Below are 144,179 nucleotides of genomic sequence, written 5' to 3'. Positions count from 1 at the left end.
TATGGCTACATTAGCATAAGTAGGCACCTTCTCCAAAGAAATAAAAAAAAAACCCTCATCTGGCGACTGCCTCTCACGAACTGAACCAGCTTTTATGGATCTTGTCCATAGAGTCCCATGAGGACAAGCGCAGTGACTTGCCCCTCTCTCCACCTTCTGACCAGTGCAGGGTTAGGGGGACGCAGATGTTCAGTTGAAGTTTAGTGAATGTGTATGTGAATGGAATAAGGGACTTTTGGAAAGGGAGAGCTCAATGTGCTCATGGTTGAAAGTACTTAACCTTCTGGAATGATTATTGCAGTGACGTTAATTACTTGCTATTGAGAGTTTCCCAACAATTTGAGTCAATTTAAGAATGAAAAATAACACTGGTAGCAATCATCTAAAAATGTGTCGGAATATCTCTGACCCATATGCGCCAGAAGTGCATGTAAGATGCCAACAAGTAAGTCAGGTCACTCACAAGATAGTGAAGTTTCAGAATCAAGTCCCTAAGTTCACAAATAGTAGGTTAATTATCACATTTATCAACCTTTTGTGATGATCTAAGGGTGAGTGAAATGATTTGTGAAAGTCACTCATTTGGTAAGTCCTGGGGCCAAAATGTGAACAGTAATTATTCTTATAGCAGATTTAATGGTTTTTCTGCTATATTAGATGAAGGATATCTCCAGTCTGTCTCTGTACCATGTTGAATGAGGAATGCCACCTGCCACTTCTCTCAATCACATTGAATAAGAGGCACCATCTGCCTCTCTTTCCATTACTTTGAATGTAGAAGGACACCTTCCTGCTTCAGGCCTCTTGGGTGTTCCTTAGGGCATGGTAGTCCCTCAATTTCTCCCTAGATGGGACCCATCCAAGCTCTCAGATGCGGCAATGTTGTCCATGCCATACTCTCCTGAATCCATTACTGTTATCAACTTGAGCAATGTACCTAACATATCCTCCATTTTTCTTGAGAAACCAAGAAATTGGCTGGGGGGTGATGGCTCACGCCTGTAATCACAGCACTTTGGGAGGCTGAGGTGTGCAGAACACCAGCCTCGCCAACATGGTGAAACTCCATCTCTACTAAAATACAAAAATTAGCCAGGCATGGTGGTGTGCACCTGTAATCCCAGTTACTTAGGAGGCTGAGGCAGGAGAATTGCTTGAACCTGGGAGGTGGAGGTTGCGGTGAGCTGAGTTCTTGCCACTGCACTCCAGCCTGGGCGACAGAGTGAGACTTGGTCTCCAAAAAACAAACAAACAAAAAATAAAAGAATCCAAAAAATTCTATCAGGTATTTTCTCAATGGAACCCCTGAGAATAATTAAGAACTGTCAAATGAAAGCGTGATTTTTGAAATTCTATTTGCAAATATTTAGTATACTTTTGTTATCAAATATTAGAGTCAATATCTCTTGTTTTTAATACCTGGGCCTGGGAAATCCACCCACAGTGAATACAGGCCTTTTAGGTCACTCTAACTAAGCCTGGACCAGGGGCTGCATGCTCTCAAGATGATAGGTAATAATAATAATGATAGCAACAACACAGCAATAACATTTAGTACGTGTTATCTCGTGTCAGGGAATCAGCTAAGTCCTTTACAACATGATCTAATTTATTGTTATGATCCAAGGTCACATGGTAGGAAGGGAAGCCAGGACCTAAATGATGGGAGTGTATGCCCCTGACCGGGATACTGCACAGGAAGATAAATGCCTTGTATCAGCAAGTACCAGGGCATTTTGCAAATGTGAGGATAATATTTGTTGAGATGTGAGTTGGATTTTGCTTTTCACTAACTTAGGAAATATTTTGTGGGAAACTGAAAACTACAATTCCCCTTCTCCTGCATGTTTTATATTAACCTTCTCTATTCATTATAACAAAAAACAGAAGCTAATAGATCCTGTTGGCAGTTTACTAAGGAGCCTTGGTGCGGTGGGAGGTGGGGAGAGGGACTGTGGGTTCCTAAGGCCACCCAAGATTCATAATTCAGTAAGAGGACTCACAGGACTTGGCATATAGTGTTATGCTGATAAGTTACCTTAACAACATAAAATTGAGTTGTTCTCTCAGGCTGTTTACTAAGAAGGGCAAACAAATTCTCTGAATATTAAAAAATGTTAATTTAGTAATGCCAAGATCTGCTGGTCTATAATTATGGCTAAAATTTACTCCAACAAAAAAATATAAAGCAGAGTAAGCCAAGGTAAAAGGTGGGTGGGGTGAAGTCTGATGGAGACCAGGTTCAACCTTCCAGAGTCCTCTCCCCATGTGGTTACACAGGACACACTTAATTCCCCAGCAAATAGATGTGGCAACATGTGTGAAATCTGCCAAGCATACCAGAGAAGCCCATTAGAGACTCAATGCCCAGAGTTTTTACTAGGGTCTGATTCCATAGGCACCCTCTTCTTGGCAGGTACTAAAATTCCAGAAGGAAAGCAGGTGTATGGCAGGGATCATATTATTTGTACAAAAAGTCTGGGCATAGTGAGCTACCTTTACCAGCTGCCAGCCAGGGGCTTCTGACAAATGCAGTCCCAGGCCTGCTAGGTTAAATCCTTAAGAAAGAAGAAAAAACAAGCCTGAATTTACACTTTCTTAGAGAGAGAATGACAAGGTTGGTGAATATTTACATACCAGCTACCATAAAACTCAGGTCACAGTTTCACCTGTTCTATATCTTATCAACATAAAATTGAGCTGCTCTCTCCAGCTATTTACTAAGAAGGACAAATACATTCTCTGAATGTTAAAAGTGTTCATTTTAGTAGTGCCAAGATCTTTTGGTCTATAACATTGTGATTATGTGCAAGTGTCTGTGAGAGAAAAGTATGTTGTTAAGAGGATTCTGCAGAATAATGTGTATGATATAAGCTAGAAGGTTGACAGTTATGCTACTGTGTGTCTTGCTGACTTGATCTTGAAATTTCACTACTGTGTAAATGACCTGACTTTAGCCAGAAGCGAAAGTCTCCTTTGTCCTGGAGTTTTGTCTTTTTAGGCCTACATATAAATCAGATGCATTTCTAAAAGGCAGAGCCAGGTCGTGCTTTCCTCCACTCTCTACAAAAAGAGAGAGAAAACAATGCTCTCCTCCATCAGCAAGTGTCCAACATACTTTCTGCTCAGGAGGGTCTTTCCACAGGAATGGGAAAGAAATAGGTAGAAACTTTCAAATGAGGCCCTTAGAGAGATGGGCGCCATGGAGAAAGCCCCTTGGTGATCTCTTTACACAATATTGTACTTTGGAAAGAATAAAGTCAAAGAGGAGGAACTGAATACAAGTGATTTTTTTAAACTAGAGAATGTAGCAGAGAAAGACGTGGCTACCTTCTATCCTTATAGGTTCCTTAGCTGGGCTAACAATTAAGCTGATGTAAGGCAGACTAACAGGAGATAAACCGTATTTAACTGTGCATGTACACATGGGAGTCCCATAAAACATCAGAATGGAAGAGACAGGTGATTGAAGCTCATGTAGCATCCTGAGCCACAGAAAGGAATAGCGGCTTGGGGCTCCTAGAGGGAGGTGATGACACAAGTTCTGGGAGGGTGAGAGGAGGAAGTGTCAGGTCGTCTTGTTATGTAGTGTATTCATGCATTTTCATACTGCTGTGAAGAAATACCTGAGACTGGCTAATTTATAAAGAAAAAGTGGTTTAATGAACTCACAGTTTCGCATGACTGGGGAGGCCTCACAATCCTGGTGGAAGGTGAGGAGGAGCAAAGGCACATCTTACATGGAGGCAGGCAAGAGAGTGTGTGCTGGGGAACCCCTGATTATAAAACCATCAGATCTCATGAGACTTATTCACTGTCATGAGACCAGCACAGGGAAATCCCTCTACTTTGATTCAATCACCTCCCACCGGGTCCCTTCCATGACATGTGGGGATTATGGGAGCTACAGTTCAAGATGAGATTTGAGTGGGGACACAGCCAAACTGTATCATGCAGATAAAAGGTCTCTCAGGTAAAAAGAGTTGTTTAAAACAATGCTCAGAAGAATAAGTGATTGTCTATCTGGGCTGGTGTCAACCTCCAGTATTCTCTTCTGTAATCCAAGTTAATCTGCCTTGGTTGATACGATTCCCTCCTGGGGAGGGAATTCCTGACAGTTGCGTTCCTTTTAGAGGATCCCTTTTTAAGCAGATAAGGAAAACTCAAATAAAGCCTCTGCCTGCACCTGCTGTTTACCAGATTCCCTTGGTTCAAAGTAATTAGCCATGCCAAAGTGTCATATTTGAGGTGGCATTTTCTGTACTCCTTCCAGGGACATTGAATATGCTACAGTTCCCCCACTCTGCTTAAGTGTACACCACGAATATGGTAAGAGGCCACAGGTGAGCCATTTTTCTCCACAAGGGCTTTTATGAATCATAAACAATTTTTGTACCACTCTTATGGCCCTCTTCACAAGTGCTTCCTCCCACTGAGTTCAGGGGAGGACCTGGTGCAGGTGAGTGTTTACAAACACTGCACCTGGCCAAATGACTGCAGTGCCAACAAGAAATCCCACAGGAGCTCTTCAAAAGCCATCTTCTTTCACCCAAGCTTTTTCTGCAAGGTGGATGCTTTCATTACTTTTTCTCATACAAATCAGAAAGTGAAAAAAGCCGAAACCAAAGTCAATGTGATTCCATTTTGAAGCGTTTCTGTCTTCATCATCATCCTGACCTCCTTCCCTCATTTATTTGGAAACAAGTAATTTTTTTCAGCAACATTGGCTGATAATACATAAAGAAGCATTCTGAAAGTACCTGATATATGTGTGGCTTTATTCTGTTATCACAGTTAAATCCATTGGGTGAACCTTGGTGCAAAATTCATTTTAATCAAATGCTTTGCAAGTCATAACTGAAGAGATATGATTAGCATTGCTGTTCAACAAATGGTTAGGAATTTACTAAACAATGATTACATTTACATAAAAAAATTGCATGAATATAAAGGAATAAATGTAATTGGTATTTGGAAGGGCAAGAACTTCTGAATAAAAATGTTCATCTTTTATTAATCACATATATTTTGCATAAGGACATTATTTTTCCCAGTTCGGGCTAACAACACAGAATTATCGAATACAATTGTGAGAACAGTTGGCCTGTGACAATTTAATGGTATTTTGCAAAATGCTCATTTTGTAAGCTGCTCATATCAACCTACTTTCCCCAGTTGTTTTCTTAATCACAAATCAGTTCTGAGAAACACTGACACAGGATGGCAGTTCCCATGCAGCTAAATGTTACCAGCTCCTCTATAATAACCTCACTGTATCCGATTTCCACTGATATAATACAAGGGGAAGGAGAACAAAGACTTACAATAATTGACATTGGTCACTGGATTTACCATGAGTTTTTGACCCTGGGAATTTATTTGTCTCACAGCCAGGTTTGCATCTCTTTAGTCTGAGAATCAGTTGCTAGGTATCTTATAACAATGCACCACAAACTGGGTGGTTTAAAACAACAGAAATGTATCATCTCAAAGTTCTGGAGGTTCGAAGTTCAAGAACAAGGTGTCAACAGAGTGGGTTCTTTCTCGAGAGGGAATCTCGTAGCTTCTGATGGTTCACTGGTAATCTTTGAAATATCTTGTCTTGTAGAGAAGCACAGCCCCAATCTCCGCCTTTCATCTTCACATAGTGTTCTTTCTCTCTTTGTGTGTCTCCAACATTCCCCGACCTTCTCTTTTTTTGAGACAGGGTCTTGCTCTGTTGCCCAGGCTGGAGTGCCGTGGTGGGATCACAGCTTACTGTAGGCTTGACTTCCAAGGCTCAAACAATCTTTCCACCTCAGCCTCCTGAGTAGCTGGGACTACAGGCACGAACCACCATACCTGGAAAGTTTTTTTATTTTTATTTTTGTAGAAAAGGGGTCTCACTATATTGCCCAGGCTGGTCTCAGGACCACATTGCCGGTCCTGGGCTCAGGCAATCCTGCCTCTGCCTCCCAAAGTGCTGGGGTTACAGGTGTGAGCTCCTGTACCTGGTCTCCTTCTTATAAGGACACCAGTCTTATTGGATTAGGTAGGATCCACCCTAACAACCTTATCTTAACGAATTACCTCTGTAATGAAACTATTTCCGAACATTGTCACTTTCTGAGTTAATAGAATTTAAGACTTAAAGACATGAATTTTCAGGGAACACAGTTCATTTTCTAATAGCTGGACACCTATGAAAGCTTTTTATACTCAGATAGATGCCAGTAGTCTTGAATCACAGAACTGGATGCTTTGAGCAAAGATCTTTTTGGTAATGCTTGGTATCCACACTGGATATGACTTCACAGGCAAACCTGCAGCCCACACGGAATGACAGACAGACGTTGCTGTAAGGAAACCAGGGTTTCGAAAGACACTCTGCTTCAGCCAAAAGTGACTTGCACAGCAGAAAGGTGGCCCCTTTTCCAACAACCCAGCAACAATCCCAAAGCTGGGATCCATGTGTCCATCCTAAACCCATCTCTGTGGCCTAGTTCCCTGACTGATTGGGGTTCTTTGCCTGATTCCCTCCACCAAGACTACAAAACCCCACAGGAGCAGAGAGAGGAACCCTCAAAGAAAAACCTTGATGTTGTTCTTACAAAAGGAGAAGAGGATGAGAAACAAGATACCAAGCAGGCTGAAGAATATCAGTGTGTAAAGTCTTCAGACCTAAAGAAGATTGGAGAAAAGGAAACTTAATTGGAGGAAAGTTTCATTCAAATTGTTAAAAGAAATGTGCACCTGCAATCTTGAGCGTCTTTAGAGACAAACTTTAGTTGATATCTTTTTTCTCCCCCATCTTCAGATTGACTTCCACTCCAACTCAATTCGAAGGATGCATGCTGCCTAGGATAATCACAGGTGCTACTTTTTAACTGTTCATGAAAATTGAGAGTGGAAGTTAAAATGAATATGGGGGTGAAAAGTGATATCCAACATGAGTTTGCTATCCAACGATAAAGAGCAGGAATAAAAATCTGTCAACATCCCTAAGCACTTAGCACTTCAGCCTCATTCAACAATACATGAAAAACTCGTAGGTGCCAATGACAGCTAATACCAAAACCAGTTCAACCATTTGTCATGCAATGGAAACTCTAGCTGTAACAGTGTTTAAAGGCAAATCTTTTTTTTTTTTTGAAAGAAGCTGCCATTGGAAGCTGCCATTCATTTTGACATAAGTAGGTGCTTCATCTGATAAGCTCTGCCTGTGTAATTTATCAAGGACAGAGAAGGAAGATAGTAGCATGCACACTTGGGGCTGCATTTGAAGGAGAGCAATGTCCCTTTGTTTTCACAGATGTATGACTGTGTTTGTAGATCTCTACATTCAACAAAAGTTATGATAGGCTCTGTAGTAGGCAGGAAAGTGGTGTGAGACTATAAAAGTGTCCCTGACACTGGCCGGGCATGGTGGCTCACAGCTGTAACCTTAACATTTTGAGAGGTCAAGGTGGGTGGATTATGAGGTCAAGAGGTTGAGTCCATCCTGGCTAACATGGTGAAACCCTGTCTTTCCTAAAACTACAAAAATTAGCTGGACATGGTGGTGTGCACCTGTAGTCCCTGCTACATGGGAGGCTGAGGCAGGAGAATCACTTGAACCCAGGAGAGGGAGGTTGCAGTGGGCTGAGATTGTGCCACTGCACTCCAGCCTGGCGACAGAGTGAGACTCCATCTCAAAAAAAAAAACAGTGTCCCTGAAACTGTCATAGCTTGTAAACTATTCCATTTCCTTTACTAGGTTGCCAGTAAATCAAAGTCACCATGAAGAAAGTCAGACATGTGCTTGATGTGAATGTTGATGTATCAAATTTTCCTGGGGGTCTTACTTATACTCTCCCGCCAACAAAGTTTGCCTTAAAATTTTTACAGTTAAGAAGGGAATGAAAGATTGAAAGGAAAATACAACCCTGAAACATTTAAGATTCAGAGAATCAATGCTCCTCAAGTGCAATAGAAACCAAAGAAATTGCTACATCTTCCCACATCTTCCATGAAATATTGGTTTGTTTTGGTAAAGAGAAATGTCTTGCTTTGGGGATGAGAGGACTAAAAGTATGATTTCATTTCTATGGTGTCTAAAGACATGCAAAGTTAATCTAAAGTAGTAGAAGTTGAAAAGTGGTTGCATTTGAGGAGTTGCGTATTTCTGGAAAAGGAAAGACATAGCTTCTTGGGTGATAGAAATGTTGTATGTATTGACTTGTGTGGTGTTTATGCTGGTGCAGATGCAGGCTGAAGGGGCAGCTGTCACCCAGGGTGAGCTCTTCTGTTAATCACAGGAGAACGAGCATGAGTCGAGATTGTGGTGCCTCTTGAAGTCCCATCCAGATCAGAAACCTGCTGTTCTGTCCACATTCCATCCACCAAAGCAAGCTACATGGCCAAGTCCAGCATCAGATGGGAAAGGCAATTCTCCTCTAGCACAGGGAGCTGCAAAGCCACATGGCAGAGGATGACTGTGTACAAAATAAATGCAGAGAGAGCAGGAGACATTGGGAACAGTGATCCAATCTGCTGCAGTGTGTTATCCTCTCCAGCTTGGCATGCCTGCTCTGTGTGCAGCATCCTGCAGCGACAGCAGCTCACGTTGGTCCCTAATATGGGCCAGGCACTGTGCTAAGCACAGCACATGATTTATCTTGGTTTAGCTCACAGCAACATTGAAGCAAAACACAACGTATAGCACCATTTATTCATGAGAAATTAGAGCTTCATAGCATTTAAAGCAAATTCCCAGAGTTGCATAGGGCTAGTAAGTGAAAAAGCTGAAAATTGGACCTAACCATCTTCTGACTCCAGAGCCATACATGTCTTGCTCTCTTAAAGTATCCTTATCTAGGGTAATGTGCATCTGCCTTACTGCCCATTTCAAAAGGCGTTTTATACTGATATCTTCTGTACCTAACTTTGTTCCAGGTGACAGGGGCAATAGTAAACATGGGATACAAGATCCTTGCACACAAGTAGCTCATCTTCCAATACAGAGAGTGTGTAGACAATACACAAACATATAATAAAATGATTTTAACAAATGAGGTATTATTGCAAACAAGAAATCAGGATATTGGAATAGAAGAGAGCATCTCCAGGATATTTAGAATAAGTGGAGGATATCTGACTTTAGTTAGATAGGAAGTCAGGAGGGGTTTCCACAAGGAGATGGTATTTGATTTGAAACCTCAGTGTTGAGAAGGACGCTGCTGTTCAAAATATAGGGAATACTGATCCAGGAAAAAGCAGACACATAGCAAGAGACATATTTGAGAACCAAAGATCAGTAGACTATGATTGTAGCATATCAAACAGAGGGAGGGAGGGACAAGATGAAGTTAAGAACCATATGATCTTTTACCTTGAAAATCTTAAGGACTCCTACAGAAAACTCCTAGAACTGATAAAAGAATTCAGCAAAGTTTCCAGATACAAGAATAATGTACCCAAATCAGTATCTTTTCTCTACGCCAACACCAACCAAGCAGAGAATCAAATCAAGAACTCAACCCCTTTTACAACAGGTGCAAAAAAAAAAAAAAAAAAAAAAAACAAACTTGGGAACATATCTACCCAAGGAGTCAAAAGACTTCTACAAGGAAAACTACAAAACACTACTGAAAGAAATCACAGATGACACAAACAAATGGAAACACATTCCATGCTTGTGGATGGGTAGAATCAATAGTGTGAAACTGACCATACTGCCCAAAGCAATCTACAAATTCAACACAATCCCCATCAAAATACCACAATCATTCTTCACAGAGTTAGTAAAAAGTGATTCTAAAATTCATATAGAACCAAAAAGTAGCCCACATAGCCAAAGCAAGACTAAGCCAAATGAGCAAATCTAGAGGCATCACACTACCTGATTTCAAACTATACTATAAGGCTATAGTCACCAAAACAGCATGGTACTGGTATAAAAATAGGCACATAGACCAATGGGACAGAATAGAGAACCCAGAAATAAACACAAATACTTACAGTCAACTGATCTTCAACAAAGCAAACAAAATCATAAATTGGGGAAAGGACACCCTTTTCAATAAATGGGTGCTAGGATAATTGGCTAGCTACATGTAAGAGAATGAAACTGCATCCTCATCTCCTACCTTATACAAAAATCAACTCAAGATGAATTAGGACCTGAAACTCTAAAAATTCTAGAAGATAACATTGTAAAAACCCTTCTAGACATTGGCTTAGGCAAGGATTTCATGACCAAGGACCCAAAAGCAAATGCAATAAAAACAAAAATAAATAGCTGAGACCTAATTAAACTAAAGAGTTTTGCATGGCAAAAGGAACAGTCAGCAGAGTAAACAGACAACCCACAGAATGGGAGAAAATCTTCACAATCTATACATCTGACAAAGGACTAATATCCAGAATCTACAACAAACTCAAATCAGTAAGAAAAAATGATCTTATCAAAAAGTGGGCTAAGAACATGAATAGACAATTCCAAAAAGAAGATATACAAATGACCCACAAGCATATGAAAAAAATGCTCAAAATCACTAATGATCAGGGAAATGCAAATCAAAACCACAATGTGATACCACGTACTCCTGCAAGAATGGCCATAATCAAAAAACAATAGACGTTGGTTTGGATATGGTGAACAGAGAACACTTCTACACTGCTGGTGGGAATGTAAACTAGTACAACTGCTATGGAAAACAGTGTGAGGATTCCTTGAAGAACCAAGGATGGAACTACCATTTGATCCAGCAATCCCACTACTGGGTATCTACTGGGTATCTACTGAGTAGCGGGATTGCTGGATCAAATGATAGTTTGATCTACTCAGAGGAAAAGAAGTCATTTTTCAAAAAAGATACTTGCACACGCATGTTTATAACAGCACAATTTACAATTGCAAAGTTGTGGAACCAACCCAAATGCCCATTAATTGATGAATGGATAGAGAAACTGTGGTATATACATACAATGCAATATTATGCAGCCATAAAAAGGAATGAATTAACAGCATTTGCAGTGGCTTGGATGAGACTGAAGACTATTATTCTAAGTGAAGTAACTTGGAAAGGGAAAAGCAAGCATCCCATGTTATCACTGATATGTGGGAGGTAAGCTACAAGGATACCAACACATAAGAATGATACAGTGGGCTCTGAGGACTTGGGGGGAAGAGTGGGAGGGGGCGAGGGATAAAAGACTATAAAACATAGTCAGTGTACAGTGCTCGGGTGATGGATGCACCACAATCTCACAAATCACCACTAGAGAGCTGACTCATGTAACCAAATACCACCTGTACCTTATGGGAAAAAAAGGATGTCTCATGTTCAAACCCAAATCTTTAAGACAGTCTTAGGATAAGTTACCATGGAGAGGACGAGAGCTATGTGTCCTAGAAATTTCATGTTATTGTGTTTTATTGTTTGGGCTTTTTTTTTTCTTTTTGAGACAGGGTCTTGCTTTGTTACCCAGCTTGAAGTGCAGCAGTGTGAGCATAGCTCACCGCAGCCTCAAACTCCCAGGCTCAAGTGATCCTCCCACCTCAGCTTCCCAAGTAGCTAGGACCACAGGCATGCGCCATCATGTCTGGCTAATTTTTGAAGTTTTTTTGTAGAGACAGGGTCTCACTGTGTTGCTCAGGCTGGTCTCAAACTCCTGGCCTCAAGCAATCCTCCCACCTTGGGTTTTCAAAGTGCTGTAATTACAGGCCTGAGCCAACATACCAGGCCAACGTTATCTAATATGAGCACTTATCAGTGGTGTGGTGACCATCCAGAGTTTTCACTAAGTGTTCTTCTGCCCTTGAGTTTCTGTTCGTGAGAGAAAATAGATTCACTGCCTTGGTTGCTTAAGCACAACTTATGAATAATATATTGGAACAAATCTCAGATCATTTTTCTCTATTACTAAAAGCTTACATTAATATCCATGTTAACATAAAGGCTTAACAGGAAGCCCTGTGATGATTTTTGTGATGGAAAATGTAGTGATAGATTCTAGGTTCCCGTGGGTATGTGCTGTTTTCTTTTCTCAACCTTGAATTCACCTCCATTCATTCTTTTCCACATTCCCCCAACCTTTTCTTTTCCTACCCGTTACTTTTGTAATTCTTTCATCTCACTTCCTTCACACCCAGTAAGGTGATCCTTGGGGTCTCCACAGTTTGTGAAAAATACTCATACAGGAAAATAAATTCCTCTGAGTATTAATTCCTCTTCTTGGCTTATGCTCAAATCTCCACCGTGTTATGTGTAAGTATTGATTCCAACACTGAGCTGCAGTCCCTGTACAGCTCCACATCTGCCTGACTGTACATTCACTCTACACTGTGACTAATGATGTATCTTTTCAAAGGTCAGCACGATATCTTTCCCATTCCTGGTAACATCTATGACCCTCCCAATTAGAAAAAGAGTAGTTCTGCTATAGAATTTGTACAATTCATTTGTTGTTTATTAGACTCTGATTTCTGAGTAACTTAGAAGGGAGTCTTAAAGTATTTTAGATCATATGAAGCTGCTTATAGTATAGAATGAGCAAGGATCTTTAACAGAGATCCATGGCTTTTCTATATCCTGTTTTTTTTGACAATGGGCAAGCACGGATCTCTCATCTGTGAAAAGGGAATGACAAGAGCCCACCTTCTGGGAATACTATGAAGATCATATAAATTCAAAGACAAGAAGTAAATAGAAGAACGTCCAGCATGCAGAGTCCAGCCAGCTGCTGTTACATTGGTAATAGTGGAATGATAATAGCTTCTCCGTACAGAGCTGAGGGCATGGTTAAAGGCGAAAATGTCCAATGTCTGGCACATAGTAAGGGGTCATATATTAGGACTCATTCATAATGCTGACGGCATGATTATTCATGCCTAAGCACGTAAATACAAGGGCATTCTCTGACCCAAGTGGAGTCAGTTTCAAGTTGTGACAAAGCTGTAAGTGATTCTGCATTCCACAAGGACACTTTCCACCGAGGAACCCTATTGAACTGCAAGAGTCCTGGTTGATTCACAGCTTAAACTATTCAGTAAGACGAAGAAAGAATATGATATCTTTACAGCATGGGATCCACTCTGCAATTTTATCAAGTGCAGATTAGCCACCATTACTAGTGTCATTGTCAGGAAATTGGCTCTGTGGGGGCTGGAGAAAATCTCTATGAAGCAGCCTAGAGATAAGTAACAGGTGAAGACAGAATCAGCCTCCAGTCTTGGTCAGAGACAAGGAAATAATGAGCACCTCTTTTACTTCTCCTGCTGTTATCCCAGCCCTTGCAGTAATGAGGCTCAAGCAATTTGCCTGAGAGTGATAACAGGGCAGCTGTAACTCAAAGAAGGTGGCAAGGTTCAGACTAGGGAAGGCAGTTGTATTAGTCCATTTTCGCCCTGCTGATAAAGACATACCTGAGACTGGGAAATTTACAAAAGAAAGAGATTTAATTGGACTTATAGTTCCACACGGCTGGGGAAGCCTCACAATCATGGTGGAAGGCGAGGAGGAGCAAGTCACATCTTACATAGATGGTGGCAGGCAAAGAGAGAATGAGGAAGACACAAAAGGAGAAACCCCTGATAAAACCATCAGCTCTCATGAGATTTGTTCACTACCATGAGAACAGTGTGGAGGAAACTGCCCCCATGATTCACTCATCTCCCATCGGACCCTCCCATGACACGTGGGAATTGTGGCACTACAATTCAAGACGAGATTTGGGTGAGGACACACAGAGGGAAACCGTATCAGCAGGCCAGTCACCCAGGTGGCAAGATTTAAGGAGGCACTAGTTCTCAGGCTCCTGCAAGTGCGAAGAGAGCACCTGAGTGTGAGAGCCTCCTTAAGGTTTGAGCTTTGGTTGAAACTCACCTGTCTCATCTTAGTCCTAGCCCCGGAAGGTAGTTCAGATGATGAAAAACATTTAGAAAAAGAAATGCAATTCATTTCAGATGTTGCTTCTGTGAAACATACTTAAATTGTACCCTGCTTTTTAAAAAGTATATATGCTTCTGTAATCCATTATCTGTGAATTAATTATTGACTTCTTTAGCCTAGTCAATTTGGAGTGAAAAGGTCTCTGGATAGCTAGACGTAAGTTAATGATCAATACCTGACCAGCATGGGGTTTCAGGCAGAGTAAGGGACTGAAATTAGAAGTGTGTCTTTGAACTGCAGTGAGCTCTTTTGCTAGCTTTTGTCCTGTTTCCCACCCAAGACAATGGTATTTGATGATAAGATACAGAAAGTAGCTACTATTCTTGGTCCTCATGCATCCTAGGTGCTAGAGTGTTTATCTGCATTATCACTGAGTCCTCACGTCTGTGAGACAAATCCCTTTATTATCAATATCGTATAGATGAGATCGTTGAAGTTCAAAGAGTCTGAGAAATTTACCCAGGATTATGCAGTTAAGATGTGAATAGACAGTCAAGATGGGGATCCAAGTTTACTTCCTGAGCTCCTAATCTCTGTGTATTATTAACTAATACCTGTGTTGGCAGAAACCAAATGCTGGATGGTTTTTAATAGAGACATTTCTTTTCTTACTGGGACCTGCTGTAGATCTACGGGGTTAAATCGACCAGAACCGGAGGGGTCTGAGGCTCTATTGACTTGGAGTGACTGTAGGTGACTAACAGCCGTGAGTTCTGTAAAACATCATCACTATACAGTAAAGAGTCTCTACAGGTTGAGGATGAAAAGACCAACTTAGTGAGGAACTACTTTCTAGAATGAATGGACTCCTGATTTAAGAGTCTAATCCAAACTCTTCAACATGGCATTTGCAGGGCTTTGCAGGGTGTAAAGCTCTGTCCACAGTCTGGCCTCACCCCTCCCACTAGCCTTCACTCATCGAGCTCCTGTTCCTCTAGTCTGGCTACTACTCATCACACTTGGTCTCCAGTGGTTACTCTACTTGCAATGTTCTTCAAGCAGACATGCTCGACTCCTCATTATTCAGGTATCAGATAAAATGTTACCTCTCAAGGAATATTTCTCTGAACACTCCATCAAGGTCATTCTCATGACCCTCTCACAGGGACCTTTAGGAGGGTCCTGCATAAACCTCGCTCACTGTCGTGTCTCTCTGTCTCAGGTTCCTCAGTGCACTCATCAATAACTAAAGTGATCTTTTTTGTCAATCTATGCTTTTTCTTCTCTATTTTAATACAGGAACTCCAGAAGAGAAGGGCCTTTTTACACTGTGTCCATTGATGAATCCTCATCACTTAGAATGGAATATGCCACATAACAGATGCTCAATAAATATGTTGAATCATTAAATAAATAGAAAAGCAATTTTAGTTATATTAGTGTTACCATTAAAATTACCATTTGTTTGCAACTTCATTGCTTTCCCCATGAGGTACTTAGCATCAGGGATACTTTTAGTGGCAAGTAACAGAACAGTTAAGTAACAATGCCTCAAAACGATAGGGTTTGTGATTGTCACATAACAAACAAACAAGAAACTTGAGGTGAGTGTTCTCCATAATTGGTTTAGTGACTCAACAATGTGGGACCTCAATCTTTACAACCCAAGTCACCTTTTCCTTTCCGTCTTAAAATGATGGCTGCAGCTCCAGCAATCATGTGCACAGTGAAGACAGGAAGGAAGTGGAAGAGAAAGAGCCAGCAACAGCTGCAACTTCTCCAATTTATAGAAGACATGGAAGCTTTCTTGAAAGCTGTGTAATTTCCCCCAGCAGCTTCCGTTTATGTCTCATGGGGCACCCCTAGTGGCTAATAAATCCGGGAATGGAGTATTCAACCTTAGCAGCCTCTAGTCTCTGAATTAGGGTTAAAGAGAAGGTAAGGGGCTTATTGTGGTTGTCTACCACACACTTATTTTTTCACTTTAACGTAATTGTTCAGCTTAAGAGTCAATACACGCATGAAAAAGTGGTGAACATCATGAGTCATCAAGGAAATGTAAAATAAGTCACTATATGGAACTCTAGAAGCCATCACAATGGCTGCAATTAAAAATCCTAGCACAGCCAGGTGCAGTGGCTCACATCTGTAGTCCCAGCACTTTGGGAGGCCGAGATGGGCGGATCAGAAGGTCAAGAGACTAAGATCATCCTGGCCAACATGGTGAAACCCTGTCACTACTAAAAATACAAAAAGTAGCTGGGCATGGTGGCAACTGCCTGTAGTCCCAGCTACTCGACAGGCTGAGGCAGGAGAATCGCTTGAACCTGAGAGGTGAAGGTTGCAGTGAGTTGAGATCATGCCCAGTGACAGAGCGAGACTCTGTCTAAAAAGAAAAAAAAATCCTGGGAAGATGGGGACTTGGCAAAGACACGGAGCAACAGGGGTCCTCCTGCTTCACCAGTGGAATCAGTACAGCAAGAGAAAAATCACTCTTGAAATAGTTTGCATGTTTCTTAAAAGGTCAGCATTTTCATCCAGTATGATTCAGAAATCATTCCTTTAGATATTTATTCAATAAAAATAAGAATATATGTCCTTATAAAGATTTGTGTGCAAATATCTGGCTTTGTTTTTAATAGGTGAAAGTCTAGAAACAGCCCCCCACAAAAAACACAAACTATTTTTATATATACAAGAATATGGATAAATCTTAAAAAACATTTTGCTCGATAACAGAAGCCAGACACAAAAGAATACATACTGCAGTCATAGTCCTTAATAACAGGGATATGTTTTGTGTTCTTTGTTTTTTTGAAAAATCTGTTGTTAGACAATTTTGTCAGTGTGCAGACATTATAGAGTGGACTTATATGAACCTAGAAGGTAGAGCGTACTAGTCACCTAGACTGTGTGGTGTCACCTGTTTCTCCCAGGTGACAAACCTACACAGTGTCTTGCTGTACTGAATACTAGAGACAATCGTAGCACAATGGTAGGCATTTGTGTAGCCAAACATAGACAATATACAGTAAAACCACGGTATGATAACCTTATGGGACCATCTTTGTATATGTTGTCCATCATTGACTTAAACATTATCACATGGGCCATGACTGTATGATTCTTTATGTGAAATTCTGGAAAAGGCAAATCAAGCCAATAGTGACAACACATGTGAGTGAGGCCCAGGGCTGTAGTTGCAGGAGTGTGCACAACGGAGGGGTGATGATGGAAGTGGTATATACGTGACCAGGCTTGAGCAGGTCCTGTAGGCACAAGTAGGTTACATGAGGAAGTAGCTCAAATGCTCATTGTCTTCACTCCTGCCACCCTGGCTTCTCTTCCCCCGCTGGTACCGATGGCCTCAGGGGAGTTCCCTATGCTCAGCTGACAGAGGAAGAGAAGACGGGTCTTGTGTACAGAGGGTTCTGCCTGATACGCAGGTACCCGCCTGAAAGTGAGCACCTGAAGCACTAACTTCCGCTTTCTAGGACAGCCTTGAAGGATAGTGGCAAAGGGAAATCTTCGCAGTGGGCAGAACTTCGAGCAGTGAACCTGGTTGTGCACTTTGCTTGGAAGGAGAAGTGGCCAAATATGCAGTTATATACTGATTTACGGGCTGTAGCCAATGATTTGGCCGGATGGTCAGAGACTTGGAAGAAGCATGATTGGGCAATTGGTAACAAAGAAATCTGAAAAAGAGGTATGAGGATGGACCTCTCTGAGTGGTCAAAAACTGAAGATCTTTGTATCCCGTGTGAGTGCTCACCAATGGGTGACCTCTGCAGAGGAGGATTTTAATAATCAAGTGGATAGGATGACTCATACTGTGAACACCACCCGGCCTCTTTCCCCAGCCAATCCTGTCATCTCCCAATGGGCCCATGAACAAAGTGGCCATGGTGGCAGGGATGGAGGTTACCCATGGGCTCAGCAACATGGATTTGACTCACCAAGGCTAACCTGGCTACGGCCACTGCTGAGTGCCCAATTTGCCAGCAGCAGAGACCAACACTGAGCCCTCGATGTGGCATCATTCCTTGGGGTGATCAACCAGCTACTTGGTGGCAGGTTGATTATATTGGACCTCTTCCATCATGGAAAGAGCAGCAGTTTGTCCTCACTGGAATAGATACTTACTCTGGATATGGGCTTGCCTATCCTGCACCCAAGGCTTCTGCCAAGGCTACCATCCATGGACTCATGGAATGCCTTATCCACCATCATGGTATTCCACACAGCATTGCCTCTGACCAAGGCACTCACTTTATGGCTAAAGAAGTGTGGCTGTGGGCTCACACTCATGGAATTCACTGGTCTTACCATGTTCCCCATCATCCTGAAGCAGCTGGATTGATAGAACGATGGAATGGCCTTCTGAAGTCACAATTACAACACCAACTAGGTGACAATACTTTGCAGGGCTTGGGCAAAGTTCTCCAGAAGGCTGTGCATGCTCTGAATCTGTGTCCAATATATGGTCCTGTTTCTCCCATAGCCAGGGTTCACAGGTCTAGGAATCAAGGGGTGGAAGTGGAAGTGGCAACACTCACCATCACCCCTAGTGACCCACTAGCAAAATTCTGGTTTCCTTTTCCCACAACATTAAGTTCTGCTGGCCTAGAGGTCTTAGTTCCAGAGGGAGGAATGCTGCCACCAGGAGACACAACAATGACTCAATTAAACTAGAAGTTAAGATGCCACCTGGACACTTTGGGCTCCTGCTACCTCTAAGTCAACAGGCTAAGGAAGTTACAGTGCTGGCTAGGATGATTGACCCAGACTATCAAGATGAAATCAGTCTACTGCTCCTCAATGGAGGTAAGGAAGAGTATGCACGGAATACAGGAGATTCATTCGGGTGTCTCTTAGTATTACCATGCCCTGTGATTAAGGTCAGTGGGAAACTACAATAGCCCAATCCAGGCAGGAATACAGATGACCCAGACCCTTTAGGAATGAAGGTTTGGGTCACTCCACCAGGCCAACAAAAAAAGCATGATCTGTTGAGGTGCTTGCTGAAGGCAAAGGGAATCCAAATTGGGTAGCAGAAGAAGGTAGTTATCAAAACCAACTATGACTGTGTGACCGGTGGCAAAAATGAGGACTGTATCAGTATTTTCTCCTTATTTTGTTAAGAACATGTTTGTGCATGTATACACTTGTCCTAAGAAAATATCTTCATTTTTTATTTCCTTTATCATATGACATAGAATTTATTGACTCCATGTCAACATTTAAGTGTTGTTAACTTCATGTAATAGCGTTTAGGTTAAGGATTAATGCACTTACGGTTGTATGAAGGATAGTTGTATTATGTTAGACATAATTATGACCTTATTATTGTCTCTATTGGAAGGTCACGTTTGATTTCAGAAGATGTGTATGGGTTCAAGTTGACAAGGGGTGGACTTGAGATGGTTAATATTGTCAACTTGATTGAAGTATTGTTCCTGGGTGTGTCTGTGAGGGTGTTGCCAAAAGAGATTAACATTTGAGTCAGTGGACTGGGAGAGGCAGACCCCCCCTCAATCTGGATGGGCATCATCTAATCATCTGCCAACTCAGCTAGAATAAAGCAGGCAGAAGAAAGTGGAGTGAGGAGACTTGCTGAGTCTTCTGGCTTTCATCTTCCTCCCGTGCTGGATGCTTCCTGCCCTTGAACATCCGACTCCAAATTCTTCAGCTCTTAGACTCGGGCTTACACTGGTGGTTTCCCAGGGGCTCTCGGACCTTCGACCACAGACGAAGGATGCATGATTAGCTTCCCTACTTTTGAGGTTTTTGGGCTTGGACTGGCTTCCTTGCTCCTCAACTTGAAGACAGCCTATTAAGACATCACCTTGTGATCATGTGAGCTAATACTCCTTAATAAACTCCCCTTTATACAAACATCTGTCCTATTAGCTCTGTCCATCTAGAGAACCATGACTAAGGGGGGGTATAAGGGTACCTTTTGGGGAGATGGAAATAGCCCATTTATTGACTGTGGTGGTGGTTAATGGGTGTTTACATCTGTCAAAAACTCATCAGACTGTACATCAAGAATGCATGTGTTTGTTGACTATGTATTTTATCTTAATTAAGTTGAAAACATTTAAATAGTAGTCAGATCACCCCCTCATTTACAACCCTCCAATGATTGTATATCTCTTCAAGTAAAGCCACAGCCTAGCTGTAGACCACAAGGTTCTGCACTATTATTTCCTCTCACCCTTTATCAGAGGCAGGCCTCAGTAACCTTCAGTGTCCTGCCCCATTCTGCATTTCTGCATGTTTCACCTGCCTACCTGCTGCCCCAGGTGATGTCCACAAGGACTCATGCTAACTGAGCCCCAACAGCAGGCTGCTCAAGGCATAAGGTAAAGAACACACTCTAAACTTTCAGCCCTGGGCTGGAGCAACTCTTATTACCCTAGTTTACAGATGGTGAAGCTGAGCCTAGAGCGATGCAGCCACATCCCCAAGGTCCCAGGGCACGCGGGGAAGCTGGCCGGGAGCTCATGCCGGCATGGGGGAGCCAGCAGCCTTCCTGCTGGGACAGCTATCTAAAGGAGCTCTTGTCATGCTCTGCAGGTACTGGGTGTGCTCGCCCCAAGACAGGGTGGATGAGGATAAAAGCAGCAGGAAGGTGGCTTTGTTCCCTGAGCCCTCACCTTGGTCAGGCCTTGTCCTGGCTGTGAGCTCCTCTAATGCTCAGGGGAACTCTCAGGCCAGTGTTATCACTAAACTCACACTACTCATACGTCTGCCGTGGCAGGCTCTGACTCTCCCTTATCGCAGAGGCGGTGGAGCACAGAGAGGTTACACAACCTGTTGTCAATGTTCTACGCTCAGCTTAGCAGTGAAGAGTCAGATGTTGCGGGTTAAGACACAGCCTTGTAATTTTTTACTGGGTGTCCTCGAGGTCTCTCGCAACCATTCTGTGCCTCAGCTATTTTATCTGTAATTGGCGGAAGCATGTCCCTACCTCACTGGATTGTGGTGAGGAATGCCTGAGTCGGCTTTTATTTAGCACTTAAGGGAATGGATGCTGGATACTGCTTGCTTTATGAATACCAGTCAGAATTTTGATTACTGACCTGGGACCCAGCGAGGGCTTCATAAAGGCTGCTCCTCTCACTCCCCTGTCCCTTTGATCGAAGTCTCTTCCAAGCCAGGTTTCCTGACCCCAGGCCGGCTCCTGGCTCCTGCACACACCCAGTTTCTCATTAGAACGACGTGGATACTGTTTTTGATTTTCCCTCTATCACTTGTCTTTTTTATCATCACAAACTCCCATGAAGCCTCTCTCCTGGAGACTTCCTAATTATCTGAACTTGTTGCCTGCTGCCCTAACACAAACCCAGGCTTCGTTATGTCTCACCATGTCCCCTTCCAGGTCCCCTTCCAGTGGGTCTTCATTCCACAATGAAAGACACAGGAGTGCTCTGAAATAGGAATCGGGCTGTGTTACAGCCCCACCTAACACCTTCTGAGATGCTTCTGTTGTCCATGAGATAAAATCCAAACTTGGTCATGTGAATCTCTGTGACTTCTCCCTGACTTCTCCCCACCATGCTTAGAGATTCCAGTAGTCCAAGGCCATCTTCTCTCCTGAATTCTAAAGCCCACTTCCTTGCTGCCTCTTGGTTCTGAGCACCTGCGTCTTCACTTTCCACCCAGTCCCACCTGAGAAGGCATCACCTCCAGGTCCTTCCTCAACTCCTTGAGTATTCATGTCCCTTTGCTGCGTGATTCCAGATCATCATAGCAACGCTTCACACAGTGTTTCATTTCCCTCCGTGAAGGCAGGAGGCACGTGTGTCTTACTCACCTCTCTCCCCAGCACCCAAGATGCTGATATGTGGTTCATGGCCTCTTGTCCCCATGTGGCAATGAGAAGAATGAATAAATCCATGATGATTCCAAAGCCTACACTCTTTCCTCTATGCTGCAGCACATCTCTGGCCGATCCAATGAATATGCTATGTTTTAAAAGAATTGCTAAAGCATTTTCAATTTAGACCCTAAAAACATATCACTGAGTCTACCAAATTTAGCTAACTGGTATTGATTGAGCTGATTTGATGACTTTATTTAATAGCTCACCTGGTCTTTTGACAGATATCTACATAACTTTTCTCCTTAGTCGATCAGGAAAAATTCAAACTAAAAGTGTTACATTTTTAATCAGGTGATCAAATATAGTTTTAATTAGTGTAATGCCTTGCCCCCAAGGAGAAATATGTTAAGAAAAGAGTAGATTACATGATAATAATTCCTTTAAAATTTATTCTCTATAGGAAAAATTCTGGAAGATTCTGTACCAAAAATTAACAGTATATACCTCTGGGGATAGACTTGTGAGAAAAGGGAAGATTTCACATTTTCATAAAAAATACTTCAATGTGAAGAGGTTTTTTTTGTTTGTTTGTCACTGCTCACCACAGCCTCAACCTCCCAGGCTCGGGTGATTTTCCCACCTTAGCCTCTTGAGTAGCTGGGATTCCTGGCACACATCACCACGCCTGGCTCATTTTTGTATTTTTAGTAGAGACAGGGTTTTGTCATGTTGCCCAGCCTGGTCTCGAACTCCCAGGCTCAGGCAATTCTCACGCTGTGGCCTCACTAAATGCTATGGTTACAGGTGTGAGCCATTGAGGCTGGCTGAGTTTTTTGAAGAAAAATGTTTACTGTTAATTGATAACATTCATAAAATGTTTTCTAAAATATTAAAGAGAACAAAATTGTCAGCATATACAAGATAAAAATTCTACAGTTATTGCATTAGAGGCAGAAAAAGCATCTAATAAAATTCTACATTGACCATAATGCAAAAAAATAAACATGTAAAATTATAACCAGCAAGGAAGCATATTAGCCTGTTACAGAATAGCCGCAAGAAATAAGCTATGGCAAATATACCTAAAGGCAAATTGTTGAACACGATCTTTCTGAATCCGGAAATGAGGCGTAGATGTCCAATATCACCAATTCTGTTACATGTTGTTCTGAAGCCATAGCCAATCTGCTAACAGAAAAAAAGGAAACAAAATAATTAAGGACTGGGAAAGAAGAAATATAACTGCCATTATTCACAGGTATATAATAATTTATATACAGAAATTATTAAAATACGGAGATAATTTTAAAAATCAATGAGTAAATCTAGTAAGAAAGTGTGAACCTAATATAAATATAAAAATCAACCATTTTTGTATCCCAGTAACAGACACTTAGAAAATAAATTACATGTTGCAATTTACAATAGAATGAAAAGATACAATGTGAAGACTAAATCTAATGAAAGATATTCAAGACTCCTACAATGTAAATTATTATGCATTACTCAGATAAATAACAATGTATGCATAACTGCTTATACCACAATCATGGGATAAACATCCTACTGTAAACGTCTTAATATAATTTCCATCAAACTCCAGTCAAAATCTCAGAATATATTTGACAAGTTTATTCTAAACTTCACATTAAATGCAAAGCGCTAGGAATAGCCAAGAAAATCTTATAGGAGAGGAGTGCATTGGAAACAGTGTGTTATTAGATATCATGCAAAGCTGTTGGAATTGCCCTGGCATAGAATGGGTGCAAAAATAGAGAAATAGGCCAATGGATCACAGCACACCCAGAAGCAGATCTGCCTATATAGACACCTGACTTATGTCCAAGATGGCTTTGCATTGAGGTGGAGAAAAGGCTCCATTTTGGTAAATAATGCTGGGTTTAATGTATATATTATACAGGAAAAAAATTAATTATGATCATTGTCTCACACTACATAAACAAAACAGTTTCATGTGAATTTTAGAGCTCTCTACAGAAGCCAAGACCCTGGACTTCTAGAAGAAAACATGTTTGGGTAAGCAAAGATTTTTTTAAACAAGACACAAAAAGCAATAGACACAATGAAACATTGATAAATTAGGCTACACTAAAACTAGGAACTTCTATCCATCAAAATACCACGTTGAGAACATGGAAAGGCAAACACAGAATGGCAGAAAATGTTTTTACATATAAAATCAACAAAAGCCACATCTCTAGGAAGTATCAAGAATTCTAAAAATCCGTAAGCAAAGGACACTTAAGCCCATTAGAACAATGGCAAAATTTCTTAAAAAGTCACTTTAAAAAATTGGTGAGTGGGTGGCGAATGTCCAAAGAATCAGTAAATACACTAAAATGCTTTCAACTTCATTAGTCATAGAAGTACACATTAAAACCACAATAAGATTACTTATGTAGACATCAAAATGGCTAAACATTTAAAAGCCTGACAAATATCTCCTATGGGTGAAGATTTTAAGTAATTGGAATCATCATATACTGTGGGTGAGAATCAAAACCAGTCAAACCACTGTGGAAAATGATTTGGCATTATCCACTGAATACAGTCAAACCCTCTGGCCCAGCAATTTCATATGTGCTCCAAAATACATGTACATGAATGTTACTAGCATCATTATTAAAATAGCCCCGAATCTGACACAACCCAAAGGCTCATCATCAGTAGAATGCGCAAATACATTTTGGTATATTCGTACCAAATATACTGTATGAAGTGAGAATGAACATACCACTGATACAAACAACAGGTGCATCTTATCAACTGAATGATGAAGGAGAGAAGCTGAGCAGCAAACGAATACATCCTGCTATGATTCCATCACTGTGAAGCTCAAAACAGACCACACTGGCCTGCATATGTGGGTATGGGGGCCTGGGAGGGTGAGCGTGGGAAGTGGTAGAAGGTGATCTATGGAGGATTTGGGGGCAGTCGTGATGTTTTACCTCTTGATGCAGGTGAAGGTTGTGTGTTTATTCACTTCGCAATGATCAAACTACATAATGCTGACTTATACACTTTTCTGAAGTCTTGTTACAGTTCAATTTTTAAAAAAGCTTTCAAAAATTGTATGCAGATGTCGACCCCATATTTTTAAAGAGGAAGATATTGGACGAAATTATACTATTTCCTCTGGTGCCCTATATCTTGGAACCATCCCATAAATACTGATGAATTTGCATGAGTTACTGGGACTATCATTACTGTGAGTATTATTTTCTCAGAATGTACTTGAGGGGAAAGAAGCCGCAAATCAAATCTCGATTGTCATGAGCCACATTCTTTCTGGAGCTTTAAAGAGGCAAGAATTTTCTTGTCTGTGAAATTTGCATGGTACTTCCCCAGGCCCATAACGATGGAGGAGGGAGAAATTGGAACTTTTTTGATATTTTGCTGCAAGCAGAGAGTATTTGTAATTATGCTGATTTATCCTCTAGATCACTTTTCCTGACAAAATTCAGATCCTCAAAGGTATGTCTGCTAAAGGCCAAATAGATTGGTGGATATCACACTTCGCCGCTGACCCTAAGAAATGCAGAAATGTTTGGTTAAAATTATGAATTGAATATGCCTTTAAGGACTAAATGTGTCTCATTTATTTAGCAAGACTGGTAAGAGAGAGGGGTTCTCCACAGCCAAACTCCTGACTCATGTCATTTATTTTGCATCGATAAATATATTCCACTATCCCGGAGTGAAAATAAACAGGCATTTTCAATTCTTTTGTAGGAAAACATTAGCTTGCTTTTGCATGGGGGAGTGGAGATGGGAGATGACTTTATTGAGACGAATGATCAGCATTAGAATAAAATATTTATCTAATAGTCTGAGATTTCTCTTTAGGAGAAGGGACTTTTCCATTAGCAAAAGAAATGCATACATATGAGACTATCTTAAAGAGATTCATCCACAGCTGTTGGAATCAACTTCTGCTAAGGGTGAAGAGTACAGTGAATATCAAATATGACATATGCAAATAATTTCCCATTATAAACATAGATTGTTTTCTCTTTCCATAAACTATAGCAATCACAATAAAAATGATTAACTGCACTGAGAGGAAAGAGGTGGCAATTGGGAATCTGAGGGAGGGCATTCATGTTTGGCTTCTTCAAATTATGCACCATTTTATCTCCTAAGTTAATGGTATTGTACTTATAAGCTTTGCATATTCTAATTTATTTCCCCAGACTGCAAATGATTTTCCTTGTGCTAAACCAGCTTCGTAAGGCCTTGTGGATGATCCTGCTACTTGGTTTTTATCCTCAAATGTGTTTGCACAGATGGGATTTCCGGTCTGAAATAATGAGCATTCTGGCTCTATCCCCCATCCAGACCCTGATCTTCCCCGTCTGTCTCACAGTGGGTGGTCCCTGACACACTTGCTGTCTGGGGAACTCCTCTTGGCTTCATTAGTGCAGAATGAACAGGGCAGCATACTCGTGGTGTCAGCCCTCACGTGTTCAAGGCCCCTTAGCTTGAGCAAAGCCACAGGAAAACCTCAGCGCCGAATATTCACACTATGCCAACGCAGTCACAGACTCCAGTACTCACTAAAGTGCACACTGAAATGGGTGTGAGTTACTCGGTTTCAAAGTGTCACATAGATGTGGTCCAGATTACGTCTCAAACAACAATCTACCCTGCACCCTTGCTAAAGAAGCTATGGGACAAAGTTGTCTACCAAAATAAGAAAGTAAAGCAAGAAAGAGCAGGACATGAAATACAGGAAATGGGGGATCCAGCACAGGAGCAAATGCAGGGATCCCCCAGGCAGCGATGAAGAGAGCGCCCAGGGGACAGTTGTGGCCAGGCACGGAGGGCACACAGGCCTGATGCAGCGGGTCAGCAGAGCAGGAGGCTGCTTCAGGAAGGTGTGAGTTAAACCTGATGTGGTCGGTCTCCTTCTCTGTAAATGGTGTGATTTCCCAATCTCCCAGGGGTACTATGAGGAGAGCATATGTTGTATGTAATTGTTGATCCCCCTCCCTCCACTTTTCCAAAGAAAGAATTTCATTTTACTTGCAAAGTTTCTAATAACTGGATCTTATACAAAGCAGAGAAACGGAAAATTATTTTTTCACCAGCAGTGTGAGCTAATGAATAAGACACAATTTTAAAATTATTTTGTAATATTTTAAAGGCAACATGTGCATAAGAAACAACTAACTCATATCCATATTTTGTTTTCTTAAATAAAACAACTTAAATTGCCTGTAATTGGCCTAATTGTTAACATTTGCAGAAAGCACAAGAGAGTTAAAGAGGCAGGTGCCCTCTGTCTGTCGTTATCAAAAGGCTATGGCAGAATAATATATTATCCAGTTTCAAAAGAAGCCTCAGAAAATGTCTTTCCCGTAGCTTCAGATGATTTAAAATTGATCTCCTATAGCTTGTCCCACTTTTGTATTCTTAGGCACAGATAAAATAGTTGCTCTCAATTGTAAGGCAAACCGCTTTGAGGACTCAGGGTCCAGTCATGTTGCTATTCTCAGGGTTTACTCCTGGTGTTCACTTATCTGTCCTTTTCAGTCCCATTATAGAGAAAATAGATGCCCCGTAACTTCCTTTTAAACTCCATTCCAAGTTATCGGCCTTCGCTGTTCAAGTGATCAAACATACTTTTGTAAACAGATACACTTGCCACGGCCGATGTGGATGCACACGTACATGTGTTCCTGTGTGTGTTTAATATTACACAAAGAGGCCATAGTTTTTAAAGACTATTTTTAAAAGCGAATTTAGATTCACAGCAAAAATGAGAGGGAAGTGTAGAGATGTTGTATACCCCCATTTTCACATGTGGACAGCCTTCCCCATTATCAATTTCCCCCACCAGAGTGACACATTTGTTATAATTGATGAACTATAGCCCATCCAAGGACCTATGGGCTTCTAAACACATGTCAGAACCTTGACCCTAAAAACAAAACTCATTTAACTTGAAGTTGACCCTTGTAATACAATAGGGAGTGGCGGGGACTGTGGTAATTGACACATTATTATCACCCAAAGTCCACAGTTTACATTAAGGTTCATTCTTGATGTTGCATAATCTATGGGTTTGGACAAACGTATAATGCATGCATCCATCATCATAACATATTACATAAGTGTCACCGTGCTGAAAATCTTCTGTGTCACTGCACTGAAAATCTCCTGTGTCCCCCTATTTATCCTTCCCTCATGTATATCCCCTGCCAACCATAGATCATTTGTCTCCATAATTTTGACTTTTCCAGAATATCATATAGCTGGAATCACAAGGTATGCAGCCTTTTCAGATTGGCTTTTCATGTAATAATATGCACTTAAGTTTCCTCCATATCTTTTCATGGCTTGATGGCTCATTTCTTTTTAGTGTTGACTAAGATTCCACTGTCTGGATATAACATAGTTTATTGAGACACTACAATATTGAGGTAGAAAAGTTTGGGAACCAGGGTGGGAGGGAGCACTGTGCAAAATTGCCCCCATGGTTCCATTTGATAAACATGATGTTTACATTTAGTAAATTTTTTTCTGAGCATCTTTAGGTAAGTCTTTATCAGGCAAAGAGGGTCAGAGATGAGCGAGAACGTAGCTCCTGCCCCAGAGTTTCTTTTGTTCTAAGAGGAACACTCAGCATAGCAATAGCTGCTGTCCAAGGTAGACACAGGTGATGAGATGCAAATGGAATCCTGCAGGTTCTCAGGGGAGGGGGCTTAAGGTTTCCAGATGACTTGAGATTAATCTGAGTGTTTATGGAAGTGAAATTTGAAATTAGGCCTTGAAGGATGTTTGCATCAAGAGAGAAGCAAAGTCATTCCTGGTTACAGACACACAATGAACAAAAACACTGCCTTGGAGAGAGGACACATGTTCCACCCAGAGTATTTAAACTCAGGAAGTGAGGAAGTGTTTAAATAAAAAGCACCTTTCAGAATTGGAGGGAAGGGATAGTCTTTCTGAGCTAATATTAATAACCAAAGAAAATGGAATTCAGAACGGATGCAGAGTGAGCTCCCGGTTGTTAATCTAAGCTTACATTTCACCTGTAACTCTTGTTTATCCAGGATTCAGGAAAAAATTGTGAAGATGGTCTTTCAGATAGTTAGCGGTTTGTTTCCAAGTATAAGTGAGCAGCCTGAAGGCTTTTACAGAAAAGTATTCACAGCATGGATAGGTGAAAAATCAGTGTTGAGAGAATGAGATGAGAAACAGAATGAAAACTAGGGCATAGTGAAGTATAGTCGGATGAGAAATACCTATCCACAAAATATCACAGTGATTTGTCAAGGATGCATATTTTTTCCTGAACAAATATCAAACACATTAGGGTGGTGTCTATGAATAGAAAGGGAATACTAGTAGATTTGGAGAATGAAAGTAAAGAAGAAGTGATAAAAGAAATAGACCTTTTATGAACCAGTGATTATAGTGTAATATTAATTGAGGAAGATGGTCAACTGAACTCTGTACTCTCATTACAAGGACATATTTTAAGCAATCAAAAATAAATTATTCTTAAAGAAACTTGTACAAACCAATGTGTGCAAACACAGAGCTGAGTCTCTAATAAAATGAATGAAGTCTCTAATTTCTGTTTATAGATCAAGATTCTGACATGAGTTTAGAAGCCCATAAGTCCTAAGGAACTCAGTCTTCTTTGGCATATAATCCAGAGCATGATGTGGCCTGGAGTCATAGAGGCAAATGTACAGCCACCAGAAGCAGGTAATCTGTACGAGGAAGCTGACCCTTGTAAGACAATAGGGAGTGGTGGGGACTGTGACAAGCTGAAGAGCAAGTGTCTCATCAAAAGCAGCCAGTGTCTGTTTCCTCACCTCCTGTGGATCACTGCTACGTGGGTATATGGGCCCTGTTACCACATCCTCAATTATTGTATTGAAAAGCCAGTTATCCTGAACTTAATGTAAAATCTTTGAACATTTTAAAGCAATAGACAGAACAAAGGGATCATTTCTGAGGACCAAATCCAATCCCTGGGTCATATGTGCAAGCTTTGACCCAGATTATGCTTCCCAGTTTCCCTATCCCCTTCATCTGACATCCCCAAAACACTCAAATATTTGACCCATCTCCAACAGGTGCACATGGATTAGAACAAAACCCCAACTCTAAGGAAACCTCAAATCTAATGTGCCCAGCCACAGTGTTCTAATACAATTATTTTTCAGGTTTTATAGCCAATCTAAGTATATATACATTTTAGATAAGGATGCAACATTCAAATAAACATTTTTATATATTTTTAGATCTATAGATGTATTTAAAGCCACCTATCATGTAAAATAATATACTCATTTATAGTTTCACACTCAGGTTTTATGAATCAATTAACATTTTTCATATGCATCTTTGACATCAATGTCTTCTTCATTTTATTTGAACTCATGTAAGTCAGTTATTCTAAGAGTATAACTTTTTCATATCAAAGTCATTTGGGAAACAACAGCCCATAATACATGTTACTGAGAAGATGATGGTGACCGTGCTACCCACTGATTAGGGCAGTTGCCACTGTTAATTTGGACCTGTAGATACACATCCGTAATGCAACCAATCGCTGGACAGCATTTTCATGGAACATTGCAATCACATGTTCACAGCAAATCCTCAGGCCTTGACATTTTGTGGCCAAACCTTCAGGGATAATAACAAAGTCTCCATTTAATGACTTTGTCTCTTTTTCACCTTGTGGTTCAGTTGGCATCATAAATCTCCAAATCTAGTCCCAACGGAGCTAGATTCAGGCTGAAGTATCTTTCCCTACATTATACTTTGTTGTTCAAAAAGTGTCATGGAAATGGTACCCCATAGTATTATGGGCCTTTTTCAGGGACAGTTACTGGGGAGCACACACTTGCACACTGGATACCAACACACTGTCTCTATACATCACAACAGACTCACTTGGCCTAAGCAAACTCTCATTTCCCTTTCAATACTAGCATGCTGGGATTGGGGCTCATGATTCCCTGAATTTTTGAATGTCACTCAAACAAGACTTGGGAGTAGGAAGTGAAGCTTGGAAAATCTGTATCATTGGCAGCTCTGTCTTCCAGGTCAGTAAAAGGCCGCTTGCTCACAGGTGCCATATGGCCTTGAATGGATTTTCACAGGCACATGCCTGATGTACAGTGACAAGCACTGTGGCGCCAGAAGGCACATTAATGCTTCCAGTCAGTGCACAGTTCTGGGGGACATCTGAGTTTCCTGGGGACCTCTGAAGCTCAGCTACCCATTTAATGTTTCCCTGAAATGCCTGGGTGCTCTAAGAAGCTAACTATCTGGTGTCCATAGAAGACAATTCTGTCTGTTAATTTATTTCTTTCCTCCTCCCAGCACCCAGTGATTAGGAACCTGGTACACTTAAGGTGTTTAATGATGTGAGGGCTGTTCTGTGGATAGAAATAAAATAGCAGATACAGAAATTCCTTTTAATAGACCTTGATGTGAGCTCTATGCTTAGATTATACGGTGAAAGGAAACAAAAGCTGCTGTGAGTTCATTCTCCTCTCTTCCCATAACCTAAATGACCGATCACATTAAATTGAATTCTGAACATTGCAAAACAAGATACCTGGCTAGTGTTTGACTCCTGTGTTACTATGTATACTTCTGAGTGTATTTCTCTATCATATGAGATTGTGTAAGATCTCTATGTTGTAAAGATCTTAAGTCCTTGTTTCCTGCCAAAGCCCCTCTCGGAATCTATCCAGCCAGATGGTTCTCTTGTGTTAGTGCAGTAGGGGGGCTTTAAATAAAGAAGTCCAACACAGACACCACTGGAAAGTGTCCCAGGGTTGAAGGATAATGAGGAAGCTGATTTTTCTCATGCAAAGACAAAAGTGACATCTTCTTAAAATTCTTAATTCAATTTGAAGGGAGAAATAATTACCTCCTCTGGCCATGATGTTGAAATGTCCACAGAGAGGAAAATGGACTTCACCCTCATTAACTCCATGGGTCAGAGCCAAAAGCAGCATTAGCCAAAAAGGCTTCTTGAAGGGCACAGCTCCCCTAGATCAAAGCATGTTCTTGAGAGAATTGAGCATGAAGTTTTGTGGGTGACTCCATTTAGAATCTATTTTTAATGAATCTTTCTTGTATTGTAGTTTATGCAGCTCCACGGTTGGGAACAGGGCAAAGCAGGGATGTGGCATCTGAAATGATTTTTTCTGTCCTCATTGATTCGAGCCTGTGAGTGTGGCTGGCAGCCGTTCTGCTGGTATTTATCTTGGAGGCTGGTCACATCATCAGTCTCTACAGCACAGAAAAACTTCATTTTTACTCTCTTTCCAGGGCCTTCAGACACTGATACCTCTATTCATTTGTGGTTCTAGATAATACCTAACCCAATTTCAGCATACAAAGCCCCACTGATCAAATGCAAAGTTAAAAAGTGCCTCCCTATACAATAGGAAACAGTCCAGCCTAGGAATGTTGTCACAAGCATTAATAGGTCACTGTACCTGTACGTTACTGCATACACTATTGTGTGCATACATTTGAATGCTCCTCTAATTAGAGGGGTAATTCATGTCAGGGGCATAAAGGGAATATTACTTTATTTTTCCAAATTCCAGAAAGCAAGCATCCATTTTTGATAATATAAATTTGGGAATGATTGGCAGTCATTTGACTCACAGGGAAAGCAGGGAAAACTAGAAATCTAAATAAATCTCATGTTGATTTTGAAGAAGCTTTCTTGTGACATCTGGTATGCTTTATTTTGTATGTATCAAACCTGAAAGTAATAAACAAGTTGATGTAAACAAATGCTTGAAGTCATACTCAAATGGCAGCGGGGTACGTGAAGACAGCAGTAAGGAATTTAGCTTTATTAGCTGGTGTTTCCCTGTGCACAGTACAAACTTTCTATTTGCTAAATGTTGGCTGAATAAACGATGCACAAGCATCGAGATGTATTTTAAAAAACATAAAAAATGGTAGAAATGTGAGAGCATGTCTGAGAAAGCAGCTGAGACTGGGGTTCTAACCTCGGCTTTCTGATTAACCTGACCTCAGACAGTCTCACATAAGCCCTCTGAGTTTCAGTTAAATCCTTTATCAAGGAAGGGACTTAACTCTGTGGCCTGGGAGGCTCTGGCTTCCTGTCACTGCCATGAAGCTCTGGGAAAGAGAGAGACACAGGGGTCTAAGAATCTGTGTTTAGGATTTTGAGCTGGTCTGATTCAGGCGATCATGCTCTATCTCTGTTTATCGGAATCTTTATCTTGATAAAAAACCAGAGATCACTTGAATGCAGGCTTTTTCTCTTCATATTGTTCAATTAAAAAAGCACTGATTAAGAATTCATAATAAACTATTGCACAGTGAGAAATTGGCCTGGGGTTCTAAGGTGATGATGACAGAAGATTTTCATTGGGGGAACCCTAATGAAGACAATAGATCCTGGAGATCTATCTAACAGAGAACATAAAGCAATACATAGAGAAAAATCCATCTATCCATTCATTCTGCAGCACTGAGCGTCCACTGTATACGATGGGAAAATAAAAAGATGTCCCTTGGTTCATGGGCAATGATGGTAACAGGTTTTTCATTGTTGAACATTCTATATTTCCTTTTATAATTTTAATTTCTGTGGCGTATATATTTATGGAGTACGTGAGATTTGCTCTAATAAGGTGTAGTGAGTTCCAGAGTTGAGCCAGGAAAGCCACGTGGCCACAAGGTGGCAGTAGTGCACAATGAGTTTATTCAGGCATTGCTTTGACAGATTTGCCTGCAGGGCAAGTCCCTCATGGCATGAGACCATCCAGAGGCCATGGGTGCAGGAGCCGTGACCTAGAAGGGGAAGAGGGCAAGGGAAATTCTGGGGAAGACGGGGCTTATGTGTCCAGGTGATGTTTCTGAGCAGCATGGTGAGAAGTCTGGGTCAGAGAGCTTTGAAGAGCAGAAGATACTTGGGGTCTTTTACAGCAATACAGTTTATTTTATTTACATTTAGCAGATTTGGGGCACACTTTTGATAGGTATCCAAAGCAGGAAGGCTGTAAATGGATAAAAGTCTGCTTATCTGGGCTATGATTAGGACAATTAGTTGTGTAAAAATTTGAGTTGAGGGCCAGTGGGCTTTTGAGCTAATGGTCCCAGCCTGCTATGAGAAGTATACAATCTAGAGGCCAAAATAAAAATAAAATAAAAGGGCCATCTTTAGTTCATTTACCTAACATGTGGTCAACTGATCCTTACTCCATGGGCATCACAGACTAGTGAGTGAGACAGACACACCTACTTATCCATCCATTCACATCACAAGCATTGACTGAGTTCCTCCTTCATCTCTGAATGCTGTCACATGGGGCATAGGGGATACAGAAATAAAGATGGTGTCTTGAAAGAAATCATGCTCCATTGAATATGTCCAGATTTTGGTCTAAGTACAGACAGCAGGAGTTAATATAGAAGGGGAACTCTGAATGGCACAGGTCTCATCAGCAGAGAAGCTGGGGGAGTGGAAGAATAACATGAAGTTTCCTAGAGGGAGTGGCAATCAAGCTGACTCTCGAAGGATAAGCCAGAGACAGCCCAGCGGATATGCTGGGAAAAGGTTTTGTAAACTGAGGGGCCAGCATGTAACAAGGCTCTCATGCTGTGGGGACACAAGCTGAGTTTGTAGAGCTTTGGATTGAAGAATAGAAAGAGTGAGACATTAGGCTGTGCATGCAGGCAGAGCTAGGTAAGGCAGAACCTGTGGGATGCACCAAGAAAGGCAACCGGTGAAAGCGTTAAAGCGTGGCAGTGTAGACAGTTCTCCCTGACTGTGGAGAAAGGGAGGGTGGAAGCTAGGATCCCAGATGGAAAGAAAGTACCGCCATCCAGGTGCCGGATGCTGATGGCCAGAGGTAAAGAGGCATGGAGAGAAGAGCCAGGCTGGGATACGGTGAGGAGATGGGATTAGAGTCCTGCTTAGAAAGCACAAGTCAAGGGTCTTTAGTTCCCAACCATGTGCATTCCTCCCGACCCGGTTACCCAAAACAGCTCTGCACACTCTCATTGCGCGCTGAACTGAGGGGTGATCTGCAATTGCTGGGGTGTTGTAGGAAGAGCATCCAGGCAGAGGGAAGGGCTTAGGGTGAGGGCCAGCCTGGCTGCTTCAGGACCATGTGGAGGCCAACACAATGAGGTCACTCTAACAGGAGATGGGGTCTGAGTGTGGGGTAATGGAGGGCCACTGTGCAGACTTGGGAGCTTATGAGGGGTTGCATAGAGTCAGGGGGCTCTTCTCACTTGCTATTTCAAGGGAGCACACTGGCTGAGAGAGGGCAGGGGAAAGGGAACGTAATTTAGGTAATTGAAAGCAAGGAGAGATGGTGTACTTGACAGGTGGAGGTACAGGAGTGAGAAGTCTCAGTTGCTTGTAATATTGAAGATGAAGGACTGATTACAGGTGGCAAAAGAGAGATGTCAAGGAAGATGCCAAATTTTTTTCTTGAGCATGTAGAAGGATGAAGATGTCACTAACTGCGATAGGTAAGACAGCCGGGAGGTGGGTTTGGAAAAGAAGCCTTCACATGCCTCTTCCCACACTCTGGGACCCAGCCCCATAGATTTCAGATCCACCTCAGCGTCCTCACAGCTGCAGTTTGCTGTGCCTGAAACAGTTCCTAACCTTCCTTAACCATGTGCCTGTTTTTTCCAGTCACCTTTCAAATCCCTGGTTAGTCGTTGCTTCTGAAATACTTTCTGACTCACCCTGCTCTCAGCTAGGTTAGCTTACTGTGACTTACTGTGTTCACATGCATTACGAGAGCCTGCAGCCAGCCTGCCACCTTGAACCCATGCTACTCCTGGGAAGTGATTTCACTTCTTACTGCCTCAAGGTGCCTCATCTGTGGAAAGGGTCTAATTCTAGCACCAACTCACAGAGAAGTTATATCACACACCATATATATCATATAATGCATCCTATATGACCAAATTTAATGTGAGCCATTTTCCCCAAATTACTCCTAATAATGAAATAGTCTAAGTTCTCAAATTGGACAGAAGGGGAGTTAACATGTGCTAGGAGATTGTACTGATAAGTCAGGAAGTTGTCTTAGCGATGACAAATACTCTAAAGTCTGCTCCTTTCTTCCTCTCTTGCGCGGGACTTTCTTTCCTTACCTGCTTTGAGAGTGATTTATGTTTTAGTGCTGTGGATAACTAAGAACAAGGACCTTATCATTAGTTTTTCTTTGTAAAAATAGTTGTCCTGTTTTCCAGGCCTCTTATCCCTGAGTTAGAGAGTAGATGGCATAGGATGGTGTTTATTTATTGCACCTTTTATTTTACCCCACAAGGAGTCCCTGTTTTGTATGATGAGGTAAAAATGAGGAGACTGGATATATTTCTCTGAATTAAAATGCCTTCTAGATAATGGAGATTTCTTCCACAATTGAAAATTGTTTTGTCTACTCTTAAGGAGGGGTGGAATAAATTTTATGCATTTTTTTTTGTTCATTTTATTTTTTAGTGACAGCCCTTTGTCCAAATCTGGCCCACCTTCTATTTTTGCAAATTCAGGTTTATTGGAACACAAACATGCCCACTCATTTTCAGATTGTCTTAGTTTCCTCTGGCTGCTGTAATGAATTAGCACAAACTGAATGGTTTACAGTAGAGGTTTTTCAGGAGGCCAGAAGTCCAAAATCAAGGCATGGCCAGGATTTCGTCCTTCTGGGGGCTCTGAGGGAGAATCCATTCCACGTCTCTTTCCCAGCTGTTGTGGCTGTGGTAGAAGCATCACTTCTCTGCCTCTGTGGTCACAGGGACTTTTTGTGTGTGTATGTGTCTTTGAGATGGAGTCTTGCTCTGTGGCTCACTGCAACCTCCGCCTCCCTGGTTCAAGCAATTCTCCTGCCTCAGCCTTCAGAGTAGTTGGGACTACAGGTGTGCACCACCATGCCTGTCTAATTTTTGTATTTTTAGTAGAGATGGGTTTCACCATGTTGGCCAGGAAGATCTCGATTTCTTGATCTTGGGATCTGCCCGCCTCAGCCTCCAGAACTGCTGGGATTGCAGGTGTGAGCCACCACGCCTGGCCTGTCCTCTCCTCTTATAGGAACATCTGTCATTGGATTTAGAGTCCATCCTAAATGCAGCATGTTTTAATCTCTAGATTCTTTACTAATCATATCTGCAGTGACCGTACTTCCAAATCAGGTCACATCTGTAGATACTGGAGCTTAGGCCTTGAAGACATCTTCTTCAGGTGGACACAAATGAACCCACTACAGGTTGCTAAGTCAGGAGCCACTAGATTCATTTCTTGGCCTACTAAGTGGAGGAGAGGGCGCTGCAGATTGGAAGCATCTGGGGATACTGCAGACTCTGAGAGCAGGGACTTGGCTGCTTTGCTCACTCTTGTGCCCCTTGTGTGGCATAAAACAAGAACTAGAGGCATTTGCTGCATTCAGAAAGAATAACTGGCTGAGCGATTCACGCTATGTACGGTCTCTGTGCTGGACACTGGAAATACTGTTGGGATTTGTACAAATGGGCTTTGTTTCCTTATGGAATATATAATGTGGTCAAGGACATGAACCAAAGTATAAAAATAAATGAAGAGATAAACATGGAATGCCCTTCCGTATTTAAGCAGCAAACTCTAAGCAAGTAAAACATGGGTCACATTCAAAAATGCACAAATCCATATACTGCACAAACTCCTCAGCAGACTGGCCCTCAGTAGCTGTTTGGTAACCACCAAATTCTGCCCAGTGTTATTAAAGAATCAAATACGACCTTGACAGGCTGTTGTACGACAGGGCTCTGATTTCATAGCCTTATTGATCACACGCCCTAATTTAAGGAATGCTTTCCTGGCAAGGAGCATGAACCTTAAGAAATATTTTTGAAAATATCTAAAATTCTTGGATGAGAAAATGAAACTCCATAGCCTGAGCCACTCTGATTTCACCCTTGCATGGCTGTGATAGATGTGGGCTCTTCCTTCTGCATCCACCCCGGTCCTCTTTCATCATCCCCACACAGTGACCAGGTGAGTTTTCCAAAATGCAAATATGGTCTTGTCTTCACTCCCTGCTTAGATCCTTTTGAATTGTTTCCCTCTGCTTTTAGGACTTTGGGCAGTGCTGTGACCCCAGAGTTTGCATTTAAGATACAGCCAGTCTCTGTAGCATGACCTGATGACCACAGGCTGCATCTCATATCTGATTCCTCCTTCATCTTTTCCAGAGTGGACCTAGGTTTTGTGAGGCCTGAAGCACTTCACATAGTGTGGACTCTGCTTAAGAAAATGAAGATGAGATTGCAAACACACAATGAAGTAGAGGACTTTGGAGGAGTTCTGTGTGAAATGGTGTCCTTAGAGCTCAATCTCCACATCAGCTCCATGGTGAGTCCACCTGGTCGTGCTCCTAACTGTTCCTCACCCACGAGACCTTAGGGGATACGCCACGCTCCTTTCAGGAAAGTTCTGCCCGTTTCTCTTAATCTAGTTGACTTCTTTTCCCTCTCAGATGTCAGCTGAGGCCTTACTTCCTCAGAGAAGACAAAGGAAACCAGAGGGAAGGTGATATGGTTTGCCTGTGTCCCCATCCAAAATCTCATCTTGAGTTGTAATCCCCATAATCCCCACGTGTCAAGGGAGAGACCAGATGGAGGTGACTGAATCATGGGAGTGGTTTCCCCCATGCTCATCTCATGATAATGAGTGTGTTCTCATGAGATCAGATGATTTTGTAAGTGTTTGGTAGTTCCTCCTGTGTTCATTCCCCTTCCTGTTGCCTTGTGAAGAAGGTGCCTGCTTCCACTTCACCTTCCGCCATGACTGTAAGTTTCCTGAGGCCTCCCCAGTTATGCTGAACTGTGAGTCAATTAAATCTCTTTCCCATAAACAAATATATATATAGTTATATATATATAGTCTTATCTGTATATATGAGCTCAATATTAATATATATATATAAAATGGTAACTTCTGGAGTACATGTCCAGATTGTGCAGGTGTGTTATACTGGTATATATGTGCCATGGTGGTTTGCTGCACCCATCAATCTGTCATCTACATTAGATATTTCTCCTAATGCTCTCCCTCCCCTAGCCCCCACCCCTTGATAGGCCCCGGTGTGTGATGATCCCCTCCCTGTGTCCATGTGTTCTCATCTGTCAACTCCCACTTATGAGTGAGAACATGTGGTGTTTGGTTTTCTGTTTCTGTGTTAGTTTGCTGAGAATGATGGTTTCCAGCTTTATCCAAATTACCCAGTCTCAGGCAGTTCTTTATAGCAGTGTGAAAACAGACTAGTACAGAAGGTAAACATCCTACGGGCCCAGAGCACCTGTCAGCCAGGTAAGCAGATGAACAGGGACCGACACTGCTAGCTCACACCTGGATGGAGATTAGAACAGGAAGCAGTGGGAGTCCCTGCCTTTTGTTGTCCAGTTTGTATCCTGCCTGGATCACTTCCACCTCTCGGGGCCCTCTCAGGGTCACTGGATCTGTGGCATGTCAGGCTGCAATCTCACATCTCCTCTGTGGTTCTTGGATTTGTGTCTGTTCTCCTCTAGACCATAGGCTCAGTCAAGGCTGGTGCCTGGCTTGTTTGTGCTCAGCCTCCTCTTCACAAAGCCTGGAACAAAGTTGGCACTCAGTACATATTCAGTGAACCACGAATGAACCAGGGGTCTGTGTCTCATTACAGGACAGGGTGGAGAACTCCAAAAACCCACAGGATAATTCTGACTTGTTGTGAGAGTATCTTCTGGCCTTATGAAACAGGGGAGGGCAGGAGGAGTAGGCTGTAGAGACTGCTGCCTTCCCCTCTCATGTCGTTCAGAGTAGTTCCTGGAGTGTGGAGACAGCCTGTACCTAGAGAAAATTTCCATTTCTGGGCACTCATTATTGTCTGTGGTGCTTGTGTCAAAAACATGCTTCAGGAGTCTTATTATTCCTTATTTTCTAATTCTAACAAAACTACCTTGGGAATCCTTACAGAAATGACTGCAGGCGGAGTTAAACTGAGAAGTGGCCCAGAAAATAAGTACCTGGAGGTAGGAAACTCCCACCTTTGGCTCTCAAGAAATGGATATGTTGGTTTCTTATACTCTCAGGTTTAATTTCTGCAAAGTGTACATCACACTTTCCCCAACTTCAAGCACAGCCGAGAGCCTGTGGTTTTCTCTTTTATCTTGGTTTTATTTTTGTCTCAGCTATTAACATTGACTTTTCTCATCTGATTCTGGTCTTTGTAATGCATTTATGTATACAAGACACAGTTTTGAAGTTTCTTGCCTCAAGGTGTTAATTGTTTTCTAAGTTTCAATTAAAATGTGCTAATGGGAAATGAAGACTCTAAGGTAAGAGTCTGATACAGTTACTTAGTATTTTCTGTCTGTTCTTGGTCAAATGGCACCATCATTTTTGGGCTGATACAGCCAAATCTGAGCCAGCTGGAAATGCAAAACTTATCTACTGACAAATGTCACTCTAAAAGTGAACCAAGGTTGTAATCATTTTTAAAAGCCAATTCAGCTCACAGTCGCCCCGCCTGGGAGCTGTAAGCCAGAAAACACACTTGTGGCATTCGGATCTCATTCATAATTGTTTGGACATATCCTACCTGGAGTACACTAAAGGCAAAAGGACTTACACAAGTTCTGGGGGTGGGCTACAGTATAAGAGTCAAAAGGTTTATGATGTAGGCTCTGAAGCTCTGACATAAGTGCCCACTTTAACTCTTACTGGTAGTGAAATCTTGGGTAATACCTTGGAACTTCAGATTCTTACTAACATGTTGATGATATATTTCCCTAGGATTCTGATAATTACATTACATAAATGAGTTTTGTGGCAAAGTTTGCTTCAAATGAGGCTCAGGAAACACCAGTTATTGTTTTTATTTGTTGTTGTATTCCCTGGCATTCTTTGCTGGTTGACTTCTTGTTGGAGTTGGACACTGAGAACCACCTGCAGTAGATCTGATGCCAGGAGGAGAGAGATGGGTCAGTGCTCCTGCTCCTGCTTTGGTTTCATACTGTGTGTCAGCTCTGACTTCATCTATCTCAAACTGCAGCTCCTGCCAGGTGGCCCCTTCTCCACTGCTACAGCTCTTATTGTCTCCAATCACACTCTTTTCTCCTTCCCTTGTTCCCTCTGGCTGAACGCTGGTAATAACTTCTCACTGCTGCTGGTCTTTGGGTGCCTCTTTATTTCTTCTTTATTCCTAAAGCCTGTGACACCTCTGAACAGCTTATTTTTCATTAGAATCTCTTTACTGGAGTGTCTGAGGTGACCTCTAAACTTGGGAGCCCTTGCTGACATGCCAAAAGACTCAGAAGAGTCTTCACCCTCTTTGAATTAGATAATATGACCCGACCTAAGACAAATCAGAACATTACAGTCCCCAGTGCAGAAGATGGGTTCTAGTCTGAGATGGGCACAGATCTAGAGAGCCAACAAATAAGAGACTTCAGCTAGAAATGCTGGTATAGAGGCAAATTCCTGTTGGATTGGAATCTAATAGATATAAGGTTCAGAGCTGCAGGTCATCAGAAGAGAAAAATGATTTGAGCATGGACTTTACCCTGAGAAAGTGGAACCAAAAGAGGGAAAAGGGAAAAGGTTGTGATGCCCTTATGTGAACCACTGGATCAAACCATACCTGAAGCCAGACATTCCTAAGCATTTTAATTACATGAGCTACCACAACTCCTTGTTGTTTTTTTTTTTTCCTGAGTCTATTTCATCATATGAAACCCAAAGAGTTCTAACTACAGTGTGTATATGTGTAGGAGGAATAGGCTCTTTAAAACAAAAACAAAAACAAAAACAGAAAACTAATACAGCTAGTCATCTTCTTTAAAAATACACATAGACACTTTCCACATGTGTTTTCAGGGGTTTTATCTTGCATCTTTCTAGTGAGGAATCTTGCCCTTCACTGCTCTTCCTGTCTAACCCAGAGTCTTAAGATAGCAGTACCTTTATGATTGCATACAGGATTATACTCCAGGGTTCCTTCTGCGCTGATAGCTCACTTCCTTGGAAACAACTGTTGTCTCTGAATATGCCCCTATCTACTCTGCCTGATAAAATGTTGCTTGTGCATGGCTAGGGCTAAGGCATGTTGTGAGCACGTGTTAATGAAATACAAAATTTTCAAAATACGTTGAGGCTCCTGTTTCTTAACTGATACATTAACATTTGTAAAGGAACAAAGAATTAAACGGAGCAACTGTTATCTGTCCAAAAGGCATTTGTGATCTGACATAGTGGGTGAGTGTCCTGGAGCTGGGACGCAAATTAGCAGTCCTTAAAGTAGCATTTTCCAAGTGTCAGGAATGTGGGGAACGTTGGTGCAATGGGAATGCCTGGACTAGACGTGGCATTAAATACCTTGTGTAATATAGCGAGTGATAGATCGGCTTTGTAAATGTACTGTTTCTGATGGATCTTTATTTGAATGTTGCTTCTGTTTCTTATTGCAAACATGATGGATACCTTTTACTTATATTAAGTGATGCCACCTCCCTTTTTATGGTAGAGTTGTAAATGTCACTCTCTAAATAAGTATATTTAAGTTTTCTTTTGTGATTGTATTCAAATCCAAGTTTTAAGTAAACAATAACATACGGATATCAGACAGGCATCAATCGGTAGGAGATGCATATTTAAAAAATTATTGCAAAGAATTGGGTTTTGTAACTGTGGGGGCAGCTAAGCAAATCTGAAATCCTCAGGGCAGGGTCTCAGGAAGTGCAGGCTGAAACTCTTAGGTGGGAGAAGCTCCTGTTCACGAGTGGAATTTATTTGCTCAGGGGAGCCTTATCCCTGCTCTTAAGATCTTTCAGCTGATTGGATCAGACTCACCTAGATTATGTATAATAATCACCCTTAATTAAAGTCAACTGATATTTGGATTGTAGTCACATCTACGAAGTACCTTTATAGCAACTCCTAGATTAGCATTTGTTTGCATGACTGGGGAAGATAACTTTACCAACTGTATGCACCCAAAATATCATCACACCCTGTGATGCAAAAATATGCCCAAATATCTTAACACTGTTTGTGAATGACAGATTTAAAAACAGTGACTTAGCCTAGTTAAGAGAGGTGAAGAAGAAAAAATATATTGTCCAAGGTTACCTAGAAAGTAAGTGGTTATTTGACATATCCAAAAATAGAATGAAATCCTCATGATTCCTGGTCATTTATTATTTTTATTTTTTTATTTTTTGAGACGGAGTTTTGCTCTTGTTACCCAGGCTGGAGTGCAATGGCGTGATCTCGGCTCACTGCAACCTACACCTCCTGGGTTCAGGCAATTCTCCTGCCTCAGCCTCCTGAGTAGCTGGGATTACAGGCACGTGCCACCATGCTCAGCTAATTTTTTTGTATTTTTAGTAGAGACGGGGTTTCACCACGTTGACTAGGATGGTCTTGATCTCTTGACCTCATGATCCACCCGCTTCGGCCTCCCAAAGTGCTGGGATTACAGGCGTGAGCCACCACGCCCAACCGGTCATATTTTAATACTTGGTGTGTTGTTAATTCCAGCATTAAGGAGACAGGCTGGACAAAAGGTCAATGTTACCAGCCAAAAGTGGAAGACTCTACCAATGGGTTATTGAAGAGACAACATCTCCTTCAATGTGCTTTTCCAAGATGAACACAATCTCAGTTAGTTTGCACTGCATTAAAAATTCTTTCAATAGATGCAGAAAAGGCCTTCAATAAAATTCAACACCACTCCATGCTAAAAACTCTCAATAAATTAGGTATCGATGGAATGTATCTCAAAATAATAGGGAGCAATTTATGACCAACCCACAGCCATTATATACTGAATGGGCAAAAGCTGGAAGCATTCCCTTTGAAAAATGGCACAAGACAAGGATGCCCTGTCTCACCATTCATAGTATTGGAAGTTCTGGCCAGGGCAATTAGGCAAGAGAAAGAAATAAAGAGCATTCAAATAGGGAGAGAGGAAGTCAAATTGTCTCTGTTTTCAGATGACATGATTGTATATTTAGAAAAACTCATCCTCTCCATCCATAATCTCTTTAAACTGTTACACAATTTCAGCAAAGTGTCAGGATACAAAATCAGTGTGCAAAAATCACAAGCATTTCTATACACCAATAATGGACAAACAGAGCCAACTCATGAGTGAACTCCCATTCACAATTGCTACAAAGATAATAAAATACCTAGGAATATAACTAACAAGGGATGTGAAGGACCTTTTCCAGGAGAACTACAAACCACTGCTCAAGGAAATAAGAGAGAACACAAACAAATGGAAAAATATTCCATGCTCACGGATAGGAAGAATCAATTATGAAAATGGCCATACTGCTCAAAGTAATTTATAGATTCAGTGCTATCCCCATCAAGCTACCATTGACTCTCTTCACAGAATTAGAAAAAAAACACTTTAAATATTATATGGAACCAAAAAAGCCTGTATAGTCAAGACAATCCTAAGAAAAAAGAGCAAAACTGGAGGCATCACCCTACCTGACTTCAAACTATACTACAAGGCTCCAGTAACCAAAACAGATATATAGACCAATGGAAAAGAACAGAGGCCTCAGAAATAATGCCACATGTCTACAACCATCTGATCTTTGACAAACTTGACAAAAACAAGCAATGGGGAAAGGATTCCCTATTTAATAAATGGTGTTGGGAAAATAGGTTAGCCATATGCAGAAAACTGAAACTAGGTCTCTTCCTTACACCTTATACAAAAATTAACCCAAGGTGGGTTAAACACTTACGTGTAAGACCGAAAACCATAAAACCTCTAGAAGAAAACCTAAGCAATACCATTCAGGACATAGCCATGGGCAAAGAATTCATGACTAAAATGCCAAAAGCAATGGAAACAAAAGCTAAAATTGACAAATGGGATCTAATTAAACTAAAGAGCTTCTGCACAGCATAAGAAACTATCATCAGAGTGAACAGGCAAGCCATAGAATGGGAGAAAATTTTTGCAATCTATCCATCTGACAAAGGGCTAATAATATGCAGAATCTACAAAAACCTTAAACAAATTTACAGGAAAAACACAAACAACCCATCAAAAAGTGGGCAAAGGATATCAACAGACACTTCTCATAAGAAGACATTTATGTGGCCAACAAACATCACTGATAATTAGAGAAATGCAAATCAAAACCACAGTGAGATACCATCTCATGCTATTTAGAATGGCGATCATTAAAAAGTCAGGAAGCAACAGATGCTGGAGAGGATGTGGAGAAATAGGAATGCATTTACACTGTTGGTTGGAGTATAAATTAGTTAAACCATTGTGGAAGACAGTGTGGCGATTCCTCAAGGATCTAGAAATAGAAATACCATTTGACCCAACAATCCCATTACTGGGTGTATACCCAAAGGATTATAAATCATTCTACTATAAAGACAATGCACACATATATTTATTGTAGCACTATTCACAATAGCAAAGACTTGGAACCAACCCAAATGCGCATCAATGACTGACTGGATAAAGAAAATGTGTCACATATACACCATAGAGTACTGTGCAGCCATAAAAAAGGATGAGTTCATGTCATTTGCAGGGAAATGGATGAAGCTGTAAACCATCATTCTCAGCAAACTAACACAGGAACAGAAAACCAAACATCACATGTCCTCACTCATAAGTGGGAGTTGAACAATGAGAACACATGGATGCAGGGAGGGAAACATTACACACTGGGGTCTGTTGTGGGGTGGAGGGCTAGGAGAGGGAGAGCATTAGGAGAAGTATCTAATGTAGATGATGGACTGATGGGGTGCAGCAAACCATTGTGGCACATGTATAACTATGTAACAAACCTGCATTCTGCACATGTACCCCAGAACTTAAAGTATAATAATAAAAAAAGTTCTTGCCTATGAGAAATCTTGCCTCATTTCCCAAGAGCACTAAAGAGACCTAGAACATCCCTAAGGCTAGTTCTAAATCATATTACTGGGAAGATGAGGCAGATCTTAGAACTCAGGGCAGCTCTGGGAAGTTGGAAGGCAGCCAAGAACCCTGGTCTACCCATGGAAGAGAGTTCATGGAACACAATCTACACCTCCCAATATTAACCAGCTGTGTCAAGCTGCAGAAAAAGAACAATTAATAACACTATTAACATAGTCTCTCCCAAGTCTTATGTAAAAAACACTTTTTAGCATGAGATTGTGCAAAGGTGACAAATTCATGATCAACAGCCTGAATCACTCTACAGCTTTATTTGTTTTGTTCTATGCTATTTTTCTTTTTTAACTTTAGTTACTTCAGTGGTTGTAAGGTAAATGGATGTACTTTGGTCAAGAATAGGCCAAGGTGGACATTCAGACCAGCATGACTCAGTGAGTTTGGAGTGCAGGTGCTCAGCTCCACTTGTTATATAACCTGTTTGTTTAAGCTTACACTTGGCTCGAAACCACTATTTGTAAAAGGTTTAACTGCCCTGCTAATACTGTACATATGGCACATGCCCAGAGGGAAAGAGTGAAGCTGCTGACTCTGTAAGGAGAGCTGGCAGATGGATAGCGGGGAGCCAAAACCAGCAAGTGCTCCAGGGAGTGCAGCTGTAAGCACGGGAGCAGCAGGAGCCGCAGAGCTGGCTGCTAAGAGGGGCTGCAGCCGGAACAGGCAGCCGAGATAAAGGTGGACAGTGTGGGAGAGCTGCTGAATAAAGCCTGCCGCATTTCACCTGCCTATGCCACCCGAAGTGTTCTTTCAGCTATCTGCTACCCATCTACCCACTCCCCTCAGACCTCAGCATAGGCTAGAAGTCTGAGAAATCTGACACTTGGTGTGACAGTGGCTAAGATTACAAAATTGGAAACTCACAAAATATGAATTTTTAGAGTCTCTTGGACTTGGAAGATCTATTCCCACAAGAGAGCCACAAACTGGGGCTACGTGGATCAGTGCTCTTAGATGTTTGGCAATCTATACCTGGAGCTCTTATTTAAATTTTTGATCTGGGATCTCTATGTATGTGAATAGGAGACCCCAGTAGAAGAAGAATGCATGCAATGACTTGTTACTCCCTCCTTCGATCCCTCAGATTTGTGAAGCTCTTGAAGGGCTCAGCTCTGGTAATGACTTGCCTCACCTGGTCAGGGCATCAGCAGGGCAATGAGCCAGCTTTCCTTGGGTGTGCTCCTCTTCCTCCCTTGTCTGTAATACCCTGGAAGGTCATTTCTTCTTTTAGAAAACTTCTGTCTTGAATTTTATCCCTTTACTTAATAACTGCCTTCCTTTTGTTCTACTTGGGTGAACCTAATACAATTTCTTAGAACACCTGTAAAATTAATTCATTTCTGTCACCTTGTATTTTGAGCCAAACCAAAAAACTGTACTAATCTTTAATTTGTAACAAACCAGTGGTACATGAATTTCACTAAATCATATGGGACTAAAGACAGACTTTGTTTTTATCCCAATATGTGTTTGGTGAAACCCACTTAATTTCATATTTGTGCAGTGAGTTGAATAAAACTAGCTATTCTGTGTGACACTGTGGGCATTAAATATATACCCACCTTTTTCAACCTGTGGCTTTTTCCTAAATCTTTTCTGAGAAAAATTTCTTCTGTCAAAAAGAAATATTTAGATCAGGTAATTTCTACCTGAAAAACAGATGGATTAAAACGTCTTTTATCTTGTTAAGCAATTGCACACAATTTACATACAGTAATAGTTCTGTCCACAAAACCAAGTGACAGCAGCGTAATGGGAATTATAATTATTACTATGAAATGTTAGGTATCTTATTGAGAAAAATTCACTTCCCTAAAGGTGATTTGTTTCATGAGCAAGTTGCCCGGTTTATAAAGAACGAATTTTGGACTACAGTAGTCGGAAGTTTCAGTATTTCAATCAATGTATTTTACTATTGCAACTCGGGATGAGGACGGTAGTGGAGGAGTGAATTTCCAGCCAATCCATTTGTTGGTGATGAGAAATAGATTTTGCCCCCACTCTTGTGTCCACTTTCCCTAGGGAATAATCTCCTGTGGTTTGTTCTCTAACTGGAAGCACAGGAGTGAGGCATAAATGTGAACAACACAGGAAGCAGGGTGTCTCTGAAGTCCACACAACACACTCAGGAGCCCACAGTGTTTGCTAAACGCCCTTTCTGACCAAAATGCAAACATTCAGTGACAGCCCTCATGTAACTCTATGATGAGCTGTCAGTCCATGTGCCCTGTGTTCAGGGTTGCCGGATAAAATATAGAACAAAGGATGCAATTTGGGATATACTTATCCTAAAAATATAGACTGGCCAGGTAAAAAACAGAATAGGCTGCAATATGGGACATAATTACACTAAAAATATTCATTGTTTATCTGAAATTCAAATTGAAATGTGCATTCCATATTTTCATCTACTCAATCCGACAGCCCTACCACAGTTAGCAGCACATCACCCCTCTGCCTCATTTTATTCTGGGAGGATTTGTTTTAATGAAAAAGGAAACAGCAAATCCCCATTCCACAAATGCTGAATGTCAAAAGGGCTTGGGTTTCTCTTTGTGTGAGAAAGAATAAAGTGGCTCCAGAAATATCCTACAACTTCTGAATCAGACATTTATGCACAAAGTACTGGCAGCCCTAAACATTTATGTTTGGAGAAATTTATAATTTAATTCTTATCATGCAATTGTTTATAGTTAAGAATATAGCTGAATATTACATTTTGGGTATATGTATGTATGTGTGTATATGTGTGTTGAATATGTGTATATATGTTTTTGAGTAGGTGTGTATTTTTCTATGTGTGTACTGAATATGTGTATATTTGTGTGTGTGCATGTGGAAATGTATAAGTGTGTATATGTATACATGTGTATCTGTATGTGTGTGCTTATGGACGTTTGTGTATATGTAAGTGCGTGATGTGTGTATATGTATGTCAATATACACATGTGCATATGATTTTGTGTAGTGTGTGTTGGTATGTGAGTGTGTATGTTTCTTCTGTATTTGTATGTGGATATTTGTGTGTGCAGAGTGTGTGTGTGTGTGTGTGTGTGTATGTGTTTAGCATAATGGTTATGAATGAGGGTTTAGAGCCAGTTGCCCTGGGGTAAAATATATTTTACCCTCACCATCTATATGACCTATAACAGCCACTTCACATTTTTGTGCTTGGGTTGTCTCATGGGTTGAAGAGAGCTAATAATAGAAGCAATTATGGGGTAATTGAAAATATTTAATAAGTTAATAGAGCTCATGTATGTTAGGCTTTTAGAATAGTACTAGTTACACAATAAATCCTCTGTACTTGTTGGTTATTATTATTGCTGCTGCTGTTATAATTGTCAGTATCAAGTTCAGGTGAATTTTTTCCTCCTGGAAATCAGTTAACCAGTCTGTGCTGGTTAACCAGTCAGTTAACCAGGTTCTTCAACTAAACCTTGGGGATAAGGTGTTAGGCCATTCTTGCATTGCTATAAAGAAATGCCTAAGAATGGGTAATTTATAAAGAAAAGAGGTTTAATTGGCTCACAGCTCTGCCCACTGGACAGGAAGCATGGTGCTGGCATCTGCTTAACTTCTGGAAGCAGACATTTCACATGACACAAGCAGGTGCAAGAGAGAGAAGGGGGCAGTGCCACCCCCTTGTAATTAACCAGATCTTGTGTGAATTGAACTCACTCATTATCAAGGGGATGGTGCTAAGCCATTCATGAGGGGTCCAACCCCATGACCCAAACATCTCCCCCTACGCCACCTCCAACACTGAGGATTACATTTCAACGTGAGATTTGGCAGCGACACAGATCCAGATTATATCAGTTGATAATAGTACTTACCTCTGAGAGCTTCTGGGGAGAGGAAATGAATTAATTCCCATAAAGTATTTGGGGAGACAATGGAAGATAATGGGTAAGAATGGGGACTTTGCAGCCAGCGGCCTAACTAAGTGTGACTCCCACCTTCACCAGCCGTTAGAGATGTGATCTTGGGTTGTAACCCTCTCAGTTCTCTGAGCCTCAAACCCCCTTATCTTTGAATTGGAGAAGTGAGAGCACCCCTATTTCATGGAGTCATGGTGGGAGTGAAATGTAAGGCACACAAATGGTGAGGGACGATGCACAGAAGTGCTTAGTTTTTGATGTGGATATTTGGATATTATTGAAGGGGCTTGATGTACTCTTTCTCACTGTCCCTTTCTTGGGTCATGGCCCTTCCTATTCCTTCTGCTAATCCACACAGTGTAAAAAGCAAACTGCAGTGTCTTATCTAAGATCTCCTGACTCCTCCTGTAGCATGTTTTCTGGGTCCTTGACAAGCATTAACCAGCTCATCTGCGGTCATGCGGGGACAGGAAACTGCTCTTCCGGGTAAAAGAAGCTTTGTCCATTCGGTGTGCTGTGTGTGACATGATTCATATTTAACATTCAAGTAAGAGGTTTATTGTTTGTGAAAGATCCCAATGGGGTGTTGCTCTGAAAACACGTTTCTAATCATGGTTTATTCAACTGCACCCTGGGCCAGGCAGCACATTATCTTCTTCAATGAAGAGTGACGGTTTTAGGGACAGAGATTGCCTGGGTTGAAATTCAGCTTTTCATTTGTAAGCTATGCTCTTCATGTGTATTTCTTCACCTTTTAATCATCTGTTTCCACAATGAATATCTTAAATAATTTTATACCCCTCAAACAATAATTGAATTTTAAATAGATTCATAAATATCATACGTCAGTGCCTAGGGTAGGATAAATGGTCACTGAAACAAAGCAACATTCCTTATAAAATGGCTAAGTATTAAGTGGACATACTGTGTTTAAACAGACTTTGTTTAATATATATATAAAGGAAGAGAACAAGAGACACTGGGGCCTGTCAGAGGGTGGAGAGTGGGTAGGAGGGGATCAGGAAAAGTAACTAATGGTTAGTAGGCTTAATACCTGGGTGATGAAATAATTTGTACAACAAAAGCCCATGACACACGTTTATGTATGTAACAACCCTACATATGTACTCCTGAATTTAAAATAAAAGTTTTTTTTTAAACCCAGTGTACCTGAAATCGGTTTCCCTTCACTCCCTTCTAGGAATGTCTAGACAGCAGAATTAACATGCCTCTTAATTGAGATGAAGGTGCATTTCAGGTATCTTGACTCCCAGGACAGGTTTCTTTCTCCTCCTCCGTCTAAATCCAAGACTCTTTACTATAATGCCATGATCATGTGTTGGGTTTTTCCAGGGTAAATATGATGATAAAGATCTTGCAATTTGTCAGGAAGAGCCCCAGAGCAGAGGCCATGATTGGAGATAGACCTGGGAACGAAGACCTAGGCCCAATGGAACTAACTTCTGGAGGTTAAGATGCAACGGCTCAGATCTCCAGATGATATCAAGAGCTACCAGACACAGAGCAGAGGCTGTGCTGGTCTCTGAGCTAAGTAATACACCTGCACCACTGGCTTTGGCAATTCAGCCTATGAAGGGCTCCACTTGGAGACTCTTAAATGAACAGCAGAACAGCACTCAGCTCAGAGAATTGAGACCCTGTGAGAGAGACAGGGCATAGAATCTAAGATCTGTAAACCTATGTGCAGAGAGACCTGCCCAACTATGAGATATCTGGTTTTTCAAAGAAGCCTCCCAGAGAAAATAGGTATTTACACTGGGCTGGGGCTCCCTTCCCTCCCATTCACATTATTCTTGGTATTCCCTGAATATTCAAAATAACTTTTCTGATATTGTGTATGGCAACAGGCAAGAACCTCAGTTGAGCTTCCCAGCCACTCAACTTTCACACCTCCAATGCTATTCTTAAAGCATTACTAAATGCTATAATAATTAGCATTTATCAACTGCCTAATAAATGCCACCTTTTGTAAATGTATCTTAATTGTTTTAGGTTAATTCTTACAAGATTTCTATGAATTAAAGAATAATGTCATACCCATTTAGCAGATGAGAAAATTGAGGCAGGGAGGTGTGGGGGGCAGCAGGGAAAACTCTGCTTTGTGTAGTCATTTGAAGACCCTGGTCTTTCTGCATTATAGCCCCATAACACACAGCTGCTATGGTCACCCTGGAATCTGGAATCTTGCAGAAGATTCTATGCCAGGCTCACATCATTTTCATTGTCCAGAATCCAATCACATGACCCCAACCTAACTGCAAGGGATGCTGGGCAATGTAGTCCAGTCGTACGGCTAGCAAGACAATGAAAGGGGTTTGGTGAAAACTTGCTCTAGGTCCCAGACTTGGCAAATGACAGAAGATTTAACCCACACAGTCTGGCTTCCAAGCCCACATCCGTAAGTTCTGATCGTTGAAAATTTCATATTAAACATAGCAGTTTTGCTAAGATATTTCCCCAATGACTCCTCTAGGATAGATAACTTAAGGTTGACTATCCCATGGTGTTCATACAGGGCACATTTACCTAAAATCTGCATCTTCCACTGTTGCGGACTCCCTCTTTTCTCAGTTTATATTTTCTTCTTATTCTGTATACTCATGGTTTTGTGGATACACCTCTAACATTGTCCTTTATCTCTCACCTATTTTGAAGACTCTCAGGTAATTTTATCGTTCCTTTCAGAGCACAGCATGAGTGCCTCATCTCAAAGATACCATAGGATGATAACCTACCAGGAGTCGGATGAAATGGAGAAAACACAGCTTATTTCTCCCTGAAAATGAGAGCCCTTCAGTGAGAAGCCTGTCCTCTGTCTTGGCGTGTCTTGTCTCATCTTGTGTTAGTGCAGCTGTTCTTCTCAGTGATGAACCTCTCAGAAACATCCCCTCTCTAGGAGGGATTCCTCATTATGAAACTATTAGGATTGTGTGGGGCACACGTGAAACTGTGCCGCCCAAAGTTAAATAAACTAGTAGCTAACAGAAATTATTGAGGTTGTAGGATGGCAGATAAGAAAAGAAACAACTTGCTGAAGCACTGAAACTCCACTTGTGAGATGAAAGAACTGACTGAAATCAGATGGAACCAATATGGATGACTGGAGTTTGCACAGGACGAGCTTACTGACATCACAGCCTGAATTTTCACTGCATTGTTCATACTAACTTCCCTGCATTTGCACATGCGTTAGCGTAAAAAGATGATTGTGCATGCCCAAGGACTTTCCAGACCTCCTCTTTCCTTCCACCAATTACCTGCTAATCTCAGAATCCACCCTGTGAACCTTTTCTAATAAAAACTAGCGCAGGTTTGAGCTTCACTCCTGCCTCCTTGTGAGTCAACTTGCAGTATAAAGCTTTCTTCTCAGAAACCCAGTGTCGTATTTCTGGCTTCCAGCACATTGGACAGTGAGCCCCTTTTGCTGGATAATTCACATGGGCACCTTTCTCTCTCCCTCCTATTTCTTGCTGCCTCTATTAGTCACAGACTGCTGACTGCTGTAACAACCCCCAAATGGCAGTGGTTTTCATCAATAAAGGTTTATTTACCTTTATTGATAAAAGAAATAACTTCTTTGCATTACAATCCCAAGTGTGGGGGGTGGTGGGGAAACCTCTGCTTTATGTAGTCATTTGAAGACCCTGGTCTTTCTGTATTATGGCCTCATAACACACAGCTGCTATGGTCACCCTGGAATCTGGAATCTTGCAGAAAGTTCTACTGCCAGGCTCACATCATTTTCATTGGCCAAAACACAGTCACATGACTCCAACCTAACTGCAAGGGATGCTGGGCAATATAGTCCAGTTGTGTGGCTAGGAGGAAAATGAATCCATTTGGTGAATCCATTGTACCTGCCATCATCCAGACTAAAGACCTGCTTTCTCATCCAGTAATTATTACACTCCCTTGTCTCAATTAAGGGTCTTCATCCATGGATGGTTCATTTTATGGGTAGATATGACTCTTTAGCATAAGGCCCAGTGGACTATGGCCTGTGAACCAACTCCAAGCAGCTGCCTGTTTTTGTCGTGTCCAGCTGTCAGGGATTGAGTGGGCAAGCACTGTGGGCTGCAGACACGAAGCTCCACCCTGAATCTCCCTCTACTCCCAGAAGCTCCATCCCAGCTGGCAGGCTTACAGCACTGCAGCCCAGCATTTGCAGCAGTGAATAACATGGAAATAGCAGATGAGGTGAGGAAACCAGGAGTTTTCTCTCTTGTACTTATATCTGCAGTTTTGCCTCTTCTTCCACAAAGTCTAAAATATACACTCTCTGGTCCATTACGGGAAAGTGTTTCTACACCTCTGTCCTGCAGAGACAATTTTCATCTTTGGAAATTGGAAACTGTTACCTTTATTTTGTTGACTAGTTTCCCGCCTTGAAGTTTGTCCTGGGGTAAAGTGTGGGAATGTCAGAGGCTTCTGCAGGAATCCCTAATCCACTTTTACTGACAAATAAAATGAATAGTTTCGGTCCTGTTTGGGCACTGTTGGTAACTGCCTGATTAAAACTGGATTTCTATTAATCCAGACTCTCTGGGCCAAAAAATAATCATATAATTGATGCACTTAATTTTAATTTCATCACACACACATACAGCCATATCATTGCCAGAATGAATACTATTCATTCAAAGCATCCAGGAGTAGAAAAGGAGAAACACCCACAACAAAATTTACATGGTTTTATTTAAATTTACGTGAAGATTAACTAGTTTCTCACATTTCTTAATGGTTGGAACAAAAAGAGAGAAGGGGCAAAAAATTAGTTGTTTCAGTTAATGTGTGAATAGTTGGTATTTCTATTTCAGAATGACGTGCACACATTTGGGGAATGGTGAGAAGTGGTAATATTTTAAAAATTGAGAAGGAAAACTTACCTTCATCCACACATTTGGAAATGCACACTCCACTTGCTATTCTCATAATTATCACCAATATGTAGTGTTTATCAGATCCCAGTAATGGGACAGGCAAAAGAAAGAAGTTGCTTTTAGAATAGTAGCTACCATGGAGTTTGGTATTTTACTGAGCCAGGTGAGTCTGAGGATATATATAAAATACTTTCCAACCTGAAACAGGAATGCTGAGTTGAAGGACCTTCTGCAAATCAGATCAGATAGAATCAACCCAAGTGTATGGTTGTTAGTTCATTTCCCTTCCTCTCTTCTTTCTGTCTTTGTTTTCTTTTCTTTTTTCTTTTAAAACAGTGTAACACACAGGTAGCCATGGGTTTGGTTGATCCTACTCCTTAGTTTAGACCCTATCACGATCGTTCCTGCCAGGCCCTTTCATTTTTTTCCCCTCTCTCCTCTACCATCACCCCTTCCTTGTGGAGGTACCCATGTGCTTGATGTATGCATGCCCTTGTGTGGTATCTTTGAATCTTTGCATAGTGTATAATTATGGTTTGTCTATACGTGTGTTTTAAATTCACAAATATCGCACTGTGACCTAGATCTACATTCCCCTTAGTATTATATTTTAAAGAGTCCTCTGTGCTTTGCTTGGTAGCTCTGGTTTATTGTTCCTATTGGTTTCCATGAATGAGCTTCTATTTCCTGCTCCTCTCTTTCCACCCACCTTCTCACAGTGGTCGGTGTCCCAGCAACTGTTCATTCCACTTTGTTCGTATAGTTGTCGCCTTCAAGGGTGGCTTCAGTGCATAGAGAAGACTATCTGTGACTCCTTGCCTTTTAAATTAGTAATCAAAATACTCAAGTCAATAAAATGCCAAACTTAAGATTTTCCATAAGTCATTATGTTCAGCTTACAAGTCTTAATATTGCTATTTGCAAATCTATTTGAAAAAATTGTTGAGAATTTTGAAAGCCTTAACTAAATTTCTTTAAATAGTTTAAACTGTATTTGTAAATTAAATATATCTACTATCTTGTTAAGCAATTAATATGCTATTTAATAGGCAAAATGATCTGAAGTATTTAAACAAGCCTAGAAATATAATAAATAAATGTTGTTTTTACATTCTATTATTGTTTCTGTATTTAGATAAATTTCTTACATTTTTCAACTTAAAGACAAAAGTCAAAACTTGATTTCTAAATTGCATTTTAACTGGAAAAGAAAGATGAATCTGTAACCTAATATGACAAATTGTCTTAACAATTACAAATGTTTTAAGTACAAAGAATTCCCCAATTACTCCTTACCTTAGCAAATAAATAAAATACACAGATTTGGTATAATTCATCATCTGCTTTGTTGATTCTAAACTTTCCTGAGCTTAAAGAAATAATAAGGAAATCATTTTACTATTTCCAGAAAATTGGAATTACTATCCCAGGCCAACTGAAATTTATTCTTCAAAAATGGTTGATGCTACCTCCTCAATGGGATTCAATGAGCTAGAGATTACAGATTTTCAACTGGGAGCAGCTCTGGAGCAGCAGATACACTGGATGATTTTCTCACCCCCTGGACTGCCTTGTTAGGCCTTTTCAAGTGTTTTATTTGTCCCTGTTTCAAAGCGCAATGACCTTCCAGGACAAGGCCCTGGATACCAGTCCTACATTGACCAGTTCTGACTGGAGTCAGACCTCCTGCTCAGTTGCTTCAGCCCTTGGTGAGACTGATGTATTAGCTACTGATTTTGTTCTGCACATTTTCCATGTTCTTTCTTCCTGGCAGGGCACTGATCTCCCAGAGACTGGGAAAAACACATTGGCATTCTGCACACTTCTTGTGTTTCTGTCTGGCTCTTTCGTTTTAGGAGCTAATGCCATCAAGTACACACACCTTCCAGTATTCCTGCCTCAATCCTCAATCAATTGAATTAGCTCTGCTGAGGTCACCCTAGCCCATGTTTACTGACAAATCAAATAAATATTTTCAATCCTGTTTGGGCACTGTTGATAATTGCCCGATTGAAACTGGACTTCTATTAATCCAGGCTCTTTGGGACAAAAAAATCCTACAGTTGATACAACTAATTCTAATTTCATTGCACACACATACAGCCATATCATTACCAGAATAAAAACTAGTCATTCTGTGCATTCAGGAGTAGAAAAGGAGAAACACTCACAACCAAATTTAGGTGGTTTTGTTTAAATATACATAAAGACTTACAAAAAAACTTTTAGATCTTTGAACATTCAGTACCAAATTCAGTTCCACATTCATTAAATTTTCTTAGAGAAATTAAATGACATTTTAAAATGGCTGTTCTTGTCTTATTACTTAATAAATCCTACATAACAGACAGAACACAAAATGCCAGTTATTATAAAATGTATTACTATAGTTCCATTTCAACATATTCTAAAACATTATACAATGACACCATTAATTTTGTCACACATACATACCGCCATGGGATTAACAGAATAAGTAAAATTTGCACACACAGTCTCAGAGAGAGACACACACAAATACCCCACGCTTATTTCAATAAAAATATCTTATTAAAGTCTCTCTTTTGGATCGTTTTTTCCTTTGAATATACTTCACTCACCACCTTTCATTAACCCAACTTGTTTGTTCATTTCAGCTACTGTCCCTAGGCTGATGACTGCCGCATCCTTCCCGAGGCCAACTTTCCTCTGAGATTCAGATGTGTGTTACCAACTAGAGAGCAGACTTGGAATTCAAAAATAAAGCTTTCGGTAAGTAGAGATATTTTGCTTCACATAGACAAATGATCACTTTGATAGAAATCTTTTGCTTACTCAAACCTTTGTATTGCTAGAAAAAGAGATTTTTGAAAACCCCAGTAAAGTCAAGAAGAAAGAAAAGAAGGAAGGAAGCAGAAGGAATTAAGGAAGGAAGGAAGTGTTCAGTAGGATGACCCACTAAAACATCATTTCAATGCTCTTTCCAATGAGAAAAGTTAACGCTGAAATTGTAATGTTTGGTTACACGGGAAGCCACAGATCCAAATTCAAACTGAATGATAAAGTGTTTTTTGGGCAAATTACTTAAACTCTCTAATCTTCAGCTTTCTTTTCTATAAAGTGATGATGCTAACATATGTGAAGTTATAAAACAAATATGAATAAACCTAACAAAACACCTGGCCCTTAGCATGAAGCACACCTTTTTTTAAGATAATTGGGGAATGAATTCATTGTTGACATACACCTGGGAAGTGGGTGTATGTCCCTCTTCAGAACCGGATGTTGCTCTGATGAGTTTAAAGCCTTAAAATGGCCGTTAAGAAAGATTGGCAATGAGATGTAATTAAACGTGAATGGCATTTTTGATAGTCCAAAGTGTAAAGGCTGTATTACTTATGATTAGCTCAAAATAGTACATTTAATCAGTGTACTTTAGCCCCTAAGATATTATAAATGCAAAAATATTTCTTCTATGTGTACTGACAAGGCTAAATATTAGAAAAATAGTTTTTAAAATCAGAGTTGACCCACACAATTAGTTTTCATCTTTTTCATGATCACATAAATAATAGTCTGGGTGCTACCAGGTGATTGAAATCAAAACTGGAACATCCGCACAATTAGACCCTTTGTTCTGCCTCCTACAAATCTAGGAAAAATAGTAAGAAGGGCTAATTTTTCCACTGAGTCGTGAAAATATGAAAATGCATTGTCTTTAAAGTTTCTACTGCTAAAGTTTGAATTTAGCAAAAGAGGGATTTAGATACATGAATGAGGATATGCAAGGAAATGTCCTTAAACACATTTCAGAAAGCATTAGTTTATGGAGTTTGTTTCAAGAACGCTGTACTGCCGAGTCCTCAGCCCCTTGCTGCAACTGCAGTCCTAGGCTGTGCTAGACACAGTCAGCGAGTCGAGATCCGTGGACATGTGATGTTCATGGAATAATAGAAGTGAATGTCAGATTTAAACTTCAGTCAATAGCCAGTATCAATCCTCATGGATATTTCTGAGAAGAGAAAGTTTCTACTTTCTCTATGAGGGTAGTAAAAGGTCACCTTTCCTGAATGAGAAAAAGTGAATTTCCAGTGAGGTCTTTGTTTTTCAGTGGAGGGGCTTCTTTTATATGCCTCTTCCTGCTTGCTTTGACTTTGGCCATGTGGAAGAGAGATGAGGCAGGGCTTCCAGGAGATCCTTCAATCAACCCGTGGTGATGTCACAGCTAAACGTGGAGCATTGCACCAGGGAGGGTCCTTCGAAAGCTCAGAGAGGGTCAGATGATACAAACACCTGTGTCCCTGGAGGGGAAAGCTAAGGCAGGCAAATGTGATCAGAGATTCTGGGTAGCACACCCCTGAGAGCTTTCAATATTAAAACAAATAAATCACAAAAGGATTAAAATGTGTATTTTCTACCTGTGAAACCAAATAGAAAATGAAATTAAAGATTAATTTTAAAAGTACCAAACCTGAGAAGGTTTTATTTTCATTGCTTTTCCCTTTTTGGAAAGCTTTCTCTGAACATAATATTGAACTTAAGGCTCAGCATTGTTAAGTTCATTTTTTAGAAATGATAATTGTATCACCTAAAATATTGAAAAGTAGAAAGATCTGGGAAAAAACTACATATAAAGGGCACAAAATCTGGAGTCTGAGGGTCTCCTGTGTTGATTTAAGATTTGTTTCATAAAGAGTTGCTTAATGAGGATAATTCCTTACCAGGGACTTGGGTAAATTAAATTAGTTACCAGTGATGGAGTAAACACTTAGGATACATCTCAGTTAACATTGGTTTTATTGACATTGAGAAAAATGCTAACACTGGGGGCAGACGGCTGTTGATTCTGTCTCTGCCACTAAGGCCTTAGTGCCACCAGTTACAGCACACTGTTGTGTCGTTTTCTGTTCTCCCAGCAAAGAGCCATCCCCTGGTAGGTTAAATTCTAAGACTAAATACAGATAAAACCAACATTATTCTATTGTTGCATAACTACAAAATTAAATGAATTAAAGAGAAGCTCAAGCAACATGTGTAAACTTATCTCATTCCTCCCCAGCATCCGTCCATGCTCCTCGGATCTCAAAACCCAGACTGAGTTTAGTCTAAATGAACATGCCTTCTCTCTCAACTGGTGTGCACAGTGCCTCTTGTATAGTTGTTCGGTGCAGAGTTAATGAGTGAATAAGTGAATGACTTAAATATCTTTAATCAAGGTACTAGCTGATTTTTATGGAGCACTTAGTAGAAGTCAGATACTGTTCTGCTGTTGAGCAAATATTGTCTTATTTCATTAGCACAAGAATTTTGGAGAGTGTAACAAAGTAGGCTCTATTCAGGCTATATACAGGAGCTACTGAATATAGAAATACATAAGAAACGAACAAGGGGTTATGAAGCATTACCATATGCACTTTGTCTTTTACAGATCCTTTTTTTATTTTTATTTTTTTTTTTTTTACAGATTCTTAATACTTGAATTAAAAGGAAGATGGTCATTAGACAGAAACTGCTGCTAAAAGTGACAAGCAACTTAGCAATGCACATTAGGAGCAAAAATTATAATTTATGCTACATATTTTTATATGCAGGCAAATCTGAGACAGAAGGAAAATCAAACGGCTTAAAATAAAACAAAACCCTTAAAATGTGTAAGTCCCTGACTTCAGATGTCACTTCAGTATGAACCAGCTGCAGAGCCACATCCTGGGGCCCAGTGGAGTGGGGAGGTTCACAGTGGATTGCTATTATTGTGTGAGTTGGGATGAATTTACACTTGTGTCTCATAAGGCAGGAACTTCTTCACCTACAGAAAATAATAAGCAAATTCATATCCTTGTGAAAATGAGAGTAAGCATACCCAATAAGCAACACAGCCGCCATGGTATTTTATGGCAACTAAGTAAGTATATATATATATATATATATATATATATATATATATATATTTTTTTTTTTTTTTTTGAGACAGTTTCGCTCTTGTTACCCAGGCAGGAGTGCAATGGCACGATTTCGGCTCACCGCAACCTCCGCCTCCTGAGTTCAGGCAATTCTCCTGCCTCAGCCTCCTCAGTAGCTGGGATTATAGGCACGTGCCACCATGCCCAGCTAATTTTTTGTATTTTTAGTAGAGACGGAGTTTCACCATGTTGGCCAGGATGGTCTCGATCTCTTGACCTCGTGATCCACTCACCTCAGCCGTAAGTATATATTAAGTGGCTTAAATCTTCAGGCAACCCACAGGGAGCTGTGCTCCTGTTTAGGGGAAAGTGAAAGAAGATACTTAGTGAAGGTGTGACCCTGCAACCTGCTACTTTCAGTGAGACCCCCATCAGTGTGGACCACAAACAGCCCAGAGACATCTTGCCTGCTGGGGAACCTATCAACAGGTGGCCATGGCTGCTTCTTTACCTACTTTTCTGGCCATGAATCCAGGGGCCATAAATGAGCCTGGCACACTCCCTAGCTCCTTGTGTTATTTCTGGAAAACCACCTTTGCACTTGCCTCTCATGATTGACACCCTCCACCCAGGCAGCCACAGCCTTCTGCTTGGGCCTTGGGTCTGCTAGAATCTCAATGGCGGTCTCTTGAGATGCCCCGAATTCCATTATTAGTAATGTTTTAGATTAAGCGTCGCCTCTTCTAGTCGTCTCTTTCTACTCTTCAGCAGCAGTAAGAAGCTTGTTTCTTACCTAGTGGAATCTGTTGACCGCTAATTATTTCTAAAAAACTTAACCTTTTTCCTAAGGTTTCCAATACTTCTTTGAACTTCCTCTTCAGGCTGAGAACAGCTGAGAGACAAACTCTCTTCAAGGAATTTTCACAGATGCAATGCCCTTAATTTTGTGTGGGGAAGTGGGACAATAAACACCCATTGGAGATCACGATGCAGGCTGGTTTGACATTTAGGATATCAGCTCAATTAAAATTTATCTCTTAGCTTTTACATTATGGCTTGAGGACCTCTAAACACTTTCTTTCTTCACTGGTGTTTCTTCTCCCTCCTGAAACTGGAATTCTAACAGCAACGTCCTATCCACCATCAATAGGAATTACAGATATACCTCTGACTTGCACGCAGACACCACTGCTGAAGGAGTTTAAGTGGGTGAAATGGGAAAATACCAATACAAAGCCATAAAGCAATGGCTGAAATACCAGTGGTTGATATACTCTCCTCAAAGGACAGAATATGGTTATGACACCAGGAGACTTTAAATGTGTAATTATGGCTCTAATCTTAGGCTTCCTAGTGTCAACTCTCAGCTACCCCAGAAATACCATCAGACAAACATGTTGATGAAGTAAAGCTGAGTTTGTTATAATCGCTGCAGCAAGAAAACCTCACCTTGACTGAATGTTGGTAATCTCTCAAAAAGGGGATGGTAACCGAAGATATGTGTCAGGTCCTGGGTCTTGTCAAATGACTGGCGATCTGTGACCTTGGAGGAAAACACTGTCTCTTCTGAATTTATTGAGCTATTTTGACCATGCCTAATTTTCATATTTGTGCAGTCTTTAGAAGCACACGGCAGTGTAAGGTGTGACCTCTCTGATTGTTTCACTGTCTCCAGGATGCGCTTTCTGTCCGTTTATTTCACGAGGAATAAAAGCATTTTTAGGCCAGGCGCCGTGGCTCATGCCTGTAATCTCAGCACTTTGGAAGGCTGAGGTGGGTGGATCACCTGAGGTCAGGAGTTCAAGACTAGCCTAACCAACATGGTGAAACCCCAACTCTACTAGAATACAAAAATTATCCAGGTGTAGTGGCACATGCCTGTAATCCCATTTACTCAGGAGGCTGAAGCAGGAGAATCACTTGAACCTGAGAGGCAGAGGTTACAATGAGCCAAGATTGCACCACTGCACTCCAGCCTGGGTGACCAGCGAGACTCCCTCTCACCACCCCCACCCCACAGACACAAAACAGCATCTTTAATCTCATCCCACCAATGTAATGTTAGGTCTCCTTGGATAAATGTTATTTATCCTTCTTCTGCCCTAGAAGAGCTGTTTTTGCTTTCACAGCAGAAGACTAGAAAGGGAAATTCTTAGTGTAAAGATCTTGTTAGTAGTGGCACTTCAGGCATTTCAAGAGGAGACTGCTCAGCCCACATAGATACCATACCTAGGCACCAAGCCAAGGCTGCAGGGTGGAGCACATCAATCATGGGGCCATCTGCAAAAGGTGGCTTTGGTGGATTAATTGATTGGAAGTGGCTCTTTCCATTCCCCTGTTCCTTATTTCTCTTTCTCCCACAGATGTGGGAAAGAAACTTATTTCCCCACAAGATTTCCCCAAGCAGAGAACTGGCTGTCTCCAATTTCTCCAGGGCGATGTTCTTAGCACTTACACAGAAGCATGATTCTTTTCACTGGAAAATTCACAGGGCCATATACAAGTAAAACAAATAATTTCAAATGCAAAAAGAAAAAAAAAAAGCCCCTTAGAGTGAATCTTAGAGGCATAAACAAACCTCTTTTGTTTTACTTGTATATGGCCTTTTACTTGTATATGTTTGTTGTTTACAACAAGCAGATATTCTGAATAATATGAACTCTGGATTCTGACGGCCGCCTACCCAAAAAAAAAGTGGGACTCTAGGATGCAGCATTGTGTGCAGTGTCAGAAGCTAAGCTGATAGACTCAGAATCAGAAGTTTTCTCTCGTGTTCCTTATGGCTACTGGCTCTTCAGAGAGCCCAGCTGAGAATCGGGTTATCTTTAGGGCTCTCAACAGGAGTGGAGAGGAGGGTGGTGAAGGTAGGGACTGACATTTTTACTTGTCCACCTATCTGGGAATTTTCTTGCTGACAGAATCCTGATGTGACTGCAGTGCAACATACTCACCCACAGTACATAGATTCTGATAGGCCACAGCTGAAAATCATGGCCTTCATGATCCCCTTTGTCAGGACTGGTTTTCTTGGCCTCTCTTCAGCCAAAGGGGAGTGTCTACTTGGGAAACCTCTAAGATGAAAGCCACTTTGTCACCTTCTTCCCTCCTGCTTGGGACACTCACGTAATGCTTGGCACTGAACTTGCCGTCTTATCACCATGAGACGAGACCCAAGAGGAGGAAAAGCCAGCACAGAGAGGATGACAACGAAGAAAGATGGAAAGAGATGAAATGTCACGTGATGTCATGGAAACGTGGACAAAGGCACAGAACCACAAACCTCCCGATCCTTGTGAAGGAAGCAGTTCATATTCCTTCAGGGAGGAACTGCTGCTCGTTGGGTATTTATCCTTCTAGGGCTGAAGCATCCTAAGCAATACAGGTACTATTTTACCTTCATTTTATTTTAACTATGCAAGTAATATTTAATAATTGGCCAAAACATAAAAAGGATAAAAAGAAAACCCCAATCAATTCTAATCTCATCATGTTTAAGTATTACATTGTTTCTATTCTGACTGTTCACAATTCATGTTTTATTAATTCTCTTCTCCATGACAAAGCAGGAAATATGCTTAGTCTCTGGCCTATCTCCTTAATCCCTCTCTTTTCCAAATTATCCAATTCCAGAATTAGAAAGCACATCACCTTAAAACAAACCCAACAGGCTAACTTTTAAAATCCTCGTCTGATAGATGTCATCCAGCATGGTGCTAATATTTTGAGAGTGTCCAGCACGCAGGGGCCACCCATTAGCTGTTTGCAGATTGATTAAGTAGCACATTAGATTGTTACTTGTTTCCAAGAATAAGGCTGGAGTCTGCTTACACTTACAGAAAGTCACTTTGCTTATCTCTTGAGTTGCTAGCACAATCTCTTTAGAGGGTTGGCATGCTGAAAGGACCACTATTTAATAGCCAGATAATCCAGCCATACTGACAGGCAAACCTTCAGAAAGACAAAAATCTCCTGGCACTAGGAGTTAGCTCTGAATAGCAATTAATGCCCATACATGAGGCTTTTCAGAGACCTGTGAACTACACAAAGGAATGAGGCTCTGAACTGATAAGAAGGTGCTTTTCTGTCAATACTACCTATCATCAGGTGACCTTGCCAGGAAGTTGAGATATACACTGACAAAATTGGGAATATTTGATTTTTTAAATAAAACATATAAACAAACACAGAAGAATTAAAAAGGAATTTTAAAGAATTGCCTTCAAGATGCTTTTGATGACAAACTCAAAATATGTTACTACCAAAAGATATTCAATCCTTTTAATATAAATTCACCAATCCTATATGATCAAGTTACACCACATGACCTCATTTAATCTAAGTAATTCCTTAGAAGCATCATCTCCAAATACAGCCACAGGGAGTTCAGGGCTTCAACATATGCATTGTGGGGAAATGCAAACACGTAGCACATAACATTGAATCACCAGAAATCTTGTGACTAAGCATTGATGAAAACCAAATCCTTCACTGATAGTTTTATACCTCTGATGATTGGAGGGACAATTATAGACAAGTTTCTCCCTCCACTCATTTCAAAACTTGTTTCTCCTGCACTATTCACATCAGGCTCACTTCTAGAACAAGCTCATAGCAGGAACCAAACCTTGACCCATCACCTTGAGTGGGTTGACACAGTGGGGAAGAATTACTCCTGGAAGTTCTTCCTACAGCAAGACAGTGAGCCATAACTGTACTGAGAATTGAGTTCGGCCATGTAAATACATCCCACTAAATCCAGACAAATGTGCACCCAACTCAAAGAACCCTTAGCCGCATGGCAAACATGCCTGCAGCCACTGGACCATCATGCAACTTGGGGATGCATGACATCGGAGAAATTATTAGGTTGGTGCAAAAGTCATTAAGATTTTTGCCACTGAACATAATAATAAAAACCACAAGGACTTTTGCACCAACCTAATAGAACAAAGGTCTTGATGGATTGTAATGAAAGCATCTTTTGTTGCATGTCACAGAATGAACACATGGCCAGCCCTTCTTCCTGAGGACTGGGAGATCTAAGCCAGTGAAGGGCTTTGCAGCTCAAGCTTCATTAGTTTCATGGAAAATCTGCTTCTTTCCAGGACTGGGGACCTCTGGAAGCTGGACATAGGGCCCTTCCTTCTCTCTCTCTTCCTCCAGAGGCCCTGCCAAGAGGAGGTTGGAGGCCTTCATTGTTCCTATGTCCATTCCTCCCCCAGGCACTTGGAGGATGGCACTGTTTTTGAGTGTGCAAGTCCTTCTCTCTTCCTGTTGGTAAGCAAAAGCTCTCACCAAAGCTTGACAACCATATTCCGCTTGTCTCTCCAAAAACCCTACTCAGAGAAAAGCCTGTTAGCATAGTGAGGCATCATAGTGTTGTAAAACCCTGCAGTGGGGTGGCACAGAGGCTGGACTTTGAAACCAGACTCCTTTTGTTCAAAACCTGCCTCTTCCCCTTACTATCTGTACACACCTGTGCAACTTTGTTAACCTCTCTGTGCCTTGTTTTCCCGTTCTGTAGCATAGGGATGATATGGGACTGCTGTAAGAGTTAAATGAGTTCAAGAACATGGAGCTTGGACTAGCACCCAGTACTTGCTAACTGTGGGCATCCTAACTATCATTGTCTCCTAAGAACCAGCCCTTTGTAAACTAAGTGCCAAAAAAGAATAATGTCTTTCTGTTTTCCACTCTTCCTCGTACCTTCCCTGAGGCAATGAACAGGGATCTGACTCTGTTGGGCAGGAAGTGGGTGGAAAAGGGGACACTACAAAGAGAACCTGAATTAAAAGATGATAACATCTCAGAATATTGTTTTAGGCACAGATACATGAAAAAATTTCAACATAATTTTTATCCTCTGCTCACACATGAAAGTCTCAGGTGCCTTAAATTCACTTCTATGTGAAAAGTTATTTACGTGGCTTGTTTTTTCATATGTAAAAAAAGTAAACAAATTTGCACATTGACTACTTAGGGTGTCTGAGGTTATGGGAAACTCTGATTCTTTCATAGGATTCTCTCTCCCTCCTCTGTTCCCTCCCTTGTTCCTTCCTTCCTTTCTTCTCTCCCTCCCTCCCTTCTTTCCTCTCTCCATCCTGCCTCCCTTCCTTTCTATCTCCCTGTTTCTTTCTTTTGCTGCTGTTGATATTCATCAAGAACCAGCAATGCTGTTATGAATGTACAAAATAGATTCTTCCAAATGGCTTTCTTCTCCTAAGAGATGATAGATTGCTTTTCTCTCCTCAGTGAAAATCAGAAATTGAAATACATGAAGCACATCTTGAGCAGTGTCATGGCAAAGGAGTCTGGCTTGTGGAGTGTCTGTCTCCGGAAATCTGGAGAACTGGGAGCAGGAGATGTGACCTTGCTTCACAACTGCAGGTGAGGCTGGGTCAGCTCTCCCAGTCCTGAAGCACATGCAGGGTTTTCTCTCCTAATAGCAGCACCCTGACTGCCCTATGTGCTTTTAAAATTGGTTTTGCAACTTCTTTCCCCAAATTCACAGTTTGACTGATCAGGGATAAACAAGTCAATTCACAGACTCAGGGAAATTTTACAGAGAATGGAAGGGAAGAGCACATCCTCACTGGAAATTATCAAGCCAATACATTTCCCAGATGTTTACTGAAAACAGTGATATAATTACAGATGCAAGGTCAGTTTTCATTGAGTGTACCGTGTGCCCAACAGAGACCATAAATTCAGCAGAAATGGAAGGGACCATCCCATAACACAGCACAACCAAATCACCTGCACAGACATTTTCTCTACTATCAGTGTGACTAGGTGCAATCCCAGAAATGCTTTCAACACCTGCAATGTTTTTGGGAATATGGGAGAAGCTGTGTCCTTGTTTCTTTGAAATCAGTAAGTAAAGATCTGAGACGTTTATGCTACCTGAAGAAATCAAGGTCTGTCCCTAAAGTCAATTCTTAGTGGTTTCCATTCTCTCATTTAGGGTAAAGCTCCATGCCGTAGTAAATGAACCTCAAGATACGTAACGGTTAGAGACCCATGGGGGTTTATTTTTCACTCATTGAAAGTCCAGACCGGTCGTTTTTGTTGAGGGGTGAGCGGATCCACCAAGCACTGATTCAAGAACCTAGGCTCTTTCCATCTTGTGACTTCTTCATCTTTAACAAGCATCTTCTGTGTTGCAGCAACAGAGCGTGGAGGACCACCCATGAGAGGTCTTATAGGTCAGGCTGGGAGGTGGTGATACGGCTTCTACTCATCTTTCTCTGCTAGGTCCTTGTCCCCTGCAAGGGAGACTATAAATAGAGTAGAAATATGAGCTCAGGAAGAAAAGGAAAGAGGTTTGGTAAATAGCTATTCACCAGGTAACTGACTTGCTAGTTAGTCAGTCTCAGCAGCTACAGCCTTTTAAAAAAAATCATACATAATGTCTTCTAGTTTAATTAGGGGATGATTTTAAACTTTCAAAGAGACAACTGAGAGGCATAAATACCTGCAGCCTTGTTTCTATCTGGGTGATGTTGTTGAAAACCACAAGAAAAAGCTCTTTTCCTTATCAGACTTAGTAATAAGGCATTCTCTATAGCAAGAAAGTTATAAATGCTGCACAGTAGAACACAGCTATTTTGTTCTCCTAAGATGAGAAAGAAAAAAATATGTAAAGTGTTTGAAAAAATTCATTTGCTACACCAAATATTTTTCAAGGCTGGGTTTTCTGTCACTGCCTTTTCTTTATTCTACAATTATGGAAAGCACATTCTTTAGGACAGGGACAATCTCTCCATTGACAAATATGCTAGAAAAGTCAAAATCTTCGACAGGCTCAGCACTGGTGGTGATTCAGAGGGCCCATGCAGCATTTGTATCATTATTGTAATAGAATATTATCATAAACATGAAATGGAAAACAAACCTACTGTGTGCTGGGCACTGTGCCAAGGACTTCACCTGCAATAATCCTAAACATCCTACGAACAACCCTGTAAGCTAGGTGTCATTATTACACCCATGCCACAGATGAAACAATAAAAGATGCAGTGAAGTTAAGAAAATTAGCTGAGTTCACATGACTTGCTAAAGAAGCAGAAATAGGACAGAAAATTGCCACCTGCCTACTCCCGTCCCTGGCAGACCACATGCCCAGTGACTTGGCTTTTAGTTTTTATAGCACATATCACTTCTAACATATGTTACCATCTTATTGTCTTCTCTAATAAACTGTAAATTCCATACGGACAGAGACCTTGTTTGTTCACTTTTGTATCCCAAACACGAACAGTGCCTAGCACATAACAATGCCGTAAATACGTAGGAATGCAGAAATGAATGCAACCTAATCCTAGGAGATTCTCCGTTCGTAGCTTTTCTCTACATTTTGCCTTGACTTTTTGAGTTTTCCTGTATCCTTCCATTATGTTGCTTTCTAAGAAAGATGAATTTTCTATCCTTCCTATTTATTGCAACCAGAGACTCAGACTGGTACAGAAAAATACATTAGTTTAATTATTATTTAAATTATTGGGAGTTGCAAACAAAGTCACTCTCTGTCCTTGTTATTTACAGATATTGTGTTTGCAAATGTACTTGCTACAATGTACTTATAATTCCAAAATCAATGTTTCTGGGGTTTTTGTGCTCATTTTTGAGCATGCATGAAACAGAAAAAAAAAATTTAAGTTTCCACCCGACATGACACAAGGTGACACTGAGTTTTCCTGTTTCAGCTCTCACAGCATAAATGTCCTTCTTGTGGGCTATTTAGTACCAAACTGTTTGCATTCTTGTGTTTCTTTCTTTCTTTTTTTTTTTTTTTTTTAGAGACGGGGTTTCACTATGTTGGCCAGGATGGTCTTGATCTCTTGACCTCGTGATCCGCCCGCCTTGGCCTCCCAAAGTGCTGGGATTACAGGCGTGAGCCACTGTGCCCGGCCTATTTTTGTGTTTCTTTAATGGATGACTTTGCTGTTTAACATGGCATGCAAGCATAGTGCTGAAGTCTTGTCTACCACAAGAAGGCAGCGTGAGGTACCTGACAGAGAAAACGCAAAGACGCTTCATTCAGGCATGAGCGACAGACAGCGGTGCTGACTGAGTTCAGTGTTAATGAGTTGGTGCTATATATTAAATAAGGTGTCTTTAAACAAAAACACACATAAGACAAGGTTATGTATTCATTGATGGATGAAAATGTTGTGACAAGAGGCTTGCAGAAATTTCTCTCTATTTCTCCTAGAAAATGTTCAGTATTGATAATTCCACGTCCAAGGTGATGCTGTAGAACATAATTACTGCAGGATGGGGGATGGCTTGGGGAAAAATTGGTCAAGGAATACAAAATATTTTTTTAGATAGAAGGAAAAAGTTCAGGAGAACTATTGTATAATATAGTGACTGTAGTTCACAATGAGGTATGGTATTCTTGAAAATTGCTGAGAAACTAGATTTTAAGTGTTTTCATCACAAAAAAATAAGAATGGGGTAATCCATACAGTAATTAGCTTTATTTAGTTATACAAAGTATGGTATGTATATTTGAAAATGCAAGGTTGTATATCATCAGTATATACTTCTTCATTTGTCAACTAAAAAATTTAAAAAGAAAAGAAATAACTGCAACAGATAACAAAAATGTATTTCTACTTGGGAAAACAGTGAACTAGAATATCCTTAAAGTTTCTCCATCTTTGCAGATATTTTTATGAAAAGAAATAGAAAATCATCAGCGTTAAAACTTGTCTCTATTTTCTACGGCAGAATCATCTTTTCAGTACATTGACTGTTGTTTCAGAGATAACTTAATCAACAACGTTACAAGGAAATTATTAAAGGGAATATGTGCATTTCCGGCTTTGTGCATAGGGTAACTTGCCTTGTTCTCGGCTGCCTGCGATATTTATTGCGCTTGGTCTGTTGGCATTTTTATGATGCTGTGATTCAAATTTTATAGCTGTTTTACTGGGCTAATTTTCCATGCTGCATTTCATCAGCCCATCTCAGACACCCATCAAGTTAACTCCCCTCCCCTCTGCATGACTGGATGCTGTGAATCGCACCTCCTCATCATCCAGAAAACTGGGCACACTGCGCTTTGCAGCAGCCTCAAAACAGAGGTCAGGGAGGAGAAGCACGCAACATAGAATGTTTCCCAAAACCTTTTCTCATGGAATGACTAGTAGGTGAAGAAAGCTCTCTTTTCCCTCAAACATTTCTGTTGTTAGAGCTGTAGAGTACCTGTAAAATTAATGAGATAAATGCTAAATTATGCACCAGATCGCCACTGTGATAAATTAACCTGGCCACATGAATAGTCTCCTCTCTCCGGAGAAGGGTCCCTTTTAAAATCTCGTTGTGATGTGGCCCAGGTTGAGTGGGGCTTTGCATTCAGGTAGGGATGCAATAAAGGGATGGTGACATTTGGTTCCCAGTGTGTCTCTTGATTTGAAGACTGGTGAGACCACATCTTTCTCAGTAACCCCAACCATAATGAGTTAGTTTATTTTTCCATAACACTCTTGTTCAAACGTTTACTATTACTGTGCAGATACAACAGGCCAAATACCTCAAATTCCATTTTTTTGGTTTTCAAATCCTCAAAGCGGAGAGTTGTGAGCTGTGAACATTGTCTCTCCATGACTGGATACTCGGAATTGGAATCAGAATGACCAACCATCCCGATGTGCTTGGACTGTGGATTTCCTAAGACAGAGGCTTTCAGTGCTAAAGCTGAACAAGACCCAGGCAAACTGGGAGAAGCTGGACACCCTGTGAACCGTCCCCTCGCTGTGTGTCTGACTAGGACATCCAGTCTTTCCATTGCAAGTGAGGGAGTGGAGTGCTAAGGACACCAGGGAACACATTCCAATCTTATTTATTTATTTTTTTTGAGACGGAGTTTCGCTCTTGTTACCCAGGCTGGAGTGCAATAGCGCGATCTCAGCTCACCGCAGCCTCTGCCTCCTGGGTTCAGGCAATTCTCCTGCCTCAGCCTCCTGAGTAGCTGGGATTACAGGCACGCACCACCATGCCCAGCTAATTTTTTGTATTTTTAGTAGAGACAGGGTTTCACCATGTTGACCAGGATGGTCTCGATCTCTTGACCTCATGATCCACCCGCCTCGGCCTCCCAAAGTGCTGGGATTACAGGCGTGAGCCACCGCACCTGGCCTCCAATCTTATTTTAAACTTGGGTCCTACTGCAGGAAAAAATGGTAGAAATTTTTTAAAAAAGGAGCAAACAACTTCCCCCTACATCTCACTCTGCACCATCTATTTCCATCTTCACCTCCTTATTCAGATTCCCTTTTCAGCTTAATTTGTTCAACAATCATTTACTGAGTAGTGCCTACTCTGTACAAACGAGGTACTAACCAGAGTCGTGCTTGTGTGCCAGGATAGATCATGCACATGCTCGCGCTCTCTCTCTCTCTCTCTTTCTTTCTTTTATTCCCCCTCCCATATCTATCTCCATTTCTATCTCTCATTCTTTCTGTGTGTATTAGGCATATACTCTCAGTCTACCTAATCAACTTAACACTTATTTCTAGCCCTGTTTAGACAGGTAGCATAAAGCATCAGACCATCAATTCTAAGTTATTTCAAGAAATATGCATTACACTCAATTAATTTGTAATTCCATCCTCCTCTTTTTCATGGAGTTGAGTCTAAGCTCCAGGAGGCTCACACAGTACTGTAGTGGGTGCACAAATAAGCTCTCAGCTCTGCTCTTCTCTGTTCCATGCTGGTGTCCACAGAGATGGTTTTTCCTGCCTGACCTCTTTCCTTCCTTAACCTTCCCTAAGTTTGCATCCCAGCGGGTCCCCTAATATGAGATTTGCCACATATCCATAATGGTGCACCTTGAACCCAGTCATGAGTCCCATCCTTGTCCTCCAGTGCTGGTTGCTCAGAAGACTGTTAGGCTTCTCCATTCTCTTGGGAAACACTGGAGTGGGTGGTCCCTTCAGGCCCCTGTGCCTTGAATTCATATGGAGCCATCTGTAGTCTACTCTCTTAAACCAAGGTGGCATGAGGAACTCCATGGCAACCAGATAAGAAAAGAGACCCAGGTTGCTTCTATTCCAGATCTCCCAAACCTTCTGGAAGACATATGACCCCATTATCACCACTTAGGACCAAGACCAGTGGGTGGAAACGATGTACCTTCCCTTGCTTTCCCGCCAGACACATTCTACCTTTAAGTACATGGGGATGTTCATTACAGAAAAACTACAAAAGTCCATTCTGATACATTACACACACACACACACACACACACACATTATTTTTATTTTTTGAGACAGGGTCTCACTATGTTGTCCATGCTGGAGCCCAGTGACATGATCTTGTTTCATGTACCTGCAGCCTGGACCTCCTGGGCTCAAGCAATCCTCCCGCCTCTGTTTCCTGGTGTGCACAACCAATGTCCAGCTAATTATTGTATTTTCTGTAGAGAAGGGATTTCACCATGTTGCCCAGGCTGCTCTTGAACTCCTGGGCTCAAGCCATCAGCTGGTCTTGGCCTCCCAAAGTGCTGGGATTGCAGGCGTGAGCTGCTGCACCCAGCCAGGTCACAGACTTTCTCTGCCTATTGTTTAGGTCAAATTTCAAGGTTTAAGTTAAATCAATTCACTAAAACACCAAGTAGGTTCTTATGATACAAATCTCTTTAATAGCAGTCAGTCTTTCAATATTCTGTTGTGAAAGCCCAAAGTTGAGAAGGGATTTAGTTACTTTTCTTTTTGGCTTGATTTTGGTCCTATCTTGGGTAATATGACAGGAATATCCTGGCTTCTAGGGTTGGAGGTAAGTGTGGATAGGAGGAAGAGTGGGAAAGTTCACACCTTGTTTAATATTTGGTCATATTATCCTGATGCATGGCGTGTTTGTGTCTGTAAACTGACCTTGACCTTTTGGATGTCAGAATGCTTCCTTTGCTAACTTTCATTCCCTCCCCAGCACCACATACAAAGTTGTTCTGTTCTTGGTCTGGCCTGGGGCTTGGTTGATTTCAATGTGGCCCCTCCAGGACAGGACAATGTATACTGAGAAATGATTAATAAACCTAGAGAGAGAAAAAAAACACACCAAAGCTGCTTCCAGGAAATCAACCAGATATAAATAAGACTCTTTCGTCCTCAGTGGTTGTTAATATTTAAATATTTACTTCAAACAAATACATTTAAATAAAATTTCTGCCAAAGTTAAATCAATCCACCAAAACACCCTTAAGAAACTAAAAGTGTAAAATCTGCAGGTTATGCTTTCAGTCTGAGACTGACTTGTGTTGGGAAAATAAAACAGGTAAGCCAACAAAACTGCCCTCCATTTCGGTGTGAGAGGGCACACACTTCAGGAACGGACACAGATGTGAACACAGCTCCGAAATGTCAACAACGTCTGGACAGAATTTCACATGTATTTAGAAAATGGAAGAAGGAAGAATTAAAGCCTCTCTTATCTTCCTGAGTGATAAATGGATGTGTCTGTGATTGTCTCCTTGTGTTTGTATCTTGTGAGAGATCATTGAGCTAATTTTGAAGCAGAGTGCTAACAGTCCCGTGGGTCAGAAGGCTCATGACCTTGTCTTGCAAAATCAAGTTGCCAGACTTTTAAAATTCCGTTTATTTTTGTTTTTTAGAGACAGTGTGTCCTATATTGCCCAGGCAGGAGTGTAGTGGGGCAGTCATAGCTTGCTGCAGTCTTGACCTCCTGGGCTCAAGTGATCCTCCCACCCAGCCTCCTGAGTAGCTAGGACCACAGGTGCATGACACTATGCTTCGCTAATTTTTTATTTTATTTTTTGGAGAGGCAGGGTCTCCCTACATTTCCCAGCATGGTCTCAAACTCCAAGGCTTAAGGGATTTTGGGGCTCAGCCTCTCAAATACCCTTTTTTTTTTTTTTGAGATGGAGTGTTGCTCTGTTGCCCAGCCTGGAGTGCAGTGATGTGATATTGACTCACTGCAGCCTCCATCTCTTGGGTTCTAGTGATTCTTCTGCCTCAGTCCCCCAAATAGCTGGGATTGCAGGTACTTGCTACCATGCCCAGCTAATTTTTGCATTTTTTAGTAGAGACAGAATTTTGCCATGTTGGTCAGACTGGTCTTGAACTCCTGACCTCAAGAGATCCACCCACCTCAGCCTCCCAGAGTGCTGAGATTACAGGCATGAGCCACTGTACCTGGCCCCTTTATTTATTAAACAAAGAAAACTCCATCATCTTACCCATAGCCTTTGAAAGCTTGACTATTTTCTCCTGCACTTGAAATCAGATGAAAATCATCCCTATGTGAGGAAAGTGGTTCTTTTCTTAGGCACAGACAGCCCTTCATGGTTTGCAAGATCTTTTTCACATTCATTAATCCAAACGATCCTGACAACAACCTGCATGGTGAGCAGAGCAAGAATGATTGCTTCTACTTTTCAGGGAAAAGACACAAGTCTCAGAAGAGTGAAAGACGGCACCTGGGGGTGCTCAGCTGGCACGTGGCGGAGGAAGAGAGGCAGCGCAAGGTTTGCAGCGCCATCACCTCGCGCACCTGTGTCCTCTGCAGTCTGTCTGAGGAAAGCTGTTTCCAGAAGATTGCTTGGGCTCCTTCAGCAACTGAAAGCCCAGGAAACCATCAGAGGCAGCCATTCTTCTGCCTACTTTATGCAGAGGCCTCCAGGGAAGAGTCAGGGAGCACCTGGGGCTCTGACATCTGCAATGCAATCTCCAGGTTGGTCCCGTGGACCGGGTTAGAACAAATTCTCCTTTCCCAGGACTTTCACCCACATGCCCCATGTCTTGTGGACATTGTGCTAGGGTTTGTGTGATTAACAAAATTTATTTCAAAACTACAGTATTTTCTGGCTGGGCATGGTGGCTCACACCTGTAATCCCAGTACTTTGGGAGGCCAAGGCAAGTAGATCACTTAAGGTCAGGAGTTCGAGACCAACCTGGCCAACAGAAGGAAACCCTGTCTCTACTAAAATACAAAAAGTAGCCACGTGTGGTGGTGCGTGCCTGTAATCCCAGATATTTGGGAGGCTGAGGTATGAGAATCACTTGAACCTAGGAGGCGGAGGTTGCAGTGAGTGGAGATCACGCCACTGCACTCCAGCCTGGGCGACAGAGTGAGACTCAATCTCAAAAAAAAAAAAAAAAGTACAGTGTTTTTGAACTAAGCCTGTATAAATGCCTCAGTATGCATTTCTTTTCCAGATGCAAGTTATTTCTTTAAATTTTTAAAGATTAAAAATGGTTACATCTATTTTTTGCTTATTAAAATAATATCATAATATATAAATTTATAAATTAGAAATGTCTCTAATGGTTTTACTTTTCCACCCCGTCATCCCAAAGTATTTACAATTTGGAATTTATCTTTTTAGAGTTGTGTGTGAACACTTGCAAATGTCTGTATGTAGTCAAATACACTTACCTGTAAATTGCTTTTTTCACTTAATATTTCTTATGCATCTTTGCATATTGGTTCACCTAAACCTACCACATTATTTTAAAGACTGCAATGCATCCCATTGTGTGGCTGTAGTATAAATAATATAACTCACCCCTAGTGATGTACGTTTTTGCTGAGCTCATTCTTCTTATTCTCAATGGTGTTCCATTTGGCATGCTTTATTTTTTACATGTTTATCCAAATATTGCTGTAGAATACATTTATAGAAGAATAATTGTGAGTTCAAGTAATATAACAATTATATATATTAATTTCATCAATATTCATATTCATCATTATACCTATATGTTCACACATGTGTGTATATATATACACACACATATATACACACACATATGAACATATGTGTATAATATATATAAATATATATAAACATGTACATAAACATGTATATACATCAACATATATATATAAAACAGTTGTATATATATACATGGTCTATGCCATTCAGTGTGTTACACATGAGAGGGCATGTGATTAGGTGGGTTCCTCATGACCCTCAGCTGCTGGACTAGCACCCAAGTCAAACTTCTAGATCAACACAGTGGAGAACCTTCTTTTCAAATTGGAACAAACTCCTCATGAGTTAATGAGCAAATGATTACTACAGAGAAGAAGCGTAGGCTATATCAGACTATATATATTCATAATTTTGACTTCCAAATAATGGTAGTTAGAATCCCATCAATGACACCTTCCTTCTTCCTGGTTGAAAATGAGTCATTCTGATCTATTTCTGCATATGCCAATTGCACTTTAAGTGATGAAAACTCTTTCCAGTGGGTTTCACAATCTCCATGTCACCTGCTCCTGGCATCTTCACCAGCCCTTCATCTTGCAGCCCCTCCTGCCCACATCTCTGTTCATACAGTACCCATCTATCTTTATATAATCAGACTTCCTGTGTATTTTACTTCTCTCTTCCCACTCTTGCCCACATTGGTAACTATCTCCTATGCATCTTTCAGGCATCTTCTCAGGGAACCTTTTCTTCATCATCTGCAGTAAGCAATGTACCTCCATAATACACCCCCATAATGCCCATGTTTTGTAGAACAGAGTTCATCTGCATTGATCTGCTTAACAGGGATACCCTCTGTACACTCCCACGGGAGCAGAAGCCACTTCTGATGGACTACGATTAGACCAGTCCATGCCCAGCCCTCACATAATCACCATGAAGAGAGGAGGAATAGAAGGGGAAGAAAGGCCTTGGCCTTATTAATGGTCTTAAAGACAGGAATGGGGAGGAAATAAGTGTGGTTCCCACTGCCCACAGATTGAGCAAGAGGGAGGCTCTTTCAAAAAAAAAAAAAACAGCTAATTTTTCTTTGAACTTCTCCTCTTTGAGAATGGTTCCTTAAAAAGAAATTAGCTGCCTCTATCTGAAAAAGCAGTGGATTCTGATTGCCAAAAACAGCACATGAGCCCAACATGGTCTAATTTCATTTTTCCTTTTTATAGAATTTTGTCGATTTTATGAATTTGTGGATCTAGGAATTGGCTCTGTATGCAACTGGCACTAAACTGGGCACTTAGTACAGTGAGATTATTTACAAGCCAGTTGTGCTCTGCGTTTCTTTGGGTGTCTCCATGGTGGAAGTTGTAAAAGGGATTCCAGGACAGGGAGGGGAGAACAAGCAGGGACTCTAAACTGTGAGCCCTGTGGCTTGTGAACTTACTCTAGGTGTTGCATCAAAGAAACCCTCAGTCACAAGCATTGTCCTATTCCCTGGTCATAGCGGGTGAGAGTCAGAAGGCACATTAGATCGTCACCCTTTCATCCAGTGCTGAGGTTCCCCCACTTTAGAGGCTTCAAGTAGACTTGGCAGAAACAAGAAATATAAAAGTGAGGTTCAACTTCGAATCTATGCTTAAAGATTTCCACAACACAAATTGATACGTTCACAAAAACACACATACAATGCAGTGTGACTGATTTGTGTCATCCACAAGATAATGATAGAATGTGTATGTAAGGACATGCCCTGCAGAGGTCACTGAAGGTAACATATGTTGGGAGCAGGTGTGTAACGATGTCTGATGAACTACCTTTCATCCTTCCAGTGTCTCTCATTGACTTCATTCACATTCAGAAGCAACCTTAAAAGTCTGAGCGTTCTGAAATTTTTGATTATGTGTCCACTTAAACAGCAGACAGAGAACGATCCTCCAAAGATAATTAGTTTATCATTGAGTGCACAGGGGATTTGCATATCCAGGACTTGCAGGGTATGGGGGTCAAGGGCATGTTCAAAGAGGTTGAGGTGAGAAAAAGCTTTTAAAGGAAAAGGGAAAATGTACACATAATTTGTTCTGAAACAGAAGAACATTGGTTACAGGGGCTATTATTCCAGGAGCTGATGCCATTTCATTAGTAGAGACAGTGTGACGGGCAGGTGTTCTTGTACATCTGACTAGATATCCTTGTAACTCAGGTAGCAAGCTGTTTGAAAAGTCCTTGATAAAGTTCTTGTTGCAGGCATATGTGGGTAAGAGCCCTTCGGAGTCTTTGTAAAAGTTCCTACCATAGGCATGTATGCGTGAAGGCCTCCCTTTTTTAAGAGAGGCCTGGCTTTTTCCTTCCTTCTCTTCTTCCTTCCTTTCTTTTTCTTTCTTCTTTCTCTTTCTGTCTTTTTCTCTCTCCCCTCCCTCCCTCCCTTCCTTCCCTTTCTTCTCTTTTGTTCCTTTCTTTTGGTTTGACACAAGTGACTCCATTTTGATCCTGATAACTTTCACATTAGTTACTGGCCAACAAGCCTTTACTTGCTCACTCCCTCATAACCAGGGATGTTGTAATTTGAAAAGAAAGCTCTCCACTGCATAGATCTGAAAGTTTGACTTGGGTGCTAGTCCAGCAGCTGGGGTCCTAAAGAACCCACCTAATCACAAGCCCTCTCATGTGTAACACTCTGAAAGGCATGGACCATCTGGCCACCATCCACTATGGTGGACATTTATTGCTCGTGGAGAGCCTCAACAGCTGTACCCTCCTCTAGTAACAGATCCTTTTCTGGGGAAAATATGCCTCCCTTACTCTGAGTGGTAGAGGGCTTTTCTTGCCTCATTCTAGGAAAAGATCATATGAGCCTTTCCTGGCCAATCAGAAACTCAAATTCCTTGAGCTCAGCAATTGGTTTATAAATGGACACTTAATAATAATTCATTTGGAATCAAAGGGTAAGGAAAGTCCATGTGGAAATATGGAAAGTGAGATACCCGCTTCTCCAAGAAACTAGAACCAGTAGAGCTGTAAGGCTGTAACCATTGCAGTCATGGTGGTTTCTCTGTGGATGAAACCAACATGAAGAAAAGGAACCATGAAATGAAAAAAGAAGAGAACCCAAGTCTCCTGGATCAAGCCACATCTGAAAGGAACCCTATCCCTATACACTTCAGTTATTTCAGACAATACGTGACTTTCATGCTTAAGCTAGCTTGAGTTGGATTTCTATGACTTATAACCAAGAGAACGTTGATGAATCTTTTTGTCTTGCTTCCCTCCCTCTCAACTCAATTCTTGCTGTAACTTTTGTGTACAACCAATATATTGCATCAAAGAATGCTGCGAACGACAGCAGCTCAGGTATCAGTTCTAACTATGCATGGACCCTTGTGCTCACTTGGGTCAGCCACCCATCAGTGAGGAGCAACTCCAGGCCATTAGCTGTTCTACTGTTAATGAAATATCTGATGCTGCCCACTCCATACATCATGGCCCACACCAGCCTGTGAAGCACCCAGCGGCAGAGGGTCCTTCTCTTTGTTCTGCAGAATTGACCACCATCTTCCTGAAAGTACCCAATGGGGAAGAAAAATTTCTCTAAGGTATAAAGAAATCGTAATAATAGCCATGATCTGGAGTTCAAACCAACTTCATAAGAAGAACATTGATGAGAAGCCAAGGCAGGAGATTTGCTTGAGCCCGGGAGTTTGAGACCAGTCTGGCCAACATTGTGAGACCCCATCTCTTAAAAAAAAAAAGGATTATTAAATCATGAGAATAACCTTGAGAAACCGGTAAGGAATAGGTATCGTTTAACCTGTATCTGGAAGTTTGTTTCTGTCCTAAGAATGTGTCGTAACCTTTCCCCTGATGGAAGGAGGTGTAGCAATGTGGTGAAGAGCTGAGATCGGAAATCAGAGGCAACCTGGGTTGGCCTGCCACTTCCTAGGAATGAGTTCTTGAAAAAGTCACTTAACCGCAAGCTACTTAATCTCTTGGAGACTCAGTGTCCTCATTCTCAAGAGTTCCTGGATAAGGGGTTACTAATTTAAGACTCACCACCTTCAAAGCTTGGTCTCATTAGTGGCTGCATTTAAACAGACCCAGATGCGCACATCCTTATTAATATTTTTACTCACATACTTCGCTCTTAAATAATACATGGTCTTGAACATTTCCCAGGTAATTTTATTTTGCATCACATATTTTATCCAAACTTCTTTAAATTATTTAATTAAAAATTTTAAAATGCAGCAATCAGGCCATGTATTTTTCCTGATTTTCTTACTCAGTGGTATCTTAAATTATTTCAATCGTTTTCATCCACAACAGAAATAAATAGAGGTTGTATATAAAATTTAGGTCATATCAAGATTTTCCAACCCAATAAAAGTGCTACTTGTTAAAGAAATCCTCCCAGGCAATTATAAATGTGTCAAACTAATGTAAAAGTGTGACATTTGAGATTGAGTCCATGATAATCGTTTGAAAGCAGCTGCCAGCACATTTATGATAAAAATATGCTTAAGTATACATGATCCTATGTACTCTCTAGAGCTGACGTAACCAAAATTCAATCTGAGAAAATATCTGGAAAATAAAGCAATTGTTTGCCAAGGAAGATTTTGAAGGAGCTCAGAAAATTAATAACAAACATAATAATTTTGATAATATTAATTTCATTGAGTTATGGAAAAAGATGGGTGGAGGAGGCTATCAGATCTCAAATCCTGAGATTACAGGATTTGTCAGCCCAGCCTAAGAAACACTTGAGTTTTACATTTAGTATTTATGGAGGTCAGAAGAATTCACAATATTTACAGTGGGGTTAATGAAGAAATTTTCCATGTCAGTGACTTTCAGCATGCACGGCAGCCTGTCTTACCTGACCTTTAGTGCCTTGGCCTTCAAAGGTCAGAAGTCAGGGGAATTTGAGGGTTCATAATATATAGAACCAGTCATCTACTTAATCTGCTTATTGAATTTCTTATAAATATGACTGAAATATTTGTAACTGAAACAAAAGCCTCTCTTTACCACTTCCCGAGAAGTGGAGGGTTTTCACTGTTTTTATGCCCAGCCAAACCTCACAGATTCTAACCTAATTGATCAGGAGAAGGGTCCAGACATGGAGGAATTGTTCAAGTTCCCCAGATAATGCTTACCTATACCTGGGTCTGAGAACCACTTCCTATCAGAAATTCCTGTGAGCTGGGATGGCATGATTGAGAAAATAGCTGTGCCTTGTTTTCTCAGCAGAAAGGTGATCCTGAGAGAATTGAAGATGTGCTTTGATTCTCCTCTCAAGAACCAGGCTCACACTGTAGCTTTTGCTTCTAAAAGTCTGTATTTTCCTTACTGCAGAGACTAGATAAAAAAGGTTTGGTTTTCAAGAGTCTGAATTTTTGGTGGTGGGTATCTGGATTTTCTTAGGAAGAGAGGGTCCTAGGTGTTCAACTGATGGGAGCGGCCCATTGAGAGGGTTTTCTAGGGAAGTTACTCAGTTTGGAGAATGGAGGAGTTGCTATCCTTCCAACTGTCCTCCCAACGGTCCCAGTTGACCCAGGACTAAGCTGTTTTCTGGGAAGCTGAACTTTCCATGCCAAAATAATGAGCATCCTGGGCCAACTGGTATGGTGGGCCACCCTATCTTCAAACACAGAGACATCATCCTTAGGGACTAGAACATCACATGGAGGAGGTGGGAACCTTCCTGAGAAGGGTGTGCATCAAGCATGTGGCCCAGGCTTTGTTTAAAGGTTGGGGCCTGGACAGATGTGGTGGCTCATGCCTGTAATCCCAGCACTTTGGGAGGCTGAAGCAGGCAGATCATTTGAGGTCAGGAGTTCAAGACCAGCCTGGCCAACAAGGTGAAACTGAGTCTCTACCAAAAATACAAAAGTTAGCTGGGCATGGTGGCACACACCTGTAGTTCCAGCTACTGGAGAGGCTGAGGCAGGAGAATTGCTTGAACCCAGAGGTGGAGGTTGCCATGAGCCAAGATCGCACCACTGCACTACTCCAGCCTAGGTGACAGAGTGAGATTCTGTCTCAAAAAATAAAAAAGTGCGGCCTGATGTCTTTGAATGGATCCTATGCACCTAGTTTGGGAGGACTCAGGAGAAGTGGCAGAGGTTTCTTTCAGGACTCTGGTAGCCATGATCTGCTTATGCCTGGTTCTTAGTGAGGCCCAAGCTGGAATCCACAAAGCACCTACTCTCCCTGAAAATCTTTCAAATGCCTCAACATAACAAGACCCAGAACAAAGGGCATCCTCATTTCTGGATTCAGTAAGCACTAAGGTTTGGGGAGTTCCAGGATAAGGCTGAGTTTTCACCAGACCAAGAACTCAAGTCCAATAATTATGCTGCTGGCCGAAGATCAAAATCCATTTGCCTACCCTGCTTTTGATAACTAGATGTCTGACACCATTGTGAGTGCAAGCTGGTCACCTGCTCAGGAATCCAACATCACAGGACAGGCACCAGGGTGTGGAGAAGGGGCTGGGTTTGGGTGCTCTCCTGCAGGCTCCAGAGAAGCAGCCCCAGGGGGACCCCGTGTTCTGTGACCACAGAGGTTTTAAAGGCAGGGAAAGGTTTTCATGTCTGGTGGGTGAGACATCACCCAGCTAAAACCTAAGCTGGAGTTTTAATGCAAAAGGCCAGCATATTGGGCCCAGGGGAAATTGAATGTGTTTTGATTATAAGAACAGCTTTCTATTGTGGCTCCAGGGACTTATCTCTAGCTGCCCTCCTGATCTGGGAGCTCCTTTATCTGAGACCTGTTAGGTTGAGAGAGAGAGAGGCTGGCTGGACCATGGGGCACAGGGCTGGGGTGCAGAGGTGAGACGTGGGTAACCACCTGCAGAAGTCTGACCTGCAGACCCTGACTCAGTGATGGATGAATGAATGCACTCCTCACACTATTACAGTGTTTCAAGTGGGCTAAGGATGGCTGTTGGCTGCTTTCAGAGGGCCAAATGCAACCAATTGACCCTCTGTCTATCCACACATTTATTCCCTTAAGGTTTTACAACAGCGGTTCTAAGTTAACACACATGTAGATAATTAACATAGTTAAGAGAGTGGTTGTACGACTGATAAAAGCTTTAGGTTCTGGGGCCCAGAGTAAATACCATTAATAGGTAATTCCCCTATGATCTTTCCCAGAGAGACCACCCAGCACAAAGTTAACATGAGTAAACAGAGTGGAGACAATGGGTGTGGGGTAAGGTCTTTTGATCAGTCTCTATCTCTTTCCTACATTAGTTAATGAGGCAGCTGCCTCCAACCTGCCTCAATAAAACCTTTTGGCCTTCCAAAAGGTTTGTGACTCTAATCTATAATTTTCCCTAAATATTTTCCGTAACATTTTGCCGGCCACCCTGAGTGAATCTCAGCACAGAGAGTGGGTGCACAGGTGATGCTGGGCAGGAACCACAGTGGGGTTGAGAGAGAGGGTTGGCTGTCTCTCAAGCTGAAGTGGCTATAGGACTCAGATCTGCTAAGCTGCAGACCCAATCCTGAGCATCTGAACAGTGTTCAACTGAGACATACAGAGAATCACGTCCCCCAGGGAGAATGCTCAAACACATCACCAGGTCCCCCCTTTCCCCATCAGGTGTCAGGCAGGATGACCAAAAGTGTCCATGATGGAGATGGACAGATTGCAGGACTCAGGCAAGGAGTAGGAAATGATACCTTTACAATCATAAAGTGATGCCCTGCTGTGCCATGGAAATCTGTATCTCATCGAAAGAGACCCTCCCCAGATCAGAAGGGACCAGAGGCCCTGAGATTGCTATGTATGATAATAAGAGGAGGCAAACTTCCTCAAAAGGCACAGAAAGGCACAGTGAAAGCTGGCAGGTGAGACCATTCAGGCTGATATGACCTAAGCTCCTGGCCAAGTTGCAGCAGGTGGGGTCGAGAGCCTGATCTCAACCAGCTCCCTGCCCTGCAAGGCCCATCTCACAACACCCAGCCCAGACTCACCTGCCCTAATTACCCTTTTAAGAACTTGGCTAGAGTGTTTCAGAGGATTCTTCCCTGAGGTAAGTCTGATTTACTTAGCTTTGCTTGATCGATACATTTTTTTGTCAGATCTTTGTGTGTCTTGACAGCAATAATGAGAACATTTTTTGGCTTCAGTCATTTAAATGCCTAAGATAACATGAAGGCAGAGGTATAAGAATGATACAGTGGACTTTGGGGACTCGGGGGGAAAGGGTGGGAGGGGAGCGAGGGATGAAAGACTACAAATTGGATTCAATGTGTACTGCTTGGGTGATGAGTGCCCCAAAAGCTCACAAATCACCACTAAAGAACTTATGTAACCAAACACCGCCTGTGCCCCCAAAACGTATGGCAATAAATTTTTTAAAAAATCTGTTTTAATTTTTAATTTATTTTTATTGATACATAATAATTATACATATTTATGGGGTACATGTGGTATTTTGGTAATGCATAAAATGTGTAATAAACCAGGGTATTTAGGATCTCTATCACTTTAAACATTTATCATTTCCTTGTATTGGGAACATTTTGAATCTCTTCCAGCTATTTTGATATATGCAATTAATTATTGTTACCTATAGTCACCCTGCTTTGCTACAGAATGCTGGGACTCATTAACCAACCTCTCTTCATTCCCCCACCCTTCCCAGCCTCTGGTATCCATCACTCTACCCTCTACCTCCGTGAGATCCACTTTCTTTAGCACTCACATGAGTGAGAATATGCATAATTTGTCACTCTGTGTCTGGTTTATTTCAGCTAATAAAATGACCTCCAGTTTCATCCATGTTGCTGCAAATGATAGGATTTCATTCTTTTTTCTTTTTTGAGACGGGGTCTCACTTTGTTACCTAGGCTGAAGTGCAGAGTTGCAATCTCAGATCACTACAGACTCTGCCTCCCAGGCTCAAGTGATCCTCCCACTTCAGCCTTCTGAATAGTTGGGAGTACAGGAACACACCACCATCCTGGATAATTTTTGTATTTTTGATAGAGTCGGGGTTTCACTATGGTGGCCAGGCTGGTCTCGAACTCTTGACCTCAAGTGATCCACCCACCTCCGACTCCCAAAGTGTTAGGATTACAGATGTGAGCCACTGCACCCAGCCATCTATTTGTTTGTTAATGGACACTTAGGTTGATTAAAATAACATGGCAAGGAGATTTGTAAAGGTTAAGTTACTGGGGATTAAGTGAAAATGTTGAAATCATTTTTCTCTTTATAGACAGGATCTGAATTATTTTCTATTCATAAGCAAATATCAGATCCTGAGGTTATTTTATTTTTTACAATGCTGAAATAGTATTTATTTCACAAACTTTAGGTGAGTGGAATGCTGATATGTTAGTGAAGTCATTCTGATAGCAAGTTTAGAAAATGTATTCCTGCATCCAAACGTACTTCCTTACTCCGCATAGAGCCAACATTGCTCATTTTAATTTTCAAATGTATAAATTATTCTATTTTTGCACAAGAATATGATTTATTGGTTTTTAAAATCAGCATTGAACTTTAAAAAGAAGCATCAACTTTGTCTTTAATTATCTACAACCTTCTCTCTGTGCAAAGAAGTAGCCTTTTCTTTGTTATTCTGCGTTTCCTTGGCAATCCTTTTATCTGATTGCCTCCATTTGAACTGTGTTTTAAGTCCTTTCTGGGAGAGCAGCTTATAATTAAAATGATTGGTAATTGTGTTTTTAATTAGCTGCTGCCTAATGAAAAATCACAAAACAATTTAGCTCCTGCAGGGAGATGAGTGACCAGAGAATAATTGCCATTTAGGGATAGTACTCCTTGCCATTTACTTCCTTCCTGCAGACAAGAGCGCAGGTTTCTATTAATTAAGATTATAGCCTGTTTGGAATGAGGCAGGACATAAGCAGACAAGGAAAGGAGGCGGTGAGTTTTGACTGCTGGTTCTCACCTGCTTTCAAATTTAGGAAAGGCCAGGAAATTTCAAGAGGGGTCTGAGACCCTCTTGTCCCCTCCCCTCCCTCCCCCTCCTCTCCTCTCCCCTCCCCTCTGTCTAGGGCCCAAATTCAACCTGTTGCATCTAGTTATTTTTCACAGCTGAGCCCTGCTGACCCCTGGTGACAGTGTCACCAAGCCGAGCCTCAGAGGTCATATTGGATGGCAGTTGCTTGACACTGTTGATTTTCAGTAGTGCTACTAACACTGCAAATCATTTGCTTTGTTCTCCTAATTTTTTCTGCTTCCCAGCCATCCCCACCCCTTATTAACCAGGGTCTTTCCTACAAGATGATAAATGAGAAGAAAATCCATCTGAAATGAATGAACATTAAAAAGACACAGTGCTTAATGACTTGCCTGTAAATGTGGTGTGTGTGTGCGCAAGTCATTCTTGGCAGCAGTTATTTTAATTTTGTCTATATCAATTCAGGAAGTCACTCCTTACAGACAAATGCAGGAGATCCCAGCAGGGAATTTAGAGCACTTGAGATCATCATAGCCATACATGAGTCCCCAGAGTTTGCTATCTTCTTTGAACTTGCCTACCGCCGCTTATGTTAAGAGCAACACATAGGTTGCGTTCTGTCACGCTGTTATTTTAATCGCTTGCTTGCTTTCTAAGCTACTGTAGTCAGTGGTTCTCAACATCAGAATCACCTGGAAGGCTTGTGAAAACAAAGACTGCTGGGTCTGGGACCTAAGAATTTTTACTCAGTAAGTTCCCATTGATGTTGCTGGTCCAGGGACCACTCTGCTATAGGTTGTAAAGGATGTTTCTAGAAATTGTGAATAATTCCAACTGGATGAAAAGGGGAAACTCAAGTTTTTTCTATGGCATCACTGCTTCCCTGATCTAGAGTAATGCTCTGCAGCCCTAGTGCTTGTTCCGTGAAATATAAGCCAAGGGAGAAAAAAGTCAGTGAGGCTGGTGTTTCTCAAAACCTTCAAATTTACAAAAAGCAGTAGAAGTCTCAAGGGTCTCTTGTGTACCACAAAGAAAAAAAAGAGTGGGAGGTCCCTTCCCATGTGATGTTTGGACCTGATCACAAGGAGTGAATCAGACCCGGAGATGCCCACGGCTCCAGTGGTGAAGTTTAGGTGCTCATTCCAAGGTAGAGTTTTGCTTTTGGATCTAATTCTGAAAAAGATCTGTGACTGTCAGCAGGGAAATGATAATTAATTATGGAAATGATACTGACTTCTTTGGTGCAAGATTTGAAAAAAGAAATAGAATGCAGTAGCACATCAACCCAGCCCTTGGAGGCAAACTGTCTCACGATCTGGGCTGTGTGAATCATTTGGTCTTGAAAACTTGGTCAAGATCTTTAAAAATGTTAAGGTTTCATTCTGTTTCTGTAAAACAGGAATAATAATACTGCCCATATTGTAGATGTTCTTGTTGTGGGGATTAAATGGAACACTTTGTATACTTAGCGTATAATAAGAACTCAATGCATGTTAGGTGAAATCATTAGCCTCATCATAATCAAGCTACTAGGAGAAAATACAGGCAAATTTTTGTATAACCTTGGGAAACATAACCTTGGGAGTTAGGAAGTCTTTCTAACGTTAGTGAAGGAAAACATTTTTTATTAAAAAGTAGAAATCTATTTATTCCAGAGTAACAAGGAAAATTGATTTTTTTGAAGGGAGTACAATAAAAATATTTATTTTCAAGCTATGTTTTGAATTTCGAAGTCATCTGTTACGAAAGACACAATATTTTAGGATGTGTCAGGAGACAAGGAACGGGTTAATACGTTTTTCTTAACTTTTATTTTAGGTGTAGGGGCAGATTTGTTATATAGGTAAATTGCATGTCACAGGGTTTGGGTATACAGATTACTTTGTCAGCCAAGTAACAAGCATAGTACCTAATAGGTAGTTTTTACATCCTCACCCTCCTCCTACACTTCACCCTCAAGTAGATCCCAGGGTCTATTGTTCTCATCTTTGTGTAGCTCCCATATGTAAGTGAGACCATGTGGTATTTGATTTTCTGTTTCTGTTAGTTTACTTTACCAGTTCCATCCATGTTGCTGCAAAAGACATGATCTCATTTTTGATGGCTGCATACTATTTCACTGTATATATGTACCACCATTTTTATCCAGTCTACCAATGATGGACATTTAGGTTGATTCCATGTGTTTGCTATTGTGAATAGTGCTACAATGAACATATGTATGCATGTGTCTTTATCACACAATGATTTACATTCCTTTGGCTATGTACCCAATAATGGGATTGTGGGGTCAAATGTAATTCTTTTTTAACTTTTTGAGAAATTGCTAAACAGCTTTTCCCTATGGCTGACCTAATTTACATTCCCACCAGCAACCTATGAATCTTCCCTTTTCTCTACAACCTCCGGGAGTCTGTTATTTTTTGACTTCTTAATAATCGTGATTCTGACTGGTGTGAGATGGTACTTCATTATGGTTTTGATTTGTATTTCTCTAATGATCAGTGATGTTGAGAATTATTTCATATGCTTCTTGGTCACGTGTAAATCTTCTTTTGAAAAGTGTCTGTTAATGTTTTTGCTTATAAATTTAAGTTTCTCATAGATTCTGGATATTAGGCCTTTGTTAGATGTATAGCTTGCAAATATTTTCTCTGTTTCTGTCTATTTACCCCGTTGATAGTTTCTTTTGCTGTGCAGAAGCTCTTTATGTTAATTAGGTCCCATTTGTCAATTTTTGTTTTTGTCGTAATTGCTTTTGGCATATTCTTCATGAAATCTTTGCCAGGTTCTATGTTCGGAAAGGCATTTCCTAGGTTGTCTTCCAGGATTTTTATAGTTTTAGATCTTAGATTTGAGTCTTTAATCCATCTTGGTTTATTTTTGTATATGGCATAAGGAAGAGGCCCAATTTCAAACTTCTGCGTATGGTTAACCAGTTATTCTGGCACCATTTGTTGAATAGAGAGTGCTTTCCCCATTGCTTGTTTTTGTTGGCTTCTTTGAAGATCAGATAATTGTAGCTGCGTGACATTATTTTTGGGACCTCTATTATCTTCCATTGTTTTATATGCCTGTTTTTGTTCCAGTACCATGCTGTTTTGGTTACTATAGCCTTGTAGTATAGTTTGAAGTTGGGTATTGGGATGCCTCCAGCTTTGGTCTTTTTGCTTAGGATTGCCTTGGCTATTTGAACTCTGTTTCATTCGTTCCACATGAATTTTAAAATAGTATTTTCTACTTTTGTGAAGAATGTCAGTGGTAGTTTGATAGGAATAGGATAGAAATGGTATTGAAACTGTAAATGACTTTGGGCAGTACGGCCACTTTAACATTATTGATATTTTTGTATCCATGAGCATGGGATGTTTTTCCATTTGCTTGTGTTATCTCTGATTTCTTTGAGCAGTGTTTTGTAGCTCTTGTTGTAAAGGTCATTCACCTTCTTGGTTAGCTGTATTACTGCATATTTTATTCTTTTTGTGGTTATTGTGAATGTGATTGCATTCTTGATTTGGTTTTCAGCTTGAATGTTATTGACGTATAGAAATGTTACTAATTTTTGTACATTGGTTTGGTATCCTGACACTTTGCTGAAGTTGTTTATCAGATCAGGGAGTTTTTTGGCAGAGACTATAGGTTTTCCTAGGTATAGAATCATATTATCTGAAAACAGAGATAGTTTAACTTCCTCTCTTTTTATTTGGATACCTTTTATTTATTTCACTTGAGTGGTTGGTCTAGCTAGGACTTTCAGTATTATGTTAAATAGGAGTGGTGAGAGAGGGCATCCTAGTTTTGTTCCAGTTATCAAGGGGAATGCTTCCAGCTTTTGCCCATTCAATATGATGCTGGCTGTGACTTTGTCATAGATGGTTCTTAATATTTTGAGGTATGTCCCTTGAGTGTCTAGTTTGTTGAGAGTTTTTTACATAAAGCGATGTTAGACTTTATCGAATGCTTTTTCTGCATCTACAGAGAAGTTGATGTGGTTTTTTTTTTTAGTTCTGTTTATGTGGTGAATCACACTTATTGATTTGCTTATCTTGAAACAATCTTGCATCACAGGTGATATGATTTGACTTTGTGTCCCCATCCAGATCTCACCTTGAATTTTAATATTCCCTATCTGTTAAGGGCTGGACCAGGTGGAGGTAATTGAATCATGGATGCAGTTTCCCCCATGCGTTCTCATAATAGTGAGTGACTCATCATAAGAGCTGATGGTTTTGTAAGTGTCTGACATTTCCCCTGCTGGCATTCATTCTCTCCTGCCTCCCTGTGAAGAGATGCCTTCCATCATGATGCAAGTTTCCTGATGCCTCCCCAGCCATGCAGAATTGTGAGCCAATTAAACCTCTTTTCTTTATAAATTATTCACTCTCAGGTATTTATTTATAGCAGTGTGAGAACAGACAAATACACCAGGGATAAAGCCTACTTGAATGTAGTGGATTCGCTTTTTGATGTGTTGCTGGATCAGGTTTCCAGTATTTTGTTGAGTATTTTTGCATTTATGTTCAGCTGGGACATTGGCTTGAAGTTTTCTTTTTTTGTTGTGTCTTTGTTGGATCTTAGTATCAAAAATAATACTGCCTTCATAGAATAAGTTAGGGAGGAGTCCCTCCTCCTCAATTTTTTGGAATAGTTTCAGTCAGAATGGTACCAGCTCTTTCTTATACATCTGAAGAATTCAGCTGTGAATCCATCTGGTCTTGGGCTTTTTCTGGTTGGTAGGCTATTTATTACTGATTCAATTTAGAAACTCATTATTGATTTGTTCGGGTGTTCGATTTCTTTCTTGTGCCATCTTCAGAGGTTGTATGTGTCTAGGAATTCATCCATTTCTTCTAAGTCTTCTAGCTTGTGTACACAGATGTGTTCACAATAGTCCCTGATAGATTTTTGTATTTCTGTGGGGTTAGTAGTAAGCTTTCCCTTGTTATTTCTGATTGTGTTTATCTGGCTCCTCTCTCTTTTTCTTTCATTTCATTTCATTCAGTTCAGCTCTGATTTTGGCTATTTCTTGCCTTCTTCTAGCCTTGGCATTGGTTTGCTCTTGTTTCTCTAATTGTGATGTTAGGTTGTTAATTTGAGATCTTTTTTAACTTTTTGATGTGGAAGTTTAGTGCTATAAATGTCCATCTTAACATTGCTTTGGCTGTGTCCCAGAGATTCTGTTACGTTGTGTCTTTGTTCTGATTAGTTTCAAAGAATTTCTTGATTTCTGCCTGAATTTTGTTATTTACCCAGAAATCATTCAGAAACAGGTTGTTTAATTTCCATGTAATTGTATGGTTTGAGCTATTTTCTTAGCATTGATTCCTATTTTTATTTCACCGTGGCTGACATGATTTCAGTTCTTTTGTATTTGCTGAGGATTGCTTTATGCCCAATTGTGTGGTCAATTTTAGTGTCTGTGCCATGTGCACATGAGAACAATATATATTCTGTTGTTTGGGGTGGAAAGTTCTGTAGATGTCTACTAGGTTCATTTGGTACTGCCTCAATGATCTAATACTGTCACTGGGGTGTTAAAGTCTCCCACTACTGCTGTGTGGTTATCTAAGTCTCTTTGTAGATCTCTAAGAACTTGCTTTGTGAATCTGGGTGCTTCTGTGTTGGGTATGTATATACTTAGGATAGTTAGGTCCTCTTGTTGAATTGAGCCTTTTACCATTATGTAATGATCTTCTTTGTCTTTTTTGTTCTTCATGGGTTTAAAATCTGTTTTGTCTGAAATTTGAATAGCAACTCATACCTTTTGTGATTGCTTGGTAGATTTTTCTGCATCCCTTTACTTTGAGCCTGTGGGTGTCACTGCATGTGAGATGAGTTTCTTGAAGACAGCCTACCATTGGTTTTTACCTCTTTATTCAACTTGCCACTTTGTGCCTTTTCATTGGGGCAGTTAGCCTGTTTACATTCAAAGTTAGTATTGATATGTGCAGATTTGATCCTGTCATCATATTTTAAGCTGGTCATTATGCAGACTTGTATGGCTGCTTTATAGTGTCACTGGTCTGTGTACTTCAGTATACTTTGTAGGTGACGTACTTTGTATCTGCATACTTTGTTGGTAATAGTCTTTCCTTTCCACATTTAGTGCTCCCTTCAGGACCTCTTGTAAGGCAGGTCTGGTGGTAATAAATTCCCTTAGCATTTGCTTGTCTGAAAAGGATCTTGTCTCCTCTTCATTTATAAAGCTTGGTTTGGCTGCATATGAAATTCTTGGTTGAAAACTCTTTTCTTTAAGAATGCTGAATATAGGACCCCAATCTCTTCTGGCTTTTAGGGTTTCTGCTGACAGGTCTGCTATTAGTCTGATAGGCTTCCCTTTGTAACCTGCCCTTTCTCTGTAGCTGCCTTTAACATTTTTTCTTTCATGTCAACCTTGGGGAATCTGGTGACTATGTGTGTTGGAGATGGTCTTCTTTTGTAGTATTTTGCATGGGTTGTCTATGTTTCCTGAATTGAAATGTTGGCCTCCCTAGTGAGGCTGGTGAAATTTTTATGGATGATATTCTGAAATATATTTTCCAAGTTGCTTGACTTATCTCCATCACTTTCAGGGACACAAATGAATAGTAGATTTGGTCTGTTTACATAATCTTAGATTTCTCAGATTTAAAAATTTTTTCTTTACTGTTTTTTCTCTGTTTTTTTTTTTTTTCTGACTAAGTGACTTCGGAGAAGGGAGTCTTCAAGCTCTGAGATTTTTTTTTTTCTAGGCTTGGTTGATTCTGTTATTAATTCTTATGATTGCATTAGAAATTTTTTCTGGTGTACTTTTCAGCTCTAGAAGATCTATTTGGTTCTTTCTTATGATGTCCAGTTCATCTAGCAGCTCTTGTATTATTTTATCATAATCCTTAGATTTCTTAGATTGGGTATCAAGTAGCTTCTGTATGTGGATGATATTTGTTCCAGTCTATATTCTGAACTCATTCATGACATTTCAGCTATTTCAGCCTGGTTAAGAGTCATTGCTAGGGAGCTAGAGCAGTCATTTGGAGATAAGAAGACACTCTGGCTTTTTGAGTTGCCAGAGTTCTTGCACTAGTTCTTCCTCATTTGTGTGGGCTAATGTCCTTTCAGTCTTTGAAGCTGCTGTGCTTTGGATGGATTGTTTTGCTTTTTTCTTCTTTGATGCTTTTGGGGGTTAGACTGTGGTATAAGATGGGTTCGATTGACTGGTTTTGATTCTAATCCATTCCTGGGACTTGGAGGAGCACTCTCTGATTATTTCTCCATGCCCACATTTCTTTGGTTAGGTGATCTAGTCTATGGGCTCCCTCAGGTATGGTTGGCCCTAATCTGCTATCTGTGTGCCTCCTAAGAAAACATGGAGTTGTGCCTGCCCTCAGAGTTCAGGCAGAAGCAGGACCACTGGGTTAGAAGCTCTAGCAGGTGTGGCCCATCTGGCTATGAGAGATGAAGGAGAAGTTGCCTTCCCTGCTGTCTGGGTTTTCCCAGGCAAGGAGAGGCTATGACCCTCAGCAAATTCAGGCAAAAGTAGGACTGCTAGACCAGAAGCTCTAGCATGCATTGCTCATCTGGATACTGGTGGTAATGGTGGATGAGGATGCCCAGTCTGCTGCCCAGGTGTTTCTTAGAACAACAGGAGGCTGCACGCCCCAGCTGAGTTTCCACAGAAGCAGGACCACTGGGCCAGAAGGCAGGTGCTGTCTACCTGGGTACCAGTGGTGGGAGTGGATGAGGTCCTGCGCTCTGCTGTTTAGGTGTTTCCCAGGACAACAGGAAGCTGCACACTCCTGTTGAGTTCACACAGAAATGTGGCCATTGGGCTGGTAGTTCTACAGGCATTGCCCACGTGGCTACCAGTGGCAGGAGCAAGTGGGATCATGTGTTCTGCCATATGGGTGTTTCCTGGAACAACAGCAAGCTGTGTCCTTTAGCTGAGTTCACACAGAAGTGGGAAAACTGGGCTGGAATCTCTAGCAAATGTTGCCTACCTAGCTATCAGTGGTGGAGGTGAGTGCAACAGCTGGCTGAGTTTGGGCTGAAGCAGGACCTCTGGGCTGGAAGCTGGTGCCAAGCTCTGTCTGGCAAGCATGGGTGGAGCAATCTCATTGCTCCAGGCAAGGCAACTTTGACCTCTGTTGGGACTGTGATGCCAGTGCTGGTTTGCTTCTCCAGGGCCCAAGACTTGTAGCAGCCTCCTTGGACTCAAGAGTTGCCTCTCCAAAACATCTGACTGGCTCTCTGCCTCAGTATAGAAGCGCAGTAAGGGATGAAACAAGGGCAGGGGGATTATCCCATTCCTAGTCTTGCACACGTGCCTGTGGAAAGTATGAATCCCCCTGGGAGCTCTCACCTATGCACCCTTTCCTGTGTTGGAGAGGTGAGCCCAGGTAGGCTTGTGCCCAGCTTCACTCCTCTCTGCTCTTTGTGGTCCTCTGCTGCCTCGATGGATCCTGACATGGTTTCTGAGACAATCGACCTGCAGGATTAGTGTTCCCTAGCCCTCTGTTTCCTCTCTGTGAGGGTGGTGCACATGAGCTGCTTCTAGTCTGCCGTCTTGACCCCACCCCCAGTAAAAATTAACTTTTGAGTAGACTTTTACTTGTTTGTAAAACAGGCTATTTATTTACTTACTTAACGAATGTTTATTGATCAAATATTCATGCTAATGAGTGAAAAAATATAAAAAGAGATGTTTTCTGTTTTAAAAAAGAAATGAGGTTCTTTGAGCAGTTATAACATGGGAAAAATAGCCCAAATGGAGGTTGAGCATTTCTAGGGATAAAATATAAAGTAGAGAGGTTCTGCAAGTGGCATTGAAGAGAAATTCCAATGTATAATGGCTAATTACCGGGAGGTGAATCTGCAATTGAGACGAATATGTCATGACCTAAGAATCAGAAGAAATGTCAGGAAAGTAAAACTTAAAATGTGTCTTTTGGACAGGTAATGCCTTAAGAAATAGGAAAAAGGATGGTTGCAAACATTTTTTAAATGCTGTTAAAATATAATGCAAATCTTGATTTGATGAAAATATATGTTTTAGAATTGGCAACGTGGCAATTTTAGCAAGAGCTAAGGGCAGAAGCCTGAAGGAGTGAGGAAGGAATCTGATAACCAGATAACAGTGGTGGGAGTGCAAGGTCAGGAAATGGAGGCAGATTGTACGGAAAATTCTACCAAGAGGTTTAACTGTGAGTGGGAGGAACAGAGTACAGTAGATGAAGAGGGGCCATGGAGTCCAAGACAGTTTTATCTCTTGTTTTTTCAGAATGGAAGAGCTATTTCAGACGAGAAGGGTTTGATTGAGAAGGGGAAGTTGACTGCAGGACAAAGGCAGAATGGATTTATACTGTCAACTGGTCAACTGCAGGGGAAGCTGTGGGGGTGGAAATCCTTAATCTGAGGATCCTGCTGCAGATGGAAGGAGAGGTCATTTTTATTTCAACAGACAGAAAAAAGGAAAGCCTTGACTATTAAAGACCAGGTTTCTCTGTGCAAAAGGAGGGTCACAGTCATCTACCAAGAGTAAGTGAGAAGGCAAGGCTGTCAGAAGAAAACAAAAATGATTTGAAGTAGCAGTTAGAGAAAGTTAAAGAGCAGGAAACTATAATGGATTGCTGTGAAGGATTTAAGATCTAAGCATTTCATGTGGTGTAACATCTCTGTTGTAGGGCTTTGTCCAGAGGGCTTACTGCTTAGGTGTAGATCAAGAAAGTAGATAGCAATATCCATGCTCGGTTGACAATGCGCCACATGGATGAGGATGACCAACAGAGACACCTCAGGAAAGCTAAAGCAGTGCCATGAATGGAGGATAAAGACTAGCAGATATAAGGCTCACACTTAATCTTTGTTACCAAGGGTACCCTAGGTATCTGACAGTGAGACAGGCCAAAGAAAGACACTTAGGTCAGGGTGTCAGATTTCCTGTTTAAGAATGTGAAGAGGATTCCCTTTTAACAAGTAGAATTTATCTATAAGGGTATAATAAAATAGTCTTTTCAGAGACTATTTTAATGTGTGACAGGGCATTTAAGACAAAAGGAGGATCCTGTTGAGGGGTTTATTTTAATTATTCCAGGCTTACTTTTGTTACACAGAGAGACAACCAACCAACTAGAATATTCTTTGTTCGGGAGAAAATTTATCTTGGTTGTCCCCTTTATTATATAAATTCCCATTGTCTTAAGAGTCATATATCAAGAACTGGGTGATTATACTCATTAATTTAAGATGATGGCTTCCACTATCTGTCACACACTGTGGACGAGGATAGAAAAAGATAAACAAGAGTCCTACAATGATGCTAATTGCATTCTACTGGATTAGCAACAGATATCACCCATCCTCCTATGATATACCAAAGTGATACTAAAAAAAAGTTAATTTGATAAATAAGCCCATGTCCTCCTGGAAGGGAAAATGGATAACCCACTTCCTGTATCACAAGATTTGAAGTTAGAGAGAATAGGGCCACACAGATCAAGATCCAATTAATTCCACAAAATAAAGAGATCTTATGGAAAGAGTAGATTTAGGCTGGCAAACTTGTTTAATCCATGGACACAAAGGTTGGTTTCACATGGCTGATTTCTGCGTAGTATGTTGCTGGCTGATGTAGGGAGCCAGAGAATACCCAAGCACAAAACAATGGCTAAGGAGGTATGTGAAACACAAAACACTCTAACTTCACAAACAACTGGTCCTGCATAGGTTTCTCAGCCGCGGAGAATTACAGCAGCAGACCTGCACAGAACCATTCTTCAACAGTGGCACCGTCTGGCAGCATGGGGTAATAACAGCAGTGGACTGACAGGCCATTTCTTTTGTTTGGCACTTCAAGGAATACCAATTCCTTTTAGATTATATTAACTCCCATGAGGTTTGAACAATTTACATATGAGGAAACTCGTACTCATAGGAATTATGCTACTTGCTTAAGTCTCCCAGATAGTAAGGAATGGGCAGAGCTGGAGTGAGAACTCAAGACTGCTTCACTCTAAAACCTTTGCCCTTTATGATCATGGATGGCAAATTTATTTTCTCTCATCTATATATTCCTATAGCCTGGGAGTAGCTCCCCAGAGCACTCTGCTGAGATGGTTTCTGAGAATATATCCAATCTTTGAAGAAAAGCTATTCTTAAAGCTATTGATTAGTAACTTCTGCCACAGATGAGAACAGGGAGGGTGCATTTCTGTAGCACAGCTTGGACTCCAGATGAGTAAAACTCATCTGTTTGTGGTCTAAATTTATACTTAAGGAACGGTCCTGTACATTGCTAATAGTAGACATCAGTTGTAATTGACACACAACATACAATTACCTTTTTCCCTGGGAACAATACCTTGAATGTACTCCAGAAATAGGCAAGTGACTCCGCCAGAGGAAAGGCTCCTTATTTCCTTACCACGCTGCTTATTCCAGGGATGGGCATGCTACTGTGAAAGTCACAAAATTCAACTCTGTGGTCTTCTGTGGGAGACACACACACACACACACACACACACACACACACAGAGCTGGAGTGGTTGGCAGCCAGTTTGCTACTATATACAACTGAAAATAAAACTAATGTTGAGAATATAGCAAGTAAGAGACAGACACCAAGTAGTCCCAGGATCATTCTTTGATCTTGCTTTGGCTGAAGCCAGTTACTCCACAAGATGGTTTTCATAAGCCAATAAACCCCTCTATTAACTTAAGCCATATTGAGTTAGGTTTTCTGTGTCATTTGCAAATACGTTGAAGAAAAAGCAGGAATAGGGGTCATTCTTCTTAAACTTACAGACTACTTAGAATTCTGTGTTTATAGATGCAGTCATTCTGCATTTTACCATCTACATGTTTTTATTTTATTTATCGAAATCTGAGGCGCTGTGAAAATGAAAGTAACCCGAGGACAAGGAACCTGGGCATGAATAACGCACACGCTCTGACGACTTTGGTGCCCAATGTCACCTCTTCCTCAGCACATTTCTGGTTTCAGTCCCAGCTGCAGGGGCCAGGTCCAGGTGTAGTCAGACTCAAGGTCAGCCTCCCACCGTAAGGTGCCTCCCATATGTCTTTTTGCTCTCTGCCTTTAGGCTTTTCCCAAAGCTGTGGAGTCATACTCAGCTCCCATTTAAGTGTGATCCTTAAGCGCATAGAAGATGACTCCTCCAGATGTGATCCTCTACCAATGGAGAAGTTAGAGCAATTAAACAAAGATACAGCCTCTTCTGTATACCAACAGTTTTAGGCAGTATTCTGTGATTCTCAGAGGGCTCGTCAGTATTCAGCCCCCACTGCCTGCAGCAGTGACCCTTACAAAACGTCATTTTACTGATTTTTCTTACTTTCCTATTTCACGTTCCCAGTTCCTTCACTGGAGCTCCCCTAGAGCACCTTCCAAACTAAATCACCTGCATCTAAGTCCTTGTCTCAGTCTCAAGTTTTCTGAGAATCTAAACCAAGACTGATCCTGCCCTTTGCATATTAGGAAATGGGAAGATGGGTTGGACAAGTATTAAAACACCATTAGCACAGGACAACATGAGATTGATCAGCGTTCCATGAAAGAACATGGTGAGATGACTTCCTTTCTGGATAACCAGCAATTGAACTGGGTACTGTTATTATCTTCATTTACAGGGGAAGAAACTGTGGGTTTTTGAAGGGGAGCGGGGGCATGGTGGCATTTGGGTTCCATAGTGTACTTTTCTCCTGCTGTCTCATGCAGTGGGCTCCACATAAACTGAAGCCTTCCTGAGCCTGGGGCAGGGCTCATATCTGAAACCGTCGTGAGCTCATAGAACTTTGAACTTGAATCCCTGGGGGCTGGGGGATTTAAATCCATTGAGGATAATAATAATATACATATGACAGTATATTATTGCTTAAGACTTGCGTTTTCTGTGTCTCAAACAAAAGTCATTACTGGTAGCTAAATTTGTTCTAGAATATTTATTTAGCAATTAAAGAATTAAAAATATATATGGCTCTGAATGCTTTCAGGCAGGATGCACATCCAGCAGCCTAACACTGAATCCATCTTCCCGTTGCCCAAAACTTTACTATAGTTACTCTTTGGCCTCTGAAGCCAAATTAATTTTCACCCCCTGGCCTAAGAACCTCCCCTTATCCTGTTTTCATCTTGACTGTTTTCCTAACCCACCCAGCAGTTTATCTGGAAAACCATAGTTTCAGTCTGAAGATCCCGGGTCCAGCTGGGTTTCTTCACAGAAGCAGTTAAAATTATTTCCTCCTTCATATTTTTATTATAAGTAGCCAGGCATTGTGATACCACCAATGATTCAGACTGGGAACTTGTTCCTTAAAAATGGCACATTGACTATGAAATAATAACTGAAAAAAAAAACAGTGTTATCTCAGCTTTGCATTATTGAATTGGCAAAGTCACTAAGCCAACGGAATATTTTATTTTGAATTTTTTCTGTGGCACGACACCCCTGAGTCTGCAAGTTAACTACATCGTGACAATTGTTAGAATGTATTTAGTAGTCTCTCTTTAGTGCATCACGTCTGACTTATCCTTTGGCTCGCTGTCTCATCTGCTACCTTCCACTTTCTCCAGCTACAAGTACAGCCTGACTGCCTAGTAAATGTCAAAAGACTCCAGCGAGACAAAAGAAGGAGCTAGCTAAGGGTGTCTGACTCCTTGCAGCAACATTGCTCATAATAGCCAAAAAGTACTTTCCGCATTTGGGATGCGCTAAAAGAAAGAAAGAAAAAAAAATGCAAAGAGGAAACACTCCAAATATTCATCAAATGACTAATGGACACCTTTATGTGGTTTATTCATACAATAGAATATACTTCTACATTAAAAAGGAATAAAGTTCCGATACATTCTAAAACACGAGTGAATTTAAATTTTTTTAGTTTTTAATTTTTTAAAATTCTTTTGGAACAGACAGGGTCTTGCTTTATTGCTCAGGGTGGTTCAAACACCTGGATTCTGGCCATCCTCCTGCCTAGGTCTCCCAAAGTGCTGGGATTACGGGTGTGAGCCACCACACCCAACCCATGGGTGAACATTGAGGTTATTATGGATATGATTCCATTTATGTTAAATATCCCAGACAGATAAAACTGTAGAGACAGGAAGTAGATTATTGGTTGCCAGGGGCTGTGGGGATCAGCTGAGGACAAACAGGGAGTGACTGAAAAAATGCGATGCGTTTTCTTTTTGGTTTAAGGAAAATGTTCTAAAACTGATGGTGGTGATGGATGCACATCTCTGAATAAACTATATTGAATAAGCCAATGCACTGTATGGTTTAAATGGGTGAATTTTATGGTGTGTTGATTGTATTTCAGTATAGCTGTTTAAACATGTCCAGCTCATCCTGAAGGAATAGAGCAAGTAAGTGGATCTTCATTGCTATGGGCTGGGTATCTGATTCACCTGCTCTGTGCCCTGGGAGGGGGAGCCCCTCTGGTTTGCATCACACAGGCTTCCATGCCTTTTGCCTTCTAGTGAAATGCAGGAAGAGGAGGCATCTGTGGTAGGTCAGGTGTGGAAGGAGAGGAGGCCCTGACTCCTTCCCTGCAGTTTCACTGCTGATACTCCCTTCCCTGAGGCCACCTTGCTGTCAAACAGCTCAGTTCCCATGGCTGTGGCTGTCACTGGGTTCCAGCCTGGGCTCTCTCCTTCTGCTCCTTCAGACTTCTTTAATTCCTCCTGTAAGTGAGCCATCTGTTTCTTTCTCAGACCTGGCTGAATGGTACCTTTCTTTTCAACCATCTCTAGACTCCTTCAGTATGCTTTATGACTTTCCCCTTCATCTGTGCCTGGAGGCAGTACCTGGTGAATGTTCCAGCCCCTTCTCCAGTAGCATTTCCATTTGGCATCTCTGATGCACAAGGGAGTGAGTTCATCTTTGAGACTATTGCACCACAGGAGCACCCATGGCCCCAGAGCAGGCATTCACCCCAGACACAGGGATAAGGAAACCTCTGGTGGAGGCAACACAACCAGCCCTGCCTTCTCCCTGGCTCCCTGCCCTCTCCCACAGAGACTCACACGTCTTTGAGGCAAGTACCTGTGTCTTCTAATGAAAAACCAACCGCATAGAGTATCTATGAAAAAAAAATAAATTGAAAGGGGACAGCTTCCATCAACATTGCTTTTAGGCAGCCTGTGCAATTCCAGAGTCCCCTCAGGGGAACTCCTTCCAGAGGCTCTGCCGACTGAGCACCCTGCTTTCCCGATGCCAGCAACTCCTGTGATCCGCCGAGGCCAGTGCAGGCACCTGCCAGTTGCGAAGAGGTAGTAAAGCATCCCCCTGCCCACCCAGGATGGCATTTCCACTTGTGCAGTGAAGGAAACAGCTTCCTTGCAGAGTAAAACCAGTTCCATCGGAGAATCAGGTGCCACTAGGTGTCAGCAGCCTCCCTGTCCACGTGGTCTGAGTTTATTTATTTATTTATTTTTGAGACAGTTTTGCTCTTGTTGCCCAGGCTGGAGTGCAATGGAGCAAACTCATCTCACTGCAACCTCCACCTCCTGGGTTCAAGTGATTCTCCTGCCTCAGTCTCCCGAGTAGCTGGGACTACAGGCATGCGCCACCATATCCGGCTAATTTTGTATTTTCAGTAGAGACAGGGTTTCACCATGTTGGTCAGGCTGGTCTCAAACTCCTGACCTCGAGTAATCTCCCTGCCTTGGCCTCCCAAAGTGCTGGGATTACAGGCGTGAGCCACCACACCCAGCCGGTCTGAGTTTCTTTAGCACCAAATCAGCCAGGATGCTGCAATAAACTCCTTTCTAATTTTCACAAATATTAATTGCACTCATAATTTTGTGACTTTCTTTGGTGGACTTTGTTGAAAATATCCTAGGTCATACAGCAAGGTTCTGTTGCTTTTCCCAAGTTCACCTGTGTCCCATCCTTTTTTACTCACTCCGTTTTCTTACAGAAACCCTCATGCCTGTTTTCACAGTTACTGATAGGCAGGCAGCTCAGCAGAATGGTCACAGGGGTGGTTCCCAAATATGGCCAGATGTGGATCCCCATGTCTTGCTTCCTTAGGGTCGGGTGGAGTCACTCGACTCGTCCTGGGCTGTGAGTGGTCACGGAAGTGATGTCCACCACTTCTGAGAGGAAGCATGTAATTGCCTGTTAGAGACGCTCTACAGTGCTTTGACTACCATTGCGAGCAGCAGTTTTTAAGACAGTGGGTGATCCTGTTTTGGGCATGTGGCATGAGGGTGTTGATGAAGAGGTCTGTCCACAGAGTTCAAGATAAGACAGGGAATGCTGGAAGGAGAAAGTTTAGGAGACTAGATGGGAGTGAAGAAATAGATGGTGAATGACATTGTTTTTAAGCCATCCTACACAAAGGTTGCTGGGTTGATCTTATAAAGATAAAGTAAAAAAGGAAAGTGGTCATCTGACCACAGGAGTGAGAAGCAGGGCCCAGATGGAGTTAGGTAAACAGAGCAGAGGCTGGGCTGAGACCACACGTGAAGCGTCGCACCTAGTTGCTTTGGTAACAGACTCGTCCCAATTCTCGGGGTGATAGTGTTATGCTGAGGAAGAAGTCAGAAATGAAAATTCACGGGCCTCACCCCAAACCTACTGAATCAACCTCCAGTGGGAACAGGAGTGCATGCTAAAGGCAGAGGCTGTACCCCTGGGGAGTCTGAAAGACAGAAGGCATGCACTGGCTTGAGTAGTATCTCTAGCATGTGAGAGAAAGAGAGTAAATGATACCTATAAAGGCTGGAATCCCTTGAGTGTGACTGGGTCAGCCAGCTATTAAGACGTATCAGTGATCAGGGGTCATGGTGGCCACGTGGTCTGTAAGCTGCTTTTTAGGGACAGTTTGGGAAGGAGTTTCAGAGTGGTCTTCAGAGATGATGAAAATGAAAGGGTCCACTAGAGCCCTACGTTGCATTATGGCTTCTTGGGGCTGCCATCTGCTCATCAGGCCCCTAGTCTGGCGAGAATGACTCCAAGACTCCACACCCCTTGCCCCATCCTGCCTTGTGTCTCTGTGTGAGTAGAGCCCTTTGGCTCCAAGTAATGACATTTAGTGAGGGCATTTGAATTATGGGAGTCCAGCCTTCTTGATGAGCACTAAATAATATAATGTAAAAGTTTTTAATGACACCGTTAATTGCCTAGTTGTTTAATTGTTTGGCTTCCCAATGGAGTCGGTGTGGAATTTTATTGCCTGTCCTTCTGCATTAGATAATAAAGGTAGAGGAGCCCTTAATAACCACATTCGATTAAGTTAAAACAGATTGATTTTTCCATATATATTAGTTTCTGTTAATGAAAGACAGAAGGTCTACACTCAACAGGTGATTCGCTTTCCCCAGCTGAGCTCCAGGAGCTGAGAATCTGCTTAAAGTGACTCAGCAGTGCTCAGTAAATGGTCTTCTGAAGTCCATATCTAACACACCACCTGGTTTTGTATGAGCTATGAATTTAGAATTACTTTTAAATTATTAAATGTTGAAATTAAATTGAAACAAGATATTATTTTGTAATGTGCGCAAATAAACTTAGAATGGAAATTTCAGTGCCTATACAGTTGTGTTGGAACTAAGCCATCTTCATTTATTTGCATGTTATCTGTGGCTACTTTCACCCTATAAAATAATCTAATAACCTTATAACAGAAACATTGAGCATGATGTTATATTTAGGTGCAACAGAGACCTAAAATATTTACTATATAACTCTTTACAGAAAATGTTCGCCAACTTCTGGATTAGAGAAACAGCTTTTGCAATCTCATTTTCTTTTATTTTGAGGAATAATTTCCACATCTCCTTCATTTATCGATTGATTGTTTTCCTTAGTCTGTTTGTGATGCTATAACAGAATACCTGACCCAGTTCATTTATAAAGAGTAGAAATGGATTGGCCCATAGTTCTGGAGGCTGGAAAACACAGGAGCATGGCAGTGGCATCTGCTGAGGGCCAAATTACTGCATCATCCCATGGCAGAAGGCAGAGGGCAAGTGAGGGCAGAGTGAGAGAGGGCAAGGGAGGGGCAAACTCACTTTAATAGAAACCCACTCCTGAGCTACCACATGAATCCGCTCATGACAGCAGAGATATCATAACCTAGTAAAGACCCTTCCTCTCAATATTATTGCATTGGGAATTAACTTTCCAGCACGTAAACTTTGAGCAGAGATATCATAACCTAGTAAAGACCCTTCCTCTCAATATTATTGCATTGGGAATTAACTTTCCAGCAAGTAAACTTTGGGGGACAGATGTAAACCCTAGCAGATTCATTAAACAAAAAGTAAAGTACACCTGTTTTGTTTTGTTTTCTCCTGACATTGGATTCAGTACTGTGGCACCAGAGTAGCCAACGCTCCACTCTGACAGGGAGAGCATTATAGTCTGGACTCGGAAGAATGGGTAACCGAGGGTATATAGCCTTTGCTTTTTCTTCATTTTTGTTGAAATTCTCCTCTTAGCTCACACACTCAGATAGGCAGCCACACCAGCAGGTAGAACCCATAGCTGGGTCCCCGTATGAACCCAGCACTTAGGTGGATGAAAAGTGACTAAGACAGCCTTGCTCATGTGGAACTGCAGTCAGCTGGGCATTAGTGCTGTAAAATAGAGAGTTAAGTGAACGAGGTAGCATTAAATAACCTGGGGTTTACAGAAAAGTATTAAAAGACTTTAAATTACACTTGAGCCATCAAGTGCTCCTGAAGTTAGAGTCATTAGAGGATTAGGAAATGCTTACAGTTTCCTGATGTTACGGTGTTCTTTTAGTTCACACTTCACTTTGTGCCTGGAAGAAAGGTCCTTGCTTCTTTGCTTTGATTACTTCTACCTATTACAGGCATCATGTGCCCTGGGAATTTCCCTCTGACCAATGCAATTGCAATAAGCCTCTTCTCCAGGTCCTCATAGCTTCTGGTCTTCCCTATGCCCCACATATCACTTGATTAGATCTTGCTCTTTTCTACACTTTTCCCGTGATTAACTCTGAGTTCTTTGAGGAAAAGGATGCTCTTCTGTCCCTCTCTCTATTTCCAGGGCTTAGTACAGTTCTTGTAACATAACAAGGGATTAGTGTTTTTGAGGAGTAAATGTGAGAAGGGGTCACACATCCAAAGGACTTCAGGCACCGGTCATGTAATATATTTAGAGAACAGGCAGTGGTGAGGACTGTGAGTGGACAGCCCCATGTGAAAGGGCGCTGGCTCCTCAGCTCCAGCTGATTCCTGCCGTGGGGACAGGTGGGGCCAGTAGGATCAGAGTTTCTGGTTTTTCAGTATAAGTCAAATATTTGTGCTGGACATACTTCTGAATTTAAATTTGACTCTTAAGTAAGGTGACTTTTAGCAAAAGACAAGGGCCAGAATAAGTTCATGACATTTCGGCAGGAGTACAACCTGAAAAGTGGCATCAGAGGGATTCTTAAATGTCAAATGAACTATTTAATCCAATCCAGTCGCTGTCTGTTGAATTCAATAGTGCTTTTTCTGTGGTCACTCCCTGGCCTGGTTTCAGACAGCTGAGCAGGACTTGGAAGGATGTCATATACAAAAGACTCAGCTAGCTGACTGGAGTGCAGTTAAAGAAGTGCCTGAAATATTTCTAAAATGAGGAAAATGCTAATGGCCCTTTTGACTGGTGGCAGTTTACTCCTGTCATTTGTCTTCATGGGCTCATGAACAGGGGATTTCACTTTAAGCCACATTCTTGACCGCTGTTACCCTCATCCATCTGCAGAGATATTAAAGTCCCAGCTACGCTGAATTTCTAAAGGCCGGGATGTGCATTTGGTTTAATGGTGTGACACCAACCAAGGAAAACAAGGCCATAAAATAGAAAGAGATTCTGCTTCCCTAACTCATATCATGGGGGTCAGGAATAAATAGACGAGAAAGAAGAAGGGACAGTTGGAATCATATGGAGCCAAGCTTTGCCTTTCTTGACTTGATGAAACTGCTTTGCAGTTGGTGACAGACTGAGCTAGTGTACTTCAGTCTATATGAATGAGAACCTTTACTCTACCTGAAACCAAAGAGCAATAACACTAAGATAGCAAACACAGCATTTATTAGGTGCCTGATACTGTTATAGGTGTTTCCATTTGTTAACTCATTTTATCCTCACAATGGCCCCAGGCAAGAAAAAACACTATGACCATCCTCGTTTTCCAGATAGAGAAACTGCAATCCAGAGAGGCTAAGTCACTTGCTGGACATTACCCAGCCAGTAGGTGCCCAGTCCAACTTTACTACTAACCCCTGAGAGCACTGGTTTTCCATCATAGAGAGACACAGAGAGAGAGAGAGAGAGAGAGAGAGAGAGAGAGAGAGAGAGAGAGAGACCTGTGTCTTCAGGGGCAGCGCTGAACTGTCAACGTAATTTCCTCTCCATCTCTCTAATCTGTACATTCAAATAAAAATTCACGTAGGTTTTAGGTAAACATAATTGTTTCCATTGCGTTACTTTACTTTCCTCAGAAATATCATTAAAATACAGGAAAGTCATTTTATTTTAAAAGTGAGAGATGACATAAACCCACAAGAACAAAGCAGAGGGAGAGAAAATGGCAGTGACAGAATTTGAGAGTTGCAAAATGGATTAAGCCGTAACTGACTTAGCCAACCAAAGACAGGTTAACCCGGCACTGGGGACCACCAAACTAAATTAAGCTCATTGTGCAGAGAAGCGAAAAGTCTCAGGTGTTCAGGGCACCATGACCAACTGAAAATGGAGGCATGGGTGCAGCAGGTTCCCTAAGAGACTCTAGAACCTCTGGACACCATCCCCCTAATCCCACTACCAGCCTGGATGCTGCCCTGGTCACCATCGGAGGTCAGCTGCAGAATGCAGGCAGCCAGGTTCACCAGCACCCTCCATGCCCTCCCTCCAGGCTGGAGTCTCTGCGGAGACAGAGGAGCCTGGGTGGAAATGGCAAACAGGAAGTTGTGAATACTGACAGTGACTCTGAAATGAGCCAACCGAGCCACATCACCCTCCAGAAACGCTCCCCACTGGTCAAGTCCTGCTATTGGACCCAGAATTTCACGGAGGCTTTTCAATTTCTCACCTTTAAATAAGAACAGTCAGCAAAGAACCCCCAAACACTGGAGGAAAACCTCTAACAGGAAGGGCAAAGGTGTGAAGAAAAAAAATACAACAAAACAGAAAGAACCTGGAGGAAAAGATACCCAGCAGGGTCAAGAGAGAGTCAAGAAATTAATTAGCCAGGTGTGGTAGGTGGGAGGATCGACTGACCTGAGGAGGTCGAGGTTACAGTGACCTAGCACCACTGCACTCCAGCCTGGGCAACAAAATGAAACCCTATCTCAACAAGAGAAAGAGAGACTCAAAAAGTCCTTCCTTCCTTTTTTTAAAGATGTGAGGGTCTTGCTGTTGTCCAGGTTGGACTTGAACTCCTTGGTCTCCCAAGTAGCTGGGACTAAGGGTGCAGCCACTGTCCTTCTTTAATATTTTGAATGAAATAATGAGTAGAGAGTCTAGATGGGCACATGACAGCTGTTATTCAAGTGCTAAGGCTGCATGGAGGACCCATCAGAGGAAGGTAGGCTCCAGTGTGGGCCAGTGCAGGGGTAGCAGCCAGGACTGAGGGGGAAGGTATACCAGTGTGACCACACCCCAGCATGTGGGTGAAGAAACAAAGGTTCATTTGCAGGTGTGTGATTGACTGGGTGTCAGGTGGGGAAGAGGGAAGGTTTGCAGGGATAATACCCAGGTGTGAAGCATTTCATGAATAATCAATAGAAAAGAATTGTCATGGAACCCCCCACCCCCACCGGCCACATTTACTTCCAACCTGAATATTCTTTCCTCCATCCCACAGAAAGGGACTGAAAGTATGGAGGAGGATTTCACAAAAAATCCTTATTATTTTTTGCCTGACCAGCATCTATCCCTCCTTCTGGGGCAGCGCCTCAATTTTCCCTTCGGGAACCACATCTCCCATCATGAATACCCTCTAGGTGTGGCTGTCGGTCAAAGTGCCCCACCCTGCAGCCATAGTCATGAGACTCAGGTCGGGCCAATCACACTCTCTCTCTTCTGCTGGGAATGAGGAGAAAGAGCTGCAAGGGGAAACACGTGGAGCTGTTTTTCCCCAACACCAGCTCCTTGGCTGGATTGACAGTGGTTTTCTGCTCCTCGGGATGTCGGAAGCTCTCCCAGGGCCCTGCTCTCTGAAATCTATTTATTTAGACCTCCCTTCAGTCCTTCCCCATGTTCTTCCAGTTAGCAGGACTCATTTTCTGTTTTCTGTAGTGAGTGTAACATGACATGAGCTTCTACCTGGATTTCAGTCCTTCCTTTCCTACAATATTCAGCACATTCATTGAGCACCTCCTGTATGCAGGGTTCTCAATAAACTCTTATGGGTGCTGAAATTCACCTGGCTGGGACCTGCCTTTAAGGATCTCTAGTCCATTAGGGGAGCTGAGACCTGCTGTCCAGAAACCTCAGTAGCAAGTGGAATGTGGGTGGATTTGGAGAATAAGCAGAGAAGAAGAGCTTGAGGTGAACAGTGACTTCTGCCTGGGAAGCTCAGGAATGGGATTGTGGGAACAACCTCCCTTTAGGCCTTCACGAAGGTGGAATTTCATAATGGGATGCAGTGAACCTTAAGTAAAGGAAAGATGGTAGGACCAGACTCTGGGCATAGAGATGGCAGGTCACAGGTGAGGCGCAGGGCAGAATTCATGTTTGCCTGGAGCAGGTCTCCCTGCTTTATTAAATAAAATATTTATTTCATGATATGCAGTTGAGGCATTTTAGGAGATACGGTGATGAAATACACATTGTTTTAATCCTCCAGGAACTCCTAGTCTGGTCCAATGGTTGTCAATACTTAGTATAAATTAGAATCTCATCAGGGAGCTTTAAAAGAATATTGTCAGTCAATGCCAGATTATTTAAGTTAGACTCTCACCGGGGTAGGGGCTGGACCTTGGTCTGTTTTTTCAGCTGTCCACTTGATTCTAATGTATAGCCAGAGTTGGAAATCACTGGTCTGGTCCGAAGTTTCTCCACCCTTTTTCCCCAACACTTGAGCTGTAAAACTCATTTCCATATGAAACTGCAGCTCTGTGTATCAGTGTGGCTGCTGTGTTTGTGTCTCCCTCACGGTCTCTTGTGAAGATGAAAAATAAATGTCAGCTCTAATCATTATCACCATATTTACACAAAGGTTTGTACTTATTTATTTCACTGGTGTCTTTTCTACCTATTACTAGGCATCTATCTCTAGAACAAAGTTTACAATCATCTCAATCACACGGCAGGAATGATGATAACAACCTTTTACTTTGAGTAGAAATTATTTTATCTACAAAAATATACTCGCTTGTAATGATGCCTCATAGAGTTCCATTGTCCCCCTTGCTCATTGGGGCAGACTATTCCCCACCCCTACAGGTCTAGGATATCCAAGGATATGCCTCAAGCCCCTTACCTCTTCTCATCTCCGTTTTCTCATGTGTTAAATAGGTGTATCCATTTCAGAGATTTTTTTTTAGGGTACTTTTATGTAATGTAGATAAAATACTTTCTGCTCAAAGTAAAAGGTCATTATCATCATCCCTGCCTTGTACTTGAGATGATTGTAAACTGTTCTAGAGATAGCTTTTCAATAATAGGTAGAAAAGATACCAGTAAAATGCAAATATTTGTGCAAATATGGTAATAATAATGATAGCTGACAGTTGTATTTCATCTTCACAAAGGGCCTATAAGGAAGACACGTAATTATATTCATATTTCAGTTGGGGAAACTGAGGTATTTGGCAGTAAGTGACTTTCCCCAGATCACACAACTAGGAAGTGTGGGAGATGGATTAACCTTGGCCAAGTCTGGCATCAGAATCTGCTCTTGCAATCACTGTATTTCTCAGCCGCGACAAACCAAGTCTCTAGAAGCCCAGTGCTGAGATTTGCCGGTGGGAAGCCTAAGTCCCTGTGGCAGGTGGTATTTGGGACCCTGTGATCTTCTCCCCATGGCCTTTATGGCTGTGGATATGTCACATGGCACTGAATGACCTGACCTGAAAATAAGGAGATTATCTTGGATGATCCAGGATAGTGAATCAGAAGAGGAGAGTGAATCAGAAGAGACCTAGAGATGCAGCAGTGGAGGCAGGGATGGTTTTGAGGGTGAGAAGGACCTGATCTGGCATTGCTGGATTTGAAGATGGAGGAAAGAGCCATGAGCAAGGAGCACTGACGACCTCCAGAAGCTGCAAATGACCCTCAGTCGGCAGCCAGTGGAGAAGCGGTCCAGTTCTACAATGAAGGAAGCTGAAATCTGCCAGCAACCCAAAGGAGCAAGGAAGCATCTTCCCCTGGAGCCTCCAGAGAGAAGCACCACCCTTCAGATGGCTTGATTGAAGCCCAGTGAGACCCACGATGGAATTCTGACCTATGAAAGTGCGAGAGAAAAACTCAGTGCTGTTCTAAGCCACTGGTGGTGACAATTCATTATAGCATCTCGTCCAACCTTACAACGTGCTTGGGGGTAGGGGTGGAAATTATTACTGCTGGTTTCTCCCCCATATCACAGACGAGGAGATTAAGGCTCCCCGGGGTTAGAAACTTCCATGAGACACCCCCATGAGATAGCCAGGTCTGATGGGCTCCAGCCTCTGGGAGTTTGTCACCAAACCCAGAAACACATGAAATGACCCACCTGCTCAGACGGGTGGTATGAAAATTACATACCTAGGTGAAAGCTCATTATAAAGGACAAAACATGACACAAATGGGAGTTTGTGATTAATTTCTTAAAAAACAAACCTGTGGGGTTAATCAACCCATTGTCACCATATAACAGAAGCAAAAATCACATTTTTCCCCCATTTGGCTAATTTTTTCTGATCAAATTTCCATTTTGACATTCCCCATTCACTCAGCCAGCAGGTGTTTGGTAATTATAACTACCAGGCTTTCTGCTTGATACGATGTGTACCAAATTGAATCAGAAATGACTCCTTACCTTAAGAAGTCCCTAACTCCTGGGTGACAGTAGGAGACGTGGGACCATCACCCCATCCTGTAAGAAAAGGGACCGAAAGTGTCTGCAGGCAAGTTTGCAGTTCTTGAAAGAATCCCATCAGAGAGTGTGTGGCTGCAGGTCAGAGAGAAGCGATGAGGAGAAACCAAGAAAGAGTCGGGGTTACACCCCAGCTCTGGCTGAGTCTGTTTGTGACATACGGTTTCAGGAGCCCATAAATTTCTCTTTGGTCTGAGCCTTTTCTGTTTGGGTTTCTGTCACTTGCAACCAAAAGAGATGTCTGTTGAACTCAAAGGATGAGAAAAGGGTAGCTGTGCAAATATGGTAATAATAGTTACAGCTGACTATTATGTTTCATCTTCACAAAGGACCTGTGATCCTGCCAGAACCCGGCATTGATGAGAAGAACAAGAGTGTGGCCCTCGTAGGATGCTCACTCACCCTCCACAAGCCCAACCCAGACAGCGAGGGAGGGAGAGGGCTGAGGGTCCGTGAACAGAGACTCCCAGTTTGGTGCCAGATGCAGAACTCTGTGTCTCCTTATCTACAGTCTGCCACAGAGACAGTATTGGATAATACTGTGTCCTTTAGAAAGGGATGTCAGTGGGCTCAGGCTCATAGGCTGTCCCTCCAGGAGAGAAGGGAAACAGCAGCAGGCTAACCTGTCCTGGAGAATGATGCTATGCTCTGGTCCAGTGGCTGAAGATCTGATGTGAATGTGAACTGATATTTGAGTCCTAAACACAGCCTGCAAAGTGGATTTTGAGAAACTTAAACATACAAGAGAGAAACTGTTTGTTTATTTATTTATTTTTGAGACAGAGTCTCACTCTTGTTGCCCAGGCTGGAGTGCAGTGGTGTGATCTTGGCTCACCGCATCCTCCACCTCCTGGGTTCAAGCGATTCTCCTGCCTCAGCCTCCCTCGTAGCTGGGATTACAGGCATGTACCACCACGCCTGGCTAATTTTGTATTTTTAGTAGAGATGGGGTCTCTCCATGTTGGTCAGGCTGGTCTCGAACTCCCAACCTCAGATGATCCGCCAGCCTCAGTTTCCCAAAGTGTTGGGATTACAGGCATGAGTCACCACACCCGGCCATTTATTTTCTAATGATGCATAAATAATTCAAGCATTACCTTCCACCTTTTTAGCTATTTCATATGAAGGAAACTGAGATGTGGTCAGAGAAAATAAAGCCACAAAGAAAATGAAGTTACAAAGAAAAAGAAGTAGGCATACATGCACACACACGCATACTTGCATGGGAGTTGCACTGGCCCTGGAAGCTGTAGGATTCATGCCCACGGACAACCAAAAGGTTTAATGACTTGCGGGCATCTGTGCTACAAATGCTGACCATTCCCTGAGATTAATCTCGTTGGGCACCGTAGGCTTGTTTTGGGAATGCCTCCTGCCTTCCTTCTTTCCTGGCAAAGAAAATTACCAGGGACTGAGCAGGAGAAGGGTATTAGTGTTAATAAGAACAGTTTATTTCATTGCCATCTGCTGATTTTTAATAAGGGAGCTGTCTAATGGCAATTATTGTCCTCAGCCAGGTGGAGAAATGGCCCCAAAGAAGGAGCATGGTTGTCACAGAGAGGACTTGAGACTCAGGCCACGTGTGTATATTTGCTGGCTTTTCTGGTACAAATTTTTTTTTCGCCTCAGGGGAATGTTTTTTCAGCAGAAGTTATGGTGGGGTGGCTGACATCTGCTCTCTTCACTCACCCAGCCTGATTCCCTCTGTCTCTGCAGTTCATACCCCGGTCCTCAAGAAGGAGAGTGGAGTCAGGCAGAGAAGGTGTCTCATCTAAAGGGGATGGGGCTGAAGCTACTCAGCTTGTGGGGTCCCAACAGCACCTCAGTCTTGATTTTCCAAAATACAGATTTTGAAACTGAAGCCAGAACATAGGAACACAGAGCCAAGAGTTCATGAGAGGGAGGAAAAGTGAGAAAGGGAGATTTCAATCTTTAGTTGACTCTCTTGATCAAGATGCACTTAAAACCAAAACATGGAATTTTTCAGTCAGGCGAGCCAATTAGTATTCACATTTATTTACTTTCGGTTTTAGCTGGTTTGGGTTGAGTTCTGTCACTATCAATACAAGGGAGATCGAAATCAGCAAAATCAACACCAAATTCATTACTCCAAGAGTCAAAGTATCAGGTAAATTGAAGATGGAGAAATCGCCGGACCTGGAAGTCTCCATGGAGGAGGTGGCATCTGACCGGGGTGGGGCATGATAGTAAAGAGAGGAGAGGCATCATGGAGCGTGGATAGTAGAAACTGTAAGAGGATGGTTAGGAAGCGCTGCTTCATAGGGCGTCTAGACCTCTCGTTCTGCCTAGGACAGTCGGACACGTGCCAGTTGTCCTAACGCTGTATCAGTGGAGCCCTGTTTACTCTCCGTGGTGTCCTGGTTTGGTTGATAGATTACATGATCACTCTGCTTAGGGAAAGTGAAAGAACCCATGTTCTTTCTTGACACCCTAACCATGCAGTCACTGGTGCTCGGGTCCTCAGCCCTGTCCAGGTATCCAGGAAGGAAAATGAGGAGAGAGAAAGAGAGATTGATTCTTAACGTGGGCCAGGAGTTAGCTCGTTTTGGAAGCGTTGAGGGAAATCTGCCTTCCAGAGAAGAGCGGGATAGGAGGGGCGTGCTGGCCGTAAAAGGGATGATTTAGTTGTAAGTTGTGTGCCTGCCAGAGTGTGCCTTTTTGAGCTAATTACTGTCTGCCTATCAATTACAGGGCTTAAAAGCAAGAACAAAATGAACTTAGTTCAAGGACACATGTCAGAAATGGAACAATTAGTATTCTGAAAGGTCCATTAGTGCAGAAGGCTTAGAAAAATCTTTTCTTATAAACTTCTAGTCTTATTAGGTATTTCAGAAACGGGATTAGAAGAATTTGCATGTTGGCTGATGATGAAATCGTACTTCCTGGGTGAAGTGTGTCCTGAGAGACCAGGGTCAGAGCTTGGAGGGTGTCTAGTTTTACAAAATGTAGGCTTTGCTCAGGGTTCTCGTGTACGTGTGTGTGTGTGTGTGTGTGTGTGTGTGTGAGAGAGAGAGAGAGAGTGCCACCATTTTTGTGTGTGTGAAAGTGTGTCATTCTGCGCATATCCTGCTTCCTTACTAAAAGAATGTTGTGCTGTGCTTTACCATTGTGTAAAAACAGTTTTGCATCTAATGATGAATATTATATTGTAATCTGCGTGAAGTCCTCTCTTACCCTCTGCTTCAGTTACTCATGGTCAGTCATGGCCTGAAAATATTACTCACAATAAAGTATTTTGAGAGGGAGATAGAGAGAAACAACATTAAATAACTTTTATTAGAGTATGTTGTTTACATTGTTCTAGTTTATTATGAGTCCTTATTTGTTAACCTCTTCCTGTGCGTAATTCATAAATTAAACTTTATCGTAGGCATGTATGTATAGGAAAAATACATGGCGTATACAAAACTTGGTACGATCCTGTCTTCAGGTGTCTACTGTGGGCCTTGGAGCGCATCCCTGTGGAAAAAGGAGGACCACTCTATTGTGCACTGAAAGTGTCCAGAAACTGTTCCAAGCATTGGGAAGTGCTCCTGAGAATTCAGAAATGTTTGCGAATCCTCCACACTCTATGTAGTTGAAATGACTTATTTTTCTTCCTTGAAGTCCTATCCCCTGGGTTTTGAAACGGCTCCCTGCTTTCCCATAGCCAGACCACATCCCTCACACACAGACTCCAGACACCTGCAGGGTGGGAGCACTGCCCAGGGCTGGCCCATCAGTGTGGGCCATCCCAGTGCAAAGGTGATTGGCTCAGGCGTGGCCATGTGACCCAGTGAGCTCCTGCTTTCTCAGCCCTGCCAAGCAGCTAAGGCATTGGGAAATAGCACAACCATAGGTCTGCAGGAGCCCAGGGTTTCCACAGAGGGACTTCGACCTGCCTTTCGTGGCTCAATGCTGTAGAGCCAAGCTTGTCTCAGGCTGATCAGACTTGGGTCACAGAAGCCAGTTCCTTATGAAACAGGCCTGGAAGTCTCAACTACTGATAACGTACAGCTCAGTTTTCTCGTGAAGACTTAATTAATTGCACCAACATTTTGGGCACTGATTTTTTTCTGTGTAGCTTCAGCACGTGAGTTAGCAGCTTCTTTCCATGCAACATGTTGCCAAGTGTCTGGGGCAGTCACATATCGGAATCGGTAAATTTGCCACAGTCTCTTCTGGTCTCAAGGTGGCAGCCTAGGGGTGCTCCTGCTGGATGCACTTTCATTGAATCTGGAAGAGAGAGAGATAGTGCCTTCTCTTTGTTAAAGAAGTCTCAGCTTGGTTTTCTCCAAAACTGGTGACTGCTTACTGGCCCAAGGGAGCTGATGTCCCTGCCACTGACCCTGAACATAACCTTGTCAAACTAGGAGAGTCTGAGGCTCTTTCTCCCTTTGGGCAATGCAAAGGACCTTGCTTTACTCAGATGAGAGCCAGCTGGTGTTCCTTTTCTCAAATCCTTTCAGCAGCTTCTAAGTGTACCATGTGGCACTATGTTGTACAGAAGAGCTCTAGAACCTATTCGTATTGCACAACTGAAACCTGACACAGGTTGTACAGGAACCCTCCACTCCCCCGTCTCCCAGCCCCCGGAAACCACTGCTCTACTTCCTGCTACTGTGAGTTTATTTTAGATACCTAATGCAAGCAGCAGTTATTTCACTCAGCATATTGCCCCCCGGGTTCATTCCTGTTATTGCACACTGCAGAATTTCCTTCTTTTATGAGGCTGAATAACATTCCATTGCATGTATATGCCACGTATTTTGATCCATTCATCCATTTATGGTTATTTAGTTTTTGTTTTTCTTCTCCCAAATCTTGGATATTATGAATAATGCTAAAATGAATGTGAGTGTGCAGATATCTCTTTGAGATCCTGATTTCAATTCTTTTTTTTTTTCATATACACAGAAATAGGGTTGCTGGAATATACAATAGTTCTATTTTTAATTTTTTTGGGGAACCTCCATACTTTTCTGTAGTGGTTGCACTACTATTTTACATGTCTTCCAACAGTGCACAAGAGTTCCAACTTCTCCATATCCTTGCCAACACTTACCTTTTATTTTATTTTATAATAGTCATCCTAGCAAGTGTGAGGTAATATTTGATTGTGGTTTCAATTTGCATTTCTCTGATAATTAGTAATGTTGAACATCTTTTCATATACCTATTGGCCATTTGTGTGTCTTCTTTGGAAAAACATATAATCAAATCCTTGGCCTACTATTTTTTTTTTCTTTAAAGACAGAGTCTCACTCTGTCGCCTAAGCTGGAGTGCAGTGGCACGATCTCAACTCACCGCAGACTCTGCCTCCCAGGTTCAGATGATTCTCCTGCCTCAGCCTCCCGGGTAGCTGGGATTTCAGGCACGTGCCACCACGCCCAGCTAATTTTTTTTATTTTTAGTAGAGACAGGGTTTCACCATGTTGGCCAAGCTGGTCTTGAACTCCTGTCCTCAAGTGATCCGCCAACCTCAGTCTCCCAATGTGCCAGAATTGCAGGTGTGAACCACAGTGCCCAGCCCTTGACCAATTTTTAAATTGAGTTGTTTGTTTGTTTTGCTGTTGAGTTTTAGGAGTTTCTTATATTTTTGGATATTCAATCTCTTTCAGGTATATGGTTTGCACACATTTTCTCCTATATTGTAGGGTCACCTTTTCCCTTTGTTGGTTATTTCTTTTGCTATCCAGAAGCCTGTCAGTATGAGGTAGTCCCATGTGTCCATTTTTGCTTGTGTCGCCTCTGCTTTTAGTGCCACATCCATACACAGATCATCAGCTGATCATCTGCAAGGGTGCCAAGAAGACCCAATTGTGAGAGGATCTCTTCAACACATGGTTTTGAGAAACTGGACAGGCACATGCAAAATAATTAAACGGGGCCCTTATCTTACATCATATACAAAAATCAACTCAAAATGAATTCAAAATTTAAACATAAGATTTGAAACCGTAAAGCTCGTAAAAGCAGGCATGGGGAAAAGCTTCATGACATTGGTTTTTGCAATGATTTCTTGCATCTAATGTTCCTTGGACACCCTCAGACAGGAAACAACTTCTTATCATGAGAGGTCAGCATCTTTGAGAGGTCTCACGCTTACCAGAAAAATTAAAGATTCATCAAATGAGTCCCGGTTAAACGCTTAAAAACCCAGATCTGTGCCATTGTGGCATCCTCCCTGATGGGCAGTATTACAGAGCTTGAGAGAGGGAAAATCCAGAAAAGAGAGGGGAAAAGAGCTAGACCTGAAATGTTTCTAGGATGTAGAATATTCTAGTTGCCAGTACCAAATTCAGTGGTTATTACTATTTCCTAGGTGTAAACCATTGGCAAACTGTTAGTAATCAATTACATCAATTTATGGACTGCCATCATTTTTTAAATGCATGGAATAGAATGAAATATATCAGGGTTCTTGGAACAAATGTGTATATTCTTAGTGAAATTTTGATTTAAATTCTATAGGTATTTGTATTTGTGTTTGTGTGTGTGGCGGGGGGGGTGGTGGTGGATAAATTCTAATGTAATATGTATTTTTTTTTTTAAGAGAGGGTCTTGCTCTGTTGTCCAAACTGGAATGCAGGGGCTCCGTCATGGCTTACTGCAGCCTTGAACTCCTGGGCTCACGTGATCCTCCTGTATCAGCCTCCCAAGTAGCTGGGACTACAGGTGTGCACCACCATACATAGCTAAATTTTTTATTTCTTATCTTTGTAGACATGGGGTCTTGCTGTATTGCCCAGAGTAGTCTGGAACTCTTGGCCTCAAGAAATCCTCCTGCCTCAGCCTCCCAAAGTGCTAGGATTACAGGTGTGAGCTACCACGTCCAGGATTATTTCTTATTATGGATTATGATGAAGAAGTTAAAAAACACAAGCCTAACCAGCTGTTCCTAACCCAGTCTTCCACCGTCTCCAGGCGGCTTCCCTTTTTGTTGCAGCTCATATTATTTGCTCCAATCTCTGAATATATTGAAAGCCGAGGTTGTTATTTGTATTTACCTGCACTGATTTTTATTACTCTGCATACAATTGCCATCAGTTGTTCAGTCAACAAGTGTTCTCCTTATGACTGTTACTCCTTCTAGTGGCTCTGGCATAATATAGACTCATAGCAGGATTCCAAGCAGAAACAACCTCAGGCCAAGCTGGAGAGTAAACAAGTGGAGCATAATATACCCTTATCCCACAGACACAGTTCCATACGGGGCATGAAGGAATATTTATCATTACCTCAGAGAAATATGCTCCCTCTCACTTTTCTTGAAACATCTGGTCCACACTACTTTTTATTTTCCCACTTGGATAAGGATAGGGACTTTGGCAGAAGAAACACTTTACTCTTCCCTTAGCTCTGCTCATGTGCAATGAAAACCAGCATCTAACACTCAGCTCCTGTGACGGGGGCAATAGGGGGAGGTGGGGCCTGCAAGACAGCTGCCACTCAGTGGGCTTGGGGTCCCTGTGGCACCACAGCATTGGCCTCTCCAAGGAAAACCACAATTCCACATTTTTACTAAAAATCTTCCAATTCGCAAATGTTGTCAAACACTTCATTTTCTAAATACTGTACAGGATAAACAAATCCATCTGCAGGCACTAGGGTCCCAGGTGTGCCCCCTGCAAACCAACCCACTGCTGGGCACATGCGTGACAGATGCTCACTGACCAGATTGGAGTATACGAGGGACAACCTGGGTTGCAGGTGACCTCTAGGTTTTTGTCTGGAATGAGATATTCTGCTATAGGAACACGAGTCTGTGGATAACATGCATCACCCACGTTTTGCTCTGAAGTTTTGATTCTTAAAGGAAACCACAAAAGAAAAACAGATTCATGTTAACAAGGGACTGTATAAACTCTCTTCAGCATCTGGCTGCTCATCTGGACCAAATTATTATCCAGATATTTGTTTTCATCAGGGGCACTGCTTTTGCTACACTGTCAGTCAACGGCTTCCCACTCTCCTTCCTCCCTAGATACACAAACTCCTTTTACAGTTAAAAGAACAAACATGTATTCCCCGCCCTCATCGAGCCCTATTTTAAACAAGTTCTGAAAATCATCTCAGTTTCCTCACCCTCTTGTTTTCGGTTGGGTTTGGCCAATGGGTGGTGCCGGCAGGTAAACGAGTAGGAAGAGAGGGAGAGGTGAGGGTATTTACAACCTGGCTTTCTCTCCCCATCCCTGGATGGTTCGCTGAGGAAAAAGGACTCTGGAATAAAAGTTAGTGTGCAGGATGCTTACTGGGGAGTGACTCTGGGAGCCACTCCTTGGAAAGGAAGGAAAGAAAGCAAGAGTGGGCAGAGGGAAAGGTTGAGCTCTGAAGCAGGCCCAGAAAAGCATGGCCAACTCTGGGTTGAGCTTGGGATGTAGGATGGTCCTAGCGATTTCCCGAAGGTGGGCTGAGATGGTCAGGCCTTTATACTCCCACAGCAACCATTCACTGTCTGGGCCCTCTGGGAAGGGGCTTGTCCTTGGGGATGACGACTCTCAGCCGCTCAGACACTCCCTGAAAGGGCTGCAGCTGGAGTCTACATACCATGACAGCACTCTTTGAAGCTACAGTAACACATCCTTCATCAAAAAGGGTCTGGGTAGCAGCATATGTAGGTGCCTACCACACTGTCTGCTTGGCCACAGGTGGCAGAGCCTGAGTTGTTCTGCTGGAGACCACAGCTCCTGTTGTGTGTCCATACCCAATAGTTGCAGCTCCCTCTGGGCCCCTCTCACATGTTCCTTTCCATTCCCTTCTGGCTCAGAGAGAGTGGGCTTCCTACTATCACCCTGATGAGTTTCCCTGTCCGTTGTTTTTACCTTCAGGTCTCCTCTGATCTGTGCAAACAGTCCATTCCCTAGACTCTCATCACTTTCCCCTCTTTAGTGCGTCGTGTCTTTCCTGCCAATACTCTGAAAGATTCACAATTCAAGGATCATTCTTTGTACTGTTTTTCCGTATTTTTGCAATGAGCAGTAAGGTGTAATTGTGTGTATCTGGCCACGTCTACACACAGATTCGTTTGCAGATAAAACTGTTGGGTTGAAACTGGTAAACAACCAGATGTTAACTGGATGTTGAGCTTCTTTCTTCTTTAAATTGGTTCATGTCCTGGAGACAGGATGTGTATTGTCCAGATAGGCTAATGTCCTATAGCAACCACCCCACAGCTGTCAGTTGTCCAGCAATAAAACCATGGGATATTTTTGTTTGTTTTTTGATATACAGCCCAATGCGCTTGTTTTGTCGCTGGCTGCTTTCATTCACAGCCCTGTCTCTCACATGGTCACTTGAGGAATATGATGCGTTCCCTCTTGTAGCTTCATCACGCTCAACACGTGGTTTCTAAAGTCATTGAAGAAAAGAAGAGTGTGAGAAGGAATCTCTCCCTGCTGATGGATTTCCTCTCTCCCAGATGCCCGTCTCTTCAGCATAGAAAGTCCTTATCCCCGAAGTGAAACACACCAGTCTGCTCACATCTTTTAGTGAGAACTAACCACATGAACCTGCCCCCATGCACAGGGGCTGCAAAGTGAAGCCCTTGAACAGTCAGTGACGAACTGCATTACAAAAGAGACTCACAAGTAGCTAGCAAGCATCCAGATTCCTCTGCCCCACTGTGTGAGCCGGTGTTGTTGACTGTTTCGTGATGCCCATGATTTTCAAGTAGAACAAGCTCTATGCATCTTTCCCTAGGACTTTAATTGCTCAACACCTGGGTTTATATTGAGGCCAGGATTTATATTGTCCTGTCCTTAGAGAATTCAGGAATCCCTGGGATGGCACCCTGCTGTTGGCCACCCAGCATCCCTCCCAGCCCTCTCTCCCCGCTCACGGGTTCCTTCTCTCCCAGATGTCCATCTCTCAGCATCTCTTGGTGCTAATGCATGGGAATGTGGCCTGCAGCTATAGTGAATGACAGTGGCTATTAATCGAGTAGCTGGCAAACTGCAGAAATTGAATTGGTCCAGGTGAGGTTAGACCCTTAGGCTACGCTAAGAGAACTACCTGTGTGTAGGGAGTAAACCTTCTCCGCTATCATTGCCTCTGGTCCAGCTAGTTTGAAAATCCCTACAAGAAACATGTTTTGACTGCAGATACTAATGATGGTAAAGCACAGAATAAATTGTAACCTCTCATCCCTATGGAAAAACCCTCCCCATGCTTCACTTCCTCACTTATAAAGGGGAGTTGTAGCCACGTGCACTACCACCATGCTGTTTCGTGAGGAATGAATTAGGTCATCGGTACAGATGTTGTAGTGGGGACTGATGCAGTAGCTCCAATCACACATTCCCAGAGAGGACCCATCCCAGCACTCTCAGGGTTAGTGAGCCTCCTAGAACTTTGCAATATAGTGACTCTGAAACAGGTATTATGGTTGCTGCTATTTTTAATGTTATTAATAATACACAGACAGTAAGCAGCTCCTGGGAATACACAGCTTCGTGTCCTGTCCTTAGAGAATTCAGAGATCGCTGGGATGGCACCCTGGGTCGGCCACCCAGCATCCATCTCAGCCCTCTCTCCCTGACCACGGATTCCTTCTCTCCCAGATGTCCATCTCTCAGCATCTCTTGGTGCTAGTGAATGGGAATGTGGCTTGCAGCTAGGAAGTTTGCTTGGGACTTCTGGGGATTTTTAACATTCCTGAAAATAGGGAAGGATGGAGAGAGAGAGGAAGAAGAGAAAGGGGGAGGGGCTGAAGAATGAGGATGAGGAGGAGGAGGAGAGAGGGAGGAGAAGAACTCTTCCTGCAGCTCTATTTTCAGGTGATTTAAGTGAAGTCTAGATTGCTGTGGCTTTGGCAGCCATCTCATGCCTGTGAGGAAAAGCCAAAAGAATTTTCGAGCATACAAAGTTCTTGACTTGCTGAGTCACAAGCCGTCATGCCTATGTCGAGGTTGAGGGAAGTGGATGGATAGGTGAGGAACCCTCGGGGCTGCAGGCAGGTGAATCTGGATTTGTTCAGCAGCTCTCTCACACTCTCCGCCTTTGTCTGGGCTGTCTGCTCTGGCTCTGAGGCTCCTGCCACCCCCAGGCCTGCAGCTGCACTCGCTACCTAACTCTTTCTCTTTTTTTTACAAGCCCATTTCTGGCTTCCCACTGCCCACCTTCAAGGCGAGTAGCTCTCCCTTATAAGCATGAGTAGTTTCATATTCTCTCTCTGGGCACTAGCACCGAGCTGTGCCATGCCTTGCCAAGCTAAGCCAAGACCAACACCACCTGTACAGCAACAGCAGGACGATTATACTTTTATAGACAATAGTGGCATAGAGCCAAGTCTGAGCTTACACAGTCCGGTTATATAATAAGTGGAGGTATACACCTGCTCTCGAATCCCGCAGTCATGCAGGCCTGATGTCTGCCTTGGCCTAATTCTTGACCAAAGCACATCCACGTACCTCACTCAAGCCCACCCTGGAGCCACTTGCCTCTTGTTAGGTGAGAAAAATACTTGTCTGGCGATGAAGCAACCTCATTAACCTCAGACCAGCCCCAGAGGTTTTGCTATTAACTACCACACCACTGTGCCATTCTCAAACCAGAGGGAGCAGCGGGTTGGATGCAGGTTAACTCCATCCTAATTCCAATCTCCCATTTGTCATTCAGAAAAATGAAGTACCCAGTATAATCAGTCATTGTTACCAAGTGCACTTTATGTCTCAGGCAATATACGCAAATCTCTCACATGAATTTGTTATTTTGGTCCCCAGGACAGCTCTGTGGAATAGGGGAAGGGTTATTGTTGCTGTTCTACAGATGGGGAAACTGAGGCCCAGAGAAGTTAAATAACTTGCCTAAGTTCACAAAGTTACCAGAAGATTGTGGAGTGGTCTTCCAGGGAGAGTCATTTTATATCAGGAAGGAGAGATGATTACTTAGGGAGGTCCAAGAATCAAGGGGTATTTGAAAGCCATAGTGGTTCGTCTGGGGTTGATACAGGAGCGTACAGTAAAAAAAGAGCTCAACTGCAAGGCACCAATGTAGAAAAGCCCAACTGTCTCTTCATTCTGTCTCTCTGTCTCTGCCTCTTGTCCTAGCCCAGCATGGCTGCAGGTCCCAGGTTCTGTGACATCACAGTGCAGTGCCCACAGCCCACTGTTGGTTCATGCCATTGAGATTATCTGATTGGCCACTGGCCAGCCAATGGTGGGTCAGACTTCGGAGGGGGTGATGATTCTTGGATGTCCACAGAACATCACCTTCATGAGTGCATCAGTGAATACAAGGCTAAGGAAGACATCTCTGAACATAATTTTTGGAGATTTTGACGCGTTCCATTGAAACAAGGAGAAATGTGATGTCTAGTATGAGTTCTTGACCAAAGGACAAAGGAAATTCAGTGATAAACTCATTCACTGTGACTGTAACGTGCGTATCTATTTGATACCTCCGAGTTACTCTTCATTCTTGTGACAGTTGAGTAGATGGTATGGGCCGTTGGTGTTGATTAGTGAACAACGGAAAAAGGGCATATGCCACATGAGTTGATCCTGGATAAAGTCACCCCGTCACCTCCTCATAAATACCCTGCATAATCTCCAAAGGCAAAACAAACCTGAGGTTGTTTTATCTCACTTTAGACCAGCCGGTGATAGAAGAACTGGGGAAAGAGATGATTGTATTTATTTTGGTGAAGGTAACAAATCATGGCAAATGAGCAACATGAAAAAGCTTTGCAGATTTCAACATACTCCTGAAAGATCAGCTGACAGTGATGCATACATCTTTTCCTTTGTTTCTAGTTCCCTTGCATCTCATTATAATGTTCTCGGTGTAGCATACAAGACACTGGACTTTCAAATCAACAATTGTTTCCAAAGACGACTACTAGATACCTGCTAGGGATGGGAGGAACTTACCATTTTATGAGTTGCCAATAAATGTTTAACCACAGTGAATCTTTTTTGGATTTTAAGATGTATGTGCCACTGGGACTCTCAGAAAAATTACCTTCCCAATGCTACTCGGAGAAGGCTTCAGTACCACCCTGAGAAGGCAGCCAGCTACAACCTTGGTTTTAGTTTCAGTTGTACAAAGAGCCTGAGGTTTGCAACTCACATCTGCCTTCATTTTAATAGACTAGTCCATCTGTAGCCAGAGATCATTAAGGAAGTTATTAAAGGAAAACAAGCTGTCCACCAATGGCTGCTGATGCCCAGTTGTTCAGATTGTTGAGGTGGTGTAGAGATGATGCACACTGACTCAGTTTACCCACATATGGGTCCATGGACCTGCAAGTGTTTGAGCATAAAGCACTGCACTCCTGACATCTTTGAAACTTTTATCTTTTCTGTGGGGTTCTGGGCTTTCCTTCTGCTTTTCTTGTTTTGTTTTTTAAGCAGTAACATTTATTTAGGTATTTGCAATGTGTCAATACTTTGCTGAGTGTGTTATCTGTATTATCAATGTTGCTGAACTTAGTGGGTTAGGAACTATTATTTCCCCCATAGAGAGAAGCACACAGCCTAGAGGGAAAGCTGCTTGCCTGAGATCCTGGTGTCAACAGATGACAGAGATGGAACTCGAACCCAAGTCCTGTGACCCACCCCTGCCTGGAAAGTCTCTTCTTGGATACCCCCCTGTTTTCTTTATTTTTTTATTTTTCTATTCTTTCCTTTCTTTTTTTTAAAGCAGGGTTTCACTCTGTCACCCAGGCTGCAGTGCAGTGGCAGAATCACAGCTCATTGCAGCCTTGACCTCCTCGGGCTCAGGTGGTTCTCCCACGTCAGCCTCCCAAGTAGCTGAGACTGCAGACACATGCCACTTTCTGGCTAATTTTTGTATTTTTTGTGGAGATGAGGTTTCACCATGCTGTCTGGGCTGGTCTCAAACTCCTGGGCTCAAGTGATCCACCCGCCTTGGCCTCCCAAAGTGCTGGGATCACAGGCATGAACCACTGCACCCAACCCTCCTCGTTTTGTTTAGGTGCTGACATCTTTACCTAATGGACTAGCTTAGCAAAAAGTGTCTCTCTTCTCTCAGGGGTCCCATCCCCCTCTCTTGGGCCTCCTTAATCTCAAGCCTACAACTCTAGCATGTAGGAAGGAAGCAGCACACCCTCTCTGGTGACTGCAACTGAGGCCTGAACCCTATCCACACCCTCCCCGCAGGATTGGATATTGGCAAATCCAGCCACTGATATCAAAGCAAAAGGCTCATTCATTTACTTGCATTTGTGGTTGGGAGCATTTCCTGAAGAGAGGTGGAAAACTGGTGATGGTAAAGCATAAGTCAGGCTGGATGCCCTGCTCTGGGCTCCCCCATCCCTCTTCTGGGGCACTGTGGTTTGGATCATTGCCCTTTCCCAGATGCCACATCATTTGTCCTCCCTGATAGCTGCTGTCCTGACACACCAGCCCTGGGATGACACATAAGGTACAGGTTAGACGCTGCTTTCCAGACAGAGTTACGGAGACAAGAACCATCATTTTGGTGAATGTTCTCTAAGCTCACTGGGGCCTCTTCCAGGAAAATAAATCTAGCCTCTGAGCTCTGCCCCAGGTAGCAGCTGGCAGGACCACTAAGGTGGGAGGCTGGCTGGGGTCATAACTGTGATGTGTGGACTCAGAGAAGGGAAGGAATGAGGTGGGATGGATGCCTGACAGCAGATTCTGCAGATTTTTCTTAGAGAAACAGCCCCTGTATCGCAGCATGTACAAACTAGTGATGCAGTGTGTTCTGTTTTTTCTCCTTGCCCTTTCATGTTCTTGGGGATTATGGCATCGATCCCAGGCTTGGGATTTGAGTGAAAGTCATTTTAGGGCAACAGTTGGTAACCTGAGAATCAATATCCCATCTGCTCATTGCTTGTCATTTAGTCTGTGCTGCCTTAAAATTAGTTAAAATAGACATAATTGTTATAAAATTATTTATCCATGCATTATGAAAAATGTCTGTTAAAATCACCTGAAAATATATCATTTAAAGATTGTAGACTTTTGTTTTTGTTAATCACATCCCCATTTTTTTTTACACTCACACTAGCTGAAGTCAATTTAACTTTTCGAAATTTTGCTAAAAATAGATAATTGGCTAATATTCCTCTTCCACATCCATAGGGAAATTCTATATCTTCACTCGGTATTTCCATGGACACTAGGGAATTAAATTTCATTTCGTTTGTTCATTTATTTCACTAACGTTCCTTGGGTGTCTAATGTGAGCCAAGTCCCTTTCTAGGACCTAGGGTAGAAGGAGAGCAGGTGGTGATGTCTATGAGTCTTTCATTGCAGAGGAGATTATTTCTCAGTCCAATTCTGTATCCTACTGGACTCTTGGGTTCTTTTACTTCTAACTTCTACCACTGTTTTCTGATCCATGACGCTGACATGGAATATGGCCGATGTTCCTTGATCTCTGTGCCAATTATAAATTTATTGCCTCTCAGCTCTAAAGTCACCCTTTTTGCTTGGTCTTTGAAAATGGATCTGGGCCCCTTAATTTTAATCAGGGCTGAATTTTTAAAACTTTTTTCCCACACTTAGTAATTATTATTATAATTTTATATTCTTTTCCTCATTAACTTATAAAGTGCTGTCATATTTGCTAGCTTTTTTCCTGAAAGCAACTTATTTTACCATTATTACAGATTTAGGCAACCGATATTGCACATTGAAAGCCATTAGTTGTTCCCACCTCTAAAAGGAGCTGTAGATAGTGGATTTCAAGGCAGTACCAAGGTTTCTACTTCATAATGGCCATAAGAGCAAACCAAGACCATCAGAGTAAACACAGAAACCTCACATCTCAGGGAGGTTTGCTTAAAAATATCAAGGTCTTGGATACCTAGAAAACTGTAGGTAGGGTTTGAGTAATTTCTTGTACAGGTTTGATTTATAATTATTACTGCCACAATGCTTAATGGCTCCAAACAGTAATAGAAGCCCTATCGAGTTCTTGATTAAGCTCTTTTTTTCCCAAGATTTCATTCATTTTCTCCTTTGTTATTTGTTCTATAGTAATTGTCAGGAAAATATTTTTTCTGCATGCATGAGCATAGCATTGGAATCTCATTACAGATTTTTTTTCCTTCAGCGTTTTTACTGAAATATTGTTTTGTCTGCGTATAATCTACATATAATTTGTCTACATTCCCTGGGTGGGAATTCATTCAAAATTCATGTTTTTTGTTGCTGTCCTTGTTTTTTGATTCGCACAGCCTGCAAGTACAGAGTGGAAATTCATGCTAATGTCATTTTTTTTAGTATTACACCTTGATTTTTAGTTACCAATATTCTGTGAATGACTGTACTGGCATTTGTTTTTATAATAATGCACAGAAGAGATAGAACCAACTTACTAACATACTTGAGGTATTTCTTCTATTGCATTTTGCATTCACTGATGATGGTATGTATCTTTTAGCTATGTTATTTTATAATTTCTCAGCACTACTTGGTTATTATTTCCAAACCAGAATTGTTTTCTTATGTATAGTCTACAGCATATTGTATTTACATGAGCAGAATTATGTATTTTCCCTATAAAACCATTTTAAAATTCATTTCTCATGCATATATGATAGATAGTAGTTAGCTTCTCTGCCATAAATATTTTCTTAAAGAAATAAGGGTGTGTTTTATACTCTGTAATGTCTTACAGATTAGAAAATATACTACTTCTGGGTTGTTCTGTAGGGGATACTAAATGGATGAAAGGAAACTAGCATTTTCTAAGCACAGCATTTTCGTAAGCTCTTTTAGTTGATCCTCAAATAGAATTGCCAGATAAAACATAAAATGCTTAGTTAAAATTGAATTTCATATAAGCAAGGGATAATTTTTTAGTATATCACAAATATTTCATGGTATATACCTATATTAAATTTTTTTGTTGTTTATCTGAAATTCAGAATAAAGTGAATGTCTGGTATTTGTATTTGCTACCTTGAGCAAAACTATCTTTGAATACCTCTGTAAGATTCCAGCCTGCATGGCTTTCTTCCACTCCAGTATCTAAAGAAGAACAATTTGGGGGAGAGTGTGGAAAACTTGAAATAGCTTCCAAAATAGAGATGTAGAAACTTAAAATTTAAAATTAGTTTATTGATTATTTTTCCCATTATGTCTGAAAATATAGCCAAAGAAAGACTATCTTTATATTATATCACATTATTTATTGATAAATTAGAACCATAGCATGTCCTTGTTAGAAGCAGTCTGGGTGCTCATCCTACCCAACAACTTTGTTTTATAGATGAAAAGAACATATCTAAGATCTAGTTAACAGCAGAGCTTAGACTGCTAGTGAGACCTCTTAGCTATCTCCAATGAAGGTTATTTGAACCACTCTGGTGTATTTAAAAATATGATTTATGTAAAGTGTGCGAGATATTTGTAGTTGACACACGAATAAGAGAAAGCTACATGAGCTGAGGCTATGCAGGGTTTTGGGCCAAGGGGAGGAGGGCAGGATGGAATGAGAGAGGCTCATTGATAATCAACGTATGCATTTTTTTCTGGCTTCTAGACCCTGCTGTAAATTTTTCATGCTTTTCATTCATTCTCCTGTATTTCCTAAGGCCAATAAAAGGGGAGATCCCTGAGGACATGCCTCTCTTTAATAACTGCTTTCCTTCCAAAGACAAACCAACGTTGTATCTGCGCCCTTCAGCCTTTGGGACATAATTTTGATAAATCTTCCTCTATTTCACATTAACAGAAAATGTCACTTCTTCCTTCCTAATCTCCAATGCAAACCTAACATTTTAGTCCTACGTTTCTCATGGTTGCAAAATCCAGCTTTTAAATTCTGCTCAATTCCAATTTAAGAGTAGGCATTGTGCTAGACATTTATAGCCCAAGATCTGTAAGCAAATATTATGCTGTGGACTAAGAAAGCTAACATTTAAAGAACAGAAAGAATCTCTTTTTTCTGAAGAAAGTGTGAATCACTATCACTGCATTTATTAATTTTCTGAACACAAGCTTTCGCACACCTTCTCGGCGTTAGAGCCCACTGGAGAATATTTCCTCATATTGCATGTACGCTCACTCCAGGCTGAAATAATATCTGTAATGCAAGGGTGATTATGGTTGCACGCTGGGCACCAAGTGTCTCTCTAGGAGTGCAGAATGGAATATAGAAAAAGCGCATCCAAAGCACTGAGGGCTTTCTAAGTTGATGGAATTTTTAAAAATAAATTAAAACTAAGATGGAGATTGGTGACCTAGAGTCTGAGTCATGCATTTGTGAAAACATTTTGAGATCTCAAACTTATTTCCCAGCACATCAGCTGCTATTGTTATTAGAAGTATCTCTTCTCCTGAATCTTAAGAGAGGGCTACAGTCTCCAGGGATACTTAGGCCTGATTATCAGTGTTTCTGTTACAAAACTCTACCCTTAAAAAAATAAAATAAAAGAGCTGCAGATATAAAAAATGCTTTCTGACTAGGCATTGGTTTTAGTCTATTGAATTAAAAGTCAAACTCCAAGATATCCTGTGAAGAAACAATATGTATCATAAAGTAGGAGAGGTTATTGGATTGTCTTTCCAGCGTTGAAATGTAGAGAAATTTTAATCTAATGAAAGCATTTCAAATTTTCTTTTCTAGCTATTTTGAAATTTAGAATAAATTACACATTTATGCATGTATCAAAACATATACGTATGTGCAATTATTATATATGAATAAAAAGTTAAAAAAACCTTTAGAAATAAAAAAAAGTACAATTCTTGTCATTACTACCTGTTTTAGGAGCAGACATCACGCTTCTAAGGAGAGCACCATTCATATGCGTCTCTCAAATGTTCTCTTGGGACATGGTAGCTCATGCCTGTAATTCCAGCACTTTGGGAGGCCGAGGTGGGCAGATCATGTAAGGTCGGGAGTGTGAGACCAGCCTGGCCAATGTGGTGAAACCCCGTCTCTACTAAAAATACAAAAATTAGCTGGGCGTGGCGGCGGGCACCTTTAATCCCAGCTACTTGGGAGGCTGAGGCAGGAGAATCGCTTGAACCCAGGAGGCAGATGTTGCAGTGAGCTGCGATTACACCACTTCACTCCAGCCTGGGCGAAAGGGCGAAACTTGGCGTCAAAAATAAATAAATAAATAAAAGGTTTCTTAAGTCTTTGTTAGAAGATGATGAAAATACTTGGCTTGTGTGAATGTAACCAAATTTCCACTTAAAATATACTCTAAAGGCAGCGGCAAAAATGGGAGTGAGATTTGTGTGTACTTTTTAGAAGTTGACATTTTAAAAATACATTTTAAAAAACAAAACCAAAATTTGTTAAATAATCTGAAAGAATTTGAGAGGAAACAAAAAATTGACCATTTGGGGGATCATTTGATTGTGATTTTAGCATTTGTTTGGATCAGGAAAATCAGAGTGGGGTGGAGGTGACTCTGGGTGTAGGATGCCCAGGGCCCTGGAGCACATAGAAGTTCTGCCGTCCAATCAGGGGCCCCATCTTCATGCCACACCCAAGATGGAGCACATGAGGCTTTTAGAATCCAAGACAGACTAATGGTGTTCTAGATAGAGTTATCTGAGCCTCAGTGACACCGAGAAGGGTGTGATCTCTTCTAAAACAGCAGAATAATGAAAAATAGATAAAATAGATAGTTCACTCTTGGTGCAAGCAAGCAAGAAAGTTTGTTTCCCTTTACCTCGGGTCAAGGATTCAGAGTTAGAAATTCAGAACATGCAAAAGGATTCAAAGAAACTTCTTTCCTTCGGTAGGTGAATATAGCAAGAGAATTGACAACAACTTGGAGGCTAATCATGAAGCACTTGGTTTTGTTGTTCTACTAATTGGCTTTTCACTCTGTCCTCAGATGTCAACATTGGTCTATCATGTCATATTCCTCCTGACACAACTCCTTCCCCTGGAGGGATGAGTCCATTAGTTATGCACCAACTATCAGAAACTTTTTCATTGCTGGAATTGAAGAACAAGCTTTTCACTTGTGTCAGGTGATGAAGACAAAGTGTTGATTTTTTTTTCAGAAATAGAAGAAAACAGTTCTGAGATATAGTGAGAGTCTCAGAAAAAGAAATCCAGTATCTAAGCAAAGAGAGGGATGCACTGGGAATTGCTGTGAAAGACTGAAAAAACACCTGGATTTTAATTAAGCGCCATTACCCGAAATCGCCAGCACTACTATTTTGTGGAAAGTAGTTGAGTTACATGTATATATATAATATTTTTATATTTTTCTAAAACAAAACTATATATATATAATATATTTATCTTTTTCTAAAACAAAACTATATATATATAGTTTTCTTGGCAGGGCATGGTAGCTCATAACTGTAATTCCAGCACTTTGGAATATATATATATATAGTTTTGTTTTAGAAAAAAATAGATTTACAGAAAACTTTCAAAAAATCATAGGGAGAGTTTCCACACACTTCTCTTGGCTGTGACACTTTCTCAGACTTTCCTTTTTCATGATAACCTTTACAGTTTTGAGGAGCACTGCCTATATATTTTGTAGAATTTCCCTCAATTGGGTTTTGTCCAATTTTTTAAATAATTAAATAAGGGTTGTGTGTTTTGGGGAGGAAGACCGCAGAAGTAAAGTGCTATTCTTAAAATCGCATCACTGACGTCATGTCAAAGGTGCAAATAACCATGAGTTATCCCTGTTGAGACTAACCTTGATCTTCTGACGAGGCAGTGTCTTGCAAGCTTCTCCACTGTAAAGCTGCTTTTTCCCTGTATTTTCGTACTCTACTCTTGGGAATGAAGTTGCTATATACAGCCCAGCCTTGACAAGGGTGGTGATGGTTATGCTCCCAGTCTCTGAGGGCAGAATTCTCCCATAAACTATTTGGAATCCTTCTGAGTGAGAAATTTTTTTTATTCTCACCATTTATTCATTCAATCATGTTTTATATTAGTATGGGCACATGGATATTTACATTGTGGGTTATAATGAAAGACATTTTATTTTATTGCTCAAATTGTTCCAACTCTAGCCATTGACATTTCTTTTAGTTAGTTCCTGTGTTGCTTCAATATAACCTCACTTTATATTGTTTTCTAAATTTTTGAACACTTTCTTTCATGCCCTGCTAGAGGCCCCAGGCTCATTTTATGTATCTCCTGACCTGGTCCTGTAATCAGACATCTCCCCAAGAAATCATTGTTCATTTTCCTGGAGAATGACATTAGAAAGCAAACATTGAGCACTAGGTGTGTTCCTTGTTGTCAATATCATTGTTTCTTGGCCTCTGGACTGACAGAGCGTATAAATCTATATGTGTATACTAACCTATGCATATATGCACGTACATAAATATTTTAGATTTATTTATATTTATATGAAGATAAACATGAATATATGCTGATGTCTTCAGCTCTAATCCATTACTATGCAAATCACTGTATTCTCTTTCCCTTCATTATCTGTAACCGCTCATGCCAACATCGAGAAACCTGCATCTCGGCATCTTCCATTTGCTTATTTCTTTAATTTACACCCCTATACGGTGTGATTATAATGTTAAACCAGCACCTCATACAGAAGATACATTTATTAACTAAGGTATACTATGTATGTATAGTTTCTTTTGCCTGTAGACTTACAGATTCCACTGGTTTTCAACTTCCACCCCATTCAGTGAGGTGGTTTTGTGCATTTTTAATACAGTTATTTCCCCACATTCTGCATTTCTTCTTGGGTTTCTCCATATCTTTACATGATTTTTAACATTCTTATACATGAACATTAATTCTTTGTGCTGTTGAGTTCTATAGATTTTGACAAATGCGTGGTGTTACATAGCCATGATTACAATATCATGCAGAATAACTTTGTGGCCATAAAATATTCTCTGTGCTTCAACTATCTCCTTCTTTTGCAAACTCTAGCAACCACTGACATTTTTAACTCTCATTATAGTTTTGTCTTTTCCAGAATGTCATATAAATGGAATAATAGAATTTGTAGTGTATTTTAGACTGGATTCTTTCACTTAGCAATATACATTTTAGACCCGCCCACATGTTTCGAGATGTTCCATATGTCTGATATCTCAGGTGTTTCTCTCTGTGGATAACATTCTGTTGCACAGTATGGATGTACAGCAGCTTATTTCCATTCACCTACTGTATGGTTCCTCCCAGTTTTTAGCAATTAGGAATAACCATCTAAAAACACTTGCATGTTCCTGCTAGTCATTAGCAATTATGAATAATCATCTAAAAACACTCACTTTTCCATAGACATAAAACTTCAAATCAGTTGAAATTTGCTTGTTTTTATATGTTAATACCTAGGAATTTGCTTGTTTTTATATGTTAATAATACATCTTGCTTTGTAAGAAACTGTCGAATTTTTTTCCAAATGGCTGTACTGTTTTGCATTTCCACTGGTAATAAACAAGAGCTTCCTGCTACTTTGCATCTTTTTCAGGAATTGGTCTTTGTATTAGTTCCTCAGAACTACTATACTGCAGTATTACAGACTGCATGGCTTAGAACAGCAGGGATTTCTCTTCTGGAGATGTCAGCAGAACCATGCTCCTTCTGAAGGCATTAGAGAGAACCTACGCCATGCTTCTCTCCCAGTTGCAGGTAGCTTCGGGCATCCCTTTGCTTGCAGGTGTGTTACTCCAATCCTGACTCCATAATATGCTTCCTGGTCATTGGCATATCTTCCTTAATGAAGTGTCTGTTTAGATTGCTTGACCATGTTTGAACTAGTTTTTGCCTTTTTTTGGGGGTGGGGAAATGAATGAATTAATGGCATTCACAGGAACCTGCATGGAATTAGAGACTATTATTCTAAGTGAAGTAACTCAGGAATGGAAAGCAAAACTCTTATGTTCTCATTCATAAGTGGGAGCTAAGCTATGAGGATGCAAAGGCATAACAATGATTCAGTGGATTTTGGGGACTCAGGGGAAAGAATGGGAAAGGGGTGAGGGATAAAAGATGACAAATTGAGTTCAGTACATACTGCTCAGGTGATGAGTGTACCAAAATCTCACAAATCACCACTAAAGAACTTACTCATGTAACCAAATACCACCTGTTCCTCAAAAACCTATGGAAATAAAACATTTGTAAAAATATTTAAATGCCTTACATATATATATATTCAATAAGGATTTTCAAATATTTTGCATCCCAGTCTGTGACTTGTCTTTTTATTTTCTAAACAGTGTCTTGTGCAGAACTTTCTAATCTTAGTGATGTCCAACTAATCATTTTTTGTCTTTCATAGCTTGTGATTTTGGTGGTGTAACTATGAACTCAAAGCAACCTAGATTTTCTTCTATGTTACCGTTTTCTACAAAAAAATTAAAACTATGTGTTTAATATTAAGGTTTGCAATAATTTTGAGCTGATTTTTGTTAAAAGCGTAAGGTCTGTGTCTAGATTCATCTTTTGCATATTTATGTCCAGGTATTCCAGCTGGAAATCTGGAATTTTGTTTCCAACAAAATCATTTGTTGGAAACACTATCCTTTTCAATAGAATTTCATCTTTATTTTAGTCACAGATCAATGCACTACATTTATGTGGGTCTATTTCTGGACTTTCTTTTCTGTTCCATTATCTATTTCTCTATTATTATGATTATTTTTTGCTAATACTACTTGATTACTATAGCTATATAAGTCTTGAAGTCAGGTAGTGTTAGTTCTTTGACTGTTCTTTTTCAATATTGTATTGACTATTCTGAGGTTTTTTTTCTTTTCATATAAACTTTAGAAAAAACTGGGCCAGGTACGTTGGCTCATGTCTGTAATCCCAGGACTTTGGGAGGCAAGGCAGATGGATCACGATGTCAGGAGATTGAGACCATCCTGGCTAACATGGTGAAACCCTGTCTCTACTAAAAATACAAAAAAAAAAAAAGAAAAAAAAATAGCCAAATGTGTTGGCACATGCCTGTAGTCCCAGCTACTCAGGAGACTGAGGCATCAGAATCCTGTGAACCCAGGAGGCAGAGGTTCCAGTAAGCTGAGATTGTGCCACTGTCCTCCAGCCTGGGTGACAGAGCAAGACTCCATCTCAAAAAAGGAAAAAAAAAAAAAAAAAAGAAAGAAAGAAAAAAGAAAAAATTTGTCAATATCCACAAAAAAGCTTAATAATATTTTGACTGAAATTGAAAGGAATCTGTAGATCAAATTCAGAAGAACTACATTTTTACCATATTTTCTTTCTATCCATGAACATAGATAAAATCTTCATTTAGTTAGTTCTTTAGTTTCTTTAATCTGAGCTTTATAGTTTTCTCATATTAATCCTCTACTTATTATGTTAGATTTATGCCTAAATATTTCACTTCTTGGTGCTAATGTCAATAATAGGTTTTTAATTTCAAAATCCAAGTTTTCATCACTGGTACCTAGAACTGCAATGGAAATAATCTACGAGCTTTGTATCCTGCAACTTCATTATAATAACTGTAAATTCCAAGAGTGTTTAGTTATGGATTCTTTGGGATTTTTCTTCATAGACAACCATGTCATCTTCAGGAGAATATACAGTTTTAAAGTTTTATTTTTTCCTCCAAATCTATATACTTTTTAAAACCCTTCATTATCTTATCACCTTAGTCCTTCAAGTACAATGTGGAGTGGATGTGGTGAGAAGGGGCATCTTTGTCTTATTCCCGATCTTAGGGGACTGGCGTGGAAGTAACATCTTTCCCACATCAGGAATAAGCCCTGGCAAATTCTTTTTCCTTGAAGATAATTTCTTTGTCATGGAGAACCCCCTGGAAATATTTCACAATGATTATTCTTCCTCGCCTGCTGCCAAGGCCATTAGAGGATTTTTTCTCTGATTTTCGCCATAAGAATCTAGAGGGATTCCTGGAAGTAAAATCCATGAAAGGATGCATCCAGCCCCACATAATACACCCCAGTCTCTGACTCACACAATCCATGCTCAACCACCAGAATTGCCATTTAAGTCTTCATCCTGGTTAATGGTACCCAGAGTCTTCTGCTCAAGGTAAGCAGATCTCAGCTGTGGCTCTCTTCATTCACCTCCCTCTCCAGACTTTAGGGTGGAGGTTACCCTGAAACCTCAGGTCTCAGGGTTAGAAAAAAGTTGCTGGTATTAACTTCATTCACCTTTTACTTTTTGTAACAATGGAGTAAAGACTTCTAGGTTCTTTACATGTCACAGCTGAAACTAGAAGTTTATATATTTTTTTGAATGCTGATGGCAACATACTAATTCAGTTTCATGACCCACTAATAGGTCTTGACCCACAACACAAAAGTAGAAAAAGTCTCAAGAAACTTCCTTACTTTTGCCTCCTGCACAGAGGTCTCTAACAGATAGAACACATTAAGGGGGAAATAAATACATTTATTTTCTCTAATTTTACTTCAGGTATAAAGTGGAGATAGTTTATTTTTAATCTGTTTACACAGTCTGAGTCCTTCATTGATTGAGAAAAAGAATTATCAAGATTAGGATAATAAATGCTCTGCAGTTAAGGTTCTACCTGCCTGGAGCTGTCATCCTGTGGTTATAAATTCGATTGCTCAAATATCATTATTTGAGATAGATATATCTTTTAAAACCATAGTCAGTATATTTAGAATCTCTCACAAAACAATCAAGTTTGAGGTCCCAACTGGCTAAAGGAAAGAAAGGTTGCAAATCATTAACCATCTTCCTTGTAGAGTCAAGAGCATCAGCCTATTCAAAATCCTCCTTGGAATTTCAGGGGTTTTGGATTTTACAATCCTTTGCATTTCAGTCTATGTATATACATAGACTTCAACTGCTCTTTTGAGAGCTGAATCTCAGAAAATGTGGTGCCAACAGACTCTTCATTAAGCTTACTAGATGGAAAGTCAGCTGCAATAAAGTAAAAACTATTTATTAATTTATTTTTAAGTTGTAAAAGCAAGATATATTCATTGTCAAAAATGTTTAATAGAGTGTCCAAGAAAGCAAATATACTCCGCCCATTCTAGCACTGTTAACACTTTGTGATCATTTTTTTGTGACTTTTTCTATGCATGTCTATTTCCGAAGTGGATTTCTATTATATGGTGAACAACATGAAACACAATTTGAGCTGATACAAATTTAACTCTTATTTTCCCCATTGAGAAAGGGGAGAAAGAGATACATTTCCTATGAGAAGTGATTCTGTTCTTGCTTCCACTCAATTAATGCCTCAGAGTGTGATGAGGGTGGTTGTGAATCTCATGTTCCTTCACGTGGCATGAATTCCTGAAAGCCTCTGACAGTGTGAGCTGTCCGTGACATTAAGCACTTTCCTGTGTGCTGGAGGAAATGAAAATGATTTTCAAAGAAACACTTGACCATATACAACTTCCATTTTTCACCTTGTAAACTTTTGAAGGGAGGATATTCAACTTCTGTTTTGCTTTCCTGGAGTGAACTTCTTCCCCATTTATGCTGAGGATAGTAAGGGCCACTTCGCATCTTTTTCTCCTTGCATCCCTCATCCCTGCCCTTGGAAACAGTGACTGACATGACAGTGAAGCTTGGGATCAGGAACCAAGCATGTTCAGTGCAGCCATGCATCACTTTCTTTTCAGAGTTGTGGTCCTCTCCCCAGCTCTGTGGGGAAGATTATGGTCATGGCCTGTGCCTGATAGGAGAGGCCAGAGTTCTGACGGGAGGTCCACTTAGGATACCTGACTGTATGCATAGGTCAGGCACATCCTCTGATAGAATTCTACCATTAATAAGTCAGATAGACTTGTCTTTATCTCCTTGGTTCCTGTGACTACCTCCCTATGGTAGGTGGTGTCTACCAGCCGTGAGGAGTGCTGGTTATCTTCTATTTGCCTTCAAGGTCAATTTTCCACCCTCTGCAACCTGCTTGTACCCAGAGAAGGTGCCCTGTGTGGATGGTATCATGGACTTCTTTGTCCTCTGGCTTCCCGATGGGTTTGGCACAAGAGAGACATCGCTAGGAGATTGGCGATTCAGAAGATCAGCGTTGGATGTCACTTTCCCTAGGTCTCTCCCTTTAGGTCTCTGGAGATATTCTGTGTCCTCTTACCAAAGGCCATGGCTTCTGTCAAACAGCCCCCCTTTCCTGGTTGTAGAAACCTTTCTAGAAACCCCCTTTCCTGGTTCTAGAAACCATTCCTTTCCTTTTCTCTTGAGGAACAGGAGATATTTCCTTTCCATTCTCACTAGCCCCTGATCCGCTATACTTATTTCACCATATTAAATACTTCTTCTGCTTTTAAAACAATCTCTTTAACTGTCTTCAAGTTACCCAATTTGAGCATGCATTTGTTTCCTCCTGGGAACTTACCTGGTAAGACCTTAGAGGAAGTTTATTTTACACCCCTCATGTGTTTCTGTAATATAGGAGTAGCGCAAGCCTCCAGCAAGCACAAGCCCCAGCCCTGGCATGGAACAGGCCTGGCTCATGGCAGCTCTGGGACGTCTACATGAAGACCCCAGTTATGCTCCTATTTACGTTTTTATCTCATTTTGAAGTGCCCTTTTGTTTGCTTTTCATTAGTTACAAAATCTCAGGCAGCCTAACTTCATTCTGGTGCCCAAACCAATGTATCTTCCTCCAAGTATGATTTCAAACTCTGTTTCCAGCCAACTTGTAATTATACATGCTTGTTGGCAAGTCCTCATGGTTGTTGGCCAGAGACATCATTTTCTTGCAAAATGGGATTCTTTACTGGGCAGGTTAGCATGTGGCAGCTTGTTTTTCTCAGAGCAAGTGAGTGAGAGAGCAGATCTCCAATGATCAAGTCTTGGGATGATTGCAGCCCTGAGCAACAACTTGATTGCAGCCTTGTTGAAGATCTTGAGCCAAGGCAACCAGTTAATTGATACAATAACAAATGGTTGTTTTCTTAAGTCATGATGAGGTTAGGTAATTTTTCATGAAGCAATAAAAAAATTAATACGTTAGTCCCTGGAAGTGAGGTGCCAACCACAAAGAGTAGAAGAATCTGAGTGTTGGTTGGAACCGAGCAGCTGGCAGAGGCCAAGATGATTTTGAGGAATGTGTAAGCGAAGGCTTAGGTTGCCTTGAATCGACCATTGCAGTCCTGAGGTTCTGGGCTCTGGGAGTTTAGAAGTAAGCAAGAAACATGTTATTAGAAAGAGGAACAGGAGAATTTTTGTTATGTTGTGGCAGAAACTTAGCAAAACTGACACCTGCAACAATGTGTATCGGGTCTGGCCCATTGACCCTGACCCAGCAACAGATGATCAAATGAACTCAAACACAGATATCCAGTGAAAGAGTGAGCTAGGGGTCAGTCCCACTCACAGACACTGAAGAAGGTGCTCTAAAGAGTCAGCAACCATGGCCCTTACCAGCTGGCATTGTGAGCATTTATTCAATATAGATTTAATGACAGAGGCTTTGAGTCAACACACTTGTGGATAATGAACATGGTCACCGAGAGAGAAGCAGTCCTATGAATGATTAAAGGCCAGGTTCCAAGGCCTAAAGCAAACACCATTTGTGTGTAATAACATTGTTGACACCCTGAGTAGAGAGCAGTCATGTGCCCGTGGATGTTCAAAGGTCAGTCTTAGGACCACATGTTTATCTAAACAAGCTCTTTAGATAATCTCCCTTACATTCCTTTCTGCCTAATTGCCTCTGGGTAAGAACCACTGCCTTTGGCTCATTCCTTCCCGAGGCTTTTGCAAAAACCTCCCGGTCTTCCAAGAGGGTTTGCATCCTTTTCTCTATGATTTTTCTCTTATAATTTCTCCCACCACCCTGACCAAACTCCTACAAACATGGAAAGTAGAAAATGTGCCTAGTCAACTTGGTGATCTAGCTAAGGGGATTCCAAAGCAAAATGCTGAAGATGCTACTTATTGTAAAATGTGTGAAGGAAGAGACAAAATGAGGGAAGAACTTATTAAAGAATAATAGCCAGAACTCAGTGATTTTTAAAATTCTTAATCTCTTCTGATTGCAAACATTAATTCTAATTGCTAAAATTAAGAAATCATTCTCAAGCAAAGAAGGAATTCAAAGCCCTATCAGGAAAATATTTTCTTGACATGAAACTGAGAGTTTGACTATAAGAACATCTGGGAAGACCCAAGTTCATAGGTGGTACATTAGAGCATTACTTCATCACACAAAAGGCCCTGTAGAAAGATCTGGAGTCTGCCTATTACACAAGTGAGCTTCTGTGAAATTTATGAGATTATATCCTATATAAAAGACTTTCATGATGGTAGCTTTTATTTAATGGAGTGAACACCAGTATGATTCACAGGGGTTCCACAAGAGTTTGAGAAAATCATATTAGCAGAAATACTGCCATCTCGAACATCAAATAAAGTACAGCATTTTTGTCCCCAAAATTCTACTAGTAGAAAGCAAGTTAGGGAAACAATGCAGCTACAAACCCATGCTTTCTTTCATGATTTATCCATTCTGGGGTTGGAGCTGGGAGCCACGGGGAACTGTTCCCAGGTCTTGGGCCCCAGTCGAGAAACTCCCAATATACCTCTGCTTGTATTTCAGAGTTGTTATGGAAGAGTTACTCTCCTGTGGATCTCAATTTCCTTCCTTTTAAGCAAGAGTGTGTGCAATGATTATTCTATACTTGTTTAAGCTTTGTACATCAAGTGCTTGGGGGCAGGAACATGAGTTATATAGTTAGCTAAAAAAGCCTTAAAAATTGAGAGAAACTACACACAAATAGTTTTATTTAAGGAATCACCTGTAGGGAGCCACACATCATCATCTAACAGAGGTGATGAGATTCTGGGCTTTGAGATGATGATGTAATCCCATAATGAGATGAGACCTTTGGGGTTCTATATTATGAAACAAGGTATAAGTAATGAAGTAGCCAAGGTCTTAGCATCACATGAGAGGAGGAGATTTGACATCTGTCATGTCAACTGAAAAATGTAAGACGTGGTAAGTGTAATTTTTGTGTGTGTATTTCCATTTTAGGGATGTGAGTAGTAAAGCTGTAATCATGCTTGAAAGTTATTATGCCAATTTTGGTTGTAGTTAACATTATTACCGGTTTCAATAATGATGCTAATCCACCTGCCTCATTTCTCACCATCTGTTTTGTGCCACCTGACCTCCCAGAAATCCCACACTTGATAGCCCAGGATTATCACTATCCTAAGATACTGACACACATTTTGAATTGTTTTCATTAATTAGAATTCTCATTCAGTAAAAATTGCTTAACCCAGTTTGCAGTAATTACAAACTAGGGTGTTGATTTACTGTATAACCAGAGGGTTTGCTAAAAATTGAGTAAGATTTTATAAAAAGTGTTTGACCTACTTGAGTAAACAGACTTTAATATCAATTAATGATTGTTTTTAATTAGGAGAGTATCTCTATGTTCACGAAAGTCAGCATGATCTTCTCAGAACGTCTCTGTTATGTTTAGGTACCAAGTTTTTTTTAAAGCATTGTCTTAGTACAGATCTGATGTTTGAACAGCACTATGAACTTTTATAAAAACTTGCATGTATCCTTTTGATACTGAACTTTAAAACAACCACAGCAAGTGACGTCATTATTGCTTCCGAGTGGGTGAAGTCTAGCCCAAGAATGCAGAAGTAATGCACGTGTGACCATTTCTACTCAGTTTCCTACAGAATTTCCACTTTGGTGAGAAAGCAAAGTTGTCTTTCTTTTTCTTTTTCTTTCTTTCTTTCTTTTTTTTTTTTAACAGAGTCTTGCTCTGTAGCCCAAGCTGGAGTCCAATGATGTGATCTCAGCTTACTCACTGCAACCTTTGCCTTCCAGGTTCAAGTGATTCTCCTGCCTCAGCCTCCTGAGTAGCTGGGACTACAGGTGCATGCCACCATGCCCAGCTAATTTTTGTAATTTTAGTAGAAACAGGGTTTTACTATATTGTTACTATATATTTACTATATTTTACTATATATTACTCCTGACCTCAGGTGATCCACCTGCTTCAGCCTCCCAAGGTGCTGGGATTACAGGTGTGAGCCACCGTGCCCAGCATTTTTTTTTGTTTGTTTGTTTTGACAGTGTTTTTCTCTGTTTTCCGGGCTGGAGTGTAGTGGTTTGAGTGAGCTCATGGCAACCGTAACTGCCTTGGCTCAGAAGATCCTGCCTCAGTCTCTCAAGTAGCTGAGACTACAGGCACACAATACACTATGCCTGGCTAAGTTTTAAATTCTCTTTTGGTAGAGACGAGGGCTCACTATATTGACTGGGGTGGTCTTGAACTCCTGGCCTCAAGTGATCAAGTGCTGGGAATATAGGCACATGTCACCACACTCAGCTATTTATTTTTATTTTTGTAGATTCAGGGTCTCGCTATGTTGCCTAGGTGGGTCTCAAACTCCTGGGTTCCACTGATACACCTCAGCCTCCCAAAATGCTAGGATTATAACCATGAGCCATGAGCCTGAAAAAGTTTTCTCTTCACATCTCCAAACCTCCAAAGGTGTCTAAACTCTTCACCCCTCTGTTGACTGCACGTGTCTCTGTCTGAGGCTGCTGGTGAGAAAACATCCACAGATAACAGGACTGTGGGGCAGAGGAGGCCCCGCTCAAGGACAGCTCAGCATTGAGTAGCTTACATGCTGCCTCTGACTTAGGGGCTACTTCTACCCATGGAGCCCTCCCAGCCTCTTCATCGCTTTCCCTCCTTTTCTTAGTCTTTCCTCTTCCTTGCAACTCCCTGTTCCTCAAGTTCTCCTATTTCCTAGCCTTTGGGATCAAAAAGGCCACTCCACCAACAGGCAGCTGGAATTTTCTGTCTCAAATAGATGAATTTTTTGAGTATTTATTTCCTCTTCTCTGTGTGGTGTGGGAGGGAAAGACACCTTCTGGGATACATGTCAGAAACAGAACAAAAAGGAAATATTCCTAAAAATACACAGATTCCTACTTTAAGACTTAACCCTGGCTCAGGTCCTAGAACCTCATCTGGTTGTGACAGCTGTGCTCCATGTTGTCAGCTGTAATCTAGAGAGAGTTTGTGTCCTCCTCAGCTTGACTGTACCTTACCCAGGCCCACCTGACCTCTCACCTGGACCTTGCATAACCCAGGTGGCCCAACCACAGAGGCCCCTTCCCTCCCTTTTTACAGAATATTTACTTTAGAAAACACGCAATTCATCATTCTTTTTCTGTTCCTTTGAGAGGTAAATGTTTTATCAAGTCTCCCGCCAGTTTTATAACCCATAAATATCTTTCTCAAGGACCTGGGAACCATTGATTTGAAATATGATCCTCCAGGAAGATAAAGTCCCAGCTCCCAGTATCTGTGGGAGGAAAGGATTCTAGCTTGGGTAGGAGTCTTTCTTTAAGCTGTAAAACTCCCTCTTGTTAAAAGGACAGGAGAAAGTTTGCTCTTCAATTTTTTTTTTAATTTTTATTTTTTTGGTATAATCAAACAGCAAGTACATTTTCCCCCTTACTCTCACATTTAAAAATCCTTACAGCCTTTGTTTCAGCTGAGTTGAGCCCAGTCTAAGTTGTGGCCCTTCTCTCCTATCGCACAAGTCATGCATTAAACAAGTCTGCTTAATTTTCCCTAGTGCAAATTGCTTTGTGGATTGTAAGCAACAGAAAGTGGCTCTGGCCTCTGACAATAGGAGCGTGTTCAGGAAGACGTGTAGGCACCAGCATGTGGTGACATGGTGGGATACTAGGGCTGGGGATGGTAGGAACCAACAGAGCTCCAGAGATAAAGACAGAGGAAGCAGAAAACGGGGACTATTTTGTCTAGTTTATCATTACAGAGACTGTGTGAACCAATTCTGCTGTCACTACCACTGCTGCAATGAAAAATGACCACTGAGTGACCACTCTGGCCTTGAGTCATGTGGGGTTAATTAGTTCTTTCATAACATAATCCTTTTTGTGTTTCCACCCCAAATTTTGGTTCTCTGTGATTTAATAAATATCATAAATTAAATGCAAAACAAATAAACCAATCTCAACAAAGTACTATGATCCTGTTGGAACCGAGTGCATTAAATGAGGCTTTGTGAAAGTAAAAAAAGAGTTTACCGGCCGGGCGCGGTGGCTCATGCCTGCAATCCCAGCACTTTGGGAGGCTGAGGCGGGTGGGTCACGAGGTCAAGAGATCAAGAGCATCCTGGCCAACGTGGTGAAACCCTGTCTCTACTAAAAATACAAAAATTAGCTGGGCATGGTGGCACGCGCCTGTGGTCTCAGCTACTCGGGAGGCTGAGGTGGAAGAATCGCTTGAACCCAGGAGGTGGA

General features: G+C 41.4%; 1 long non-coding RNA gene across 3 annotated transcripts; it reads left to right on the top strand.

Annotated features, from left to right (window-relative positions):
• Positions 1-51,866: 51,866 nt before the first annotated feature.
• LOC105728104 (uncharacterized) lies at positions 51,867-123,915 on the top strand. 3 transcript variants are annotated; one of them, XR_010343764.1, is made up of 5 exons: positions 53,357-53,492; positions 63,399-63,738; positions 66,609-66,743; positions 113,042-113,136; positions 123,800-123,915. It is a non-coding gene; the product is annotated as an uncharacterized LOC105728104 (long non-coding RNA). The 3 variants fall into 3 exon arrangements; XR_010343765.1 differs by lacking the exons at positions 63,399-63,738; positions 66,609-66,743; positions 113,042-113,136; positions 123,800-123,915 and adding exons at positions 53,640-53,767; positions 57,114-57,228; positions 58,568-58,669; positions 59,921-60,108 and having other exon boundaries at positions 53,385-53,492; XR_010343766.1 differs by lacking the exons at positions 53,357-53,492; positions 63,399-63,738; positions 66,609-66,743; positions 113,042-113,136; positions 123,800-123,915 and adding exons at positions 51,867-51,999; positions 52,402-52,411; positions 53,640-53,767; positions 57,114-57,237.
• The last annotated feature ends 20,264 nt before the right edge of the window (positions 123,916-144,179 follow it).

This window comes from Aotus nancymaae, unplaced genomic scaffold (assembly GCF_030222135.1).
Source record: "Aotus nancymaae isolate 86718 unplaced genomic scaffold, 86718_ANA_hifiasm-v0.15.2.pri h1tg000021l, whole genome shotgun sequence".
NCBI lineage: Eukaryota > Metazoa > Chordata > Mammalia > Primates > Aotidae > Aotus > Aotus nancymaae.
Note: the sequence above shows the minus strand (reverse complement) of the source record. Positions and strands in the feature narration are given on the sequence as shown.